The sequence below is a fragment of the Gigantopelta aegis genome, chromosome 10 (assembly GCF_016097555.1).
Source record: "Gigantopelta aegis isolate Gae_Host chromosome 10, Gae_host_genome, whole genome shotgun sequence".
Taxonomy (NCBI): Eukaryota; Metazoa; Mollusca; class Gastropoda; order Neomphalida; family Peltospiridae; genus Gigantopelta; species Gigantopelta aegis.
The window spans coordinates 67,925,681-68,049,915 of record NC_054708.1 but is presented as its reverse complement, the minus strand read 5'-3'; the positions used below and the strand labels follow the sequence as shown (position 1 = coordinate 68,049,915).

The 124,235-nt window shown below is 36.9% G+C and overlaps 3 protein-coding genes and 2 long non-coding RNA genes across 6 annotated transcripts in view; 2 read left to right on the top strand and 3 right to left on the bottom strand.

The window, feature by feature from the left end:
- The first annotated feature begins 7,762 nt into the window (after positions 1-7,762).
- Positions 7,763-56,576, top strand: LOC121382911 (sodium-coupled monocarboxylate transporter 2-like). 2 transcript variants are annotated; one of them, XR_005959234.1, is made up of 16 exons: positions 7,763-8,190; positions 10,398-10,466; positions 13,366-13,417; positions 34,157-34,224; positions 34,748-34,828; positions 35,572-35,645; positions 37,167-37,304; positions 38,354-38,489; positions 41,630-41,718; positions 48,576-48,694; positions 49,236-49,306; positions 51,727-51,813; positions 52,910-53,118; positions 54,473-54,588; positions 55,284-55,644; positions 56,273-56,293. XR_005959234.1 is itself a non-coding variant. In XM_041512592.1 (16 exons), the coding sequence occupies exons 1-16, from the start codon at positions 7,846-7,848 to the stop codon at positions 56,396-56,398; spliced, it is 1,908 nt and encodes a 635-aa protein (XP_041368526.1). In that variant the 5' UTR covers positions 7,779-7,845; the 3' UTR covers positions 56,399-56,576. The 2 variants fall into 2 exon arrangements, 1 of the variants encoding a protein (XP_041368526.1); XM_041512592.1 differs by having other exon boundaries at positions 7,779-8,190; positions 55,517-55,644; positions 56,273-56,576.
- On the bottom strand, positions 21,752-22,817 carry LOC121382912. The gene is made up of 2 exons (XR_005959235.1): positions 22,118-22,817; positions 21,752-21,850 (listed from the first exon to the last, which is right to left on the bottom strand). It is a non-coding gene; the product is annotated as an uncharacterized LOC121382912 (long non-coding RNA).
- Positions 56,577-67,304: 10,728 nt separating the features above from the next.
- On the bottom strand, positions 67,305-68,417 carry LOC121383760. The gene has a single exon (XM_041513857.1). It carries the CDS (start codon positions 68,415-68,417, stop codon positions 67,305-67,307), a length of 1,113 nt encoding a protein of 370 aa, XP_041369791.1.
- A 17,939-nt stretch (positions 68,418-86,356) lies between these two features.
- LOC121383119 lies at positions 86,357-90,318 on the top strand. The gene is made up of 3 exons (XR_005959262.1): positions 86,357-86,463; positions 89,235-89,365; positions 89,900-90,318. It is a non-coding gene; the product is annotated as an uncharacterized LOC121383119 (long non-coding RNA).
- Positions 90,319-109,175: 18,857 nt separating this feature from the next.
- LOC121383759 (sodium-coupled monocarboxylate transporter 2-like) overlaps positions 109,176-124,235 on the bottom strand; it is a 21,603-nt gene continuing 6,543 nt past the window's right edge. The window contains exons 2-8 of the mRNA XM_041513856.1: positions 118,639-118,707; positions 116,336-116,387; positions 115,424-115,491; positions 114,909-114,989; positions 112,055-112,128; positions 110,744-110,879; positions 109,176-109,268 (exon numbers count right to left, since the gene is read on the bottom strand). Of these exons, the coding sequence (XP_041369790.1) occupies positions 109,176-109,268; positions 110,744-110,879; positions 112,055-112,128; positions 114,909-114,989; positions 115,424-115,491; positions 116,336-116,387; positions 118,639-118,707 (573 nt within the window). The remainder of the gene's footprint in view (positions 109,269-110,743; positions 110,880-112,054; positions 112,129-114,908; positions 114,990-115,423; positions 115,492-116,335; positions 116,388-118,638; positions 118,708-124,235) is intronic.

Sequence of the window (124,235 nt, the reverse complement as noted above, 5' to 3'; positions counted from 1 at the left end):
GTCATGACCCCAGGAAGGCCCCCCCTACTACTGGCAGTCTGTGTGTTTTCGCACACCTGGTATATGTTGTTGTGCACTGTTCTCCCATGTTCTTCAATTTCATCTGAAGTGGTGAATCATTGCGATCATTAGATTTAGTTGCACTGTTCATTGTTCGGTTTGGTTCACTGTTTTGTAGCTGCCTCTGGATTGTCAGTGTTTGTAACAGTTTCACTCTCTAATCTTTGTGGAATACCAGTGTTCAATGTCTTTTCTAATATTGCTAGCAGGTATTTCCTGCTGCGACGATACCAATGTTTACCGATATCAACAATGTAAGATCTTGTAAACATTTTGTCTACACATTCGCCAAGTCTCCATCTTTTGTTTCGATCATTTGTTTGTGGAGCCATACGAACTGGTTGTTCAATATGAAGTTCAGGTAGTTCCTTCGCATGTTTGTCGTAATGAAACTTTACTTTCTGACTTTTCAGTTTGATGTTTTCCGACAATCGTTCAATCACTTGTGGCTTTAGGAGAACTTGAGCAATTGGTAAGGAATGTTGCGTTCATCGTGCCATCAGACTCTGTACTGGACTATTTTCCATATCTTCAGTTGGTGTGTTTCGCCAATCCAGAATAGATTTCCAGACATCACTGCCACTTTTGTTAGTTTTCTTTACCAGTTTCTTGGCAGTCTTCACAGCTGATTCTGCTTTTCCGTTAGACTGACTGTGATCTAGTGAATATGTGACATGCTAAAATTCCCATTCTCGTGCAAATTCTCTTAATTCTTTGTTAGCTAGTTGTGGAGCATTGTCTGCAACAACACTATCTGGAATTTCAAGTCTGCTAAAATGTACTTTGAGACAATCAACGATCGTTGCAGAAGTTGTATTGTCAAGAATGTCACGTTCCCAGGAGTCTGAATAATAATCCATTGTTAGTAAGTAGTCTTGTGAGTACAGTGTAAAAATGTCAATACCTAGTTTGCTCCAACGATGAACAGGGACATCATGTGGTTCCTTCTGCTGGCATGATTCGTACTCATTGCAGGTACTTCATTGTTGGATATAGTCCTTGATTTTCTTTGCCATGTTTGGCCAGTATAAAGCATCTTTAGCTTTTTCTGAGTGATGCTTCCACACTCAGGTGACTAGAATTAATTCTTATCAGCAATTTACTTCGAATAAGTCTTGGGATTATCACTCGGTTTTCTTTGAAGCGAATTCCATTTTGTATTGTCAGCTCATACCGAAAGTTCCAGTATTCTCGTATCAGGACTGGCCCTTCGTTTTTTGTTTCCGGCCAACCAGATAGAACAACTGATTTTAGCGTTTGAAGAGTTTCGTCTTGATATGTGTGTGTTCGTATCTGTTGTAGTCTTGGTTCACTGACCTTCAACGATTCGAAGAAGTTAATGCATTCAATTCTTCTCTGAATTTCTTCTCATATCTGTGATGTACCATTATCTTTTGCCTTTTGAAAAGGTATTGAAGTACGCGATAAAGTGTCTGCAATGAAAAGTGTTGTACCTTTCTTGTACTCAACATGAAGACTGTACTTCTGGAGTCCCAAAAGCATTAGCTGCAGTCGTTTCGGTGTTGCTAATAACGGCTTGAAAATTGTTTCCAAAGGTTTGTGGTCGGAATTTACTTTTATCAAGTCACGTCCAGAAATGTATTGGTCGAACCTCTCACATGTGAACACGAGCATTCTTTCTCGATCTGGGCATAACAGACGACTGGTTGTCCATATTGCAGTAATGTTGCCCCAAGTCCGACTTCACATGCATCACATTGAATTCATGGATCTCTCAAAGAAAGAATGAATAAATGAATGAATGAATGTTTAATGACACCCCAGCACGAAAAATACATCGGCTATTGGGTGCCAAACTATGAGATCTGGAAGAATGCACTTCTGCTGAAGCTGCTGAATGCAGGAATAGCAGGCAAAATGTACAGCTGGATCAATAGTTTCCTGCAACACCGAACAGCCACAGTAAAACTGAATGGATGTCTAAGCCACCTCATAAAGATCAAACAATGTGTACCACAAAGTAGTGTCCTATCTCCAACTCTCTCCACAGTCTTCATCAATGATATCACTGAAAATATGTCCAAATGTCTGCAGATAATCTCGCAATCTGGAATGCAGCAGGAAACACCAACACTGCCACAATCCGCATGCAAGATGCTTTGAATTCCACCAGCAAATGGGCATCAGACTGGTGTGTCACTGTAAATAGCAAAACGACTGTAGCCACCCCCACCCCCTCTCTTTCTCTCTCTCTCTCTCTCTCTCTCTCTCTCTCTCTCTCTCTCTCTCTCTCTCTCTCTCTCTCTCTCTCTCTCTCTCTCCTACAAAGGAAACCTTCAAATTGACTGTCGATGGAAAAGAGCCACCCCAGGAGAAAATCCCGACTTATTTCTCAGTCAAGCTAAACAAACGGTTAACGGAGAACCCACACACAAAAGAGGTTGAGAACAGAGCCACAAGAAAAGTCTCTCTCGTGAAACAGTTGGCAGGCACCAAATGAGGAGCAAACAGCAAGATCCTACAGCAAGTGTACACAGGAGCTGTCAGACTTGTTATGGGATGCGGATCATCAGCCTGGGCAACCACTGCAAAGACAAACACTAACAGACTGACAAAGATACAGAACACAGGAATGCGCTTTATAACAGGTGGCATGATAACCACTCCAATTTATTTTTAAAATTGTGAACATGTCAAATTTAATGAATGCTGGGGAAAGTGGTTTAACCTGTTCGGTATTAACACATAACATTAAAAACACCATCTTCTTTAACTATTGGTTTGGACCCTTTCCTTTGGGTTCTTTGCTTATTGCTTTTTATTTACAAAAATACCATAACTTGTTTGGAAATACAATTCTAGATTTATCTCTTTTATGAATCTTACATCTATCTACCATATCTACTCGTAAAACTGCTTCGTCTCTGTATGACATTAAGTGTGGGTATTAACTGTTAGACACTAATTTGCTTCACTTTATTATGTTTTAATTAGCTTGAATCCCAGTAAACAAATTGTTTTTTTTTCCCCTTTGTCTTTTTTCTTTCTTTCCTTTTCTTCGTTCTTTCTACATGCTTTTTCTCTTTTCATTTTCTTTTCTTTTCTTTTTTTAGACAAACAGATCAAAATCATTTCAGATAATTATGGGTGTACATATACATTAATAATGTATGGCTATGTTTGAAAGTATATATGAAGTATGGATATATGTAATATGGGTGCGCGCATGTATGTATGTATGTATGTATGTATGTATGTATGTATCTATGTACTGATGTATGAATATGTATATATTGTATAACGGCCTCGGTGGCGTCGTGGTTAGGCCATCGGTCTACAGGCTGGTAGGTACTGGGTTCGGATCCCAGTCGAGGCATGGGATTTTTAATCTAGATACAGACTCCAAACCCTGAGTGAGTGCTCCGCAAGGCTCAATGGGTAGGTGTAAACCACTTCCACCTACCAGTAATCCATAACTGGTTCAACAAAGGCCATGTTTTGTGCTATCCTGCCTGTGGGAAGCGCAAATAAAAGATCCCTTGCTACTTGTCGTAAAAGAGTAGCCTATGTAGCGACAGCGGGTTTCCTCTAAAACAGTGTCAGATTGACCATATGTTTGACGTCTAATAGCCGATGATAAGATATAAAAATCAATGTGCTCTAGTGGCGTCGTTAAATAAAACAAACTTTACATTTTACTATATATTGTATGTATGTCTACAAGCTACGCGGTCGATCCCGCTTACGTGCATGAAACAGTGAGCAGACTGTTATATGTACTGATGTATGGATATTTACATATTGTATGTATGTCAAGGTTGACTGATATATACATAGATATTAACGCACTGGCGCAGGGGATAATTAAATCCTTTCTGGCCTCACAAATTGCCCCACGCCGTTGCTGGGACTCGAACCTATGGCAGCGAATCGCCCACAACTTGTAGACTTGCCACGATACCTTTTGAGCTACTGAGGCATCCATAAAAAGGATGCTCTTTAACTCAACTATATGCATGGGGTCTACAAGCTACCCGGTCGATCCCGCTTACGTGCATGAAACAGTGGGCAGACCTGGCACTGGCTAGTATGTACTGATGTATGGATATCTATATATTGTATGTATGTCGAGGTTGACTGGTACATACTTTCACTTAATAAACTCTCAGTTATGTTTGGTATGATAAATAGTGAGCTAAGCGATGTAGTTAATTGGATTTTAATAAATATAAAATATTACATTTATAGTCTGAAAATACTTAACAAGTCTTCATATTAATGTTATTAAAAATATATTGCAAAATAAATTTCAAATAGAAAGATATATTTATTTTAAAAATTGTGAACATGACAAATTTAATGAATGCTGGGGCAAGTGTTTTAACCTGTTCAGCATTGACGCATAACATCAAAAAACACCATCTTCTTTAACTATTGGTTTGGACCCTTTCCTTTGGGTTCTTTGCTTATTGCTTTTTATTTACAAAAATACCATAACTTGTTTGGAAATACAATTCTAGATTTATCTCTTTTATGAATCTTACATCTATCTACCATATCTACTCGTAAAACTGCTTCGTCTCTGTATGACATTAAGTGTGGGTATTAACTGTTAGACACTAATTTGCTTCACTTTATTATGTTTTAATTAGGTTGAATCCCAGTAAACAAATTGTTTTTTTTTCCCCTTTGTCTTTTTTCTTTCTTTCCTTTTCTTCGTTCTTTCTACATGCTTTTTCTCTTTTCATTTTCTTTTCTTTTCTTTTTTTAGACAAACAGATCAAAATCATTTCAGATAATTATGGGTGTACATATACTTTAATAATGTATGGCTATGTTTGAAAGTATATATGAAGTATGGATATATGTAATATGGGTGCGCGCATGTATGTATGTATGTATGTATGTATGTATGTATGTATCTATGTACTGATGTATGAATATGTATATATTGTATAACGGCCTCGGTGGCGTCGTGGTTAGGCCATCGGTCTACAGGCTGGTAGGTACTGGGTTCGGATCCCAGTCGAGGCATGGGATGTAAAATCTAGATACAGACTCCAAACCCTGAGTGAGTGCTCCGCAAGGCTCAATGGGTAGGTGTAAACCACTTCCACCTACCAGTGATCCATAACTGGTTCAACAAAGGCCATGTTTTGTGCTATCCTGCCTGTGGGAAGCGCAAATAAAAGATCCCTTGCTACTTGTCGTAAAAGAGTAGCCTATGTAGCGACAGCGGGTTTCCTCTAAAACAGTGTCAGTTTGACCATATGTTTGACGTCAATAACCGATGATAAGATATAAAAATCAATGTGCTCTAGTGGCGTCGTTAAATAAAACAAACTTTACATTTTACTATATATTGTATGTATGTCTACAAGCTACGCGGTCGATCCCGCTTACGTGCATGAAACAGTGAGCAGACTGTTATATGTACTGATGTATGGATATTTACATATTGTATGTATGTCAAGGTTGACTGATATATACATAGATATTAACGCACTGGCGCAGGGGATAATTAAATCCTTTCTGGCCTCACAAATTGCCCCACGCCGTTGCTGGGACTCGAACCTATGGCAGCGAATCGCCCACAACTTGTAGACTTGCCACGATACCTTTTGAGCTACTGAGGCATCCATAAAAAGGATGCTCTTTAACTCAACTATATGCATGGGGTCTACAAGCTACCCGATCGATCCCGCTTACGTGCATGAAACAGTGGGCAGACCTGGCACTGGCTAGTATGTACTGATGTATGGATATCTATATATTGTATGTATGTCGAGGTTGACTGGTACATACTTTCACTTAATAAACTCTCAGTTATGTTTGGTATGATAAATAGTGAGCTAAGCGATGTAGTTAATTGGATTTTAATAAATATAAAATATTACATTTATAGTCTGAAAATACTTAACAAGAGTCTTCATATTAATGTTATTAAAAATATATTGCAAAATAAATTTCAAATAGAAAGATATATTTATTTTAAAAATTGTGAACATGACAAATTTAATGAATGCTGGGGCAAGTGTTTTAACCTGTTCAGCATTGACGCATAACATCAAAAAACACCATCTTCTTTAACTATTGGTTTGGACCCTTTCCTTTGGGTTCTTTGCTTATTGCTTTTTATTTACAAAAATACCTTAACTTGTTTGGAAATACAATTCTAGATTTATCTCTTTTATGAATCTTACATCTATCTACCATAGCTACTCGTAACTGCTTCTTCTCTGTATGACATTAAGTGTGGGTATTAACTAATGCACTTGTTAAATGTTATTATTTTTTAATTAGCCTGAACCCCAGTAAACAAATTGTTTCTTTCTCCGCCTTTGTCTTTTTTGTTGTCTTTCTTTCCTTTTCTTCTTTCTTTCTATATGCTTTTTCTATTTTCATTTCTTTTTTTTAGACACACAGATCAATATCATTTCAAATAATTATGAATGTGTATTGACATTAATAATGTATGGTTATGTTTGAATGTATATATGAAGTATGGGTATATGTGATATGCGTGCGCGCATATATGTATGTATGTATGTATGTATGTATGTAAGCTTCTATTCTTTGCAGTTATGAAAACATTTTTATTGAAATATATCAGTAGATAATAGCTCATAACCTGTTTATCATTATCGAAGACTATTATAAAAATACTGACCATTCAACAGAGACCAATAAAATGTAGTAACCAATTGGTTTTTATTTCTTGTCCAATCAAGTGTTTTTTGTTTCTTATTTATAAGAGCCTATTGTTTACCTACATATAGTGCGGAAATTCACATGTCAAAGAATGTTTGCAAACCGAATTAAAATGAAAACTATTTGTAGGGTATACTATGTAATACGCCGTTTTCATAAACTAATAGACTCGTTTATTGTGCGTAAGAATACATACGATGAAGGAGCGGTTATTGGTTTGTGTTGTTATACAAATGAACCAGTTCAAGGTTTTATCATTGGAAGACAAAGTGAGGTGAGGGCATTCGTCGCTAGTAGCTAGATATATCTGGGTTGGAGCCGGCACTGGGCTGCGAAACCTGTACCTACCAGCCTTATGTCCGATGGTTTAACCGCGAGACCACCTAGATCCTCCCCCCCCCCCCCCCTCTCTCTCTCTCTCTCTCTCTCTCTCTCTCTCTCTCTCTCTCTCTCTCTCTCTCTCTCTCTCTCTCTGTTCAATCAGTATTAATGAAATCAAAGAGTTAATTTAATTTAATAACACGTCTTATCACTCTTTGTTTCCAAAGTCTAGTTTCATTTCGATTCCATTGTGAACTTTTCAATGGAATTTCTTCGTGATACTGAATTTTATTCTAAATTCTAATTTTACTTAATATGATATTTGTATTTTCCCCCATACTTCTTTAAACTGTGTTTTAATTTAACTCTTGAATTTTTATATCTATGTTGATCACTTCATTTACCTTAGTTTTTACACCCATTAAAGCGGCCCTCACATATCGGTCGCGGAGCCCGCGCGACTCCTAAAACAGGCCAAAAAAGGGCATTTTCACGAAGCGTCCGGGCTCCGCTGCGATTTTTAGGGTTTGCCCGAACCCCGCAGGCGTGAAAACCTGACTCCCAATTCTGCGATTTTTCAAGCGCGATTTTAGGTCGTGGCAATCCAGTAGACATGTCGCTAGGGCCCCGCCCGACGGCCTGCCGGAAACCAACCGGTGATCGGGCCGCTTAACCGATGTATTTTTTGTTATGTTGTGTCGTTAAACATTCATTCATTCATTCATTTCAGTCTAGTTTGAACTGCATGGTTGCCTTTCTATAGTCTGTTGCAAGAGCTTCGTATAAGTGGCCATGATGACGACCGAGTTGACAATTCACTGGGTGGACTACCTTATTGTATGCCTCACACTGGCCATTTGTTTAGGGATTGGAATTTTCTTTGGCATAAAAGGACGACGAAGATCTACAAGGACAGCTTATTTCATGGGAGATCGCAAGCTTGGAATCGTTCCCGTTTGTCTGTCTTTATTTGTAACTTTCATGTCGGCTGTTAGTTTACTTGGAATTCCAGCAGAAATGTATTTTTATGGATCCGGATTTTTTATTTTCTTATTGTCACTAGGCATCTGTTACGTCATCAGTATCTACACCCTGATTCCGCTTATGTACCCCCTGGAAGTAACAAGCATGTATGAGGTACGAAAACAATTTGTTAACGCATTTATTTATTGTATATTACTGATTTATTCGCTCTCTATATTTTAACAATGTGTGCATCATTATACAGTGGTTAGATTCAAATCATTGAATGCCAAGACCACATATTGCTTTAGCCGTTTAGTTTGTTAGTTGGTGAACCATCCCCTGGTGAGGAGGGACGTAGCCCAGTGGAAAAGCGCTCGCTTGATGCGCGGTGGGTTTGGGATCGATCTCCGTCAGTGGGCCCATTGGGCTATTTCTCGCTCCAGGCAGTGCACCACGACTGGTACATCAAAGGCCGTGGTATGTGCTATCCTGTCTATGGGATGGTGCATATAAAAGATCCCTTGCTGCTAATCGAAAAGAGTAGCCCATGAAGTGGCGACAGCGGGTTTTCTCCCTCAGTATCTGTGTGGTCCTTAGCCATATGTCCGACGCCATATAACCGTAAATAAAATGTGTTGAGTGTATCGCTAAATAAACCATTTCCTTCCTTCCATCCCCTGGTTGTAAAGGGACATTTAGAAATGATCGTACCTCCGAAGACCAATTAACTTTTATTAGGGATCCACTCGTTAAGAGTCCTTCGCTGTGGGACCCTACTGTAATTATATTATTGGAGCTCAAAATATTCAGAAGCAGGGAAGCTGTACTCTGTTAACATTTAAAAAAAACCCATACACCCCCAAAAATAAAAAATAAAACAATAATTAAAAAAACAAATACCCCATTAGACTGTATTGTATGATTTTTAAAAGACAAAGGCAAATAAAAGGCAGATTCATTTGCTAATGTAAACCATAAAAAGAGAATGCGTGGTTCCAGTAGCAGTACTGTACGATCATCAGGCCTAAAATAAATGAAGAGGTCACATCACTGTCAACACATTTCGTATCCACAAACACGTTACATTGTTTATTTGTATCAATTTATGTATGTAATTCAATGTGTCGGCACAATCACAACTCATACTTCAACCTGGGTGTCACGTACTAGCAACTAAGATGAACAACATGACACAATATTGAAACAATATTTTTAATAAAAGTAAACAATATTAAAGGCATATTGTCACAGACCACTGATCTATTTTATTGTCTAACAAAGTATTACCTGAACAAAAATAATTTGATTTGTCCCTAAATGTACTTTATTCAACCATCTTCATAACCACCATACTCCATTTATTAATGGCATGTCACTGTCCTATTATCATATTCTTAAGATGATTTGGTGAATATTTTAACCAGATTAGTTTTAAAATAGACAAATAATGGATTATTTCCTTCATAAAAAGTAAAAGGTAAAGTTTGTTTTATTTAACGACGCCACTAGAGCACATTGATTTTTTATCTTATCATCGGCTATTGGACGTCAAACATATGGTCATTCTGACACTTTTTTTTATAGATGAAACCCGCTGTCGCCACATAGGCTACTCTTTTACGACAGGCAGACAGATCTTTTATTTGCGCTTCCCACAGGCAGGATAGCACAAACCATGGCCTTTGTTGAACCAGTTATGGACCACTGGTCGGTGCAAGTGGTTTACACCTACCCATTGAGCCTTGCGGAGCACTCACTCAGGGTTTGGAGTCGGTATCTGGATTAAAAATCCCATGCATCGACTGGGATCCGAACCCAGTACCTACCAGCCTGTAGACCGATGGCCTAACCACGACGCCACCGAGGCCGGTTCCTTTGTAAAAATGACTAGCATGTGAATGCTTTTGGTAGAGTAAAGCTGTAAGGTTTGTTTATTCTTTTTTAGGTTTTTCGGGTTTTTTTAATTCACAAATATTGTGTTATTTCCTTCTTAAACATTTCTAAAATGTTACAGTTTTAGATAGAGTAAAGCTCTGAATAAGATTGGTAACAGGCAGACTACCTGATTCAAGTAGATATTTCGATTCCACCTACCCGGAAACAGTTGCTTAGTAACGGACAGAACAAGTCAAATTTGGGCAGAATACCAAACCGACTATTGTAAAATCGTTTATTTTCGTTAGTTTGCTCATGTTGATGACGATGAAATGGATGTAGTCCTCTCCAAGCATGATCGTCAGCATCAAGTTGGTATGAATCCACCAAGCCAATCTGTATGCACTGTCCATCTGTACGCACTACAACACTAATTATGAATTACATTAATTGTAATCTACACCTTAATTTTACAACGTTTCAATGCAGTATTATTGTTCCAGTATTTGGGTCTGCGCTTCGAGTCAACTGCCGTGAGACTGCTGGGAACGTGTGTGGGCATGCTGCAGACAGTAAGTGTCTAGACTACCATATTTAAAATTAATATGAATATTGTAGTTGATTGAAACATATTTTATTGCTCATAACATAATGGGTTGGTTAGGTACACGTTATCCATCTTACGAGGCCTTCTATTGCCTTCTATTGTTGTTAGGGATATACGGGCGGTGCAGCTATACAAATGAACATACACAATGTATTTGGTTCGACGCTTAAGCTCCCATTGTAGCCGCACGACACATGTCGCGCCGCATTCAATGTGAATAAGGCATATCTGCTGTTATGTTCATCGTTGTGACAATTTTTGAAACTTTTTTTTTTTTTTTAATTCAACAACCACAAACAACTATAACCGTGCAGTTTAAAAAATGTTTCATTTTTCGTTGTTGCCATGTTTACTATCTGGCATCTCCAAAAACCCATCAAGGCCAAATTTGCTGAAACATATCTACTACATTGTCACTGTTCTGTGAATGCCTCGGTAACTATGGAATATATAAAACAATCTACCGATACCAAGAAACACAGTATACAACTTTTTCATTTCCAATTGAGGTCAAAGTGGTGACACACTTGATGCCTGGGCTGTCTGTTCAGGAAAGTGGGATAATGTTTGGTTATTAGTGGTTAGTGAGAGCTTACTTGGTACAAAGTTTGTTTTGATTAACGACACCACTAGAGCACATTGATTAATTAATCATCGGCTATTTGATGTCAAACATTTGGTAATTCTGATTTGTAATCATCAAAGAAAACCCACTATATTTTTTCTAATGCAGCTAGTGATCTTTTATATGCACTTTCCCACAGACAGCACTTAGTACAGTGACCTTGGATCTACTAAGAACTCAGTCTTGGTAGGAGACCTGTCTGTCAGGCTAAAAAGAGAACAAAAGGGAAATATTGGCATGCTTTGTCACAATGAATGAATGAATGAATGAATGTTTAACGACACCCCAGCACGAAAAATACATCGGCTATTGGGTGTCAAACTATAGTAATGCAAACAAATAAAGTGATGATCAACATCAATATAAAAATTCAAGATTTAAATAAAAACAGTGTAAAGAACTGAATAATGAATAAATGAATGTTTAAGGACACCCCAGCACGAAAAATACATCGGCTATTGGGTGTCAAACTGTGGTAATGCAAACAAATAAAATGATGATCAACATCAATATAAAAATTCAAGATTTAAATAAAAACAGTGTAAATAACTGTGCAAAGATACAAATATCACAGATAGATAGTGACTTTTACTAAAAATATCAATTTTATCTCGAAGAAAACAAGGGGATTTGTGCTGTATTGGTCATTCTCAAATATACTGTTACACCCCTGCACCACGGTGAGGTTACAGCACACGCAGGGATGTGTAAAGAACTGTGCAAAAATACAAATGTCACAGATAGATACTGACTTTTACTCAAAATTTCAATTGTATCTCGAAGAAAACAAGAGGATTTGTGCTGTATTGGCCATTCTCAAAGAAAATGTTACTCCCCTGCACCACGGTGAGGTTACAGCACGCGCAGGGGTGCTTTGTCACAGTGCAGGCACTAGAAAACGAAACACTTAGAATAATGTTTACAATCTAGTTGGAAAAAGTTCCCAAACAAATTACAGGAGCCAATTTCACAAAGCATAGTAAGTTTACGTCTGCGATTAGCAGTTATACCAGTTGTTCGTTTACACTTGTTTGGCATCAATTTCACGGAGAAAATTACATCATTACGAAAGATGGAACATTTTAAGGATAAAAGAAAACAAAATATGTATATTTCAAACTATATTTATTGTACTTTTAATGATAAGAAGAACAGTGGTTTAGTCGTAGATTTATGTTTACGTGTAAAACTTGGCTTACGATGTTTTGTGAAACTGGGCCCAGACCTACATGTATATCATTAATAAGCTGTGTTTGAAAACTATTGGAGAGAATAGTGTTTAAACACCTGTACAATTATTTCACGTTCAGTAATCTACTTTATAAGTATCAATGTGCTTACCGACCTGGCCATAGCACCGTGTACCAATTAATGGAATTGTATAATACAATTTGTAAATCAGTGGACAATAAAGAATATTTATGTGCAGTGTTCTGTGACATGTACAAGGCCTTTGAGCCAGTATGGCACAGAGGATTAATCTTTAAACGTAAACGATATGACATCAGAGGCAATCTTTTGAAATGGATTAGCAATTATACTTCCAATAAGAAACAAAGAGTGTATATAAATGGAACTTTATCAAATTATGGAACTCTAAAGGCGGCAGTACCTTACGGATCCGTTTTAGGTCCATTATTATTTTTAATTTATGTTAACGATATTGCTGATGACTTAGACTGTGTAACAAGACTATTGTTTATGATACAAGTATTGGAATGTCGTCAAATGACATTTCAATTATAAAACTCGATCGAAACATTAATTTGTTGAAACCTTATGAATGGTCAAACAAATGGTTCGTTACGTGTGTTTCGGTGATTACTCTGAAGTAATAAGTTAATTTTACACGATGGTTCCAACGTCACCCTGACCATAACAGCAAAGACAAGTACACAGACTTTCAAGACAAGACCAGGTGATGATGAAATGGCTGAGAACAGGCCACTGTAAACTCAAGTACCACATGTACACAAAATTCCGAGTGGGAGAAAACTGTAACATGTGCTTATGGCATAACTGCCATGACTGTCGATCAGTCCTTGCAGCATTGCCTCCACTACCTGGACCAGATGAAAGCAGTCTGGCTTTCAGATAAACCCCTGGAGAAACTATTCGGCCCCAAGGAAAACCTGCAACGCACAGCACGTGTTCGAGCTACTGGGGTCCCTGTCTGAGCGTTCGAAAAAGAATAATAGCTGTATATAATACCTGCTTATTTTACAATATTTCTTTTCAGATAAGCTACATGGCCATTTGTTTACTTTCTCCTGCACTAGCTCTGCAATCAGGTAATACTGACGTGTGCTTATTAATTTTCTTCACCACCCTTTACATATGTTCTCAGTATTTACATAAATTTCAACATGCAGTCTTCATAAAGTGTAACCTGAAAGTTTGAATTTACCCGATTGGAATTCATTTATTTACAAGTTTGTTTTCTCCCATCAGGAAATTACTACTCCATGCGATGTATTGTCGAAGTATATCAAATATCAAGCTTAGCGGGGGCGGGGGTGTGAGTTAGATACACACCAGTCACCATTTTTTAATTGAAGCATCGTTAATCTATTGGACTGAATGAGTAGTCCTATACCATGTACAGACAACCCACTAGCAGGCCCGTAAGAACCGGGGAAGGCGGTACACCCCATCAAGCGAGAATCAAAATGTAATGGGTATTTGTGATTCTAATCTATATAAATAATGTATTTTAAAATCTGGCTTACTCCCCGTCGGTGGGCCCATAGGGCTGTATCACATTCCAGTCGGTGCACTACGACTGGTATATCAAAGATCGTGGTATGTTCTAACATGTTTATGGGACTTGCATTTAAAAGATCCCTTTTACTAATTGAAAAATATAGCGGATTCCCTCTCCAAGACTAAATGTCAAAATTACCAAATATTTGACAACTAATAATGGTGTTGTTAACCAAAAAAACAACCTTTAACTCAATACCTATTAAATCTGTATTCTGGGACCAGCGCGATTTAGTCTTATATTTACCTTTATTTGACGCCAACTAGCGCCGATGTATTTCAAAACAAGTTTACAATTTAGAACAAGAAACGGCGTGAAAGCTGGGCGGTATTGAAATTTGAGGTTAGGTAGCGATATCAATATTTTTTGGGTGATTTGCCTTGGTATCAGTACGGTATTCGGTATTGACACAATACCAATACTGATACCAATATCGAACGGTAAACATTAATTCATTCACTGCACCCTTTCCGGAGATCGACATTTGACTGTATTTGACGGAATTGTGTATAATCCATAATATATGCTAGAGTCGTAGGGGCACGGGGTTGAAATAGAACCGCATAGAAAAAACAATTCCATTCGTGAGTATTCATCCAAATTACGCATTAGTCGTTTCATGATTGGATTTGAATCTGTACTACCGGCCTCGGTGGTGTCGTGGTTAAGTTATCGGACATAAGGCTGGTAGGTACATTGTTGGCAGCTCGATACCGGCTCCCACCCAGAGCGAGTTTTAACTACTCAATGGGTGGGTGCAAGACCACTACACCGACTTCTCTCTCACTAACAACTAACCCTGTGTCCTGGACAGACAGATCAGATAGCTGAGGTGTGTGCCCAGGACAGCGTGCTTGAACCGTAATTGGATTTAAGCACGAAAATAAGTTGAAATGAAATGAAATGAATCTGCACTATTTAAAATAAAGAAAGTTTAATTGTATGTAGATGAACAGTGACACGAGTAAAACAAGCACTTGGACGTATATTTTAAAATCCAAATAGGTTTGATGAAACATTATAGTGAAACATATCTAATCCAAGAGTACAAGTAGTACTCAATACATGATGAATGTCAAAATTTATATTCATTATTGTACTAATAGTATCAGTCGCCAAGAAAAACTCGTGATCCAGTTCATAACAGGAAGGAAGGAAATGTTTTATTTAACGACGCACTCAACACATTTTATTTACGGTTATATGGTTAAGCACCACACATATATTGAGAAAGGAAACCCGCTGTCGCCACTTCATGGGCTATCTTTTCGATTAGCAGCAAGGGATCTTTTATATGCATCATCTCACAGACAGGATAGTATATATTACAGCCTTTGTTACACCAGTTGTTGACTGCTAAATTCTAGCTAGTTTCAAACCGTACAAATGGACAGCAACGGTCATTACTGGTTAATCTACAAACCTGTAACAAATGTTGATAAAGTTACAATAGTTTATTTGTTTTGTTTAACGACACCACTAGAGCACACTGCTTTATTAGTCATCGGCTATTGGATGTTAAATATATGGTAATTTTGACAGTCACAAAGAGGAAACCTGCTACATTTTTCCATTAGTAGCAAGGGATCGTTTATATGCACCATCCCACAGACTGGATAGCACATACCACGGCCTTTGATATACCAGTCATAGTGTACTAGCTGGAACGAGAAATAACCCAATGGGCCCACCGACGGGGATCGAAAGTTACAATAGAGTGAAACAAGAGTCTGTGACACTGAAACGGATAAATACCCGTAAACATATACTGGAGTTGGTCTTCGTAACCGTTACATCTCAGAGGTACGTGGGTGTTTGTAAATATTAAATTTGTATTTCATGTACTAGAAACACCAAGGATGACTAGAAACATTTTGAATGTACGGACATTGATAATCTAAAGAAAATCTAAGTAATATCTCATTTCAGTTATCAGAAGCGGCTCTAATAACGAAAAATATGCTGTAGCCTAGTTATTAAAAAACCTAGGGTCTGTCACTTAAGTTATACAAACTCGTTCGGCGTCTTTGTAAAGAAAGTTGTATGGGATACACTTCTGACAAGGAAAGAACCCGTTTTTGCAAGCCTCCGACCCAACAATCCACAAAGGTTTGAAAACACGTGTTTTACAAACGTATAGTTTGGGTACACTAGCACAGTGGCTGAGCGACGAATATGCATAAACCGGTGAGCCGTGGTCGAGTCAACATAATCAATGAGATGTTTGAGATGCGTTTTTAGAGGTTAGTCGCACTCAGAAGTTGTCGACGATACAAAAGACCGAAGACTATTAGATGGTATCAAAACTGTTCTAAACGACGATCAAACGGTTTGGGCGCACAAAGGTACAGAATTTAGAGGTATTTTTAAAGGGACATTCCTGAGTTTGCAGCATTGTTGTTTCAATATACGTTGTTTATCAACAGATCTAAACAACAACATTGGTTTAATGACTACTGGCTCGTGGCTTTATTGTACGCCACCATGTTACAGAGACCCGGATCACCAGGGACCATGCATTGTACATCATGCATCTACTATAGGGACCAGTCATTATTGTAACATCTTTCTTTTTTTTAATAAAGAAACGAAAAAGAAAAGCTGACTTTTGTCTTATGTTAGATATTCATCACCGTGTCTTCAAAGACTTAACCTTATTTAGTATGTACCATTACTAAATTAAAATTGATAAAACAGTGAGCTGCCTGCTCTTAATCTTAAACTTAAATGTTAGTTGTCCATCATACCTATTTGTCACCTATTAGTTTTACTTTAATGTACAAGAGCCACACCTTGAACTTTAATTCTTAATATTTACATTTATAGTCCTTGAGATAAACTGGAATTCTACTCTCTCTCCCAGAACGAGTTTTCACTGGCATCTGCATGTTTGATCTCATACTTGCAACATGTTTCACACCTTGATATGTACTCCTTAATGTCATTAGACATCCCTGGCCAGTACAAACTTTCTCTCGCACGTCTCAGACATCCCTATATGCCAATATGCGAAGAGCTGACACCATCTTGCTCACCATTGGATCCTATGGACTCTGGTATAGAATTGCGTTCATCATCTTGATCCAACTGTTGATCCACTGGTAAGATTTCTGTTTCCAACGGTTCTTCTTCTGGTTCTTCATCCTTTTCCACACCATTGCTGATCGCAATGTCAGGTTGGGTGGTATTTCCTGAACCAGTTCCTTCTCCAGCATCTGTGACAGCGATGTTTGGGGCGCTGACCACTGGAGGTTCTTGAACCGAAGGACCAACCACAAACCCATCAGAATCATCCTCCAACAAACTATCATCTCCAGATGGGGTTGCTCCATCATTGGATTCTGATTACTGTGGTTTTCTCACTGGTGTCTTTGGTAGGTGCGGTCGCAGTTTTGTCGTCGTTGGTGGTGTGTCAGGCAGTATCCTTCTTGGCTTTTCATCGGTTAAAATAAAAGGAAGAGAAATTGACGAACCTGGTCTGGATTTGTTAATGCTGGCCAATTGACAATCTTGTCAATCTTCCCTGGATCTGGTTTGATACCATCTGCAGAAACAATATGTCCCACATACTTGACTTCACTCTGGAAGAATTTACATTTCTTTGGTGAAAGCTTGAGGCCATTCTCCCTAAGTTTCTTAAAGACAAGTTCCATCCTCTCCAAATGTTGTTCATAACTGTGGGAGAAAATGATCAAGTCATCGATGTAGATCATACAGATCTTCAAGTGGAGATCACCAAGACAGTCTTCCATCAGGCGCTGGTATGTTGCTGGTGAATTGGTAAGGCCAAAACCCATCCTGTTGTATTCATAGAACCCCAGAGGACCAACTGTAAAGGCAGTTCTGGGTTTATGTTCTTCCTGTATTTCCACCTGGTGATAGCCACTCTTCATATCCAAAACACTGAAGATTGTATTTCCAGCTAAAGAGTCAAAGATTTCTTCAATGCGAGGGAGTGCATATGAATCTTTAACAGTTCGTGCATTTAGAAGCCGATAGTCAATGCACATCCGCAAAGAATTATCGGGCTTTCTAGCAATGACAACTGGTGATGCCCAGGGACTATATGATCGCCTGATAACACCACTAACAAGCAACTGATGAAGATGTTGCTTTACCTCGTTGAACATAGAAGGCGGAATGCGTCGGTGCCGCACCTTGAAAGAAATTTCATCCAATAAATCAATGCGGTGCTTCACCCTGGGGCAGAATCCAATATCTAAATCACCTTTAGAAAAAATGTCCTGATATTGGAGAATGAGACTAATGCCTTGCTTCAGCTCCTCTTCAGTAAGTATATCTGAAGACAAAGTCATTTTCTCCAAAATGGACTTCTCATCTTCGGTGATGTCGAATGGAAGATCTTCAATCGTGATTAGTTGAAGTTCACACAGAAGACCTCTCGGTGGTATAACCACTGTCTGGGTAGTGATGTTAGCCACTGGAACATCCACCACAGAGCTACCCTGAAAACTGTAACTCAGAATAGCAGGCGAGACATCCAGTTCTGCTATAACAGAATGCTGGGTAGGATGGAGTGCAGCACAAACATTCCTATAAGGAACCTTCCTGTCTATGTAACCTCTCATAGTTACAGTTTGGTTTGGTGGAATGATAATGTTGCTGGTAGCAGCACTTCGCACAAGTCCCAACCTAAACTTGTTACGAGTCAACTCCTTTTCCTGCAAAACAATTGCCCTGAAAGCCAAATAAAAAGAAGTTTGCAGATTGCACACTGCAGAAAGCGAGTTCCATACTCTTTGCGGCATTCATCAAGAGCTGGTGTCAATATGTTGGTACCAATCAAAACTGGAACATCACTGTTGTACCTGCTATCTGGAACAACTAGCAATAAAGAATGATAAGGAGTTTCTGAAAGAAGACCCTTAAAAATAAGAGTTGCTTCCACATATCCTTGATATGGTAAACTCTCTCCATCGGCGCATTCAATGTCCAACAAAGTTTCCAATGGATGAACTGTCAAATGAGAAAGAAACTGTTTGTAAAATGTCTCACTGATGGTGGAAACAGTTGACCCAGTATCAAGGAGACCTCCACAAACATGTCCATCAATGCTAACAGTCACCTCACTAGTATCACCAACAAGACCATCTGATAAACCACGACGTCTGACAGACATATTACTGCAAACAGGAAAGTTAACATTTTCCTGTTGAAATCGTCTGGAGTGATCTAGTCGTACCCTGCATGCCATCTGGATGTGACCATACTGTAAACACCTATAGCATTGAGGAAGTCTATGCTCAGATGCATAAACAAAATGGTCTGAAGTGGGTGTTGGGGTGGAGGGTGGTGACTTCGAGGAGAAAAAATCTGTTTCAGCCTCATTCAGTTTCTGTTCGAATTGATCCAACTTGGATGAAAGTTGGAGTACCGCCTGTTTTAGTTGTCGGATAACTTCTGAATTGTAGTCCCCCATGATAGATTACTAACAGTGGAAGAAAACAATTACCTCCAAACATCAAATAATCTACACTGAATGGCTATCAGGAGAAACAACAACCTCAAGACACATAACTAAAATTACATTATCTCCCAACAATCTAAACATAACTGCTAATCAATGTACACAAAATAAAAGGAAATGTGAAATGTACAGTGACCAACTAAAAACTACAAATACATTGTAGTTATCTGAGTAGCAAAACCTGAAAATAAAAATTCATTCAAACTTTAGAAACTTGAAAAACAAGCTTCTAAAAAAAAAAGAATTCTGGGTCAAATATAAAATTTGAACCAAATATATTGCTACCCCATGTTTGTGTGGTGTGTGTGTGTGTGTGTATTTCAATGTATGATGGAAATAATCTGTATTAAAAAAAAACTGTCTAAGCTTTCTAGACTATAGAACAACTGAAAAGACAGAGGGGGAAAAAATCAGAATGAAGAAATATCAGCAAACCACAAAAAACCCAAATCATCCTGAAATAAAAACTAAGTGCAAGTATCTAAACATATTAGTAATGTGCACATATCTCAACTATTTGAGTTGTTTGTTTTAAATAAATACAAACCCTACTTGTAACTTCAGTCTTAAATTATAGTTTAGCTATTTATAACTAAATATAACCTATTTATTCAAAGTGATAGTTCCTTAAATTTATAATTATCTAACTTAAATTTATTAGTTTAAATTCAATAAAATTATTTTATAAATCTTAAATTAACTTTGGCTTTATATTAAGTATGTTTAAATTTGTGTTTATATACTAAATGGTAATTACCTACATAACAATCACTAAATTATTTAAACTTTATATCAAACGAAGTCAGTCAACTAAATGGATGTAAACTAAGTTGGTATCGGTACCTATAGCTATAAAAACTATAACACAACAACAACCAGCATCATGACATTTTTCAACAAAATATAAATATCAAACACAAATGATTAACCAGTAAACAGACATCAGCAAAATATAAATGATAAGTTCAAGTCTGTAAACACGTAATTATTCAAAGATTCATAATGCTTATACTACATTTATATGTGTTGCTATGTACATGTACAGTTACAATCAAAGTGGGTGAGCTAAATTACAAATGGGAGTTACATACATTAATTAATCTGAAAAAAATCTGGAAAAAAATTATAACCAGACTTTAGCCTGTTATTAACAAAGAGTGATTCAGTTTGAATGCACTATTTATTAAGCACTGACTGAAGTAATAAACATAACTAGGAAATACATTATCTAAACAGAAAACTAAATATGTCAAACTATTAAATAGCAACCTTAAATATATTTAAATGGAAAGTTCAAAAACAAAACAAAAGTTTGTCAAAGTAAATAAATTAAATTAAAGTGAAAGCAATTAAGAATTGTAATTATACAAGTGTGTATATATCCTTAGAGACAATATCCCTTTAAGAGTTATATTAGTCTATAAAGATAGATACGTACTGTTTAACAAAACAAAAATAAACTAAACTGAACTAAACTAAAAACAAAATTCAAATTTAAATTTAAATAATTAAACACAAGTTAATAAAATTAAATTTATTTTAATGTGAAACAAAAAAATTATGTTACTAATATTTAAATCTAAACTGTCTTCAAACACTTATTACCAATTCAACTTAGAAAAAAAATTCACAAAATAATAAATTTGTAAATCAATTACACAATAGTTTAGCTGAAAAAAATATTAAACTACCTTCATTGGTATCAGTGTAACTAACTAAAATTAAGAAAAAAATCTAAATTAATTTTCCAAAAATAAAACTAGTAAATAAATAATTAATAAAAAAAAAAAAAAAAAAATAGCAATTATTACATGTACTTTATAAGTACATCATCAAAAAGTTTAGAAAAAAAATGTTTCTCTGAAGACAACTGTGAGCAACAATAATATAAATAGACTAAGAAAATAAACAAATGAATAAGAAAATATCAACAACAAAATATATAGAGAGAATACTCACAGATTAGATACAGATACAGAGATTTTACATCAAACACATGAATAAAACACAACACACAATCAATAAGTCACTTTAGCTGTCACTCAAATGTTTTTAAAATAAAACTGAATAAAAATAAATCAGTTCTTCATAAATGTCAATGAATGTCAAAGTTCACAGAATGTTACATCACACAAGGTCACCTGGTACAAAAGAAAAAAATCACAAGCAGTCACATGCTCACATGGTGGAACACAGTCTCGAATCACAAGAGTCACATTGCACAAAAGGTAAAAGATCAAAATAACAACCAGTCACAAGTTAGAACACAGTTCCGATCCACAATAGTCACATGATTGATCACATGATCCCAAGGGTCCCTACGTCGGCTCCAATGTTACCGAAGGTTCTATATATAGCAAAGAAGACTTCAGCTGGGGTTTAAGGTCTTTATTCAGGGATCACCTGGAGGGATGTGAAGATCCCGATGTTTATAAAAACATTCGCACACAAATATATATCTCTATAACGACCCTGGAATAACAAAAGAACATAAAATCAGTTACATTTTCCAGGTTAAGTACAATTTACTTCAATATTATATTACTAATGTACATTTAACACACATACATTTCAATTCAGACTCAAATCAAATATAATTATAATTCAAAGGTTAATTTAATTATCACATCATTGCTATAAGCATGTGCTAAGCACGTCATAAAACTATATAAATACCTGTGTGTATATTCTATAACACACAGAATTACGACATCACATATAAGTAAATATTTAACTTACCGACTGTGGGTCAGGTCGTTTGAATAATGATGCTGGTTGTGCTACATCATTGATAACCTGTCAACAAAATACCACTTATAAATAGGAGCACATAAAATATACACATAGAATATATTCATATATACACTTAATAATAAAGTAGTTTAATAACTAATTTAGTTATTTACTTATTTGTATTATCAAACCTAATCAAATATTCGTCTTAGAAGACAAATATCCCTATATAATTATAAACATTATTAAACACTACTTTAACTCGTTCGCTATAGAATAAGTTTTATCAACTGCTTACACATGCTAAGTTCTAATTTAAGGCTTATCATAAAATATGCATACACTAATCTAGTTTACTACTTAAAACACATGGTTATATCTTAAAATATATGTTTGTATTTACCTGTGCTGTTAATAACTGTGCCGTGCAGAACTTGATCAACTATAAAACTTGCAATGCTGAAAACCACCTGTCTTGCTTGAATGTTTAAAAGTATCTGACTCCAGAGAACACCAGGTAACAAAAGAAACAATAGATGAGCTTACTACTGAACGATTACCTGGCCTGAACACTGAGTTGAGGGTGAACACAACCCAAGCTGACAATACCAAAGACACAGGAAAACAATAGAAACAAAATAAGAAACAGCTTTGCACTATTAGAGTTAGAAAGAATAAAATATATGTAAACTGTTTTAAAATTGTAGTGTATGTAATATGCAATTTACAACATCCGGTTACATGATATCATCTGTGACACAAAGCATTCCTGGAAGACCCTCTAAAGCCTGATGTAAATGTTTCTGAAATATTTCTGGTGATACACTCAGACCAAATGGTAGCCTACACCATCGGAACCGACCAAATGGTGTATTGAAAGTAGTCAAGAAACTGGATTCTTCATCAAGCACTAAGTGCCAAAAGCCAGCACGCAAGTCAACAGTAGTAAACATTTTTGCCTTTGACAGTTCTGGCAACATTCTATCAATAGTTGGCATTTCATAGTGCTCACGCTTCAAAGCTTCATTAAGAGGACGAGGATCAAGTGCTCACCCAATCCGTAGGCTCTTCAACCTGTACAATAACACCAAGTTACTGCAATCGATCAAGTTAATTTTTAAGATCATCTTTTACTGAAACTGGTACTCTGTTGTGATGAGACACAACCGGTTCGAAACTCGGGTCAACTTTCAAATGGACTTTCCCTGGCAGTGTCCCTAATTCACCCTTGAAAACATCTTTAAAGTTTTCAACAATTCTCTCTGATTGTGTAAGACCAGCATCCACTTTGAAACACGTTTGAAGTTTTCTGTATTTACTGTAATCAGCTGCATCTGCTGACTAGCACGAGCACCAAGTAACGGCATCAATTCCGTATCTACAACCATGAACTCAACATTGTACTTCTTCCTGTTCGAAGGATTTCTCACAATCACTCGACATGTACCTAGTGGAATAACCTCGGTCTTGTTCCACATCTGCAACGTTTTATTACACGGTATCAACTGACGGTTTGCAACATACTTCTTTGTCAGAATATTAACTGACGCTCCACAATCAACTTGAAACCGTACGGGAATTGAGTCTATCGTCATTTCCGCAAAAATCTCTGCCGATTTAGGAATTGCAACCTTCTCGACAGAATTCACAGCTTCTAGCTTCGTGTGAACAGACTGAATCCAATCACTACCACTGGATTCTGAATCATCATTTGCTATCACCTTATGCACCTGCTTTCTTTTTTGTCGGCACATTTTAGGGAAATGGTTCTTTTCACCACAAGAGTTACATTGTTTCCACCAAGCTGGACATTTCTCACGATCAAATGAATGCTCTTTTCCACAAAACCTTGAGGCAGTAGCTTCAGAGCCTTTACAAATATCAATGCATTTCTCTAAAGTCAGGTTACGTTCCCTCAACAGTCGTTTACGAGTGTTTTGGTCGGAAATACCAATTACCATTCTATCTCGAATTAAAGAATTCTGTAAACAGTCACAGAAGTTACAGGTTTTAGCTAGAGTACGCAGTTCTGTAACATAACCATCTATGTTCTCACCCTCCTTCTGTATTCTGTTGTTGAACACGTACCTCTCATAGGTTTCATTTATCTCACCTACTGTGAATGCATCAAACTTCTCAAAGATAGTTTGTAAATCATTTTTATTCTCTTCATCTGTGAACTGCATAGCATTATACACCTTTAATGCTTCAGGCCCTACTGCATGTAAAAACATTGCCGTTCTATACTCATCTGTTTGTTTGGTTAATTCTGTAATAATCTCATAATTTTTCCACATTTGTTTCCACATCTTCCAATTCTCCGCAACATTACCAGTCATATTTAACTTGCTTGGAGGGGCTATGTTTGGCAGTTGCACCTTAGAAGTGGCACCAATTTCATCTCCACTGTCACCCATTTTAAAACTGTGCGTGTTCTAAAAATAGATTTCTCTGCCTGTAATACGCGACAATTTGTCTGTAATACGCGATCCACGTAACAAATACAGTTCTTTAGCAAACTATTACTTCAGTTAGTAACTTAACTCTGATTATATTACTAAATTATGTTCATTAAAGTATCTGTTACGAGTTTTTTGTTGACATCGAGTCATTGCGGCGATTGCCGATCACTGAACAGTTCGCAGCACATCATTCGTAATCGAATCAAAACAAAGTTCACTGCAAATACATCAAGTATTTCAGTCTATATTGGGACGGGAAACATCTTACCACCTGCTGCCACCATGTTTCAATATACGTTGTTTATCAACAGATCTAAACAACAACATTCGTTTAATGACTACTGCCTCGTGGCTTTATTGTACGCCACCATGTTACAGTAAAGTTTGTTTTATTTAACGACGCCGCTAGAGCACATTGATTTTTTATCTTATCATCGGCTATTGGACGTCAAACATATGGTCATTCTGACACTGTTTTTAGAGGAAACCCGCTGTCGCCACATAGGCTACTCTTTTTATGACAGGCAGCAAGGGATCTTTTATTTGCGCTTCCCACAGGCAGGATAGCACAAACCATGGCCTTTGTTGAACCAGTTATGGATCACTGGTCGGTGCAAGTGGTTTACACCTACCCATTGAGCCTTGCGGAGCACTCACTCAGGGTTTGGAGTCGATATCTCGATTAAAAATCCCATGCCTCGACTGGGATCCGAACCCAGTACCTACCAGCCTGTAGACCGATGGCCTGCCACGACGCCACCGAGGCCGGTCCCATGTTACAGAGACCCGATGTAAAAGGAACGCAGGTCCGTAGGAACAGTAGTCCTGTCAGACCTCCATAGTTTAGGAACCATAGTCCTACCCGGACTTTTATTCCTGGTTTATTTTTAAGTTGTTTTTATTCTAGGACTTGTATTTCTACCGGACTTAAATTCCTTCTACAGCAGTGACAGAAATACTAGTCCGGCAAATTATATGTCCGTGTATTATACTCTGCAATTTGCATGAGCTGCCAGAAAGACACGAGGGAAAAAGTGAGGTTTTGGCAGCCTTACTTCGTAGTGTGATGGATAAGAGTACGAGTCTCTTAAGATTATTGTGGGTTCAAAGCTCCATGTCAAAAATATTTTTAAGTTTTAATAGTTTTACGTCATAGACTTGGGGATCAGACACGTGAGTGAATTTTTGTAGTCGTCTAACATTTTTGTTAGCATATTGAAGTAGGACGAATATCTTGCTTTTTTCAAAAGTATATAATGCAACTAAAGATATAAAGTAGGCTATATGTCCATGTGTTCAACACGAATAAATATACCCCCCCCCCCCCCCCCCCAATATGTAGCCCAAAATTGTTTTAAAATATATATATGAAAACTCAAAAAAACTTAACATTTGATGAACAACAAAAGACAATTCCTATATACACCAACATATCTTTTAATAATATGTTGTGTAGGTTTATATTTTGACGGTAAGTCACAATCTGATTAATTGTGATTTTCTTAATCTTTGTCCGATCGGACTTCCATTCCTCGGGATCCTAGTCTGTAGGACCTGTATCCCTAGGAATTTAAGTCTGTGGGACGTGCATTCCGTGAATGGAAGTCCGTGGGACTTTTATTCCTAGTACTCCTAGTCCACAGGACTTTCAATCCTAGTATTCCTAGTCGTCTGGAATTTATTTCCGATAGTTTGCTTATTACATATATATGATTCCTGAAAATCCCTGAAATAAAACTTTAAAAAACTGTACTTAGGTCTAGTAGTTAGTACTTATAACTAGTACTATAATGACCAGTTACTACAATATAAAATAACAGGAATAATCAAAATTTGACTTTTACTGATGAACAATTAAAAATAGCATCAAAACACTTAATTATCACTGACTGCCTTATGGCAGTTTTGACCATAAAAAGCATAAGATACGAGTTGGGGAAAGGGTCTGTATTATTATACCTGGCCGTTAGGAACACCTGGGTGGAGGTGGGGGTCGGGGGTTGGGGTGGTGTCACTCTCCCAGTGTGGGGGGAGGGGGCAATGGACACGTTCGGGCAAAATGAGTTGGCCTAAAATCTTCACCATGCATTTTCATAATTTTACTTACAATATTAGTTGTAATCCATGTAAAAATGCAGACTGATTTGTTTGGAATCCTATTTAGCGTCTTGGTAGTAATGCGAATATAAATATACGTTGTGTTCCAGATTCTGACATTTTCATTTCATTTGGCCAATAAAAATCAGCAAAAGGGGAGCCCGTATGCCTATTGCGACCAAAACTGTCAGGTGTAAAAGTATCATGAGTAGTTAGTCTGTTTAAAAGGATCTTTGTAAATTGTGTGTGTGCATATTATTGACAGTATAATTGTTCAGGGGTTACTGTTTTGTTTTAGTCGGTGTAGAAGCCCAATGAGCTGCTAAAACGCACTCTTAGTCATTGATATTTCTATTAATTGATTCAAATTCTTTTTATTACTTTAAGTTTTTACAACTTATCAGCATTATACAAACATAAACATAAAATATATAAACAATGTACAAGATAAACATTAATGAAAACCATTTAACATATTTTTGTTTATCGATGGTTTGTTGGGACTAAGACATCATAGAGACTATAGTCTATGCCATATGTTAGACCAAATTAATTTTTGAAAATGAGCAAAATTGACAAATCAGGCACATGTTTAGTAAGCTATGCAGGGGAGAGGTCTAGAAATTTGCTTTGAAGAGGGGTGTTTAGAACACGTCACCCCACACCCTATGTACACACGCCTGCAACAATATTGACAAAAACGTACAAATTTAAAATTATATAATAACACGATAATGTATATAACGCAAATATCACATTTTTATAGGTAAATTATTATTATTATTATTATTATTATTACTATTATTATTATTATTATTATTATCAAATACCAGTATATAATGTCTAACAGATAATTGTGTTGGTATATCATATGGGCAAGTTATACTTATCTGCGAGTACTAATATGCTTCTAATTATGGAAAATGTTTTTGAGTTACTTTTAAATGTTTAAACATTTGTTAGTTGGAACAATACGCAATGAATAAAGACCTTGGTTCTGCTCATGTAATAAAGTCAACGAAATGTTTACAAACTCTTGCAAATGATATAAATGGAAAATATTGGAATCAATAGAAAACATTTGAATAGAGGCGCTAGTATCCTAAGTTAATTACATAAACCAAAAAGGAAACTGTTTTTCGTTTTGTTTACATTTATAATTTAATTTGTATGTGTAAGACCGGACTTAAATTTTGATTGTCCAGGAATGCAAGTCCGGCCCGGACTTGACATCCTGGCAGTCAGACCAGTATTCCTAAGGAACTTAAGTCCTAGGACTTGCATTCCTAGGTATATTAGACCTAGGACATGCATTACTTGGAGATTAAGTCCGGTCAGACAACTGTTCCTACGGACTTGCATTCCGTTTACACCGGATCACCAGGGACCATGCATTGTACATCATGCATCTACTATAGGGACCAGTCATTATTGTAACAATTGCAAGATGTTTCCGACTAATAAAATACTTCTACGACTAAACTTGCATATTAAATATATTTTCTTGTTTAGAATATCAGTGTCTGCATATGCAATGTGTTTCTGGTCGTCTTAATATTAGTAAGAAGCCCAAACTGGATTTTGTCTTCAAATAATTTCGTATGTACGAAACAAATTATTTTAGGAAATAAAATGAAATTTAACCTAGTACAAATATTAGAACGATCAGAAACACGATTAATACACAGCCACTACTATTTTATGCAGAAAAATATATTTAATATGTAATTAAAATCGCTAAAAAGTATCTGTTAGTCGATAACATCTTAAAAATTGCAGCAAACTCAGGAATGTCCCTTTAAACAGTTTCTGTCAAAATAAAACATGAAACTGATTTTTACACAGAATAAAAGTATTTTTGTTGTTGTACGAATGGATATTGAATATAGATGTTGCTCATCCAAATTATTTTTTTATAAGTACATTTGGCCCTAACATTATAAGTAACAACATACACTTTGACTAAATCTGAACGACAAAACCGCACACCACAGAGTTGAATGAGTATTTAGCAGAATCTTGGTCGATCCCATGAATACCTATCTATAGGAGGACAGCCACTCCCGAAGAGGTCCTTTACTTGACATACATCATTCTGACTGCCACAAAGAGGAATGCCACTAACATCCTAGTTTACTAATTAAACCTGGAACGGGAAAGTGCTCATTGGAATAAACAGCTGTGATGACATGCACTCGTTCTGCATTAATCATTGTCAGAACAGTGATGATATTATTGACCTATATACATGTATTGTCTGTCATATGTGGGAAAAGGGATATGCATATTCTATGGATATGGGATATGCAAAAAGTGATTTCGTACCATCATTGAAACTCATTTTGTACAATAAAAATTAAAATGAAATTTGTCTTGCATGATATCTCCCCAATATATAATAATATTGTGAATACAGGATACATTTTTATATATTTATTAATTGCATTTATAAACTTCCTTGCTCTGGTGTAATGTTTTTTCATCCTGTTTTTTTTTACCGTTAATACAAGAAAAATACACGAAATGACTAGATAGTATGGTACGAAATGGATGGTACGAACTGACCATGGTACGAACTGACTGATTCATCTGAACGAATTTCAAGGACACGTAGGCTTATTTTGTAACTTACACGATACGAGTCTCATTGCCGATAGTTGGATCTCACTATTCGCGTGTTGATTTGCCATACTGTCTCGTCCTATGATTTTAATACATTGTAGAACATTGTTGGTGTAATGAACGATGAAATCTGTGATGATACACACATTAATACATGGTGGAATGCATGAATGTTTTCCATTACGTTGAATTTGCTTTCAGAATATGTAACGATATTAGTCTACGGATCATCGTATTCTACATAGAAATTTCTATTTTCTTGTTCGATATTACCGTATTTTTTAGGCGATATAATTCTCAATTGAATAGTGTGCAGAAGTTTTTGGAAGTTTTTTAAAAGTTCGCTTCGTGGTGGTATTAAATTTAGACTCGATCGGTCGGATTAAAAAAACAATTAACATTAGTTTAAAGGGACATTCCTGAGTTTGCTGCACCTTTTAAGATGTTGTCGACTAACAGAGACTTTCTAACGATTGTAATTATATATCAAATATATTTTTCTGCATAAAATATTAGTGGCTGTATATTAAACGTGTTTCTGATGGTTCTAATATTTGCAGTTGGTTAAATTTCATCTTATTTCCTAAAATATAGTTTTTTCGTACGTACGAAATTATTTGAAGACAAAATCCAGTTGGGGGTCTTACAAATATTAAGACGACCAGAAACACATTGAATATACACACTGATATTCTAAACAAGAAAAATATATTATTAATATGTAAGTTTAATCGTAGAAATATTTTATTAGTCGGAAACATCTTACACTGCAGCAAACTCAGGAATGTCCCTTTAAAATATAGTTTTATTTCACGACATAACTAAAGCACATTGATTTATTAATCATCGGCTATTTGATGTCAGATAATTGGTAATTTTGACATACAATCTTAGCGAAAATGCGCTTCATTTTTGCATTAGTAGCAATGCATCTTTTATATGCACCATCCAACAGACAGGATAACACATACCACAACCTTTGATAAGACAGTCGTGGTGCTCTGGCTGGAACAAGAAATAGCCCTATGTGGTCGATCCCAGACCGACCGCACATCAGGCTTTTCCACATCATCTTAACAATCGACGAAAACTCAGAATAGTCTCTTTACGTTTTTATAGTTATGAGTATTTTTACTGCCAAACAATCCAAATTAATGTGTTTGAGATATGATAGTCGCACAGTTTGTCTAGAGACGGTCAAGTAATCTAATCCTCAACTGTTCTTTTGTTTGACCTTATTTTAAAATTATTGTTCTCAGATTTGTTTCAAAGTATCGATATATCAAACAATAATGACTTCTGATTTTGACTTTATATACTGAATGTACTGTGATATGTACCAACTGACGTAATTGGTCCTTTTTACTAAAAATAAAGGCATTTGCTATAATGTGTTCCTCGCCCGAAACTAATATACGAGAAATATAAAGAAAATTAATACCAGTAATCGTTGGACAGCAGTGCGCAAATTTACTATCACTCGTTATAGCCAAGGGAAACTTCATTAAAGGAACCATTTGAGTTTATTGCATTGTAAGATATTTTAATGTAATGAAATTGTGTAAACATGTACATAATATATATATATATACTGAACAAAAAAAGAAACTTCCGATTTGTACATATAGTATTTGTTGTGTTAAATAATTCGTTGTGTAATGAAATTATATAGGTAGTATTAGCCTTGAGCTGTATTATCAGGATTCATGAATTTTATCGATTATTTTTGCACTGTTAATCGTCGACAACGTGAAATGCAATTTGCACGTGCATGCATGGTTCGACATGTCCCGTGTAGTATTCAGTCAATTTGTTTTACTTGTCTTACTGACATTGTTGTCAAGTGAACGAAAACGCTTCAAAATTTGTAAAAAAAAATAACGTTTTTAACATTGTAGCATTTTTAGTATGCCAAGAATACCCAATAATTTACACGAACGGGCGATTGGCATGCTTGATGCTGGCATGTCGACAGAAGACGTTGTAAGGCATGTTGGGAGTTCTAGTCGAGCAATACGAAATCTTCGCGTAAGATTTCGAACGACAGGAAGCACGAACGACTTGCCACGTCGTGGACGTCCGCGTGTTACAACGCGTGGTCAAGACCGCTATATCATGAACACGCATTTGCGCAATCGATTCCAAACTGCCACTTCTACTGCTGCTAACACACATGGGCTTCATAATAACCGAATCAGTGGGCAAACTGTTCGTAATCGTCTGCGGGAGAACGGTTTACATGCAAGACGTCCTTACGTCGGATGCGTTTTAACGCAACGTCATCGTCTAAATCGTCTTAATTGGGCACGTGTACACACTCGTTGGATACGGCGTCGCTGGAATACCGTTCTTTTTTCGGATGAATCCAGATTTTCTTTACAACGTGGTGATGGCAGGGTGCGCGTCTACCGTAGGAAAATTGAACGCTATGCTGACTGTTGTGTTCTTGAACGAGATCGTTTCGGGGGTGGGGGTTGTGTCATGGTCTGGGCAGCCATTGCCCATGGTTATCGTTCACCAGTAGTCGTCATTGATGGTAATTTAAATGCTCAACGTTACCGCGATGACATTCTTGCTCATCACGTCATTCCTCTGTTCCATAACAACGGCAACATCTTGATTTTTCAGCATGATAATGCCACCTCTCATACAGCTAGAGACACTGTAAATTTTCTTAGGACAAATAACATTGATTTCATTGATGACTGGCCCGCTAAAAGTCCTGATCTCAACCCCATCGAGCATGTCTGGGATAGTCTGGACAGACGATTGAGGCGTCGTCCCAACCCACCCGCTAACGTCAACGAACTTCGTCAAGCGCTCATTCAGGAATAGAACAATATTCCACAGGCAGAAATCAACACTTAAGTCAATTCTATGCTCCTGCGATGCACTGCAGTGGTCAATTCAAGAGGTGGTCATACCCGTTATTAAGTGGGTGGGTTTTTTTAAACCCCTACCACACTTGGTCAAAATTTCTCCCAGTTTCTGTTAACCTATGGCCATGATTTTTGCACCAAACGATGCATCATGGAACACTCTTTAAACGCATATATAACAATTATTCCCCCGGTTTGTTTTCATCAAGTTATGTTCAAGCAAAGTTAGCGGAAGTTTCTTATTTTGTTCAGTATATATGGAATATCACTGTCTGTATATTCAATGTGTTTCTAATCGTCCTTATATTTGTAAGTAGCCCAAACTGCATTTGGTATCCCAATAATGTTTTACGCACGAAAAATATATATAGTATGAAATAAAATGACCTGGTGCGAACTTGAGGAAAATATATTTACTACGTGATTGCAGTCGTTAAAACGTCTGTTGGTTGACATCATCTTAACAGTTGCCGAACACTCGGGATAGTTCCTTTAACATGCCTACATCAGTTGATTATTTAGGCACGTTCATCCCAGGCAAAACCTCTGCCTTCACCATACTTCAGTTACATGGGCTGTCTGTCCAGGACAGTGGGTTAGTGAGAGAGAAGTCGATCCAGTGGTTTACACCTACCACTGAGTTGCTAAACTTCGCACTGGTCAGGAGCCGATATGGATATGCGAGCACATACCTACCAGTCCGAGGGCTTAGCCACTGTATCACCGCTGTTGGTAGACAACACTTGTTTTGAGATGTTATAGTAATAAAGGCCATACACCTGGGTGCTTAATAGATAACCATAGTATTTAACAAGAAACGTTTTTCCCCTGTAGTTGACATAGGTTTGTTTTGTGAGATGGCAATTTAAATTTTGCACTGTCATCTAATTAGATTTTTCTATTAACAGAAATAGCATCTGGTATTCTTTTTCATTTAATAGGTACTTGAATAAACTGTTTATATGAAACTTATTCTAAATTCAATGATGGGATATCTTTCTTCTTCTTTAAAAAAAAAAAAGGATCTTTGTGTGTTACTGATAAAGTACTTTGAGACAAAATAGTTACAATACAAACATAAAAACATATTATGTTTAGTCCACCGTGCAAGACTATTTGTAACAGTCGTGTACATAATCTAGACTCTTAGACGCCTCTTACTTTTATAAAACATGACTAATCGTAAATTTCCACAAATGATGGCCAAATGTAAATTTGTCATATATGAATGGTGTTTTGTTCTTCTTTTATATTGTCGCATACCTTAAAAGATTAAACTATTATAGTTTTATCCTGTAAATACAGAGCACATATACAGTATTTAGAGAATACTGACAGAGCTAAGAGGCAATACCGTTTATCTTGTTCTAGAAGGACAGTCGAGCGGTATTTTCGGTATACTCGGCTTTACATGCATACCTGAGTTAAGGCTCACCAGCCAATTTTATGTAAATAAAATATATCTCGTCTGATTTATACCTAACCCATTTTGCGTTCGTTATATATATTGCTAGTTCTTTACTAAATGACGCGAAACATTTTTCAATACCGAAATTTCGGTATTTTGACATTTGTTTGGTACGGTAAATCGTTATTGATATGATACCGACACCGAACGGTATATACGGTATACCGCCCAGCTCTGTGTTGCATCATAGCTGTGACGTTGGTATCGCTGATGACGTAAGTTAGTTGACATGACTGCCACCATGGAAACTATTCTTACATTTAATTATCCTCTGAACGCACTAAAATTAACGGCAATAATAAACAGTTCGGAAGCGCTGATTATGACAGCAAAACGAATCTATGGGAAAAAATGTTGTTTCGTTTCTTAAGGAAAGATATATTTTCTTTCCCCACTTCACTCTGCCCATATTGGTAATAATTGCTTTTTATTCTATATCATTTTTGTTTAATCTTAAGAATTGATGAAACAATCTCTTTCCATCCCTCTCCTCTCTCTCTGTCTTTGTGATTTACAGCTGCGGGTATTGAGTTATGGCTGTCTGTGGTGGTAATTGGTATTGTGGGTACAGTCTACACGAGTCTGGTGAGTGGATCTTCTCTAATCTCTCTTTGAATTCTATCCCCTTCCCTCAGTTCTCCCAGTCGACCCGCATGGCGGATTTAGTAAAGGGGTGTGCAAACATTTATGTACATTCGGGTCATTGCACAACGGCGAAGAAGGAATACTTTCATGAGGAGTTTGTAATATACACGAAACAAGATGTTTGGCAATAAATACATTACATGTACTTGCAAAACAAATATATTTTATAACGTATACATATGAAGGGTCCACGGGAATAACCTGTGATGTCCAATCACATAGTATTGTAACGGTCGTGTATGTCAAGGTCACAATGACAAAACCTATAATTATGATAGGTTGCGGTTGTGATTTCACATTTTTAGTAAGGTTTTTAATAGTCTACAGGGCAAAAACAATATAAATAAATAGGAAAGAGAAAACATTTGAGTGCTAGTTACATATAATATGCGCAAATAACAAACCATTTTCACATACCAAGATGACCACCATGATTTTAATAATTTGTGTTGTTTGTTTTCAGGGTGGTATTAAAAGTGTTGTGTGGACGGACACGTTTCAAGCAGTACTCATGTTTACTGGCATCATTACCATTTTGGTAAAGGTAGGTGCCTGAGAATTATAATAAAATTCATTTGGGTCTGCTACGAACACCATACAATAAGAAACACATTGCATTTGTCAACATATTTAAAGAGACATTCCTGAGTTTGCTGCATTGTAAGATGTTCTCGACTAATAAATATTTCTACGATTAAACTTACATGTTGAATATATTTTCGAGTTTACAATATCAGTGTCTGTATATTCAATGTGTTTCTGGTCGTCTTAATATTTGTAAGAAACTCAAACTGGATTTTGTCTTCAAATAATTTCGTACGTACGAAAATAAATATATTTTAGGAAATAAAATGAAATTTAACCTGGTACAAATATTAGAACGATCAAAAACACGTTTAATATACAGCCACTAATATTTTATGCAAAAAAATATATTTGATATGTAATTACAATCGTTAAACAGTCTCTGTTAGTCGATAACATCTTAAAAATTGCAGCAAACTCAGGAATGTCCCTTTAATTTTTAATCTGACCAATAAGGTGTACGTAATGGATAATTTAACGATAATAAAAGATGACATAACTGAATTTATGTTACACTTAAATTATAGACGTTAAGACGTATCAAAACAAAATTAAAAGCATGTTAGTATTTCAAATCGTATTTAGTATACAGATTATATGAAATATTTCAATGAAGCTGCATAAACTTGTCACAAATGCGAAAAGAAACGAATTCACTTAAGCATTCATAATTAATTTCTTTGTACATGTGTTATTCAACAGGCTTTAATGGAGGTAGGCGGAGTGATGAAGATGTTTGAAATTGCAAACTCACAAGGTCGGATAATCTTCGATGAGTTAGTATCACATACGATAATTAACACACGTTAAACCTGTAAATGGAAATAAACCTCCAATCGGTGTTTAATATTGAACAGAGAGTGGCCGGACGAAAGGGCGAGTGATCGAATTGATGATGGATGGAGATGGAATTACTTGCCATGTCACGTTAAAATACCAACTTTTCTCGTAGAAAAAGTTCACCAACGTTGGGTCTGTTTTAGACATTAAAGTATAATCTTCAGAAGACGAATGATATATCCACATAAACTATACAAGAATGATGTGATATTTATGAAAACTGTTGAATAATGTGATATTTATGAAAACTATAGGAGAAGAATGTGATATTTATTAAAAACCCTATATAAAACTGAAATATTTTTGAAAACTATGGGAGAAGAATGTGATATTTATTATAAAAAAACCTATATAAAACTGAGAAATTTATGAAAACTATAGAAGACAGACGTGTTATTTATGAAAACTGTAGAGGACGAATGTGATATTTATGAAAACTGTTGAAGACGAATGTGATATTTGTGAAAACGAATGTGATATTTAGTAAAGGACCATTCCTGAGTTTGCTGCACTTTTTAAGATGGTATCGAGTAACAAAGACCTTTTAACGATTTATCAAATATATTTTTCTGCATAAAATATTAGTGGCTGTATATTAAACGTGTTTCTGATCGTTCTAATATTTGTACTACGTTAAATTTCATTTTATTTCCAAAAATATAAATGTTTCGTACGTACGAAATTATTTGGAAACAAAATCCAGTTCGGGCTTCTTACAAATATTAAGACGACCAGAAATACATTGAATATGCAGACACTGATATTCTAAACACGAAACTATATTTAATATGTAAGTTTAATCGTAGAAATATTTTCGTAGTCGAAAACATCTTACAATGCAGCAAACTCAGGAATGTCCCTTTAAAACTGTTGGTGACGAATGTGATATTTATCAAAACTGTAGAAGACAAATGTGATATTTATTAAAACTATTGGAGACGAATGTGATATTTATGAAAACTACATAAGACGAATGTGATATTCATGAACATTGTAGAATAATGTTATATTTATTAAAACTACTGGATACGAATGTGAATATTTATGAATACTGTAGAAGACGAATGTGATATTTATGAATACTGTAGAAGACGAATGTAATATTTATGGAAACTGTATAAGACGAATGTAATATTTATGAAAATTATAGATGAGGAATGTGATATTTAGGAAATCTATAGGAAACGAACCTGATATTTAGGAAAACGAATGTGATATTTAGGAAAATTGTAAATGACGATTGTGATATTTATAAAACCTATGTATTGTATGTCGGACACTATTCACTAGAACTGAAAAACCCAGTTTTTGAATTCTATAGCGATTTATTTTTATTTTTATTATAATTGGCGGGGGGGGGGGGGGGAGGTCTTTACGTTTCATATTTTATTTTTTATATGAAAATATCAGATTCTTGCTATTATGACTCGGCTATTGGTTGTGAATTGTGCTTGCAGTGTTAGAGTAGACCCACGAATACGTCAAACTGTGTGGTCACTGACTATCGGCGCATTCTTCAGCTGGCTCCTCATAAGTTTCAACCAATCAACAGTTCAACGTTTGTCTTCACTCAGGACCATGAGAGCAGCCAAAATGTAGGTCACCCTGCCGTTAATAGTCTTAATTCCAACATGAACTTTTTAATATGTGGTATGCTGTGATACTTTCTCAAAATTGCATCACCAAATAATATACTTCATAAGGCTTGGATGGCAATTTCATTTCGAAACAAAACTCAACTATATTGTTTTAAACTCTTTTTCGACCACAAATATTTTCAGATTTTTAATATCAATTTTCTAAATTAAATGTAACACTTAATGCCATAGAACTCCTACAAGTATCATATGTTCTAACATTGCAACATATTTTATGTTTAATATCACTGATGGACCAAATCCTTAAGAACTACTCGGACATGTTACATTTCTGGAAAATTGGATCGGACTGAAATATATACAGCAGAAATACTTTACTACGTGTTTGATAGCTCCACTATTTTAATACCGATTTGTCCGTCCATGAACGTTTTCTGTGAATTCTATCTTGACCTAGAGTGTTCAATGTATTGTTCAGAAACTCTGCACAATGATTCTCTGTAGTAGTCTCCACAAACATAGAAACACATTTCTGAAAGTTCTAATTATTATTATTATTATTTTATTGAATAGTTCTGAAATTAATTACAATTGCAGGAGACGTCCTCACAAACTAAAAGACATATGTTTTTGTTTTATTTTGTTTTCGGGGCGGGCGGGGGAGGGGGAGTGGCAGGTGCCCCCCATTTTTTAAAATTTGTTATTGATATTGACGTTTTAAGTATGTTACCTCCCTGAAATGGCTGCAGATGGTATTTCAGAGCCTCTAGATTTAAACATGTCCTGTGATGCATGTTCTCGGTCACCCTAGTGTCTTGCACCTTCCATGCTCGTTCGTTCCAAGAATTCATACCCCCCCCCCCCCCAAAAAAAAAAAAAAAAAAAAAAAAAACCCATCCTAGCTATGTCCCTGGTTCGAGAATAGCCAATTGAGAAGACAAACATTACGATTTCATCGATTACCATTTTCTCGTGGCTATCGTCGTACGTCGCTATAAGCAACCGCTGAGCCAGCGTGGCGGAGATAAAATGTCTTTCTTTTTCAGAGCCTTTCTTCTGAACGGACCACTCATCATTGTGTACGGAAGTATCCTCTGTTTCACCGGAATCCTCGTTTACTCGTACTTTTACTCAAAAGCTTGTGACCCGTATAAAGCTGGTCTCATCAAAAACCGAAATCAGGTTTGTATGTGGGTATTGGGAGGAGCATAGGCGTACGGGGTCCCATTTCTGTAGGGGGAAGGGGGCAGGTTGGCTTTTGCCCGAATTAAACGAAAATGCCTGAATCTGGATAACAGCAGTTTTTCATATTAGCGTTACTACCAAACCAGGGATTTATCCACGATTTTTCACCTGAGTCCCATGGCAGAGATCAGATTGGGAACATTAGCGCGATTTTAGTCATAATTGGGAATTTTGGGGGATATTATAATATTTCCCCGGTTTATTTAAAACAAATAGATCGGTGTTTAGGTTTTCATAACTGTGGACAAACCAACCTGCTCGCCCCGATAATTACGGCTAAAAATACTTATAGTATGACGATAGGCCTACTACAAAACCGGCCTCGGTGGATTTGTGGTTCAGCCATCGGAAATAAGGCTGGTAGGTACAGGGTTCGCAGCCCGTTACCGGCTCTCACCCAGAGCGAGTTTAACTATTCGATGGGTAGATGTAAGACCACTATACTTCATCTCTCTCACTAACAACTAACAACTAACCCACTGTCCTGGACAGACAGCTCAAATAGCTGAGGTGTGTTACCAGGACAGCGTGCTTGAACCTTAATTGGATAAAAATACGAAAATGGTAATTTGTAAAGAAATTTCTTTTTAATTAACTCTGAACTTTTTTCGGACCAAAATATTAATTGGGTTTAAAACTTAATAAATTAATATGTTTTTTAATATTAATTTTATCTTTATTCATTATGAAGCTACATGCCAATTCATCGGTCCCATTTGACGCAAATGGACAATAGTCTCAAAATTAATATTTTGTGCCTTAGTAGAATGTAATAATGTGTGCGTGTGCGTGTGGGGGGGGGGGGGGGAGGTAGGGCGGTTGAGTAAGTGTGTGTGTGTTGGTGCACGCGTTTAATTTGGATGTTGTAAATGATACAGTAATAGGGTACTAATAAAATAAATATCGAAAAAAAATTCTGTGAAAAAATCATACCGAACATTTTACAAAAATATACGATATATTATATTACAAAGCCTAAAAGAGTACTTATTACTTATTACAGTAATCTTTGGACGGTTATGTCATCATGTAAGTCTTGGTGTCAAGGACTTTAGATCTGATCTGTCCTCATTTCATGTTCTATGTCTTCTGCTGTCAGATATGTAGTTCGCGCCAGCACAGATGCGGTGTATTTGTCACATTCGATTCAGTTTCAGTGCGTTTCTCTTTTAAAGGGACATTCCCGAGTTTGCTGCAATTTTTAACATGTTATCGACTAAGAGGGACTTTTTAACGATTTTTAAAAATATATTTTTCTGCATAACATATTAGTGGCTGTATACTAAACGTGTTTCTGATCGTTCGACTACCTGTACTAGGTTACATTTCATTTTATTTCCTAAAATATATTTTTTCGTACGTACAAATATATTTAAAGAAAATATATTTAATATGTAAGTTTAATCGTAGAAATATTTTATTTTTCGGAAACATCTTACAATGCAGAAAACTCAGGAATGTCCCTTTAACTGGTACTATACTCGCCAAACCATAAAATCGATGGTCGCCCAACGGACTATCTTTGTAAACTTCTTAATCTCCCTTAGCCAATAAAGGTCGCCACGGCCGACCGAGTGACTGGTAATGTTCAACCCTATGCATGGATTACCGATTCGAGCAAAAATTCCGTAACCTCCCTGTGACGGTACAGATAGACATGTGTGTGCACGACAAAAGGTCTGTTCACTCCATGTAGAAAAGGGTTCGTTAAAAGTCTGAATTTTACAGTATTTAATATAACACGTAAGTATTTTGCCATGCCACACCTGGAGCCAATCGACAAAACGTAAGTTTACATTAAAGGGACATTCCTGAGTTTGCTGCAAGTTTAAAGATGTTATCGACTAACATACTTTTTAACGATTGTAATTACATATCAAATGTATTTTTCTGCATAAAATATTAGTGGCTTTATATTAAACGTTTTTCTGATCGTTCTAATATTTGTACTAGGTTAAATTTCATTTTATTTCTTAAAATATATTTGTTCGTACGTACGAAATTATTTGAAGACCAAATCCAACTTGGGCTTCTTACTAATATTAAGACGACCAGCGAAACATTGAATATACAGACACTGATATTATAAGCAAGAAAAAATATTTAATATGTAAGTTTAATCGTAGAAATATTTTATTAGTTGGAAACATCTTACAATGCAGCAAACTCAGGAATGTCCCTTTAACGTTTAACTGTTCTTAAACTGTTGTACGTTTATATATTTTGGAATCTACTTCACGTAAAACATTACGCCGTTACAGAAGATGGATCACAGCCAGGACGAAGAAAGGGGGATTTATATGTACAACCTTCAAATCCGGGCCCTCTATAAACCAGAATTCCCTCAAAACGAAGTTTTTTCATGATTATGGTACTGTTCATACTTTGTTTTTGATTCTGAGATTTAGGCTTGCGTGCAAAATTAGTCTTATGACATTTTGTTATAATGGCCTCTGAATCATATATACACGCACGTGCATACTGGTAACACGTTAAGTACCCTTTGTTTGATACACTAAAATAACCTTTGTTACTTTTCTATCATTGTAATATTGAAGTGGGTTTAAAGGGACATACCCTAGTTTCTAAACACTGACACATATTTTTGACTATTATAGCCGTTTTTGTTAACTGAAATCATACTTTACGTAGATTTTATGGTTTAGATTATCAATTTCCCTATATTCGAAGTGTTTTTGGTCATCCTGGTGGTTTTAATATCACAAAATGCATTTCTCATATTTTAAAAAAACGCACGTGCGTCTGAGAAGTAACAGTTATGGAATCGAGTTTTAGTCTACTTTTAGAGGGTATTTCACCATTTAAAAGTAACAGACTCATGTTTCACTCAATTGTAACTTTATCCAAATGTGTTTACAGGTTTGTAGATTACCTAAACTTAGTGTTAATTTCCACGGGTTGAACATTCCATTTCTTGTCTGGAATGGAAGATGCACCTAGTTGCATTCTGAACCTGCAGTGGGCCCAGGCATTCTGTTAGACGTACACATCCTGTTTTTTAACAGCTACAGAATTAATACTAAGTTAACTTTGTGTGTTTAAAATTTTGTCTACAGGTGATGCCTTATTTTGTGATGCAAGTTTTAGCTGAACTTCCAGGAATGACAGGTCTCTACATATCTACGCTTTTCAGTGCGTCTCTAAGGTAAGTCGATTTCGTATATATATTTTCGGGGGCACCTGCAACAACCTCCTTTTGGATCCACGTCCACGCTTACAGACATTCCTGAGTTTGCTGTATTGTAAGATGTTTCTGACTAATAAAATATTTCTACAATTAATCTTACATATTAAATATATTTCCTTGTTTCGAATATCAGTGTCTGTATATTCAATGTGTTTCTGGTCGTCTTAATATTTGTAAGAAGACCAAACTGGATTTCGTATGTACGAAAAAATATATTTTAGGAAATAAAATGGAATTTAACACAGTACAAATATTAGAACGATCAGAAACATGTTTAATATATAGCCATTAATATTTTATGCAGAAATCTGATATGTAATTACAATCGTTAACAAGTCTCTGTTAGTCGATAACATCTTAAAAATTGCAGCAAACTCAGGAATGTCCCTTTAAAGTGATGAACTAAGGCCGAAATGACACAATCAATGAGTTGAATTAACCTCGCGTACATATCTTGTAGTCTTAAACAATGTGCATAGTAGCCATGTCCCCCAATCACGCCTCTTTTTCTTCCCCAGCGTCTTTTATGTATGCTTGTCACCCTCATAACACACTCATTGACAATGTGGTAGCCAGTGGCGGATCCAGAAAATCCATTTGGGGGGCCCAATGACATGAGGCAGAATGCCAATGGAACTTTGGGAAAGATTTGGAGGGGATCGTAAAAAACCCCAAAATTAATATATAATAAAATTATAACTGTCACAAAATGTAGGGGGGCCGGGATCCTGGACCCCCCCCCCCCCCCCCCCCCGATCCACATCTGGTAGCTCAAGTACTCTGCCGTTCGAGAGCTAGACGGACATTTGGACAGTTATGATCGATCTGTCAGCCAGAGATAATTGTATTGCAAAATCACGGAATTGTTGCCTACCACACGTTAGACAAAGATTGCCGCTCTAATACAACAATAACCTCATACATAAGGAATCTTTACCGACCGTGTGGTAGGCAGCAAATCCGTGTTTTTGCTATATTTAACCATCCAAATATCCATCTAGGTCTCGAACGGCAGAGTACTCGGGCTATTAGTGTGGGTGCCTCCACCGCAGTATATACTCTTCAAAAAACAACAAAAAACAAACCGTAGGGGAACCTGAAATATTAATATCAACTATTAGACCACAGACATCCTAGTAAAGAACGTTCAGGTCTGTTTATCAACACACCGAAACACATTCCATAGTTTGCACATGCACCACGCAGTTGTGGGGTGTCATTCTCGATTTTGACAATTTCCAGGAAGGTTAATTAATCACTGTGGAACAATACTTCTGTCAATCTTTTCATTCTGTTGATCATACAGTTGTTATTGTTTTATTTTTAGACATTTTTATTGCTTGAATTTGCGATTTACTGATAAAAAAATGTCAACTTTCAAATTTCACTTCTGACCTCAATCGTCTTCCAAGATCTTTGGTGATCATACTGTAATACTGAACTACCGGTTGTAATGTTTGCCAATTAATTCACTATTATCATATAACCATTCCTCACAGCTAATATACCTTACAATTTCGGCAATTGTAAATTCTTATTAGAGTTCTGTCTCGATATATAAAGTTACATGTTACATGTTGAGTCTCGATAAAGAGATGTTAGTGTTTGCGAGATTAACTCTCGTGAGATCTTGTCGCCATGAGTTAGATGAAGAATAAACCGCATGTTAGTGACTAACTTGTTTCTTGCTTGTTTGCGTTATAATAACTATAACGCATAACGTAACATGGTGTCAGAAGGTGAAAAAGTACCCTGCTCTAGAAAAACATGTTTTGGAACAGAGTAAATGTGATATTGCTGTAAAAAACTGACCAAAATGTTAGTAAGTGGGCATTTCTTCTGTGACACTTCCTGCTTAAAGTGCGCACCAGTCCGAGAAAACTTTCTTCTTTGAACTACGACCGGAAGTGATGGTCCGTAGTCATACGTTGGAATTGTAAATTCCTCCGGAAGTAAGCACTGCTTTGGTATTTCCGACCGGAAAGGAGCATCACAGCGATCTTTTCCATCGGAAACGTGAACCGAAAGTGTTTATAAGTAAACTTGGTGGGTTAAATACTGGATTATTTTTCTGTACTACACTGCTACTAGTAAGTGATAACAATGGGTGACCAAGAGGTACAGCTTACAGTCATTCAGAGTGTTCCGTTCCCGTGCAAACTAGAGTTGAGTGGAAACGTTGCTACAAAATGGGAGCATTTTAGACAAGTATGGGATAATTATGAAATTGCTTCGCGACTTGAACTACAACCCACACAAGTAAGAACAGCTACACTTCTAACATGTTTTGGCCCTGAAGCACTGAAAGTATACAATGGGATGCAATTTCCTAATGTAGATGATAGAACTAACATTAACATTGTGTTAGAGAGAATGCAACAATTCTGTCTTGGTGAAGTAAATGAAATCTACGAAAGGTATTGTTTCAATAAACGTGACCAAGAGAAAGGTGAATCTATAGATGCGTACTATACTACATTGATGAAGATGTCAAAAAACTGCAACTATGAACAGTTGAGAGATTCTTTGATAAGAGATCGGATTGTTGTAGGCGTTGGTGACAACCACACGAGGAAACGGCTACTACAGATGAGAAATCTGAACCTTCAGCAATGTCTAGATACCGCTAGGGCATATGAATCCACAAATCAGCATCTTCAAGAGATGGCTCAGGGAAAATCGGAAGACGTTCAAGCTTTTCAGCATAGAACAAAAAAGTCTACTGTTGGTCTGCAGGTTGGTCAAAAGAGAGTTACTTTGATCAACTGTTATTACTGTGATAAACGACATCCCAAGAGGAAAGAGGAGTGTCCTGCTTGGGGAAAGACCTGTAATATCTGCAAGAAAGAAAACCACTTTGCTTTAAAATGTCCTACTAGGAGATTCAAACCAAGGAGTGATCGAAAACAAAAATCTAAAGAGAAACTATATACAGTAGAAGACAACTCTGATGACAGTAGTGAGGGAAGTCTTATGTCCGTGGATGCTATTGCTGAGGTTGCTGCTGTTAATGTTGGTGGTGAAACATATCCTACTAGAATCTTTGCGGACATGATAGTAAACGGACAGAAAGTGAACTTTCAGATAGATAGTGGAGCGAGTGTAAACGTAATATCTGAAGCATTATATTCAGGTTTGTCTGAAGAAAAGCTGGAAACTAGTAACACTACACTTATTATGTTCAACAAATCTCAGATCAAACCAGTAGGAAAATGCAGATTAAGGATTCTCAATCCTAAAACTAAGAAAGAATACAGTGCAGAGTTCCAAGTTGTAAAAGAGAAATGTCGATCTGTATTGGGGTCGAGAACCGTGCAGAAAATGAAACTAATAACTGTGAATCAAAACAATTTTGAGTCTGTACATGGTGTGGAGACCATGCTTCCTCTCAGGAAAAAAGACATTGAAACACAGTTCACTGATGTGTTCACAAGAGATGGTAAACTGGAAGGAGAGTTACATCTAAAAGTGGATCCAGCGGTAGTACCAGTACAGATACCACCAAGGAAACTGCCTTTGGCAAAAAAGACAATGGTCAAGAAACATATTGACAGACTTGTCAAGAAAAATGTTTTGGCTCCTGTCTCAGTACCTACAGATTGGGTGTCTTCTATGGTAGTATGCAATAAACAAAGTGGCATACGTCTCTGTATAGACCCAAAACCTTTAAACAAAGCTTTGAAGAGAAACCACTATCCATTACCCACGATTGATGATATCCTTCCTGAACTGTCAACGGCTAAGTTGTTCACTGTACTTGATGCAAAAGATGGGTTTTGGCATGTTGTCTTAGATGAAGAGTCTAGTTACTTAACTACATTCTCAACTCCATTTGGTCGTTACAGGTGGAAGCAGATGCCATTTGGAATTTCTCCAGCGCCTGAGGAATTTCAAAGGAGACTGCAAGAAGCTCTAGAAGGATTAGAAGGAGTGGCTGTTGTAACTGATGACATACTACTATATGCACTGGATGAAGCTGATCATGATCGTAAACTAGTTTTGTTGTTGAGGAGATGCCAAGAGAAAGGTATTCGGCTCAACAAAGACAAAATGAAGTTTAAACAGACTGAAGTTAAATATGTTGGACATACTCTAACTGCATCAGGTCTGAAACCTGATCCAGCCAAAGTTGAAGCAATCATTAAGATGCCACCCACTTCTGATAAACAAGGAGTGCAACGCTTGATTGGGATGGTGAACTACGTTGCCAAGTTTGCTCCACAGCTAGCAACAGTCACCGCTCCGATTCGGGAATTACTGAAAGCAGAAGTAGCGTTTTACTGGGATGAGACTATACAAGGGAAAGCTTTCAGCAAAGTGAAAAATATTCTGTCAAGGGCTCCTGTCCTTGGATACTTTGACAATGATAAGCCAGTAGTTTTGCAATGTGATGCAAGCCAGCATGGGCTTGGAGCTTGTCTTATGCAGGAGGGAAAACCTGTTGCATATGCTTCACGATCTCTGAACACAACAGAATGTAATTATACAGAGATCGAAAAAGAACTTCTAGCGATCGTGTTTGGTGTTGAAAAATTTGAAACATACTTGTTTGGCAGATCTTTTACTGTGGAATCAGACCACAAGCCGCTGGAAAGTATTTTCAAAAAGAGCCTACTGAATGCACCAAAGAGACTACAAAGAATGCTGTTGAGACTTCAAAAGTTTGAATTTGTCTTGGTATATAAGAAGGGATCGTCAATGTTCATGGCAGATGCTTTGAGCAGAGCATACATACCACATCTGACAAAAGAGGTACATGATGGTGAAGTATTTCATGTGGATGTGCGGACTGTAACTGAAAAAGATGTTGAACTGATAAATATGTCGGAGGATGTAAGGATGACTCCAGAAACTCTGGAGGAAATACAACAAGCATCTGAAACTGATACAGTGATGAATCAACTAAAGAAAATCATTGTACAAGGATGGCCAGAGACAAAAGCAGAAATACAAATATCAGTTCAAGATTATTTCAACGTTCGGGATGAGTTAACTGTACAAGATGGTCTTGTCTACAAAGGAGACCGTATTGTAATCCCTACAGCAATGAGAGGGAAAATCAAAGAAAGAATTCACAGAAGTCATCTAGGAATTCAAGGATGCCTTAGACGGGCAAGAGAAGTGGTTTATTGGCCGAGGATGAACAAAGAAATTGAAGAATGTATTTCAAAATGCTCTGTCTGCAGAGAATTCTCGGTGAAACAACAAAAAGAACCACTCATCAGTCAAGAGATACCAGATCGACCATGGCAAAAAGTCAGCATGGACCTTTTCGAAACTGAAGGCTGTGATTATCTAGTCATTGTTGATCACTATTCAGACTTTTTCGAAGTTGACAAACTAAGTGCAAACAAGAAAGCATCACAAGTTATTGGAAAGATCAAGGCTCAGTTTGCAAGGCATGGTATTCCCGAAGAAATGTTCACAGACAATGGACCTCCGTTCAACTCAAAAGAATTCAGTGAGTTCGCAAAGGAGTATGGATGTATGCATGTTACAAGTTCACCAAGATATCCACAATCAAATGGAAAGGCAGAGAGTGCTGTCAAAATAGCTCAGTCTATCATCAAGAAAGCTCACAGAGCTAACACCGACCCATACATTGGCCTACTCGACTACTACAACACTCCGACAGAGTTGGTAACCACATCGCCAGCACAACGGATGTTTTCTCGCAGAACTAGAACATTGTTGCCTACTGCTCGACGTCTGCTCACACCAGAAGTAGTCAAAGATGTCAAAGAAAAACTGTATTATCGGAAAGAAAAGCAGGTCAAGTACTACAACAGAAGTACAAAAGAGCTTGAAAGTTTAAAACCTAGTGATAGTGTGAGGATACAACCAGTAGAAAAAGGGAAATGGGTTTTGGCTAAAGTTGAAGGTCAAGTGGATGTGAGGTCATACCAAGTGCGAACAGAAAATGGTAGAACCTACAGAAGGAACAGAAAACATCTAAGAAAAACGGGAGAAGAGTATGCACCAGAACCATATGTACCAGAACCATGTATTCTTCCTGTAAACATTCAACCTATCCAACCTACCCAGGAGAGATGCGAAAAGGGAGATGTCTAGATATATAAAGTTACATGTTACATGTTGAGTCTCGATAAAGAGATGTTAGTGTTTGCGAGATTAACTCTCGTGAGATCTTGTCGCCGTGAGTTAGATGAAGAATAAACCGCATGTTAGTGACTAACTTGTTTCTTGCTTGTTTGCGTTATAATAACTATAACGCATAACGTAACAAGTTCCTCTACTTTTTTTAAGAGTATATAACACTGGCTACGCCAATGCCTACGTACACCACCTCCTACTTCATCGGTCCTTATGAAGAAACAAATAGCTGAACGAACGAACGAACAAACGAACAAAGAATCAAACACTTACCTCTGTTGATATATCCACTCAACATTTGAAGAAATTAATGAAAATAACAGAACAGAACAGTAGTTAACCCTCGTCATTAGATAGTATTAGATCAATGCACAGATATTTTACATTTATATCGCCTACACTAAATATAAATATGCTTATAAATGTCAAACAGCGATTTCGTTCGTACATTTCTGAAGTTAAACTACATCCAGAGGAATGTACGTAGTATCGGTCTGACACCAGTAAGTATATTAATACGTCAACATTTTGACGTCACGGCCAATGATTGTTGACGTTTTCATGGAAAACCTAGTCGGCCATTTTCGTAACTTAAGGGACACAAAATTGTCCCTGTACAGATATATAATATTATGTTGCTAAATCTTGATAAGAGACACACAATGCAGTATTTTGTTTGTTCCTTCTGTTTTTTTACTTAGCACATTTTCTTCTGGAATTAATGCTTTGGCAGCCAATACAGCTGAAGATTTGCTTGGCTACCCATTTGCGAAGTTCAAAGTCAAGGAGAGTACAGCTACACACATAACCAAATTACTTGGTAATATTTGTAAACTAGTGTAATGTATAGACTCTGAATGCGAGATGCTACAATATATCATAGATACTACTATGTTGAGTGTTCTGACGGTGAGAGAGACACAGATGTAGATATATATACATGTTGTATATATATATATATATATATATATAGATAGAGAGAGAGAGAGAGAGAGAGAGAGAGAGAGAGAGAGAGAGAGAGAGAGAGAGAGAGAGAGAGAGAGAGAGCGAGAGAGAGAGAGAGAGAATGTGTTGTCATAAATTAAAGAAGTAATTGGACATTCAAGCAAATCTAAACTTTCACGCAGCTATTGCAGTTAATCAAATTACTTCAGTTGTTATTATAAAATTCAGAACAATGTTACTGGCGATCGATTTACACATTTAGTCACTAAAATGTATTTCGATATTTCATTAAAAATAGAAGTATGTATTATATTTTACACATATTTTATTTGATGAAGACTATTTAACTCTAGCTAAGTATTTTACAACCGATCGCGAGTGTACACGACTAACTCTGTCACCTGTTATTGTTTCAGTATTGTTCTACGGGATGCTAGCAATCGGGTTGGCTTATTTAGCCAAGTCACTTCACGGACCTGTTACACAGGTAATCCAAGTGTGACTGGAGAAGGTCATAACGAAGACATGAGGACAAGAAACTTAATTTGCATACAGCACCCCCACTCAAACCGCCCACCAACCTTTAAACCATAGTTCGCCCCTTTCTTCTGAAGACTTGCTGTCCCAATAATTTCGTACATACAAAAAAAAAAAAATTATTAGGAAAAAAAATGAAGTTTGACCTAGTTCAAACACGATCAGATACGCATTTAACATACAGCTACTAATAATGTATTTAGAAAAATTATATTTAATATGTAAAAAAGTAAAGTTTGTTTTATTTAATGACGCCACTAGAGCACATTGATTTTTTATCTTATCATCGGCTATTGGACGTCGAACATATGGTCATTCTGACACTTGTTTTTTTTTAGAGGAAACCCGCTGTCGCCACATAGGCTACTCTTTTACGACAGGCAGCAAGGTATCTTTTATTTACACTTCGCGCAGGCAGGATAGCACAAACCATGGCCTTTGTTGAACCAGTTATGGATCACTGGTCGGTGCAAGTGGTTTACACCTACCCATTGAGCCTTGCGGAGCACTCACTCAGTACCTACCAGCCTGTAGACCGATGGCCTAACCACGACGCCACCGAGGCCGGATTTAATATGTAATTACAGTCGTTACAAGTCTTTGTTGGTCGAAATCATTTGAACAATTGCAGCAAACTCGAGATTGTCCCTTTAATACACAACTCACAGCTATAACGCTGTATTGGGTTCACATCTAAGCCACCGAACACATTATAATTGACAGAATTAGAACCAGCAAACATGTCTGCCTGCCCCTAAGGCCCCGTATCCATAGACTGTTCCCGTGTGGTGTTTTCCTTGTTCCGTGTTCGCTTGTGACCTTGTGACGCGCCATATAGATAATGAACTTTTGTTTTGCTTATTGGCCGTTCCATAGGTTGAACCCGGGGAACATGTGGCCTTGTGCACGTCACGTGTGACCTACTGACCGGGAACATGGGGAATGAAAATGTTCATTCTTTTTCATACGCCACAAGAGCGTACAAGCCACTTTAGTGTTGATAGTCTTGTGAAGCTATTCTCAATATGAGTGAAGCTGAATTTATTGAGGAGGTGACAGGACATGAGCTGCTGTGGGACCCTAACAATAAGGATTACCATGACAATTGTAAACAAAATAATTTTTGCATTAAAAGCTTTTGTGATTTCCTTCATTTCCATTCTGTTCAACGTTTGTTTTTTAAGATAATCACGTGTTGATAAGTAGAATAAATCAGTAGTGCACAAGCCACAGGGAACATGCTATGGAGACAGAGTATACAAGGCCAGGTCTCGAATGAATGAATGAATGAATGAATGTTTAACGACACCCCAGCACGAAAAATACATCGGCTATTGGGTGTCAAACTATGGTAATGCAAATAAATAAAGTGATGATCAACATCAATATAAAAATTCAAGGTTTAAACAAAAACAGTGTAAAGAACTGTGCAAAAATACAAATACAAATATCACAGAATTTTACGGACACCGAATTTTACTCTAAACTTCAATTTGTGCTGTATTGGCCATTCTCAAAGAGAATGTTACACCCCTGCACCACGGTGAGGTTACAGCACGCGCAGGGGCCAGGTCTCGAGGTCACAACGCCACAAAGTCACAAGTTTACAAGGGAACAGTCTATGGATACGGGGCCTTATAGGGTGTATACTACCAAATCAAATCCCATAGACGACAATAGTAACATATGTGGCTAAAACTCCTACCTGCAACGTATCAACCGACATAAACGCCACGGATATAAATACTACCACCCCTTACACTTAAAGTGAATCAGAAAAAAATGGGGGTCAAGCTGCTCGTTTCTGAGATAACGCGTAGCACATTTTCTTTACCCAGATGAAACTATTATTTTTTACAACCAACACACTCACATTTATAACCAATCACAGGACTTGTGGTGTTCACTTCTCTATCAAAAGGTGCACCTCGAACTTTGACCCAGCCGGAAGTTATTTGGTTTAGTACTACCTATAGAATATCTTCACTTTTGTACTGTACAAAGACGGTGGAAGGATACGTCGCACATGTAAAGGTAACTGCAGCACGCTTACACCGACAGTTTATTATCAGTGAAGATGTGACTTAAATGGTATTAAAAATTAACAGAGCGGCACGGTTTAAATAGTGTATCACTGGACGAATTAACATGAATAAACGAACATCTGTTTACATGAACGTTTTTAATGTAAGGACACGTATACAAGAAAGGAAAAAATCAAATATGTTAACAATATCGTTCAACAACAACATAATTATTGCTAGCATATTATTGGAGTAATAATTATATTTTGGAGATATAATATTGTGTCTGAAATATAATATTGCAGTTGAGGGTCAATATAAAGTGTTTTTATGCGTCTATTAAAAGATGGCGAACTCTGTCATGGGTGCGTGTGGTGGACCTGTGTTGGGCATTTTTCTTCTGGGAGCCATCTTCCCGTGGGCGAATAAACATGTAAGTTTTAGTTCTGGCGAATGTAAAGAGTAGTCATTGTATTTGTGTTTAACATTAATTCGTTTCAACATTCTTTCAGAATATAACTGTTTCTCATTATAGGTACATGCATCTGTCTTTTATCGGGGCGGGACGTAGCCCAGTGGTAAAGCGCTCGCTTGATGCGCGTCGGTCTGGGATTGATCCCCGTCGGTGAGCCCATTGGGCTATTTCTCGTTCCAGCCAGTATATCAAAGGCCGTGGTATGTACTACCCTGTCTGTGGGATGGTGCATATAAAGGATCCCTTCTGCTAATAAAAAAGAGTAGCCCTTTCTCAATATCTCTGTGCTTCTTAACCATATGTCTGACGCCATATAACCGTAAATAAAATGTGTTGAGTGCGTCGTTAAATAAAACATTTTTTTCTTTCTTTCTGTCTGTCTTTTATCTTGATGTGGTCATAGGTAAATAACAACTGACATAATACCGAGTAATAAAATGTTACATTTTGAAAATGTAGCTATTGCCAAACTGCATATTTCAAGATGGTCGTCATTATCATACAATATATTGCTTATTACTAATCATTTAAATCTATATACAAATTAAGGTTCAAGCACGCTATCCTGGGCACACACCTCAGCTATATGGGCTGTCTGTCCAGGATAGTGGGTTAGTGGTTAGTGAGAAAGAAGAGGGTGTACCTACCTACTGAATAGTTAAAACTCGCTCTGGGTGGGAGTCGGTACCGGGCTGCGAACCCAGTACCTACCAGCCTTATGTCCGATGTCTTAACCACGATAGCACTCACTATATTACTTGTGGAAATATCACCATTTATATCTTCTACGGGTCGTCCATAAAATAACATTTACAATCGGGAAATTTGCTCAGTTTTAGATAATCCATATTGTAGTTTTTAGTTCCCTACCGGCACAACTTGAAATTTTGTGTTCAGCTTTATCAAGTACCGTTAGGGTCAAGATTGACTTTCACCGCGATTTACCCATTTTTACAGAGTTATGACCCTTAAACTTAGGATATATGAAATGTGTTGGGTCTGGTAGAGGACATGTATTGCTTTAGCAATACTCTCAGAATTCTTGTATTTCTAGGGCGCCTTATATGGCTGTTTGGCAGCGATCATATTTAACATGTGGATGGCCATTGGAGGACAGATATATGGATCACCACCTGTGCCACTTCCACCAGCACCGACCTACGGATGCGCAGCTAATCATACGTCCGTTCTGATTAATGTTACTGGAAGTCAAGAGTACAGTGTGTCTACTAGTAATACAGTTTCACCTAATACTAATTTAAGGTATGAAATTTCTGTCAATATTAATTATTATATATAATGTATGTCGGTTTTTTCTTAATAAATAACAGTGTTTTTGTCCTGCAAGTCAGTATTATACTTAATATTTCATAATCTTGTTTTTATTTGTGTTTTCATTTTGCTGAATTTTGAGCGATTATTGGGCATTAATTTAGATGGTTTCATATCAACTACACACACACACACACACACACACACACACACACACACACACACACACACACACACATACATACATACATATATATATATATATATATATACATATATATATACTGGTAACTTTGATATGTTTTCAAGTAGGATATTTTCTCTTTCAGTTTGTCTTACGTTAAACCACATATTGCAGTGGCGGATCCTCAAAATCCATTCGGGGGGAGGGGCAAGGACATGAGGCGGAATGCCAATGGAACCTTGGGTTAGGTTTGGGGGGTGGGGTCGTAAAAAAATAAAAAAAATAATATATAAGAAAATTACAACTGTGCCAAAATTTAAGGGGCCCGGGCCCTTGCACCCCCCTAGATCCGTCTCTGTATTGACACAATGTTGAATTATTCGTTTCACTGTGGGATTATTTTTGATGGCTCTTAACATTCTAATTTATCCTTATTATTTTGTATTTCGACATTGAACATTAATTCATATTCATTGTACTTGCCTTTGTCTGACACCCAACAACCGATGTATTTTTGTGCTGGGGGTCGATAAACATTCATTTATTATTCACCTTTTATGTTAGCCATAGAAAACAATTTATAGCAAAATAGCAAATTCATTTAAAAAAAAAAAAGTTTTAAAATTATTTATTGTCCCCAGATCACTGGCAATGTCAAGGTTGGGGTGTCTTGAATAATTGTCTTACATTTCTTAAATTCAACTACTTAAAGAGTTAGGTGACTTGGGTGTGGTAAATCGTCGACTAAAAACATTTATAAGTACTATTTTGAGTTTAGAATGGAAATTAAATTGGAAATACACAGCAGACTACTTTTTGGTCAAAACAGAAAGTGAATATGTATGTCAGCGAGAAATAAAGTTGGGCACCCGGCTTACCTTTTGGTGTCCGAAACGTGGACAAAATCCATTGCCTTTCCAAACGTTATTAGAACCACTGAATGAGATAACTCTGATTTAAAGAGTGGCTTCTAGGTGCCATGAATATATATCCATTGTTTGGTTGGTAATAAGTTGGCAAGCGCTAAAATAGTATTATCCCTTCATCTATCCCTCTATTGTCAACACTCCCATCCCCGGCGTAGTGAAACATCAGCCTGTGCTGTGTGTAATATATGCTGAACGAAGATCACCGATCTCAATCGGTTATTTACATTTTCAGCTCACCTACATCAGAAGAAGGACCATTGTTCATTTACCAAGTATCCTACCTGTGGTATGGGCTCAGCGGTGTCGTCATTTCCATGACGATTGGAAGTATTTTAAGTCTGGTCACAGGTAACATGCAGTAGGCCTATATTTTAAAACGCTTAATCATTTCTATGGTTGTTCATTAGTTAGTAAAGTATATGTAATGCTAAGTAGCATTTGAAAAACAATACAAGTATTGAATTGCAGAATCACCAATTAAAATGAACAATCAATGATCGATGGATTATACTGTCACGAACTGTAATGGTTCTGTTGATATCCGTAATTGTCAAATGGTGGATCTGTCACGAACAGCAATGGTTCTATAGACGTCCACGACTATCAAATTGCACTTTCACGAACTGTAATGATGCTCCATGTTTGTTAAACTGCACTGTGACGATATGTAACGGTTCTATCGAGGTCCATGACTGCCGAATTGCACTGTCAGTAAATGTAATGGTTCTATAGACGTCCGTAATTGTCGAGTCGTACTATCATGAATTGTAACAGTTCTATAGACTTCCATGACTGACGAATTTCACTGTCACGAAATGTAATGATTCTATAGACGTCCGTAATTGTCGAGTCGTACTATCATGAATTGTAACAGTTCTATAGACTACCATGACTGTGGAATTTCACTGTCACGAAATGTAATGATTCTATAGACGTCTGTAATTGTCGACTCGTACTGTCACGAATTGTAACGGTTCTATAGACTTCCATGCACATATATGGATTTAAGTAATAGTTTATCAACTGTGCTCGTTTCTTTACAGGAAAGTATGACGTGACACTACTGGATCCTCGGTCACTGTTTCCGTTTGCTAGGAGGTGTAACAGTTCTATAGACTACCATGACTGTGGAATTTCACTGTCACGAAATGAAATGATTCTATAGACGTCTGTAATTGCCGAGTCGTACTGTCACGAATTGTAACGGTTCTATAGACTTCCATGCACATATATGGATTTAAGTAATAGTTTATCAACTGTGCTCGTTTCTTTACAGGAAAGTATGACGTGACACTACTGGATCCTCGGTTACTGTTTCCGTTTGCTAGGAGGATTTGGAAAATAAAGTTACGCGAGACTTCTGATGGAGAGAACACATTAAAGTTAGAACAGTCGTCATTAATGGTGTGTAGCTTTATTTCGTTCTGATGAATAAAGTCCCTTACCATTATGCGCTTCTCTAAGCATAGTCAATTACTTGTAATCTCAGTTTGTTAAAATTATTAGCCATGAAATGTTAGAACTGTGTAAAAATATCTGCCTTATCTCTTGGTAATAAATATGGTCATCACTATTAACACGTCCACATATAAGTGATCTTAGTTCACTATGCATCACTCTGTGGTGTCTGTATTTTATATCAGTTAAATTAAAATTATATCTTACTGTCAATTCAGAAATGAAGGTCTCTGTTAACCAAGTTAACTATAATATCATGACAATTATTTTAATCAAACGCAAAGAAAAATATGACATAAACCGCTCGACAGCTACAAAAGGCATAAAGCATTTGGAATGACGGTTTTCGACAAACAATCACCTGATTAATGAGCACGAAAAGGCTGGACCTACAAACAGAGACTTCCAAGACAAAGTGGACAGCAAAGACTGATATGACATAATGGATCTTGACCGATCGTCGATGTTTTATGACACCCAATAGCCGATGTATTGTTCGTGCTGGGGTGTCGTTAAACATTCATTCATTCATTCATTCGATGTTTTAGTTTTCGTTTTTGTGTTCTTTTTACAGAATGTCCGTGAGTCATGGAAAAAGGAGAAAGAGGACAGATTTCCAAGTCGTTCTTCCTTCATTGTCCCAGGAGATGGAAATGATTTAAACATAGACTTGCATGGTGAAGAGGACAGTGCAATATGATTTATCAAGACTGGAACTCGAATCATTCTAGATGTTTCATTCTCCTTTTTTCTGTATTACAAAATGTCCGCGAGTCATGGAAAATTCAGAATGAAGAAACTAATTTTCCAAATCAGTCTTCCTATTTTGCAAATTCTACCTAGGATATGTATAATAATCAGTAAATTTGTATAAAGTTTGTTTGTTTGTTTGTTTTACATCACGACACCTATAGAGCACATTGATGTATTAATTCTCGGCTATTGGATGTCAAATTGTTTGTAATTTTGACATATAGTCTTAGAGAGGAAACTCGCTACATTTTTCCATTTGTAGAAAAGGATCTTTTATATGTACCACCCCACGGCCTTTGTGTACCATTCGTGGTGCACTGGCTGGAGCGAGAAATAGTCTATTGGGCCCTTCCACGGGATCGGTTCAAACGGACCGCGCTTCAAACAAGCGCTTTATCACTGGGCTGCAGTCCTGCCTAAAAGTGTATAAACGTTTCATAATAAACTAAACGTAATCCTAGAAAATAACTTTTGTTGAAATCAAATATCAGACAATGGCATTATGTCTGATTTCATTTCCCTTAAAGGTTATTTTTATGAAACTTAAAAATCATACATTAAACTTTTTTAAAAGTTAAAGTTTGTTTTGTTTAACTACACTGTTGGAGCACATTGATTTATTAAAAATTGTCTATTGGTTAACATATGGTAATTTTGACAGTCATAGAGAGGAAACCCGCTACAACTTTCCATATGTACAGGTTTGAAAATTAGCAGTCGCCCGGTCGCCTGTGGCGACGTTTATTGGCTAAGAGCGACTAAGAATTTTACAAAAAAAAGGACAGCATATTGTATAAAGAAATTCATCGCCAGTTTCGTTATTTGTACATAGAAAGCATGTTCTTTTTGTTAAATTTATTTTTTCCTTCTGCCTTTTTCAATGGGAAGATAATGATTGGAGAGTCGAAAATTTAATAATGGTAACCAATATTTTTTCTCTAAATTGGTTAAATATGTCTTGATCTGATTTAATTTAAACAGTCTGTAACAAGATGCTTTAGGTAGTACTAAACCAAATAACTTCCGGCTGGGTCAAAGTTCGAGGTGTACCCAACTTTTGATAGAGACGTGAACACCACAAGTCCTGCGATTGGTTATAAATGTGAGTGTGTTGGTTGTAAAAAAAAAAGTTTCATCTGGGCTAAAAATGTATGCAATTTTATTTCATCTGGTACCACTGTGTCAAGTAGCCTTGTGCTTGGAACATGTATGGGGTACCTGTAAAAAAAAGTACTCAAATTTTGTGCGGAACTAGGGTAGTCATAGACGCTACCTGTTATCTCAGAAATGAGCAGCTTGACACCCACTTTTTTGTGATTCACTTTAAGAGTGAGGGGTGGTAGCATTTATATCCGTGGTTTTTATATCGATTGATACGTTGCAGGTAGGAGTTTTAGCCACATATGCTACTATTGTCGTCTATGGGATTTGATTTGGTAGTATACACCCTTTAGATGAGTTAATAATGTCATTGTGCCATGTTTGTAAGAACTGTTCCTGTAATCGTAAAACAATTCTTTGTTTTAATAGATTTACATCTGGTAGCTGGTTACACTGTGCGGTCCATACTTTAATATATCCAACGTCATCCAAAACAGATTTGATAAACTTTAACCGTTTATGATCACATATTCCATTTTTATAATCATTCAGCAATAATTCATATATCAAGAATGATAACTGTGTGTTTTCCAGTTATTAGTTTAAACTAAAAACTGATCATTCTTAATTTGACATCAAGGGAGATTGGGTAACGCCCCATTTCTCCATATAACATATTCACAGGCGTTGATTTCTTAACTGACAACAGAAACTTCATGAATTTATTTGGTAACGTTTCTAAATAAGGCAAGTTTTCAAAACCCAATATCTCGCAACCATATAACAAAATAGGTTGTACCATACAATCAAACAATTTCAAAAGGACTTCCTTGTTTTAAGATAAAATACATAGGTTTTCGGCTTGTGAAAACAAAGCTTTTCTAGTATTAGTAAACTTGTTAGATTTATGCAAAATTATTCCAAGGTACTTGTAGATCTCTACATTCTCTAAAATTATTTCCTAAATTAAATAGTTTTTTTTATATTCATTCTTGCTACCACCAAAAATTAAAACCTTAGTCTTCGTGCAATTGACAGTTAATTTCCATGTACTACAATACACATCAAAGATATCTAATAAATGTTGCATATGATCATAATTGTCTGCGAGGAGTACCATGTCATCAGCATATAATAAAACAAATAAAACAGTACACAAATGTAGCACATCGTCAGATATCGTTTTTCCAAGACTAAGTTCATTGCAGCCATAAACTTTGAAAGTATCTTCAATGTCATTAAGAAATACCTTAAAACGTTTTGAATACCCTCGGGAGTCCCTAGACATAATCCTGATGGAACAACGTCTGTGCCAGAATGATATGATGCTTGATACAGTGAGCATGCTTTAAGATATTTTAGTGGTTGTGATATGTAGACTCCAAAAGCTGCATTAGAGGATAAATTACTTAACATAAAGAGAAAAATGACTATTGAAACGTTAAAGTCATTTGTTTTGTCATACAGCTTAGTTTGGAGACCAGTGTCGCTTTGAATCTCTATGTAAACTCCCTGAAAGTCGTTCCACGAGGAATGCGCTAATTCAGATCAATGATAAGCCTACTATATTCAGTAGCGTTCCGATCAGTACACAGGCAATCGAAACCTCGCGTGTTTGTCCTGTTTGAAACGTTACTAAATAAATATAGTTATGTACAGCATGGATCTTGTTGACTTGTAAACAAATGACCTGTTAATATGAATATTAAACGGGTTAATACACCAACATATCAAATGAGTTTATGACATTGATATTATAGGTAAGATATAGGATAAACTTTATACATAACGTCTTAACATACATGTAGTTTATATTATATTTTTAGATGGATTACATTGAACTTGAAGGCATAGAGCGCAAATTGTATTTGGACAATTCACTACAAGACACACGCAGACATATGCATGCATGCATACATACATGTATGCATATATATGCATACATGCATACATACATGTATGTATGTATGTATATATATATATAGATACATACATATATACGTTGTCTGGATAGGTCAGAACGTATCGTGGCAAGTCTGTAAATTGTGGGTGATTTGGTGCCATAAGTTCGAGTCCCAGCAACGACATGAGACAATTTGTGAGACCAGAAAGGATTTACTTATTCCCTGCGCCAGTGCGTTGATATCTATGTATGTAACAGTCAACCTCGACATACATACAATATATAGATATTCATACATCGATACATACATAAATGCAAGATTTTCCACAGCTGCTCAATAATGTGTCATGAACAACATGCACAGGGGTAGCGTGATCTGGACCGTGCGGGGGGTCGAATATGAACAAAGTGGACCTTTTTCTATTTTGTTTTTGCACCACCAGAAACTCCATATGTATAAACCTGTATGTTTTAGTTCTGAAAGCAGATCATTTACTTCAGCGGAGGGGGGGGGGGGGGGGGGGGGGGGGGGGGGGGGGGGGGGAGGAGGGAGGGGTTCGTCCGAACATTTACTTCTACTGATTATTTGAGTTTTAGATGGAAAACTCTGAACTGAATTGCATTCATTTTTTGGCATAAAGACTCAAACATAAGATTGTACTTTTTACGGCATATCAACTTATTTCACCTTTTTCAGAAGGCTGTTGATGACTGGAACAGTACGTTTACCTGTCAAAGGATGTATTAATAAAGTCTATCTGTAAAGCACTGTCGGAATCAGAATCGATTGGTTAGATATGCTTAAGACGCTAATGCACAGCCTCTAAAATACTGGAAAGTGTTGAGGGGTTGTTGGTTTTTTGCAATAGTAACATTTTGTAAACGCCTGGAAAAATAAAATAAAATAGGTTTTAGTTCTTTATTTTCCTCGTAAAACTTCGTAACAATATATCCACTCCTCATGAAAACTTCGAAACATGCTCACCATAAATCCGGAGCACTCGTGTAATTTTTAAACAGCTCAATATATACTTTCAAATAGACGTTAGAGATATTTCAAAAGTTACTATATCAGGCGCGTGCGCGGGAGGGGGGTCAAACACCTCCTTCCCCACCCCGCTCAAGGCGAAATTTGTTTTCATATCCCGATTTTTTACATTCATGTGAATAGATATGGAAGTACTGAGATGTTATCGGGCTTCGCCGGACACCTCGACCCCCCCCCCCCCTGGAAAATTTCCTGCGCACGCCCCTGTATATATTAAAGTCTGGTGATAACAAATGTTTATATTCAAAGATATAGATATCTATTAAGAATAAACACGATTTTAGTCAATTGTTATCGTAATAAATGTACAAAATGAAATGGAAATCCTTTGCTAACCAGCAGGCATATAATTTAGCTTATTACGAGTTTTAACTATCAACAGTTAACACTAAACTAAAAATCACATTAATTTACTTGACTATAATAAACACGGATATTTCGATTGCTCGTGTCTTGTTCGGAACGTAACTAAATATAGTATCATTGAAAGACGCTTTCAGGGAGTGATGCATAAATCAAGGTAGGATACTGATTTAATACCTTCAGATCCCTTTTTAATGTAACTCTTGTGTATAAATCAATGGAAGGTAATCTGAAATCCTGCTGTTATTGAATGATATAAGTAAAGCTGCAGCGACGTTTAAAAAAAAAAAAAGTGTTTATATATATGTGCGTGTGTGTCTGTATTGGGGGCCGTCCATAATTTTCACGAGCGTACAAACCGTACGCGGGTGAGACGGGGTTAAGGGGTCAGCGTACACTTTTTTGAAAATAAAAAATGTCGATCAACATTTTTCATTTGGGGATGTACACTTTTAGGAGGGGGTGGTCAAAAGTGTACTCTTTGTACACTTGTGAAAATGTTGAAAATTATGGAATTATGGAAAATTATTACCTCAGATTATGACTATACAACATGAAGTGAAGCTCCGTTCACTCAAACGATAACATGCAAACAAGGGTTTTGGCGGAAATGGCTCACCTTGTTTATTAAAGATTGTCTGTTTATTGTTTGATATTTAGTTTTTGTGAAAATGTAAAAGACATGACATGGGCGTACATAGGATTTTGAAAAGTGGGGTTCCAAAATAGACTGCAGAGATATTGGGCATATAGTTCTATGTTGAGTAAATATAATAATGTCAGATATATTAAATTATAAAAAAAGCGATTTCAGGGGGGGGGGGGGGGGGTCGGTCGAACCCATCGAACTCCCCTATGTACGCCCATGCATGATAATAATAATTCTATACATTTATGAATATCTAACATTTTCAGTGAAGGTACGGCAAATCCACCGCCAAAAAGGAGATTATGAAATTAAGTTATTCGTGATCTTCCGCCGATACCCGAAACTGCATGGTTATTATTATTTACATAGTTTGTGAATTAGTTAAGTTATATCGGTGTGGGTTTACAACCATAACACCGACAATTAAACAAAACATGTTTGAAAGTTTTGACATATTATTCAGTATTGTTGTAAATATTAATGAAGATATACACATGTAACATGATATGAGTACGTAGCAAAGGTTCTCTACGCATATAATGGTGGGTGAATTTGTTTTAAAGGGACACGCCCTAGTTGTTAACCATTACGCCGTTCTTTTTCGCTACTAAACCCATTTTCTCACAAATAAAATTGCACTTTACTTACATTTTATTATTTAGAATATACATTTCCATTCACCTGAAGTGGGGTTTTTTTTGGTAATCCTGGTAATCCTGATGTTTGTAATACCACAAAATGCATTTTTCGTATTTCTTAAAAACGCGCGTTTGAGAAAAAAACTGTTGAGCAGACAAGTTCTAATCTATTTTTAGAGGGGATCTTCCCGTTTCAATGTCACAGACGTCGGTATACCACGTGACCGTTATCATTTTGGTTCGGTTTGTTTTCTCGTGAATGGTTCGCGCAATCAACATCCGATTTGTTGTTGTTTGCTTGTCGTTCATTTGTGAGGTTTTTCTTCACAGTTCGTGAACATTTTCATTAACAATAAAGTTCAGACAAGTAAGTATCGCAATACAAAACGTTACAAACCCTTAAAACCAATAGTACCTGGTGCCGAATAGCAAATGTAGGCTAATTGCGGTTTATATATATAATTTATTATTTCAAACACTGTAGTATAGTCAACATGGTCAGTGACGGACTATCATTGTCGTCTTATTCCGATTCAAGTATCATGATTGCTGCAGCAGCCACTTTCTCAACAGAAGCACCCAAACTCATTCCTTTCGCTGTCCAGGACAGAACAGCTGGAACATGCCCAGGAGAGGTGAAAGGAACGCACCCCAAGTCTGTGTGCACTCTGGGATATTTGTCGTGACATAGGAATTTCTGTGCTTCGAGTGACATCTACCGGTGACATCAGAATATTAACTTTCAAAATTATTTAAAGTAATTGAGTCACGGGGATTCCCATGGTATTTATCGATATAATACCTGCTTTTTCACTCTATTTTATAAAAACGTGATCTAAGTGTATTACAGTTTTGTAAATTAACCAAAATTAGAATTAATTTTCGCGGGCTGAAACTAGGGCGTGCGATTTTAAACAATCCAGTCATGTCACTGGTGGTGTAATTCTCCCACACAGTAACACAAAGTCCATACACATGCTATTAGTGAGTAAACTGTTAATAATGTCCAGCGACATCAGTGCGGGTGTACCACCACAACACAGTAACACAAAGTCCATACACATGATATTAGTCAGTAAACTGTTAATAAAAGTGAATGAATGAATGTTTAACGACACACCAGTACGAAAAATACATCAGCTATTGGGTGTCAAACTATGGTAAATGGAAAAAACTAAAGTGATGATCAACATCAATATAAAAATTCAACAGTTAAATAAAAACGCAGTGTAAAGGACTGTGTAAAAATACAAATATCACAGATAGATATAATTAAAATTTAGAATAAAACTCAGGTTCACGTAAAAATTGCAATAAAAGTTCTGGATGGAATCAAAAGGATTCCATCACATTTCTTTGTCCAAATATATCTTTTCGAGTTGCTGACAACTGCTTACACTCCACCAAAATGTGTCGCACAATCAGAAGACACTGACAGTGGTCACACTGAGGTGGAGGATCTTTCTTTGAGATAAATGAATGGGTTAAATATGTATGCCCGATGCGGGCACGACACAAGACTATTTCATCCTTCCTGCACTGTCTATAGGAGGACTGCCACTCTCCCAAGACTGGCTTGGTAGCATGAATCTTGTTCGCAACCTCACCGTCCCAATCACGTTGCCAAGTCGAAAAGATAAATTTGTTGATATTATTTTTTAAATCAGTATAAGGCACACCAACCCTGGCATGAGGCAAATCCAAAGCAGACTTGGCAGCTGAATCTGCCTTTTCATTACCCTTGATGCCAACATGGCTGGGCACCAAACAAAATACAATAACTTTATTGGCAATGGATAAAAAGACACACTTTCGGATCACCATACCAATTAAGGGATGGTCCAGCTTCATATTACGTAAAGCTTGGAGACACGAAAGTGAATCAGTAAAAATAATAAACTTGGATCCTATGGAATCTTTGATTTCTTCTAAGGCTTTAATGACTGCTCAAACTTCAGCACTAGAAATTGATGCCGAGTCAGGCAGTCGTATGGAAATGATAGTGTCTGATGGAAAAACTGTAGCACAAGCCACATAATTCCCATCCCGTGATCCATCTGTATACACAGGAATGTAATCACAGTACTTGTCCTGAATTTCCATGAAAAACTGTTTATACACAACAGCATCTGTGCGATCTTTCTTCAGATGCGCCAGATGAAACACAATTTTAGGTGGTGTAATACACCAGGGTGGTAAAACAAAATATGAAGGAGTTTCCAAAGTGTCAGTTAAATCAGTGTTGGAAAGCGACAAAAAGCGCTTAATGCGAAGACCAAATGTACGAATAGCATTTAGCCTTGCATCAAACAACTTCATATATTTGTTGTCAAACACCGCATCATGTGTAGGATGTTGTGGTAAAGAGTTAATCTTGGTAGCATACTGCAGAGAAAGCTTTGCACGTCTAGCACCCAAACAAGGTTCGTGTGCATCAACATACAAGCTCTCTACAGTAGATGTTCTAAATGCACCAAGACATAGCCTAAGTCCCTGATTGTGTATAGGATCTAGCATCTGCAAGTAAGACTTGCATGCCGACTCATACACAATGCATCCATAATCTAGTTTAGACCTCACAAGAGATCTATACAGACGGAGCATAACCTTTCGGTCTGCTCCCCATTCTGTATTACCAATAACTTTTAAAATATTGAGAGCTTTCAAGCTCTTCTTTTTAACATATTTGAGATGGGGCACAAAAGATAGCTTCCTGTCAAATATAACCCCCAGAAATTTAGTCTCCTCCACAACTGGAATTGGATTTTTGTCCAAAAACAACTGTGGATCTAAGTGGAGACCTCTTTTCTGGCAGATATGCATACAAACCGTTTTTGCCTTTGAGAATCTAAAGCCATTGTCAGTTGCCCATTGATGAAGTTTATTCAAACAAAGCTGCAGCTTACGTTCAATGATACTCATATTGGACGATCTGTAACAAATCTGAAAATCATCGACATATAACGAGCAATCCACACCAGGTTTTGAACACTGGCAGATGCTGTTAATTTTCACAGAAAATAAAGTTACAGACAGGATACTACCTTGAGGCACACCCATCTCCTGTGGGTGAATGTCGGACAATGTCGACCCCACCCGAACTTTAAAAGATCTATCTTTTAAAAATTGTGAAATAAAAACTGGAAGTCGACCTCTCAGGCCCATGTCATGGAGGTCGTTTAAAATCCCATACTTCCACGTGGTATCGTAAGCTTTCTCCAAATAAAAAAACACTGAAACCAAGTGCTGATTATGGATGAAAGCTTCCCTACAAAACGTTTCAAATCTAACAAAATGATCAACCATGCTACGTCTAGATCTGAACCCACATTGCACGTTAGTGAGCAATTTGTGAAATTCAAGACACCAGACAAGTCTACGATTGATCATGCGTTCCATGGTTTTACAAATGCAACTTGTCAAAGCGATAGGGCGATAACTAGTAGGATTGGTTGGATCCTTACCAGGCTTGGGAATAGGAATAATAATAGCTTTCCTCCAATCAGAAGGAAAGTCTCCAGAAATCCGGATGTTATTAAAAATATTCAAAAGAACCATCAAAGATGATTCAGGTAAATGCTTTAATAACTGATAATGAATTTCATCTGGTCCTACTGAAGTATCATGGGCTCTACGAAGAGCATCCTGCAATTCATCCATAGAGAAATGCCTGTTGTATACTTCAGCATTTTTGGATGAAAAATTAATGGACTGCTTTTCAGCTTTAGTTCGGACAGATGTAAAAGCATCTGTACTGAAAGCAGAAGATGAATTGTGAGAAAAGTTGTCTGCCAAGGCATTGGCAATGTCACGATGAGACGTGACATCCATGTCATTGACAGACAAATGATGAACTGTATTAATGGATTCTTTACCTTTGATTTTACGGATCCTATTCCAGACAGATTTCACTGGTGTTTGTGAATTCAACTTGGAGACAAACGTTCTCCAAGATGTTTTCTTACTCTGTCTAATCTCTCTGCTAGCCTTAGCCCTAGCAATACGAAATGCATCCAGGTTGTCTGCTGTAGGTTCACGTTTGAACCGCTCAAGCAACCTGTTTCGCTCTTTGAATGCATCTTTGCACGTAACATTAAACCATGGTTTATTGAAACGCTTTGGTACTGCCGAAGTCTTAGGAATAGTTTCATCTGCAATGTCCTTCAAGATAGAAGTAAACAAAGACATGGGATCATCAGCATCAGTAATGGCAAATTGTTGCAGTCGAGTGCTGCACAGATGATGAAACCCCAATTTGCCCTCGCTAACTTCCACTTTTGAACCCTTTCATGTGATGGAGGTCCATCATTCTCCAAAATAATGGGAAAGTGGTCACTACCACAAGGATCTGAACCAACTTTCCAGGAGAAATCAAGAAAAAGTGAAGGACTACAAAGGGTTAAATCTATAGAAGTGAAAGAACCACTTGCAGAATGAAAATATGTATGACTTTTATCACTGAAGAAAAGTAAGTCATTTTTGAGAATTAAGTCTTCTAATTGTTTACCTCTAATATTTACATCCTCACATCCCACAAAGTGTGGTGACCATTAAAATCTCCCATAATAATAAAGGGAGTACGGAGCTGATCAATAAGACATTGAAAGTCCCTAGGATTAAAACTAAAATAGTTTTGAGGTGGCAAGTAAACTGAACATAGAGTTATAGTTTTATGAGCCGTGACTTTTACAGCCACAGCTTGTAAATTGGTATTTAATGACACTATACCCTGAGGAATGTTTTCATTAACAAGAATGGAAACACCCCCAGATCCTCTATTTTCAGTTTTTAGAAATTTATGATAGAGGTTAAATCCTCTCATGGTAATATGATCAGTGTCCTTCAAGAACTTTCCTGAAGACACACTGCAAGAGGATTATGTTTTTGAATTAAAAGACTTAATTCATCAAAATGGGGCCTAAGCCCACGGCAGTTCCACTGAATAACTGAATTAGTCATTAGAGGGAAGTACGGGAGTTATCTTTGGCTTTCGAGATCTTTGTGATTTTGGACAATCATCTGGCACTATATCCATTTGATCATCCACATCAGACAAAGCTTCAAAAGGATTGTTGTGGTCGGAACCAACTGTTTTTTATATTTCTTCAGTCGTCCTGAAGAAGAATCCTTATTGTGTTTTTTAAGGTCTTTTCATGGCGGAGGCTTACTGGGACCTGGCTCCCCAGAAGATGAGCCTCTTGATGGATTTGTAGAATCCAAAGACACCTGGGATGATTTGGAAACATGTTTGTTAGCAGCTTTTGTAGTTTGCTTTTGAACTTTTTCAATATTAGAAATCTTCTTAAGTTTATCCTTACCATTAGGCCATGTAAGGTCAGTCTGAATGGCTATACTGGTTGTAGATACCTTCACAGCAGCGGCATACGATTTACCAGCTGCTGGAGGTGTTGATGCTTCTACAACCTTTCTAGCCTCTGTGAAAGAGAGGTATTTTTCAACTTTCACATGTTGTACCTCTTTTTCCACTTTCCACTTTGGGCACTCTCGCGAGTACACAAAGTGTTTCCCTTTACAGTTGGTACATGCTATATCATTTTGACATGCCTTGCTGTCATGGTCAAATTGACCACAACGAGCACATGTCAATTTGTTACAGCATGTATTTTGTCCATGTCCAAATCTTTGGCATTTGAAACATCGTAAAGGGTTAGGAATATACGGCACGACAGGTATATTTAAATAAACTGCTTTGACAGAATTTGGAAGGGTTGGCATATTGAATGTGAGGATTAAGGTGTTCGTCGAAACCAGTTCATTGTTCCGACGGACTTTAATCTGCTTGACTGATGTGACACCTTGTGAGAAGAGATTTTCGCAAATCTCATCCTCACTAACTCCTTCCAAATCCCTAGACTGAACTACTCCTTTACAGGAATTAAGACTGGTGTGAGGACTGACTTTGATGGAAATATTACAGAGATGTTTTGATTTAAGAAGATTTCTGGAATGACTCTCTGTTGAGCATTCGACCAACAATGAGCCACTCCTTAATTTCTTAACACTTTTGGGCTCGCCGGCCAAGCCTTCGAGCCCTTTTTGAATCGCAAAAGGCGACAATTTCTTCAAGGCCTCATCATCAGAAGACCCAATGACAAGAAACCTTGGCCAGATTTTTGAGGAAATCACTCTGGATTTCTTTACATTTAATGTCGTAGACTCTTCATCCGATGATGAAGAGTCCGAAACTTCGGTGTGGACCCTTTTCAGGGTCCCATCAATTGAGATTGAATTGCTTTTAGCCATAACCATGCACCCCACCCACCACGGAGTCCAACAAGGGGACATGAAGCTGCGGATAACCTGCAGACATTCATGCCAGGGATACATGGTTGATATACTCAGGTAAAAAGAAACAAATCACTTGACTGACCCTAGCCACCGCCCCAAGAGCAACATATACAAATGGTATATAACAATGTTTGTTCTTGACAAAATTAAACAAAACAGGGTTGATAACTCTTGAGCTTAGCATGACTAGCCGACTGATCAGGTCGGGCCTCCCTGACCACCCGTCTGGCTGAACTCCAGGCCAAAGTGGTGTGTTGCCAGAAAACATATCCGCAGATATGTTCCCAACTCAACCACCAGGATCCCATCATCCAGCATTACGGGATGCACCTCACGGCCAACAAGGTGCCCCAAAAGGGGAGTTGTGCTGTATTGGCCATTCTCAAAGAGAATGTTACACCCCTGCACCACGGTGAGGTTACAGCACCACGGTGAGGTTACAGCACCACAACACAGTAACACAAAGTCCATACACATGATATTGGTGAGTAAACTGTTAATAATGTCCAGCGACATCAGTGCGGGTGTACCACTACAACACAGTAACACAATGTCCATACACATGGTGTCGATGAATACATTGTTACATTAATGTCCAGGTACACCGGTGCTGGTGTACCACCACGACACAGTAACACAAGAAAGGAAATGTTTTATTTAACGACGCACTCAACACATTTTATTTACAGTTATATGGCGTCGGTCATATGGTTAAGGACCACACAGATATTGAGAGAGAAACCTGCGGTCTTTCCGATTAGCAGCAATGGATTTTTATATGCACCATCCCACAGACAGGGTAGTACATACAACGGCCTTTGATATACTAGTCGTGGTGCACTGGCTGGAACGAGAAATAGCCCAATGGGCCCACCGATGGGTATCGATCCCACGCTGACCGCGCATCGGGCGAACGCTGTACCACTGGGCTACGTCTCGCCCCCAGTAACACAAAGTCCATATCCATGGTGTCGATGAAAACATTGTTATATTAATGTCCAGCTACATCAGTGCGGGTGTACCACAGTAACACAAAGTCCATACACATGATATTGGTGAGTAAACTGTTAATAATGTCCAGCTACATTAGTGCGGGTGTACCACCACAACACAGTAACACAAAGTTCATACACATGGCATCGGTGTATAAACTCTTATTAATGTCCAGCTACATCAGTGCGGGTGTACCACCACAACACTGCTAACTACCTAACAGCAGAATTCATACATCTTGAATAACCATTATTAATATCTAGCTACAACAGTGCGGGATAGACTCGACCTTAGCGGTAGACCTGGGTGTTTTGGCTACCGATTTCTCATTCAGACTACAAGTTGTCTAACTCCGGTAGTCCGCCGGGTGTACCACCACAACACCTTTGTGCATATACTAAGGTTAGAACTCGACATTAGCGATACTCATAAAGAGTAATTGTTACGTATACTTTGTATAGGAAATTCTCACATAAACTCCTGTTCAACAATAATATATGCATATCGAGTTACATAAATTGATCAATGTACCTCTGATGGGAGTGCTGGTGCCCTAATATACATTTTAAATACCTCCGTTTTCCAACGTCCCAAACGTCTTATCTGTACATCAGAGAAACCCTTAGCTGCTGCATATGATCCCCCCCCCCTCCCCTCCCCCAATGCGAAAGCTATGTCCCTTATATCGAGATGCATCCAAGTCACAAAATTGCAGACATTGGTTTGTGCTACCTTGAAAGCGATGGCGAGAAAATGCAAAACCTTCTGATTTAATAAGCATAGCGCCCCATGCTGGGCCTCTCACGATCAAGTAGTTGTGTACAGTTGTAACATGGCAAAATGGAGATGTGGGGAGTGTCTCCACCGGAATAGTATAAGGCTTTCCCGATGCATTATGTTTGAAATGTCGGTATGCCACATAGTATCGACTAATCGTTTTTTTTTTTTAAAGTGATATCGACCGAGGGGCGCACTCACTAGGTTATTTAATTTCTGAAAAACAACTGCTGGGACGACACTGCAGTGGACTGGCTGTTGGCAGTGGGCAGCAACATCTTGAACCGTTCGATCTGTGAACGAGACAGCTCATCAGCTAAAATATTTTTCCGGCCTTCAATGTGTACAGCATGTAGCGAAATGTTATAGTGCAGACGCAGTAAGACCAGGGGTCGAATCATTCCCATAATCGTGGCATCTCTTGAAGATTGATTGTTGATTATAGAAAGCAAAGTCAAGTTATCTGTATACAACTTAATCGCCCTATTGGTTAAGGTATCTCCCCAAGTATGTAAGGCGACCAGGACTGGGTATAATTCTAAAGCAGTGATGTTATTTCCAAGTGCAACTGGTGACCAAAGGCCATAAAACCATGCATTCTTGAAAAAGGCACCAAAACCTATTGTTGAGGATGTGAAAGGCAGTTTGATGTAACCCAACAGTCAGAAAGAGAAAAAAACAATGACCATTAAACGTTTCCCACATGAAGATCTGCCCGACTTGCCTTAGTTAATCGCTCCTTATGTCCGGATTTTTAAACTCCTCTTGTTAAGTCAATAAGCCGTCTTAAAATGCCTTCCCTGATGTTGCAAATTGTAACGTGCCAATCACTGACTGTATTTTTTAAAGTAGCCTTTTTCTTACGCTTGAAACTTTTACATAACTCAAAACATGTCGCCAGTTTGTCTACGGGTAACCTGGTTTCAGACTTGATTACATCCAATGTGATACCTAAGAAGACCATTACTTGGTTTGGGCCAAATGTTTTGTCACGTAACAGTGGCACTCCTATATGTGAGCAGAGATTCTGAAAGCTTGTCAGAATTTCTTGTGCATTTCTTAGTGTCCCCTCCACAAAGAGAAAATCTAAAACATGAACACCTGCCTGTGCCCCTAATTTATTATAAGCAACCCACTCCAGTGCCGTGCTGCATTCCTCGACGATCTTGCAACTTTGTGCTAAACCCACTGGAAGACATTTGTCAAAATAATATTTATTTTTTCCACTTGAAGCCTAAACGGAAATGTTGACTTGGGTGGATTGGGATTATCCTAAAAGCAGATTCGATGTTGGTTTTTTGACATGAATGGAGTACTGGTAGTTTTCAAAAATGAAATAGCATTTTGTATTGTTGCATACTTAACTGAGGAATGTGCTTCTGCAATACCGTCGTTGATTGACAAATCATCTGGGTAACTAAGATTTAGTCTAAATTTTCCGAGTGTCCTCTTGGCAACAACACCTAAGAGACTGATATGCAAATTCTTCAATGTGGGTGTAAAAAAATGGGCCGGTCACTAGGCCCGCATCTAGTTCTTTTTGTAAAAAAAAAAAAACATTTGACAATCTATGGCATATCTAAAACGGATTTCAGATTATTGCAGGATCTTCCGGAAGTGGCGCCTGAAAAATGAGGAGCTTGCAAGAGGGCACTCCACTGCTGAGCGCTTTGCACTACAAGTCCCACATTTGTGTTGATATCTGCAACCGCCACAAAACAGACCTTTTGCAAAACGGAAACATATACCCCGAGTGCCACCCGTATTCGTAATTGAACTGTATTTTCGCCGTGACATCGTTTCCTTCCACAGCTCCATGTGGATAATGTCCCAAGGCTTGTTTTTTTCTTGGCCCGTAACTCCCGAAAACTAACATAATAGTACTCCCAATCTGCTAACCGGCTGATTAGACTGGCATACTTCAATAACTCGGAGAAAGCTTCTGGGTATTGTTTTGCAATACACTGCCAGGAAAACATTAAATTGCTTGACCACAGTTTAAAGGTGATCGCTTTTATCGAGTGACTGGGTTTTTGAACCCATTTGCACCTGGGGTATTCCAACGTCATCTCCCTGAAGCAGCATCTGGTAGGAATTTTTCTGCCTCTCAGTGGCACATTCTATCCGGATAAATTGGTGGGACCAAATCTTTTCCTTGATCTTGTCGCTGACTAGATGGTCGAGTGGGGATGGTGGCCGAATGAAATGTGTCATCTGAAGATGTCGGCCAATCTGCTTGTAGTGGTGCATCAGTCGCCACCTCTGCCTCTACCAACTGAGGATGTCATCTTTGCCGTCGTTCAGTGGAAGGAACTGACGTCCTCGGAATTTCCCGGTGACGGGACGTCCCTGTTGCTTCCTCTCTTGTCTCTTTCAGCCCTGCCTCAAAGGCATCTTTGATGAGTCTTTTCAAAGTGGCAGAGCCGATGTTCAACGATGGACTGGTGTCCAGCATTGAAGGAGTTTCCATTGCTGCGTCTACAATTGGTACAGTCGATGTAGCAGCCATTGGTGTGGTAACCTCTGACCTTGATGTCTTTCTTGGTCTGGTATGAATGTTACCCAACGCTGCCTTCCTCTTAGGTGTTATGTTCTGTAAACAGATATAGAATGGCGAAGATATATTTTATCAAGCAATTATAACAATAATGATAATAGTCTCAATGCTTATACTACTAGCCATATAATTCAGCACTTGTTTTAGAATTTTTGTTGTTGTTGTTTTTTTTAAGACAAAGGCACATTTCATATTTCATTCCAGACAGTTGATTACCTTTGAATCACAGAGTATGGCGTCAATGCTGGTTTTGGGGTGGGGTTTTTTTTTTTTTTTTGTATGAAACGGGTACCATTATTATGCAACTCAAAAAAGTACCAAACATATACACTGATTTCTTCTCTTTTTTCTTTCTTTCATGAAGCTCGTGACAATTTAAAATGATTTCACTCAGGACATAAACATGATTCGAATAATCTTTCTTCCTGTTTTTAAAGCACACAGAAAACACGACATGTACACACACATGTCCCGACTCGGGAGACACACAGTTTAACTTATGTTAGTACCGGGAAGTAAAATGTACTAGGGGCGGAACGTAGCCCAGTGGTAAAGCTCGTTTGATGCCCGGTCGGTCTGGGATCGATGCCCGTCAGTGGGCCCATCGGGTTATTTCTTGTGCATCACAACTTGTATATCAATGGCCGTGGTATATGCTATCCTGTGGGATGGTGCATATAAAAGATCCCTTGCTACTAATGGAACAATGTAGCGGGCTAAATGCCAAAACTACTAAATGTTTAACTTCCAATAGCCGATTATTAATAAATCAATGTGGTCTAGTGGTGTCGTTAAAAAAACAAAGTTTAGAATGTACTAATTACTTAAAGGGACTGTCCTGAGCTTTCAGTAATGTAAGATGTTTCCGACTAATAACAAATTTTAACGTCTACAAATACGCAGTATATTCAATGTGTTTCTGGTCGTATCAATATTTGTAAGAAGCCCAAACTGAATTTTGTCTTCAAATAATTTCGTACGAACGAAAAAATGTCTGTTTAGTAAATAAAATAAAATTTAACCTAGTACAAATACTAGAACAATCGGAAACACGTTTAATATATAGCCACCAATATTTTATGCATGAAAATATATTTGATATGTAATTGCAGTCGTTAAAAAGTCTCTGCTAGTCGATAAAATCTTTAAAATAGCAGCAAACTCAGGACTGTCCCTTTAATAAGCTAGTATGTGCTAAGTGCCGTCATACATGGGCGTACGGGCTCCCATATTTGTAGGGGACAGGCTGCTTTTTGCCCGAATAAACCAATTCAGTTTTACCAATTTCATACACTTTTATTGCCAGCTGTAGACCTACGGTCAAAATACTTATTACGGCCAAACGTCTAAAGATAGTTGTAAATGAATCACTGCGCATTTTTACATGGATTACTACTAATAGTTAACTTTGGCACCCAGTAGCCAGTTATTCTTATGCTAGGGTTCATTCGTTTGTTATGTGCCGCGTATTTCCTAACCACGAACTGACAATGAGTTGTGTGTAATACTGGTATTCTAGAATCATTGTTACATTATGGTCTTATTGTGTGCTGATGTTTGATTGTGTCCAAATATGTTTCCACAGTCAATATAATTGTAGACGTGTATAAATGTCGGGGTTTCGTAATCATCCACATCACTTATTCGCCACATGCATGTTAAGCTACAAATGCTGTTAAGATTAAAGAAAAGAATACTAACATCTCTGATTTAAATATATTGTCAGTAATTATTCACTTTTAATATTTAGTGTGAGTGTTGTTTTAATATATTGTTTTTATTACTAAGTGTTCGACGTTGGATGTTTGTTTAACAAAATCCCAGCACATTTCACTCACAACTAGTAGGTAACAACATACGGCAATATTTTAATTTAATCATCACTACTTTTTATGGACAATTTCCTAAGATGATTTTGTATAGAATATGGCACAATTAACTGTTTTGTTATTGTTAAGAATGCAGCAGTTGAAAATTGTATTATATTAGGTTCCTGTTCCTCTTTGAGGTAGTACTAAACCAAATAAGTTCCGGATGGGTCAAAGTTCAAGGTGCATCCACTTTTGATAGAGAAGTCAACACCACAAGTCCTGTGATTGTTGATAAACGTGAGTGTGTTGGTTGTTAACACAATAGTTTCATCTGGGCAAAACATGTATGTAATTTTATTTCATATAGTGCCACTGTGTCAAGTTGCCTTGTGCTTGAAATATGTATGGGGTACCTGTAAAAAAAAAAGTACTCGAATTTTGTTCAGAACTAGGGTAGTCATAGACGCTACCCGTTATCTCAGAAATGAGCAGCTTGACCCCCATTTTTTTTCAATTCACTTTGAGGGTGGGGGGTTGGTAGTATTAATATCCGTGGCGTTTATGTCGATTGATACGCTATAGGTAGGAGTTTTAGCCACATATGTTACAATTGTCGTCTATGGGATTGGATTTGGTAGTATACACCCTTGAATGAAATTTATAAAGGAAGGAAGAAGGAAGGAAATGTTTTATTTAACGTCGCACTCAAAACATTTTATTTACGGTTATATGGCGTCGGACATATGGTTACGGACCACACAGATATTAAGAGAGGAAACCCGCTGTGGCTACTTCATGGGCTACTCTTTTCGATTAGCAGCAAGGGATATTCTATGTGCATCATTCCACAGACAGGGTCATATATACCACGGCCTTTGATACACCAGTCGTGGTGCACTGAGTGGAACGAGAAAAAGCCCAATGGGCCCACCGAAGGACATCGACCCCAGACCAGTGGGCTACGTCCCGCCCCTAGGATGGAAGGAATGCTCTGTTTAACGAAAAACGTTGCACATTTTAGAAAGGAAATAGAGTTGTTGATTACATGTCTGAGGGGTAAGGGGGTTGTTCACAAAAGTGAAAAAGATCAAACAATCGGCGTCCCACGAAGTACCGAACTACCTACCAAATTTCAGAAAAATTCAAACCTAGAACAGACGGCTGAAAAACAATCCTGACGAAAACAATATGTTCCAGTCGTTAAAGGGACATACCCTAGTTTCAACCCGTGAAAATTAACACTAAGTTTATTTAATCTACAAACCTGTAACACATTTGGATAAAGTTACAGTTGAGTGAAACATGAGTCCGTGACTTTGACATGGTGAAATACCTTCTAAAAATAAATCAAAAACTCGAATCCATAAATGTTACTTCTCAGACGCACGTGCGTTTTTAAAAATATGTGAAATGCATTTTGTCATATTAAAAACACTAGGATGACCAAAAACACTTCGAATGTACGAAAATGGATAATATAAACAATAAAATCTAAGTAAAGTATGAATTAAGTTATCAAAAACGGTTATAATAATAAATAAAAATATGCGTTAGTGTTTAAAAACTAGGGTATGGCCCTTTAAGGCTTGGGAATAGATGTGTAGCAATGGAGCATTGATAGCGATATATATATAACAAAGTTCAGTACACATTGAACCTGGTTTATCCACGTTGAACGGTGTCTGGTCTGAACCACACATTTCGCTAACACTGCTTGACAAGAGCTTTGTGAAGAGTTGATGATGGAGGTCAAACTGACAATTCAGTGGGTAGACTACCTTATTTTATGCTTCACTTTGGCCATTTGTTTAGGGATTGGACTTTTCTTTGGCGTAAAAGAACGACGGCGATCTACAAGAACAGCGTATTTGCTGGGAGACCGCAAGATTGGAATCGTACCCGTGTGTCTGTCCTTATTCGTGACTTTTATGTCGGCTGCTGGTTTACTTGGAATTCCGGCCGAAATGTATTTTTATGGATCTGGATTTTTGATTACTAGCTTGTCATTGAGTACTTGCTATTTCATGAGCATCTTCACCGTGATACCACTTATATACCCCTTGAAGGTGACAAGCATATATGAGGTATGAACACAATTTGTCTGTCCGTCTGTCTATCTTGTATTGTTGTCATATGTTTGCCTCAGTTCGTAGCAGGCGTCGGAAGAAACTGGAAACTGGGGTGCTGGGGGGGGGGGGGCGGGAACCAGGTATTAAATGTGAACCATATATAATATACAATTATTGTCGTAGTTTGTAAGTATATGGCGTATTATGAGCTACATTCTTCTGAATTGTCGTAGTAAAAATTAAATTTATTTAAATCCATATTTAGATCGACTTTCAGCTGGGAAGTCGGGTGCGTGATGGGGACAAAGCATATTCTGGCCTCTTCAGCTTCAGAATTACAACGCCTACGAGTGGCTAAAACCAAATAATTGCATATCAACGCTTACAACGGACAAAAAATATTAGTATATTAACCTAATTATTTGTTTTTTGTGTTTTATTTTTGTTGGTTGGAGTTGTAGCCGTGGCTACTAGTGGATTATCCTAGGGGTACAAATTGATGTTGGAATACCAACAAAAAATATTAGTGTCGTGCCTCGGACGAAACAAACATTATTATTGCCGGGCACTTTCTGCCATTGAAAAGTCTCGGTGCATTTTTAAAGGTCAGTCTTTCTTGAACACAAACCCACAATGATGATAAAATTAACTCCGACTTTAGACACTGGCATCGAAAAAGCACAAGAATATGATTAAAGGTGCTTAAATAAAGACGCACGCATACGGATAATTTGATCACGTTTTAAAAGTGACGAATTTTTCCTTGCGAACCAATATATGCATCTTCAGATTTCGTTCGTGGATGAAGGATTCTTATCTGAATTCACTTGCATACTTCGAAAATGACAGATAATTCCTTAGAGCTCGTGCCATCTCTGCAGGTTTAATTGGATCTCCAAGCGAGGTAATGGTTAGAATTATCATTCTTTATGGTTATTACAACACATTTGATTGCTTTTAATTACTTGGCAACAAGTGATAAAACAAATTGGAACTTATATACGGATGTGCGTTTATGTCAATGTTTAATCGGAATAATAAAATAGGCAATGATGTGATTGTTTCCACGAATCGCTATCTGGGCCCGTGCTTATAAAACTTTTAGAGTCCAGACTCAATCTCTAATGACGTCACACGCATACAATTTGTATGGCGTTGCCATGACGTTCACGCCTCAGACTCAATTAGAGTCTCGAGTCTAGACTCTAAAGGTTTTATAAGCACGGGGCCGGGTGCTTCGTCTACAGAAGGACTGCCTCTCCCCAGGACATTTAAATAAATGTTTTAACGAAATCTAATCTGGCAGCATACATGATTTTTCAGCTAAATATCACCAGCTAGTTTTGCCGAGTAATTTAAATTATGCTTCTATTTCCTCGTATACAGGTTTTCCACTCATAAGTGATTTTAAATTCGAAATTTTAGATCTGTAAAATATTTGGATCCAGATAAATAGGCAGATACATAATTAAAATAATTAATTTTATATGATTATTGCCTGCATATATATTCTTGTGATTAGCTTCAAAGTTCATATTTTAAAAATATTAGTCCTTCCTTATTAACGAACATGAAATCCTTAGAATATAACATAGATACGTGGAAGTATCCTTTATGGGTTTTAGCTTATGCTGAATTCAGTACTGCATCTTGTAAAAATGTCAGATAAATCAACATCTGAGCTCGACCATATGGAATTGACAGTATGACCCTTCACCTCCTCGCTAGACAAGTGTCAGACGTGAGTTGAGAAACATGTAAAACGGACGGTCTATTGACATATTTGTGTCAATGGCGTTTTAGTCCAATATTTATGATATAAAATAATTTGGGTATAATAATACAGTGATTGTTTCATTCCAGTATTTGGGTCTGCGCTACGAGTCGTCTGCCGTGAGACTGCTGGGAACGTGTGTGGGCATGCTGCAGACAGTAAGTGCTATGTTGTACATTACAGCAGTACCTCTAATCATTATAACATTACATCAGTACCTCTCATGACTTTAACAACACAACAGTACCTGTCACTATTTTAGCATTACATTAGTACATTAACAGTGTCTGCGCTTAACTGGGTTTTTTTTAGTTGCCATCCGGGCAAGTGGTGACAGCACTTTCACTTGCCCGGAGTATTTTCACTTGCCCGAATAATATTTTCTAAAAAAACAACAATATTGCAACAGATTATAAGAGAAAACATTTATTTTGAGTATTTTCCTGCACTCAACCAACCCACTCTTTAAATAAATAACAGACATGTGACTGTGACTCCCCACTGTCACTGTTGACACCTACTTAGTATTCATGAGACGCGATGAGCCACGAGTGGTAAACACGAACTATGCACGTGATGGGTCATGAACTATGCACGTGTTAGAAGTTAGAACATGTCATGTCATGTCATGGCATAGGGTTTTACGTGCACATTCAGAACAAGCTGTTGTAGCGCACGCCTGTCGTGAGCACAAGAGCCGGCCTTGGCCGGCTCCTCCGTCCATGACAGGAAAGGTGGGGGAGGGGAGAGGAGGGACCGCCTGCACTGGCAGGTGCAAGGGAGCACCAGCAGCCCGATCAAATCGGTAGCAGGCGGGTGGGGGCGGTGGTGGTGCTATGGAATTTTGAATGGAGCAGTTAATGGCAAAGAGAAAAGGGTGCGCAATTTTGACTGAGGAAATTTGGCGCAATTTTGAACGGTCGGTCGAATGGCTGAGCTAATATAGGTTTTGGTATTAGTGAATCGAGAGTAGCTCGTTAATTATAGACGTCAAATAAAAACACAGTGTAAAGAACTGCAAAAAAATACAAATATCACAGATATATAAAATTAAACTTTAGAGTAAAAGTCAGTATCACGTAAAAATTGTAAAACATTACGTTGGCCAAATATATCTTTTCGAGTTTCTTTAAGATGCTTACACGCCACCAAAATGGCACTGATAGTGACTCGCATTGAGGTGGAGGATCTTTCTTTAAGATAAATTAATGGGTCAAATATGTATGACCGATGCGAGCACGACACAAGACTATTTCATCCTTACTGCACTGTCTATAGGAGGACTGCCACTCTCCCAAGACTGGCTTGATAGCATGAAGCTTGTTCGCAACCGCACCGTCCCAATCATGTTGCCACGTTGAAAAGATAAATTGGTTAATACTATATGTAAAATCAGTATACAGCACACCAACCCTGGCATGAGGCAAATCCAAAGCAGACTTGGCAGCTGAATCTGCCTTTTCATTACCCTTGATGCCAATATGGCTGGGCACCCAACAAAATACAATGTCTTTATTGGCAAGGGATAAAAAGACACACTTTCGTATCACCATCCCAATTAAGGGATGGTCCAGCTTCATATTGCGTAAAGCATGAAGACACGAAAATGAGTCGGTAAAAACAATAAAATTGGATGCAATCGAATCTTTGATTTCTTCTGAGGCTTTAATGACTGCCAAAACGTCAGTACTAAAAATTGATGCCGAGTCAGGCAATCTCATGGAAAGTATTGTGTCTGATAGAAAAACTGTAGTACAAGCCACAGAATTCCCATCCTGTGATCCGTCTGTATACACAGGAATATAATCACTGCATTAATTTCCATGAAAAACTGTTTATAAACAACAGTATCTGTACGATCTTTCTTCAGATGCGCCAGATCAAACACAATTTTAGGTGGTGTAATACACCAAGGTCGAAAAACAAAATATGAAGGAGTTTCCAAAGTGTCAGTTAAATCAATGTTGGAAAGCGACAAAAAACGCTTAATGCGAAGACCAAATGTACGAATAGCATTTGGCCTTGCATCAAACAACTTCATATATTTGTTGTCAAACACCACATCATGTGTAGGATGTTTCGGTAAAGATTTAATCTTGGTAACATACTGCAGAGAAAACTTTGCACGGCTAGCACCCAAACAAGGCTCGTGTTCATCAACGTACAAGCTCTCTACAGGAGATGTTCTAAATGCACAAAGACAAAGCCTAAGTCCCTGGTTGTGTATAGGATCTAGCATCTGCAAGTAAGACTTACGTGCCGACCCATACACAATGCATCCATAATCAATTTTTAATATAGCTAAAGATCTATACAGACGGAGCATAACCTTTCGGTCTGCTCCTAATTTTGTATTACCAATAACTTTTAAAATATTGAGTTTTTAAGCCCTTTTTGTACACCATTAAGATGGGGCACACAAAAAGCTTCCTGTCAAAGATAACCCCCAGACATTTAGTCTCCTCCACAACTGGAATTAGATTTCTGTCTAAGTGGAGACCTATTTTCTGGCAGATATGCATACAAACCGTTTTTGCCTTTGAGAATCTAACGCCATAGTCAGGTGCCCATTGATGAAGTTTATTCAAACAAAGCTGCAACTTACGTTCAATAATACTCATATTGGACGATCTATAGCAAATCTGAAAATCATCGACATATAATGAGCAATACACACCAGGTGTTAAATACTGGTTGATGCTGTTAATTTTCACAGAAAATAGAGTTACAGACAGGATACTACCTTGAGGCACACCCATCTTCTGTGGGTGAATGTCAGACAAAGTCGACCCCACCCGGACTTTAAAAGATCTATCTTTTAAAAGCTGAGAAATAAAAAATGGAAGTCGACCTCTAAGGCCCATGCCATTGAGGTCTTTTAAAATCCCATACTTCTACGTGGTATTGTAAGCTTTTTCCAAATAAAAAAACACTGAAACCAAGTGCTGATTATGGATGAAAGCTTCCCTACAAAACAAAGATGATCAACCGTGCTACGTCTAGATCTGAACCGACATTGCACGTTAGTAAGCAATTTGTGGGATTCTTGATACCAGACTAGTTCCATGGTTTTACAAATGCAACTTGTCAAAGTCATAGGGTGATAACTAATAGAATTAGTTGGATCCTTACCAGACTTGGAAATAGGAATAATAATTGCTTTCCTCCAATCAGAAGGAAAGTTACCAGAAATCCAGATGTTCTTAAAAATATTCAAAAGAACCATCAAAAATGATTCAGGTAAATATTTCAATAAATGATAATGAATTTCATACGGTCCTACTGAAGTATCATGGGCTCTACGAAGAGCATCCTGCAATTCCTCCATAGAGAAATGTCTGTTGTATACATCTGCATTTTCGGATGAAAAATTAATGGAATGCTTTTCAGCTTTAGTTCTGACAGATGTAAAGGCATCTGTACTGAAAGCAGAAGATTTATTATGAGAAAAGTTGTCTGCCAATGCATTGGCAATGTCACGATGAGACGTGACATCTGTATCATTGACAAACAAATGATGAACTGTATTACTGCATTCTTTACTTTTGATTTTACGGATCCTATTCCAGGTAGATTTCATTGATGTTTGTGAATTCTTACCCTGTCTAATCTCTCTGCGAGCCTTAGCCGTAGCCCTAGCAATACGAAATGCATCCAGGTTATCCCCAGTAGGTTCATGTTTGAACCTCTCAAGGAGCCTGTTTCACTCTTTGAATGCAACAATGGTTTATTGAAACGCTTTGGCATTGCCGAAGTCTTAGGAATAGTTTCATCTGTAATGTCCTTCAAGATGGAAGTGAACAAAGACATGGGATCATCAGCATCAGTAATGGCAAACTGTTGCAGACGAGTGCTGTACAGATGCTGAAACTGACCCCAATTTGCCTTCGCCAATTTCCACCTTTCAACCATTTCAGGGTGTATACTATCAAATCAAATCCCATAGACGACAATAGTAACATATGTGGCTAAAACTCCTACCTGCAACGTATGAACCGACATAAACGCCACGGATATAAATACTACCACCCCTTACACTTAAAGTGAATCAGAAAAAAATGGGGGTCAAGCTGCTCGTTTCTGAGATAACGGGTAGCGTCTATGACTACCCTAGTTTCGCACAAAATTCGAGTACTTTTTTTACAGGCACCCCATACTTGTTTCAAGCACAAGGCTACTTGACACATTGGTACTAGATGAAATAAAATTGCTAATTTTTTTTTACCCAGATGAAACTATTATTTTTTACAACCAACACACTCACATTTATAACCAATCACAGGACTTGTGGTGTTCACTTCTCTATCAAAAGTTGGGTGCACCTCGAACTTTGACCCAGCCGGAAGTTATTTGGTTTAGTACTACCTTCAAGCGATGGAGATCCATCATTCTCCAAAATAATGGGAAAGTGGTCACTACTACAAGGGTCTGAACCAACTTTTCAGGAGAAATCAAGAAACAATGAAGGATTACAAAGGGTTAAGTCTATAGAAGTAAAAGAACCATTTGCAGAATGAGAATATATATGACTTTTATCACTGAATAAAAGTAAGTCATTTTGGGGAATTGTTTTTCTCTAATATTAATATCCTTGCATCACCACAAAGTGTGGTGACCATTAAAATCCCCCATAAAAATAAAGGGAATAGGGAGCTGGTCAATAAGATCTTGAAGGTCCCTAGGATTGAAATTAAAATGATTACGAGGTGACAAGTAAACTGAACATAAAGTAAGAGTCTTATGTGCCGTGACTTTTACAGCCACGGCTTGTAAATGAGTATTTAATGTGACAATACTCTGAGTGATGTTTTCATTAACAAGAATGGAAACACCCCAGATGCTCTATTTTCAGTTTCTTGAAACTTGTGATAGAGGTTAAATCCTCTCATTGTAAAATAAGCCAGTGTCCTTTAGAAAAGTTTCTTGAAAAAAAAATGTTAATACGTTTTATATAAAGTTTATCCTATGACTTACTCATAATATCCATGCCATAAACCCATTTGATATTTAGGTGTATTAACAGGTTAATATTCTTATTGCTGTTACTGTTTACAAGCTAACAAGAGATATGTGATACACCTTAGCTAACGTTTTGATATGATTTAGTAATAGAGTGTGACGTCAAACTACATTTGTGTCAATCGTGATGACATCATGTTAGGCCTAACAATGAAGACAATTACTGATTTATTAAATATCGAATTAAAATTTTATCTAGAAATTATATAGGATAAACAGAAATCGCTAATCGTGTTTTGGTTTTTTGTTGTTGTTGTTGGGGTGTTTTTTCGGTTTGTTGGTTTCTTCTTTTTTTGTGTGTCGAAACCTCTGTATAAATATCCATAATGTTTTACTTCAAAGAATTTTTTCTTCGTAAAACAGCGTAATTACCTCCAAAAAAAACTTTGTTGCACGTTTAGAATTGCTCACAGTTACGCCTGCTAAGTTAACTGTTGAAATGTTATGTCTTCTACGTTTCACCAGGAATAATGCCTAGCACTGGATCCATACATATGATACAAAGTGTCCAGGACATATGAGAGCAATTATTGTAATTATATTATACAAATAAATTACTTTCGGACGTCTGATGTGGTATCCTTGATGCTCATGTGCACTCTCGCAACTTTGCGATCTCGCAGTGCAATGCTAAAAGACTTACAAAGAGGATGCTTTGTTGGCTAAAACAGAGGCTAAGAGACCTTTGTGAATTAGGCCCCATGTCATTTCCCGCATGCTTGGTCAATTGGTTGTATTATACCTGTTTTAAAAAAGGGAAATGTTAATGATACAGATAATTACAGAGGCATTACTATAATTAGCTGTTTTGGAAAATTATTTACCTCAATCCTAAATAACAGATTAATAGATTTCGATTGAGAGAATAATGTTATCTCTGACGAACAGTTTGGGTTTAGAAAGGATCTGTCAACTATAGATGACATATTTACTGTACAGTACATAATACATAGAACACTGAAGAATTGAAATCACTTTTATTGTTGTTTTGTAGATTATAGCAAAGCTTTCGATTTTGTTAACAGGCAACACCCGTGGTATAAAATAATTCAACAGGGCGTCGAGGGCAGAATATTTATATGTCTTTATATGTTAAATGTTGTGTAAAGTATGATAATGTCTTTCAGACTTTTTTATATGTAAGAACGGTTTATTTCAGGGAGACGTTTTATCTCCAATATTATTTTCTAGGTATGTGAATGATTGTGAAATGCAGTTGCTATCAGATAATTGCCCCTATATTGAGATACAAATGCTGAACATAGTTTTAATAATGTATGCTGATGACATGCTGCTGCTGGCTGAAACGCCAGAGGGACTGCAAAGAAATGTTTTATTCACTATCTAACTGTACTCTTAAATGGGAATTTACTGTAAATACAACTAAGACAAAGATTGTGGTGTTTAGAAATAGTAGAAAAGTGCGAGAAAATGATAAATGTTTTTAACGGTTGCCAGATAGACGTTGTGGATGAATTTAATTACATAGGCATATTATTCTTTTATAATGGCAAATTTAGTCGTACAAAGAAGAAAGTAGCAGAACGTGGTCGAAAGCTTTATTTGCAGTACTGAAAGTGTGTAATAAGAATTATTTTAATATTGAGACAATGCTATTTGTGTTTGACACCTATGTTAATAGTATTCTTAGTTACGGATCTGAAGTGAAAGGTTTTCATCCTGGCCACGACAATGAAAAACAAATTATATACAGCTCTGTAAAAGATTATTAAGGGTAAAAAAAAGAACTTGTAATGATTTTGTTTACAGTGAATTAGGACGATTCGAATTCTCAATGCAAATTATAAGAACATTACGGATTTTTAAATAAAGGATAAAGTTGCGTAACACTAACAACAGTGTATTAAGAGCTATATATGAGGAAATGGTTCAGTATGAAAATGACTGGTTAATGAAGGTCAAGCAGGTCTAAACGAACTAGGTTTAAATTATATATGGAACTTAGCATATATTGATAACATTGTTTACAATGTAATTAGAGAAAGGATAACTGACGTATCCAAGCAACAATGTTACAGTAGAAAAATGATAACATCAAAGGGAAGTCTATACAAACACGTGTTAAATAATTTCATATTACAAGATGATCTTAGAAAACCATTGGAAGTTCGTCATTTAAAAGAAATAACTAAAATGAGAATATGTGCACATAAATTAAATATAGAATTTGGCAGGTATAGAAATATTGAAAGATCACAGAGAAAATGTACAATATGTGACAAAAAGTAAACTGAAGACGAGTATCATTTTATCCTCCAGTGCCCACGAAATAATGATTTAAGAATGAAAATTATTAAAACATATTACCATAGATGTCCAAGCGTTTTCAAACTTACCCAGCTATTAGTCTACTAAAGAACTCATTAATCTCGAAAAACATTTATTTAGAACAAATGCCATTAGAGATCAGCTATTGGGGGAAATTGGTTAATTTTAACATTACTTCTATTTATTCAGCATAGTACGATTCGTTTACATGTATATTAAACCAATAATACATGTATTTCTCAGTATACTTAATAATGACTTGTATGTATTAAATAATATAAGTCAATACAACCTTTATTTAGTAGTAGTAGTAGTAGTAGTAGTTGTAGTAGTAGTAGTAGTAGTAGTAGTAGTAGTAGTAGTAGTAGTAGTAGTAGTAGTAGTAGTAGTAGTAGTAGTAGTAGTAGTAGTAGTAGTAGTAGTAGTAATAGTAGTAGCAGTAGTAGTAGTAGTAGATTTACTAAATCACTCTCCACCATAATCCTGTACATATCCTGAATATATTTATTATTTTGTTGTACATTGTATTATGCTGATTAGTTGTAAAAACTTAAAGCAATAAAGAACTTGAAATTGAACTGCCATTCTGATTTCAGCTCGCAAAGCTCAGTGGAACGGCGATTGTTCATTTACGAAGTGTCCTACATGTGGTATGGAATCAGCGGTGTAACCATTTCCATGATCGTTGGGATTATTTTAAGTTTAGCCACAGGTAACATTCGGCATCACTTTTATTAAAATACACTTACTGAACTGCAGAAGCAGGAAAAACAACAGACCATCCATGGTCGATGAACTGCACTGTCGTGAACTGTAATGCTTCCATTAGGATGCATGTTGTTAGGCTGCACCGTCACGAGTTGTGGTGTTTCTATCAACATCAATGGTCGATGAATTGCACTGTCATGATTCTAATAGTTTTGTCAACATACACATATACTTTGATGAACAGCAACGTTTATGACTATAATGGTTACGTTGACATATATTTTGGTTAATTTAAAGGGATATATTTAAAGGGGCATTCCTGAGTTTGCTGCAATTCTTAAGATGTTATCGACTAACGGGGATTTTTTAACGATTGTAATTAAAAATCAAATATATTTTCCTGCATAAAATATTAGTGGCTGTATATTAAACATGTTTCTGATCGTTCTAATATTAGTACTGGGTTAAATTTCGTTTTATTTCCTAAAATATATTTTCTTACAAATATTAAGACGACCAGAAACACGTTGAATATACAGACACTGATATTCTAAACAAGAAAATATATTTAATATGTAAGTTTAATCGTAGAAATATTTGATTAGTCGGAAACATATTACAATGCAGCAAACTCAGGAATGTCCCTTTAAATCTCGCACATTATAATGTTTCTGTCGACGTCCATGGCTGTCGAATTGCGCTGTCGTGAATTTTTATGATTATGTCGACATCCATGTCAAACTGCACTGACACGAATTGGCATGGCTCTATCACCGTACGTGACTGTCGAATTGCACTGCCACGAACTGTAATGATTATATAGACGTCCATAATTGTCGAATTGCACTGTCGCGAATTGTAATGGTTCTATCAACGCCAATGATTGTTGAATTGCACTGTTTCGAATTGTTCTGTTAAACGCGCTCTCTCATAGATGGTTGACCTAATTGTTGACCCAACAAGGTATTATATGACAATATATACATTTGATTTGTACCTAAAAGTACTTTATTGAACCATCTACATAACCACCATATCACACTTATTATTGATATTTTATAAAAATAATTGAATTATGGGTACGGTCCATAATTCTGAGAAAAATAACGGCTATTTGGAGAGCAGAGGTGTGACGTATTATTTTGAGTCACGTGACGGGCATTCCCCGAATAACCGCTGTGCCAAAACGATTTACCAAGCTCGTGAAACGAGAACGCTTGACCCTCCTCTGCGACGTATGGTAAATAGAAAAACAACAACAATGAAAATAAGTTATTAAAAAATAATAAAAACATGTACTGAATGACAATAAGCTTATACATTAATTTATTTTAGTAACAGAAGCATGTTAAACGTCGACAATCCCGACTAGTTAGGCCTTTGCATCTATAGGTAAATTTATCGTTAGTAGTACGCTAAAAACTCTAAACATCTGGATCACAAACACCGTCATTTTCCGCCTTGTCAAATTCATTATTATGCAAAATATGCCATAACAGCTGACATGAGATAGGAATTGTTACATTTTTAAAGAATACTCTGAACTAGATGGTGTTTATATACGATGTGACTATATATACGAAGGCAATGTATATAGCCTCCACTAACGAGGGCTGGCTATATTCACAGCAAAAATGTATATAGGCGGTAATAAGTACATGTATTTGATTGATCCATATTACCGAACCATCTGGAACAGGAGGAATACATACAGGGGAGGGGGTGGGGGAGTATATGAATTTAGCGGATCCTTTTGTGTACGTTTTCTATAGATATATGAATATCGTCATATTGTCCCTACAGTACTAACAAAAAAATTAATAATAATAAATAAATAAATAATAATAATGAATAAATAAATAAATAAAAATAACAATTACAAATTATCAGTGGCTGAGGTAGATTAACTGAAAGAGAAACTAACTACGGACAGTACACAAACTAACAACAGGGCTTGAACGTAATAATTTGTCACTGATTGCAATTTTGAGGCTGCTTACGTAAATTTTGTAAAAAAAAGAAGCTAATTTTACCGCAAATAAATATGACTAAAAGGTTATTTTGCTGTATTTAGTCACATTTCCAATGCTCAAAATTGCAAGGGGCAATAAAACTCAATATACATTTTTTATAGGCTACTAGTAAAGCTAAGACCACTCCAGGGTCCCCCTCTAAATTTATGTAATGTTTCTGTAACAACCGCCGAAATACCACTTTACGAACCAGTCAAAATAATTTGCACACGCGCCTAATAATAATAATAATAATAATAATAATAATAATAATAAATGGTGAGTTCATGTTCCGACTGTTTATTATTTTATTTCAGCGTATTCGTAGTTCAATTAAAATATTTTGGATCATACAATAACAAGGTTTGGTATTGCAAATGAATGTAAGATTCATTTATAATGCATATTTAGAGAAACAAGGTCCACTAAATCCGTGATTGAGCTCCTTTAAAACCCAATGTTGTTGAGATATAATATGGTGGATAGTAGATATTTGATTATCTGGATAATGATGGCTTTTTAAGTAATACTTTAACGACTACATTCGTTTTGGTGTCTTTACAGTAAAGAATGACGTAACACGACTAGATCCTCGGTTACTATTTAATAACGGAAACTTGTTTCTTTACAGCAAAGAATGACGTAACACGACTAGATTCTCGGTTACTATATAATACCAGAGCTCGTTTCTTTACAGTAAAGTCTGACGTAACATAACTTAAACCATGGTTACTATTTAACAACAAAACTCGTTTCTTTACAGGAAAGTATGACGTAGTACGACTGGATCGACGGTTACTATTTCCGTTTGCTAGGAAGATTTGGAAAATGTATCTACAAGAGAAAAAACCTGATAGACAGAACTCAGTGACATTAGAACAGGCATCATTAATGGTTTGTAACTTCATTTCATTCGAATGTATAAAGACTCATTTTATTCTGAGTGTCTATAAGCATGGCCACCTACTTGCAATCTCAGTTTGTTAAGATTATTAAATGGGAATTGTTTGAATAGTGTACAAATAACCACATTTTGTCTTCATGATAATTATGGTCATTGCTATTAACACGTCTACATGTTACAGTGTAAGATACTTTACTTTGATTGTATCCATTAAATGTCTGTTTTATTAACAGTTAAATTAAAATTAAATCTTACTGTCAGTTTCGTCTTGAATGTATAAGTTAGTAAATCTAGCCAAGTTAATTTTATTCTATGACTAAATGACATTAATTTCAACCAATCGAAAAAGATCTGATATAAGCCTGTCGAGAACTAAACCATACTGTTTTTCGTCAAAAGATCTGTTCCTGTTAGACATATTAACAGAGACGTCCAAGACGAAGTGTAACGTGCGATATGTCAGAATAGAACTTGACCAATCTTGGATGGTCTAAATGTCCTTCTGTCTTCTTGTTTTTTTATAGAATGTCCGTGAGTGATGGAAAAAGGAGAAAGAGGACAGATTTCCAAGCCGTGCTTCCTTTATTGTCCCAGGAGATGAAACTGATTTTAAGAGAGACTTCCACTCTGTATGATCAGTCAAATCTGATACCAGAGTGGCATTTAAAAAATTTGTCTTGGTTCAAACGTTTTTGACAAATAACAACAACAACAAAACACACACAACACACACACACACACACACACACACACACACACATAGACAGAAAGAGGACACATTTTAAGACCAGTTTTTCCTTTGTTAGACCAGCAGAAGAATGTCCTACCTAAGATATGTTTAAATAGACATATTATACCTTCCTGAAAAATCAGCTGTACATACTTTTATAATTACTGTTTGTAATTAATATGTGCTGTCTGTATATTGTTTTATTTTTTCTTGTGTTTTTAAACGGTACCATAGCCAATAATAAAAGCAGTAAAGAATTAATAAAATGATTTTTCAAAATCTCCTTTGCTTGTTTGTCAAACAGTAAACAATGATTCAGCTATAATAACATTTAATCTTTCTATTAAATGAAGTTATCAAAGTAACAACATATAATTATTTGCCAATTAAATTGTTTTATTGACTCTTAGTTATTATAATAAATGCATATTCAGAGGCTTAAAATAACAAATTATTAAAGTTTGTGTGCTGTCAATTGTGACGTTACATCACATTGTTATAAGTGACGTCATATTGAGGTATGACATAAGTTAGTTGTTTAAAGTTTTAAACGTAAAACATTTCAAGTGTTGGCCGAGTATTTACAAACAAATGAAAGGATTGTATTTTTCAAATAACGGTGTTGAAGAAAGTTTTTGTTATCATGTGTTAAAAGGGAATCAGTTTTAAAAGGGAATAGTCTTTTGAAAAAAAAGGAATTCCAAACGAGTGCCGAAGTCATCTTTATTTTCTCAGTAGAGCCTTTGAAATCTGGACAGCCTCCCCGGACCTGACAGGAGTAGGTGCAAAGTTTGTGACGCGTTTAATGTCAAGTGTGGAATCCTTATCACTGAGTCTAACTCCTGCTACAGGTATATGTCTCTGTTGTCCTATCTTAATTTACAAATAATGATATTAGACTGAAAATAAAAGAAAACATATTTGTGTAAGTCCTGACAAACAGCACCAAAATACATAAAATTAGTAAATTAGTTTATTTTGGGAATGTATCCTCAAGCTTTTCTATTGGTCATATACTGGGGCAACCCTCTCTATCATATGCCATTAATTGTTCACGTGGTCACGTGATTGGAATTATAATGACAGGTCTATAAATACTTTTAAAAGACTGACCCTAGTTTTTAAATACTCAGGCATATATTTCACTATTAGAGCCGTTTTTGATCACTGAAATCAAACATTACTAAGATTATATTGTTTAGATTATCTGTTTCCGTACAACTGAAGTGTTTCTCGTCATCCTGGTATTTCTAATACCACAAAATGCATTTTTTCATATTTTTTAAAACGCACGTATGGAGTATCTACTCTTATTTTTAAGAATATTCCCTTGTTTTAATTAACCATACCCTTGCTTCACTCTGTTTTAACTTTATCCCAGGGTGTTACAGGTTTGTAGATTAACTGAACTTAGTGTTCATTTTTACGGGTTGAAACCAGGGTCTGCAATTGTAACTATACAGTCAAACCATACATGTTTTATTTTGGAATTGCCATGCCATTCGTCATACAATTTTCTGTACCTGTCTGAAATTATGCCTAGATGGACCTGGAGCATTTTTGTCACGTTTCTTCAAACACTATTTTACTACTGTCTCATCCCTGTCAATAGTGTAACAACTTTTTAAATTATTATGTTGCTGTGTTTAGTTTTCAAACCGGATGTCAGATTTAATTTGTTGTATTTTATTATTCAATTTCTATTCGTTTCAAATCTCTTTCATCATTAGACCATTTTTAATAGTTTAAATTTTTATTTGTCTTCATGAGCAGTGGGAATTGTTACAAAGAAAACACAAAATAATCAGGATATATATTCTTTATTTCACTTTTAAAATGCCAAGAAGTTTTAATAATATCTGCTGAAAAAATTAAAAGGTCAAGTTCAGTCCCTCCGGAATGAATGCATTTCTCTAGCAGATCATTAAAGCCTGCAGCTAATTTCACAAACAGCAACTCTTCTGCGTTTCTATTTCGTCATCTTAGGATTATAATGTTTTATGCGCCATTTACTCATTACCGAGAAAAACAATGTTAAAGTTTTAACCCAGTGGAACTTACATATGTAATAGTTATCTGTGTGCGGTTTCTCATTTGGATATAAATTTTTTATCTAAATATTCTTATTCTAACCTGGCACTGCTCCAAAACATCGCATTTTCTGTAAAATTTGATTTGGACTTAGAACATTGAAAGGGATCAAATGGTGATTAATAAAAAGGAAACGTTATTGTGCACAAACAAGGGTGGGTTTTTTTTATTATTCACAACTCTTGTAATATTAATTTTAAATAGTGTAAAAATGTATAAATAAAACAGATAATGCTATTTAATGGGGTGGCATGTTTTATGAGCGTTCCGTAACATGCTTTTTTGTGTTTACTGTTTGTATTTAGAACAAATTATATCATGTAATGTTGAAAGAAGTTAAATAATGTTCTATCTTGATGGTAACATTGACAAAGATTGTAGATATAATGTTCTCAAAGATTGTAGATATAATGTTCTATCTCCATAATAAAATGAAGTAAAATAATGTTTTCTGACAAAAGGATTCATTGAAATTGAAATTCCATTCGTTTTTAATATATTAATTCTACAACAAATAATAAGTTTAAGAAAAGACATCAAATATGCCATTCCATGGCCATGCTGATTTTGATATACACATCTAGTCACGTGACTGATATTGAGAAATCTGATTGATTAATGGACATAAAATATTGAAGTACTGATCGTTTTGTAATGTTTGGACATAGAACAAAAAAGAATTTGCAATAACTCACTTATAGTTATTTTTAGCTAAATGAACTATTAATAAGGAGATAGAACACTTTATTACCAACAAAATGGTATATGGAACTCATTTTTTGAGAAAACAAATGGACTTAGAACATTATAATCCTAAGACGACGATTTGTTTGTTACTAACTCAATGCAATATCTATCAAATCACATATCTTGGAACGAACCCATGGCGGAAACAAACTCTACATTTATATCTTTAGGATGTTCATACTTTATAGTATCATCAAAGTTATTTCCCTTCATCAACGTTATTTCCCTTTGAGTCAGAAACCAAAACAAAACAATGAATATGTTTGTGAATGCAAATTCATATATAATTGCTTTATAATGCAAAGTAAACATCATCAAATGATCAGTCATTACAACATCAACAAAAAACCCAAACAAACAAACAAAACAACAAAGGGCAAGTTTTCAGCGGTTACAGTGGGTATACCACCAAATCAGATCCCATAGACAACAATCATAACATATGTGGCTAATCAGTCGACATACAAAATTGGGGGTTAGGTTGCTGATTTCAGAGATACCGGGTAACGTCTATGACTACACTAGTTTCGACTTGCCAGGAACTAGAAGTGCTTCGAGCGTTGATGGTAAATTTGTGACAAGATTTAATTCATATGCCCAAGCCATAACAACACTAGGAAGTTTTGTAATGTCCGCCATTTTGTCAGGTGCTCTGGTGGTAAACAAAACTATAAGCGCAGAATATGAACATTCGATCAGGAAAGTTACATTTTTTGTACTATTTGGAGTAATTTTGTGGAATTGAATCCCGGGCCTACTCCGTCGCGGCAACAAACATCGTTAGTGGAGGGTCGGGTCATCAAGAGTTGCTCAAAGCTTTGTAAATGAAAAACATGAACACGCAGTTATCATCAGAAATTAAACAGTTAAATGATAAGTTAGATAAAATGTGTATGAACTTCGATGGAGCACTTGAAGAACTGAAGGAGGAAAATAGACTTTTGAAATCTAAAGTGTCTAATTTAGAAAACCGTACTGAAGTAATAAATCAAATGAAGCGTGAACACAACCTCTTGCTATATGGAACAGCAGAAGAAACCGATCCTAACCAAAAAGAGACATGGGATGACACTAAGGAAAAGGTTACCTGCCTCATCTCACACAAAGTTACATAACGTATTGATCGAGCATTAAGAATTGGTAAAGGTAAACCCCGTCCTATTATTATTCGAACAGTACATTAAATGCAATTGATACTATTCTGAGAGCAACAAGACAGAAATTAAGAGGTAACAACGACTTACGAATTGCTGAAGATTTCACACTAGTAGTTAGAGATCGGCGAAAAAAAGCTAATAACATGTTTAACTGATGCAAAGGAAAATGGAGAAAAGATGTCCATGAGAAAGGACAAATTGTGGATAAATAGAACGTTGTTTACGCTGAAGGAGTTCGAAAATGATAAATAGGTATTCGGCCGCTCATTGTACAAGACTAATGTAAATCGTGTTTCTTCTGTTCCAAGTATAAGTAAAATTGTAAAACAACAAACTGCGTATTGTGTCATGGAATATTGAAAGTTTGAGTGCAATACTACGTAAAAATAAGTTGCACATACCCAACATGGTACATATGTTTGATATCATTGGTTTTATTGAGTCATTCCAAAGCAAACGTGATGGCTATGACAAAATATTTTATGGCTACTGTGTTTACACCTCAATCTGGAAAGCATCAAGAGTGTAATAAGCTATCTGGTGGTATCACAGTACTAGTGAAAGATGTGCTAAATGTGCCGGTAAATAGACTTCTTCCTAATATAGACTATAGAATGTATTTACATTTTGCAAACATACTTTCTATACCTGAAACAAGATACCTAATTATAGGTTTTGTGTGTCTTCCGCCAAAAGGTTCCAAATATTATGGTGCAAAAACATTAAGATTGTGATATTAACTTTCAATACTCGGATCAACAAACTATTGTTTAAGTCTAATTACTTTTATTGACATTATTGAGTCCAATACAAAAACATTATACAAACAGGTATAGTAAGATAAAAACGTTTTTAATGTGGTTCAAATATATGCCAAACAGAATACTCAGAGATTACTCGTAACGTCTATCTACAGTAATATGGTTACAATCACTAATATAACACAACAATTCCTTACCCAATTTACTAACACATCACCAAAATCAAATTATGACCTATCTTGAATTAAATATATCCTAGTAGTATACTCTTAGCCTATATACTTTAGAGGGAATAAATACTTAGTTATTGCTAAAATGTCTAACATCTTAGGTAGCAATTCCAGGAACAGTAAATGAAGACAGGTTTGGAAAGCTGGTCTCTTTTCGCTTTTTTCACGACTCGCGGATATTCTGTGGGAAAAAAGGAAACAAAGCTTAACAAACATTTCCAAAAACGTACATCTGCACAAGGCAGAGTCAAAGGACGTTTCATCTGTAGGAGGACTGCCACTTCCCAGGAAAGTGCATCATTATTCTTACTGTGCGTGTGCCAAGGGTGGCTCGACAATTCTAAACTCGCGCAAGACCATGATCAATGTAGACTTCAAACATTACGATGATATTCACACGATAATCAGTCCACAACACCATGTGTTTCTGAAAGTTAAGTATGTCCTGCTCAACCGGTAGCACTCGCCTTAACTAATAATAAAAAAAGTGAAGAAAAAACATCTGCACATGATAATACAGTATAGGATCTAAACAGTTAGCAACGTGTCATATTGCCGTAAGGAGTTCTTAAATGTTGTAATTTTGATGAAACAATTTCAGTGAAAAAATGACATGGTGATGTAATGAAATTGACATATAGGGAGGAAGCTCTAATCTTCTAGAAATTGTATGTAGACAAAAATGGTGAATCAGAAATAATACTGTTCGACATAAAGGGAGAATGTGCTGTTGCAAAGTTGGTCGACACTTCTGTCGGCGTAGATTGGAGGCCAGATAAGATTACTTATGTTCCAGGGTTAAATAGTTAACCATGCTTACAGAAACGCGTAATATCTTGTGACTTTATACATGTTAATGAAATAACGTTACTGACCATTAATGACAAAGACTGTTCTACACGCACTGTGTTCTCTCCATCCGAGGTTTCGTGTAGATTTACTTTCCAAATCTTCCTAGCAAAAGGAAATAGTAATCGAGGATCCAGTCGTGTCATGTCATACTTTCCTATAAAAACAAACAACTGAGTGCAATTATTCAATTATTACTGATAAATCATTTTTATGCAGTTCGCCGATTCCTTACAATTCAGCACCAATTATTTGGTAATAAACATTAAAATTCTTGACAGTGCAGTTTGAAACATATATGTGGATACAACCATTACTAAAAATATCACTGCAAGTCAACATATGTGTTGATAGGATCATCACAAATAATAACACTGAAGATCAACATGTGTCTTGATAGGATGATTTCAAATAACGACACTGGAAGTCAACATATGTTGCTAGTATCATCACAAATAATGACACTACAGGTCAACATGTGTTGATGGGACATTATACATAATGACACTGCAATGCAGGCCACGTATGTTGATAAAATTATAATTCATGTCAGTGCAATTGTCGATCATTGGTTGATATTGACAGAACCAATACAGCGCAGTTCAAAAAAAATGAATGTCGATAAAATCATTACAAATCATGACTGTGTAACTTGTTTTTAAAAGAAACACCTGTTGCTAAACTTATAATACTTCCAGTAAGCATGGAAATGACGACACCGCTGAGTGCATACCACTGATAGGACACTTCGTAAATGAATAATGGTCGCTCGTCTGAGCTAGGTGAGCTGAAATCATAACACAGGAGATGGGTTATTATCCGTTCATCACATTTTACATGCAACAAGACCTAGATGAGCAGAAATAACAGATGGGATGGGTGGTCATCCGTTCATTACATCTCACATATAACAGGAGCTATGTGAACTGAAATAATAAAACAAAATAAGATGAATGATTATCAATTCATTAAATCTTGCACATAACGGGAGCTATGTAAGCTGAAATATTAATAACACATGAGATGAGTGGTTATCTGTTCATCAAATAACATGAGATGGGTGGATAACCATTCACCAAATCTTATACACAACAGGAGCTATGCAAGCTGAACTAATATCATAGGATGTGTGGTTATCCGTTCATCAAATCGTATACGTAACAGGAGCTATACAGGGTGAAATAACAACATAAAAGATGGGTGGTTATTCTTTCATCACATTTTACACACAACAGGAGCTACATGAGCTGGGGATGGGTGGTTATCCATTCACCACATGTCACTGGTGTAGCTAGAGTGCCAGGGGAGAACATGCACCCCACCCCATCAAATTATACCAAACCCACATCATATATAAGAGGAGCTGAATCAGCTTTCGAGATTAATAATGGTTTGTTACTGGATTAAAATTGTTACTGGTCCTTGTTAAATTTAACTAGCCATCAAACCACACGTTTTTATGATCTAATACATGCATTTGGCGTTTGAACTTAGGAAATACGAAAAGTGTTGGGGGCCCGATAGGTGCCATTTATTAGCAATACTTTCAAACTGTGTGTTTTATAAGAAATATATATTTTACTCAATTACCAACCACAGTAGGGATACAACTGTTCAGCGCCACCCTCTTAACTTTCACTTGGAAACGTTTATAACGCATAACATAGCATTGTGGAAAAATTATCAACCCTGAACATGTCAAGAATATATACATACAAATGAAGGTGGGAGAAAATCGCTAATTTGCATGATTTTAAAACTTTTCCGCGCCACCCTCTTAACTTTCACTTGCAATAGTTGATACCTGATAACATCGCATCGTTATCAACCCTGAACATGTCAAGAATATATACATGCACATGAAGGTGGAAGAAAATCGCTAATTTGCATGATTTTAAAACTGGCGCTACATCTTCTTGTTTAGGAGTAACTATAAAATTCGCTTGCTGAAGAAAACACGTTGATAATTGGTGACAGAAACTTAATAACGCAAGTGTAATTAAGTTCGTAATTAGTACAGACAGCAAGTTGGTACCTGAAATTAGTCTGAAGAGGAACTGTACTAGTTGGCATGATGGTAGACATGGAGTACTCTAGACTTCCAGTAACATTGATCACCATCGAAGTATTATCTTCGCATCCGTAGGTAGGTCCTGGTGGAAGTGTCACAGGTGGCCCTCCATACAACTGTCCTCCAATGCCCATCCAGATATTAAATATGGCTGCTATGATGCAGCCAAATAAAGCGCCCTAGACAAAAACAAAGTGTGTGTTTTGTTTTTTCATTGAGGCCAAAGCAATTTTAAAAAATGTGTGTTTCCATGACCGTGCTGAAAACAATTAGGTAGGGTTGGTCAGTTTTAAAAATATATATATAATAATTTTAAAAACCTACATTCATACCTATGGGTCCAGATAAAATGTTGTATATGTACTCTATTCATAAACATATTTAAAAAATCAAAGAATAAAATAGATCGAAATAAAATTAAGGTTGGCCATTTTTTCTACACAGATTCGAATTCCCGGAGACGCACAATTTCTTTTTTGGCATGACCACAATTCTTTAAACTTTTGATTAGCCTCGTCATAAACGGGTGGATGGTGATAAAATCTAAATCTAGAGTTGTGATACTAACTTCGCCAGTCATTGATATCAATATAATTTAATTAATATTAAAAACGGCAGAAATGTCCTACATTATAGCAATCAATAAAGATGGCATATTGCATTGAGATATATCATTTCACCCAGAAATATGGAGTTGGAAAGAACGTCAAATAGATTATCCTGAGTGGCGGCCATTGTAAGATGTTTCCGTCTAACAGAGCCTTTTTATTTCAACTAAAACTACACCTTAAATGCATGTTTGTGCTTAGAATACCAGCTTCTGTATATGTAGTGTACTAATATCTGTATCAGTATCTTTTCATTTTACTTATATATTTTTCATACGTACGAAATTAGTGAAAGGTAAAATTTGGTTTGGGCTACTACAACTATTAGAACGACACAAAACACTTTGTTTATATAGATGCTGATATTCTAAACAACAGAAGCAAACTCAGGTTAGTTCTTTTAAATAAGAAATAAGTCTAAATTATGTACAACAGATGCTAACGTAGGTATTGTATTTTAATGACATGTAGCCTATGTGTTTATAATAACGAAGATATTACGATCGAGGAAAAAACACACAGTCAGGAGTAGTTTTAAATAAAATAAAGTGGTGTGTTAACATGAACTCTATATACATGTATAACGACTACTTCCTGTTCACCAGAACTAAAACTTACATGTTTATTCGCCCACGGGAAGATTGCTCCCAGAAGAAAAATTCCCAACAGAGGTCCACCACATGCACCCATTGCAGAATTCGACATCTTAAATAGATAGAAGTACTCATATATTCATGTATTTATTTATTTGTGCCTACCTGGTTGGACACCATGTTGAATGTTTCAAAATGTTCAAGGGTGCAAACTTTGGAGTCCTCTCATCCTTAGTCACCACCTTGCAAAGGTGCAAAAACCGCAAAGAACAATTGTGGGTAGCAAAATGAAAGGTTCAGCCAAACATAAGGGTTTAACAAAACTACTAACAGACCACGTTGTTGGCAACATTTGTTGGTAACGTGGTACGAGTATAGGCTGTATAGTCTTATAAAAATATTGACAATAATATTAGCTTTTAACGTAACGCAATGACGTTTTGGCTCTAATAAAATAAACCCGTTTTAAGGGGTTGTTTTCGATCGTAAAAACGTCGGGGTGCTGATTGGTTCCCCACAAACATACACTCCAAAAAGTGGTCCGACATGTCTCTACCCCCCCCCCCCCTCCCTCACACACACGCACACACCCGTCCCCCACCAAGTGACGCCCATAGTTACCTGTACAAGAGGTCCTTGGAGTGACTTCGCTAAAAAAGCCAATCCGATTGTCAGTATCCCATAGAACATAACTGAAACAATAAGTTATGACAGTGTTAGAAGTATCAACTCCGTTTTTAAACGATCTTTACTAAATTCCATCAAATAAAATAAGAAAAAATAATTTTCATAATTCTATTTAACACATGAAACAAACATGACAATTATAATAGTGTAGTTTATTTATGATAAAATCGTCAAATAAAAATGTTACTTTTTCAACCATATTTTTACTGTGCGTGTAAAATAATAGTTTATTTACCGAATGGATGAAAGAAAAATAATTTACTATATTCGGTCATGTGGGATACGAAACGTTCACCCAGTGGTAAAGTGTCCACCTGATGCGCGGTCCATCTAGGATCGATCCCCGTCGGTGCGCCCATTGGGCTATTTCATGTTACAGCCAGTGCACCACGACTGATATATCAGAGACACCGTGGTGTATGCTATCTTGTCTTTGGGATGGTCCCTTGCTACTAATGGAAAATGTAGCAGGTTTCCTCTCTAAGACTATATGTCAAAATCACCAAAATGTTCGACATTCAATAGAAGATGATTAATAAATCAATATGCTCTAGTGGTGTCGTTAAACAAAACAAACAATAATCAGCATGCTTCGTTCCAGCTCGAAATGTCCACCACCTTGGGTGTACTTTTTCGGTCACACTTGGCTGCATATTATTGTTTTATTATATTCATTAATTATGACATAGTTTCTCCATTTCTCTCTATGATCTAGAAATACTGTTTGTATATTAAACTAGTTTACATTTATTACCAAACAATTTGGTTATGTGTGTAGCTGTACTCTCCTTGACTTTCAGCTTAGCAAATGGGTAACCAAGCAAATCTTCAACTGTGTTGGCTGCCATAGCATTAATTCCAGAAGAAAATGTGATAAGAAAAGAAACCAGACAAAAACACTAGTATTACTAGGCAAGAAATATAACGGTGAAAAGAAGCTTACAAGTTGCCAGATGAGTAATGGAATGTTACAAGTTGTCATAGAAAAAGCATTAGAAATATTTAGCTTTTGATCATCAATAAAAATGGGTAGAAAGGTTTTATAATAACTATTTGTCCATTTAATACAAACTGGTCATATATAAGCTCGATTTAAGCTCAAAAGAGGATTTAGGCCTGCGAGGAGACCCACTTTATAATCAGCGCCTGAATATTTGCTATATCCCCCACCCCCACCCCCATCCCCGCGTGTGCTGTGCCTTGTCGAGGTGGAGGGGTGGCAACATCCTCATGGGTTTCCTTGAGTGTGGCGAAAACTGTACCCCAAAAAATAAAAACAAGATCTATAAGCATCTGTGATTGTTTTCAAGTATGCTTCTCGTTTGGTGGAATACTGGTTTGTATACCACAGGTTTATATACTGTTTTCATGGTTTGGCTGTAGCGGGGTTTTTTTGTGGGGGTTTTTGGAAGATTTTAATATTCGGTGGGTATTTAATCGTAATATGCTTCATTGTGTCTTTCAAAAATGTGACTAAAGTTCATTGATGTCTACACTGTTTGTGTTAGTAATTTTAGAATTGTACATCGATGTTGATCATCATACAACTTACACCCAACAGCCGATATGATTTGTCTCCTGGGGTGATGTTATGCTTTACTATTTTGGTTAGAAACAACACAAAATATAAGGAGATTACCGTTGATGACGCACGACGAAAACTAGAATGGGCTGTGGGCAGTTTTTATCTATATGGTACAACCTTTACATTTAATTTAGATTATATTATAGAATGTGATTATAGCTAAAACATGTAATCGCAATCGTAATCGATTACATTGTTTGAGAATGTCATGTAATCGCAATTGTAATCGATTACATTGCTAATGTAATCGTAATCAGCGATTACTTTCATGATTACTCATAATTATTTACTAAACTTAGATGTGTTTAGCATCAACTCCAATAACAGTACGGATCTCCCATTGTCTACTACTCTCATAGTAGAACTATTATTTGCTTTGAGAAACAGGGGATCATAACGTCTGGATTATCAAATGAATGTTGCCCAGGGGATGAAGACACACATTCACATAATGGTATCTCTCGTGTTTATGTTTACTATAAAACCACTTGAATGAATACAGTGTTCTAGCTAGCAATATATAAAAGGGCGCTGCACCATGCATGCCACAGTTTTGTGTCATAATTCATTGCCTTTTCCCCTGCGTGTGCATTAACCTCACCGTGGTGCAGGGGTGAACATTCTTTTATAGAATGGCCAATAAATGCACAACTCCTCGTATGAGGCACCTTGTTTGCCGTGAGGTGCAACCCGTGAAAATGGATGATGGGATCCTGGTGATTGAGTTGGGGCATACCTGCGGGTATGACTTCTGACAATACATCACTTTGGCCCGGAGTTCATATAGACGGGTGTTCAGGAAGGCCCGACCTGATCAATCAGCTGGTCACGTCAAGCTCGAGGGCATACAACCCTTTCCTTTGTTACATTTGCAAAGAACAAACATTGTTTCAATGGTCATATGTTTTGTTGCTCTTGGGGCGGTGGCTAGGGTCAATCAGGTGATTTATTATTTCTTATTGCCTGAGTATATCAACCATGTATCCCTGGCATGATTGTCTGCTGGTTATCCGCAGCATCATGTCCCCTTGTTGGACTCCGTGATGGGTGGGGAGCATGAGTGATGAATTATATGAACTATATTATGGCTCAAACAACAACACTAACTTTTGATGGGACCCTGAAAAGGGTCCACACCGAAGTTTCGGACTCTTCATCAGATGAAGAGTCTATGACATTGTTTGTAAAGAAATCCAGAGTGATTTCTTCAAGAACCTGGCCAACGTTTCTTGTCATCGGGTCTACTAATGATGAGGCCTTGAAGAAATTGTTGCCTTTTGTGATTCAAAAAGGGCTCGAAGGCTTGGCCGGCGACCCTAAAATTGTTAAGAAATTAAGGAGTGGCTCATTGTTGGTCGAATGCTCAACAGAGAGTCATTCCAGAAATCTTCTTAAATCAAAACATCTATGTAATATTTCCATCAAAGTCAGTCGTCACGCCAGCCTTAATTCCTCTAAAGGAGTGGTTCGGTCTAGGGATTTGGAAGGAGTCAGTGAGGATGAGATTTGCGAAAATCTCTCCTCACAAGGTGTCACATCAGTCAAGCGGATTAAGGTCCGCCGGAACAATGAACTGGTTTCGACGAACACCTTAATCCTTACATTTAATATGCCAACCCTTCCAAATTCTGTCAAAGCAGGTTATTTAAATATACCTGTCGTGCCGTATATTCCTAACCCTTTACGATGTTTCAAATGCCAAAGATTTGGACATGGACAAAATACATGCCGTAACAGATTGATATGTGCTCGTTGTGGTCAATTTGACCATGACAGCAAGGCATGTCAAAATGATATGGCATGTACCAACTGTAAAGGGAAACACTTTGCTTATCGCGAGAGTGCCCAAAGTGGAAAGTGGAAAAAGAGGTACAACATGTGAAAGTGGAAAAACACCTCTCTTTCACAGAGGTTAGAAAGGTTGTGGAAGCATCAACACCTCCAGCAGCTGGTAAATCGTATGCCGCTGCTGTGAAGGTATCTACAACCAGTATAGCCATTCAGACAGACCTTACATGGCCTAATGGTGAGGAGAAATTTAAGAAGATTTCTAATATTGAAAAAGTTCAAAAGCAAACTACAAAAGCTGCTAATAAACAAGTTTCCAAATCATCCCAGGTGTCTTTGGATTCTACCAATCCATCAAGAGGTTCATCTTCTGGGGAGCCAGGTCCCAGTAAGCCTCCACCACGGAAAGACCTTAAAAATCCCAATAAGGATTCTTCTTCAGGACGTCTGAAGAAATATAAAAAACAGTTGGTTCCGACCAACAATCCTTTTGAAGCTTTGACTGATGTGGATGATCAAATGGATATAATGCCAGATGATTGTCCACAATCACAAAGATCTCGAAAGCCAAAGATAACTCCTGTACTTCCCCCTAATGGCTAATTCAGTCATTCAGTGGAACTGCCGTGGGCTTAGTCCCAATTAAGTCTAATTTAAAAACATAATCCTCTTGCAGTGTGTCTTCAGGAAACTTTCTTGAAGGACACTGATCATATTACTATGAGAGGATTTAACCTCTATCATAAATTTCAAGAAACTGAAAATAGAGCATCTGGGGGTGTTTCCATTCTTGTTAATGAAAACATTCCTCAGAGTATAGTGACATTAAATACCAATTTACAAGCTGTGGCTGTAAAGGTCACGGCTCATAAAACTATAACTCTGTGTTCAGTTTATTTACCTCCTCGAAACCATTTTAATTTTAATTCAAGAGATCTTCAAGATCTCATTAATCAGCTCCCTACTCCCTTCATTGTTATGGGAGATTTTAATGGTCACCACACTTTGTGGGGATGCGAGGATGTAAATATTAGAGGAAAACAATTGGAAGACTTAATTCTCAAAAATGACTTACTTTTATGTAATGATAAAAGTCATACATATTTTCATTCTGCAAGTGGTTCTTTCACTTCTATAGATTTAATCCTTTGTAGTCCTTCACTTTTTCTTGATTTCTCCTGGAAAGTTGGTTCAGACCCTTGTGGTAGTGACCACTTTCCCATTTTTTTGGAGACTGATGGACCATCATCACTTGATGCACAGCATCTGTGCAGCACGCGTCTGCAACAATTTGTCATTACGGATGTTGATGATCCCATGTCTTTGTTCACTTCTATCTTGAAGAACATTGCAGATGAAACTATTCCTAAGACTTCGGCAGGGCCAAAGCGTTTCAATAAGCCATGGTTTAATGATACGTGCAAATATGCATTCAAAGAGCAAAACAGGTTGCTTGAGCGGTTCAAACGTGAACCTACAGCAGACAACCTGGATGTATTTCGTATTGCTAGGGCTAAGGCTCGCAGAGAGATTAGACAGAGTAAGAAATCATCTTGGAGAACTTTTGTCTCCAAGTTGAATTCACAAACATCAGAGAAATTTGTCTGGAATAGGATCCGTAAAATCAAAGGTAAAGAATCCAGTAATACAGTTCATCATTTGTATGTCAATGATACGGATGTTACTTCTCATCGTGACATTGCTAATGCATTGGCAGATAACGTTTCTCATAATTCATCTTCTGCTTTCAGTACAGATGCTTTTACATCTGTCAGAACTAAAGCTGAAAAGCAGTCCATTAATTTTTCATCCAAAAATGCTGAAGTGTACAACAGGCATTTCTCTTTGGAGGAATTGCACGATGCTCTTCGTAGAGCCCATGATACTTCAGTAGGACCGGATGAAATTCATTATCAGTTATTAAAACATTTAGCTGAATCATCTTTGATGGTTCTTTTGTATATTCTTAATAACATCTAGATTTCTGGAGACTTTCCTTCTGATTGGAGGAAAGCTATTATCATTCCTATTCCCAAGCCTGGTAAGGATCCAACCAATCCTACTAGTTATCGCCCTATCGCTTTGACAAGTTGAATTTGTAAAACCATGGAACGCATGATCAATCATCGACTTGTCTGGTATCTTGAATCTCACAAATTGCTTACTAACGTGCAATGTGGGTTCAGATCTAGACGTAGCACGGTTGATCATCTTGTTAGATTTGAAACGTTTTGTAGGGAAGCTTTCATCCATAATCAGCACTTGGTTTCAGTGTTTTTGGATTTGGAGAAGGCTTACGATACCACGTGGAAGTATGGGATTTTAAACGACCTCCATGGCATGGGCCTGAGAGGTCGACTTCCAGTTTTTATTTCACAATTTTTAAAGGATAGATCTTTTAAAGTTCGGGTGGGGTCGACATTGTCCGACATTCACCCACAGAAGATGGGTGTGCCTCAAGGTAGTATCCTGTCTGTAACTTTATTTTCTGTGAAAATTAACAGCATCTCCCAGTGTTTAACACCTGGTGTGGATTGCTCGTTATATGTCGATGATTTTCAGATTTGTTACAGATCGTCCAATATGAGTATCATTGAACGTAAGTTGCAGCTTTGTTTGAGTAAACTAAATTTCTGGGGGTTATATTTGACAGGAAATTATCTTTTGTGCCCCATCTGAAATATGTAAAAAAGAAGGGCTTAAAAGCTCTTAATATTTTAAAAGTTATTGGTAATACAGAATGGGGAGCAGACCGAAAGGTTATGCTCCGTCTGTATAGATCTTTAGTCAGATCAAAACTACATTATGGATGCATTGTGTACGGGTCGGCACGCAAGTCTTACTTGCAGATGCTAGATCCTATACACAACCAGGGACTTGGGCTTTGTCTTGGTGCATTTAGAACATCTCCTGTAGAGAGCTTGTACGTTGATGCACACGAACCTTGTCTGGGTGCTAGACGTGCCAAGCTTTCTCTGCAGTATGCCTCCAAGATTAAATCTTTACCGAAACATCCAGCACATGATGCGGTGTTTGATAACAAATATATGAAGTTGTTTGATGCAAGGCTAAATGCTATTCGAACATTTGGTCTTCGCATTAAGCGTTTTTTGTCGCTTTCCAACATTAATTTTTCACACACTTTGGAAACTCCTTCATATTTTGTTTTACCACCATGGTGTATTACACCACCTAAAATTGTCTTTGATCTTTCGCATTTGCAGAAAGATCGTACAGATGCTGTTATTTTTAAACAGTTTTTCATGGAAATTCAAGACAAGTACCGTTATTACATTCCTGTGTATACAGATGGATCACAGGATGGAAATTCTGTGGCTTGTGCTATAGTTTTTCCATCAGACACTATCATTTCCATGAGACTGCCTGACTCAGCATCAATTTTTAGTGCTGATGTTTGGGCAGTCATTAAAGCCTTGGAAGAAATTAAAGATTCCATAGCATCTAGATTTATTATTTTTACAGACTCACTTTCGTGTCTTCAAGCTTTACGAAATATGAAGCTGGACCATCCCTTAATTGGGATGGTGATACGAAAGTGTGTCTTTTTATCTATTGCCAAAAAAGATGTTGTATTTTGTTGGGTGCCCAGCCATGTTGGCATCAGGGGTAATGAAAAGGCAGATTCAGCTGCCAAGTCTGCGTTGGATTTGCCTCATGCCAGGGTTGGTGTACCTTATACTGATTTTAAAAATAATATCAACAAATTTATCTTTTCGATTTGGCAACGTGATTGGGACGGTGAGGTTGCGAACAAGCTTCATGCTATCAAGCCAGTCTTTGGAGAGTGGCAGTCCTCCTATTGACAGTGCAGGAAGGATGAAATAGTCTTGTGTCGTGCCCGCATCGGTCACACTTACTTAACCCATTCATTTATCTTGAAGAAAGATCCTCCACCTCAGTGTGAGCGCTGCCAGTGTCTTCTGACTGTGCGACACATTTTGGTGGAGTGTAAACAGTTGTCAGCAACTCAAAAAGATATATTTGGACAAAGAAATTTGATGGAATCATTTCGATTCCATCCAGAACTTGTATTGCAGTTTTTACGAGATACTGAATTTTATTCTAAATTTTAATTATATATATATCTGTGATATTTGTATTTTTACACAGTCCTTTACACTGTGTTTTTATTTATCTGTTGCATTTTTATATTGATGATGATCATCACTTTTCTTGCATTTTACCATAGTTTGACACCCAATAGCCGATGTATTTTTCGTGCTGGGGTGTCGTTAAACATTCATTCATTCATTCATTCATTCATTCATTGCCGTTAAAACATGAATAATATATATATATATATATATATGGGTTTTTTATAATAAACCACGCGCGTTCCTCTGAATGCATATACAGCGTTATCACGGGTCTGAATTCAACTAAGAAACGCTTAATAATATCTCGTTTTGTCAAAGGTGTGAAAGTCCACCGATGGTACCGTGGCAAACTTTCTTTTCTTTTGATAGTGGTTACGACTGCAGACGGGCAGCCAGCCAGTCGTATCAAGCTTGAATCCATGGGAAGTCATCCTCACCCTGTCGCAGACACAACTACAAATAACGTAACTAATTAAGCAAACACCCAGTTGAAAGTAGTCTGTCACTTGGTTTATTTTCCTTTAAAATGGCTTAAAATATTAATACGTCTTATAAAAATTCCCGAAAGCTGATTTTAATAGATGTTCTACGAAACGCGGCGCGTGTAATGATACCAAAATAAACACACCCAGACCAAGATGCTTGCAATTTTCACCGATACAATTGGATCCTTATAATATGGCACAAAGCAAGCATGACTGCAAATCGATTCATTAATAATAGTCATTTTTAGAACTTGTGCACATGTACATGTATGCAGATATCAATTTAATTATTTATTTACTTGTTTGTTCTTTTCTGTTCGTTCTTCCGTTCTTTATTTCTTCATTTATAGATTTAAAAAATTAAAGTAATAGTGATCAGACAGTTTGCAATTACTAATTACAGCTTATTTCAATAATATAACAAAATATATATGTTATGCATTGATACAATAATTATACCTATGGTTATGGGTACCTTTTCGTCAATTATCCAAATTTAAGAATAATAAATCTGGTTTTGGAAACTGATTCCCTCCCTGCTATATGCATACGTTTATAAATGTTTGAAATAATTTAATAAATAATCCTAAATTATCCATTATGTCTTTCAATGAACGAAATCGGTAAAATAAAGTGCATAACTTCATGGTGGTAACATCATTTCATTATTTGTGTAGATTTGTGGAAATGTAATCATGATTATAATCATGATTGCTAGACAATGTATTCGCAATCGTAATCGATTACTTTCAATTGTCTTATCGTAATCGTAATCGTAATCGTGACATTCTAAAGTAATCGTAATCGTAATCGATTACTTTTGTCAAGTAATCGCCCCATCTCTGATATATATATATATATATATATATATATATATATATATATATATATATATATATGTACACGGATGAGTATGAGCATGTTACATTTAATCTGGGGCAATAAAATAATGTTTTAAGTAATACTACTGCTAAACTCAATAATATAATAGTCCATGTCGCATGATGTTCAATATATGGAGGGTGTTACATGTCCATAAATGCTACTGCTCAACTCTCTATAGTAATATAATGATCGACATTACATAATTTTAATAACCCCCAAGATTTGACTCTAATGTATATGGGCGATGTTACATGTTCATAGATACTACTGCTCAACTTGGTAATATAAACGTCGATGTTACATGATTTTCATAACCCCCACTGTTTCACTCAATAATATATATGGTCGATTTTACATGTTCGTGTTACAAGAATGTGAATTATTACACGAGTCTTTCTAGATTAGTGAAGTTGACTCACCTAAGAGATGCACTGAAAAGCATGGATACGTACAGTCCTGTCACACCTGGAAGCTCAGCTAAGACTTGCATCACAAAATAAGGCATCACCTGCATAAATAAAATGAAACAAAACCCATAACATGTGACTGCCGAAACGATCCTGATGCCGAAGTCCACTTTAATATTACAATGATACATAAGTTACATTTAAAATCTCCCAGTGTCACCTTGGGAACATCTATTAAGAAGGGAGAGAGACCGGAATAGTTGCAGCCAATCCTGGAAATTCAGAAAATGACCACGGCAAACATTATGATGTTAAAAAATAAGCCTCCACGGCATTTTATACGAAATGTTTGCAGTTAGTGATTGAATGAAAAGGAGAAACAATAAATTAAAGGGACATTCCCGAGTTTGCTGCAGTGTAAGATATTTCCGACTAATAAAATAGTTTTACGATTAAAAATATTAGATATATTTTCTTGTTTAGAATATCAGTGTCTGTATATTCAATGTGTTTCTGGTCGTCTTAATATTTGCAAGAAGCCCAAACTGGATTTTGTCTTCAAAATTTTTAATAATTTCGTACGTACGAAAAAATTATATTTTAGGAAATAAAATGAAATTTAACCTAGTACAAATATTAGAACGATCAGAAACACGTTTAATATACAGCCACTAATATTTTATGCAGAAAAATATATTTGATATGTAATTACAATCGTTAAAAAAGTCTCTGTTAGTCGATAACATGTTTAAAAGTATAGCAAACTCAGGAATGTCTCTTTAATGGCTTAGAATTTGTTTATTTGGTTACAGTTCGTTGGAACAACTCTGACTGTGTTATCTACAAATGCATTAATGTTATATAATAAATACACATATAATGTCAGTTCTTTTGGCATTTGTATTTTGAACTAAATTAACAAACATGTCCGTTAATAAATTTTGTTAATAATAAACATCTTTTTTAATATTGAAAATAATTGGTACTGTTTTGATTATTGCCAATGAATTTTCATATATTCAAATTTTATTATGTATTTCCAATCAAAATAAGAAAGAATTGCCCTTTTCGTTGGAATCGACCATATATATGTATCTGTGCGATGTGTGTGTGTGTGTGTGTGTGTGTGTGTTTAACTTATACATAATATTCATGTTATAAACACATTTCATATTTACCATTATTAACTCGGTTAATAATGTTTAGCTGTCAATGGGTCATTTGTATGCAGCCAACAAGATTTATATACCTGAGCGTAACGTTTTAATGAGACTGCTTTATGTTCATATAATGTATGCGTTCAAATTCAGATGAACTTAGGTCGATATATCCTTTTGCGCTGTCTGCAGGAAGACTGCCATTCTTAAGACATGCTTGACAATTTAAATAGTATTACATTCATCAGTGGTGTAGGCTGGGGACTCGTGACAATCTTGGCGTTATATGATCGCTTCTTGGAATGGGGTCCTGGGCCTCTTTCCACGAATTGATCTCAGCCCGTAAGTGCATACAATAGGTTAATGGGCTACATGGCGACGTTTGTGTCTCAATGTTCGCCCACCATCCACATACGTACTCGATTTTGGTTCTGGATTAGACCAGCCTCATACGGGTCACAACCGTTCGAGTAGAAATACGAGAAAACGACGATTCCGGAACATAACAGGATACTTCCGTATACAATGAGGAGAGGTGCGTTCAGAAAATACGCTCTGAAGAAGAAAGATTTAACGCTGTCATCTCGGTAATGTTAGCTGAGATGAACAATTTCATGATCCTGTATATAGATATTAAATAATATAACAGTTAACTTTGTAAACTAACTCTAACTTCCGTCTTTTCCCCAATTTAAACTAACTCTAACTGCCGTCTTTCCCCCATCTATATAGCAATCTTTAAAAAACGTTAGTTAAGAGTAACAATACAAGGACGGATCGATAGTATGCTTAAATAATAATTGTTTTGTTAATTGAACTTCTCTCCTGAATGAGCATATCTGTCTCGACATTTATATAATTTTTACTACTTTCCGATGAGAAGTCACTAGTATTTTGTGCTATAAATTATCGATCTATTTGAAAATTGAAAATAAAAAAACTATTAGCATACTGACGTTTGGATATTTGTAAAAGTCCAAAGGATGTTTTATCATTTTCGTGGTAGAATGCACCAACGAATCATTCAGGTGGTTCATTTACAGAAAAAAACCCATTAATCTGTCTTGATATCCTTTTTATTTTTACTCCATTCAGTAGATGTGCCTGTGTGGGTTTCTTTGGTTTCTGAAGGAATCTTAAAACACGTCCACATGTTAATGGTATAGAAACATTAAACCTGTGGATATATATTTTTGATTTCTATGGATACGTACATTTTAGCACCTCTCATAGTTCTAACTGAACATAAACGTTGAACTGTCGACTGGTTGAAACTGCAGACGAACCAGTTGAAGAATCCGCCTATTGTCAACGACCAAACTGTGTGACGTACGCGCGGGTCTACACGAATGCTGCAAGCACAATATTAATTTCATTTCAATGTTTTGTCGTGAGTATATCCAATTAGAGTATACCCTCTGATTTCTGGACCATCATGCACAAGCCATTTTGGAGGTGAAATATGATTGACCTATTCAGCTCATTAAATGTACCAATTTTAATTCCATATAACTTTTATTTTTTTCATTTTCAAACATTAAAACTGAAATATTCTAAATTGATAATGGTCGTATTGTCCTTTGGCCTGTACATTATGCCTTAATTTCTTAAACAACAGATTTTAAATATGATACGGTAGCACGTGTAGGCAACCTGGAACTAGCTATAGATAGGAATTTATGTTTACATATGTAAATATTAGTATGTGTATTACATGATGTGCTACTTACTCATCGAAGATTATCCGACCGTGTGAGTTTGCAATTTCGACCATGTTCTTCAGTCCTCCCACCTCGAATACTCCCTGGTGAATAGTACAATCATTTTAATTATTAATGTTTCATACGAGATTGTTACTTTTAACATTTGTGTTCATGCAGCTTCATCAAATATTTCTATGAATCAGTATACAATAATATGATATGCAATATAAACTATATTGAATTTGTTTTGACAGTATTTTGATCGTTTTAATAGTATCTTTGGATGAATGGTGACAATTTCCTTAATACACAAACTGAATCCTGGACATATCGAATGCAAAACACCACCTGTAAAGTAGTCACACATTTTTTAATTTTTTTACCCAAACTTTCCACATTTTCTTTTCTCAAAACTGGTACCAAAGTTATATCGCTACATCGTAGTTCATTTGATAGCTTACTAGTTTATTATACGCCCTGGTGTCGTGGCCAAAAGTGGTCACAGTTTGGGGAATATCGGGTCACGTGGCCCAGTATGTTTTTGTAAAAACACATAATTCAAATATTTTAGTAGGCGGGCATAGCTTCAAATAATGTAAAAATTGTACATTTTCTGATAACTTGGCAGATATATAGACTGATATATAAAAAAAAAAATTCCAGATACTGGGTTACTTGAAATCGTACATATGTGCACATTAACGGTGAAGTTGAATTGACTTAGGGCCTGTGTCAACCGGCTGTGGACATTAAAGCCAATATATTGTTTTCATTGAGAATTGAGGGCGTTTTTAAAATTAATATTCATATGGAGGAATATACTGAAAGTTGAATTAATATCAAATTAATTCGCACCGTAGGTAGCCATCGTGAAATTGAAAAGGACTACTTTAAAATTAATAACGGTTTTCAGATCTATTATTATAACTGGTTTAAATAAACAAAAAAACATAGTTGTAATAAAAACAAAACTTACCAGATATGTAAATATATATATATATATATATATATATATATATATAGAGAGAGAGAGAGAGAGAGAGAGAGAGAGAGAGAGAGAGAGAGAGAGAGAGTTTTCAGATATTAGGTCACCTGATATCGTACACGTGTGCGCATTCGCAGTTATGCTGAATTGATCTAGGGTTTCTTTGTACTGGCTATGGACGTTGTGGACGTTAAAGCCAATATATTGTTTTTGTTATGAGTATACAGGGTATCTATAAATATGATTTATATGCTGGAATATATTGAACGTTGAAATGAATATTAATTTAATTCGCACAGTATGTATCCATCTTGTAATTGACAATGGCTACCTTAAAATGTAGTTTATTACTATAACTCCGGTTTCCATAAACACACAGTTGTGATAAAAGCAAAAACATGTAGCAGATATGTAATCTAATATATCTACAGATCATTTTCAGATATTGAGTCACCTGAAAGTACTCATGTGTGCACATGCGCCGTGATGTACTTGTATCTAACAGTTATGCACGTTAAAGCCATGTATAAAAACCTACTGATGTACCTCCAGTTTTATGTAAAATGAAGAAGCAGCTCGTTCAGCTCCAGGTGTAACGCCCTTGATGAGAAATAATGTTCAATAAAAAAAAAAGTTTTATTTAACAACGCACTCAACACATTTTATTTACGGTTATATGACGTCAGACATATGGTTAAGGACCACACAGATGTTGAGAGAGAGACCCGCTGTCGCCACTTCATTGGCTACTCTTTTCGATTTGCAGCAAGGGATCTTTTATATGCACCATCCCATAGACAGGATAGTACATACCACGGCCTTTGTTAACCAGTTGTGGAGCACTGGCTGGAACGAGAAATAGACCAATGGGTCCACCAACGGGGGTCGATCCAGACCGACCGCGCATCAAGCGAACGCTTTACCACTAGGCTAAGTCCCGCCCCTAATGTTCAATAAGTGCTCGAGGATATAAAAAATGTTGAAAATGCAGTGTCATCTTGGGATATATACTAAGCAAACCGACAGTCATTGGATAACGAATAATCTCACGCACTTCACTGTTTCCTGTTGTTGACCATGCTGCCTATTCCGTGGCCATGATCAGCATTCTGTGAATGTGGGCAATAATGCAGTTAACCCGCAATAATTATGCTATTGCCAAACAGATCCAATGGAAGAGGACTAAAGGGTATATTCGAGCTTATGGTAATTTTTGGAGGACAGTGTGAGCGAGGACATGCAAACGCATTAGTAGAGTTGCACCCAAACCTGGAAACTAGAAGGATGTTCTGCGTATTGACAGTAGCGGGGCTGCTGGTTTTCAGTCTCTTTTATGCATTTGCTGAGGATGGAAAGCAACGTGCTAAAGATGTCCTCTGTACTATCGACAATTTTATGTCACCTCGTCCTATCCATGAAACCACAACAGGCTGACACCAGTGTGTGGCGCAGGCATCCTATCATAATCATTACAAGATATCTTAATATGTTCTGTTGACACTGATCATGCAGTGTTGTTTATTGTGGATGCACAGACACTTCCAACTTATCATGGGCATGCCAAGAACAGGATTTGGGCTGCGCGTGGAGCTTCCTTCTAATGCATACTAGTGCATTCATTAATGTGGGACTCAAGAGACATCACAGTACAAATTGTGCTCACCAATGGGGTAATTATAATATTGCTATATGACTAGACAATATTTTGCACTGACATGAATAAAGGCAGAAAGAAGCAGTTTGTGATATCAGTCCTGGTACACTGGCTGGGACGAGAAATAACCCAATAGGGTCACCGACTGGGATCGATCCTAGACCGACCGCGCATCAGTCGAGTGCTTTATCCCTGGGCTACATCCCGCCCCTCTGTTTAGACAACAAAATGCGTACACCTACCTTTACCAAAAGGGTGATCATTCCGATAAACATGATTACTGCTTGAAACGTGTCCGTCCACACTACACTTTTAATACCGCCCTGAAAACATATCACATTTACTCATTCAAACAGCATTATTCGACTCTTAGTGTCAAAGTTATACTAACGTAATGGAGTGGACGTGAAACATACCACAGTAAATTGTCATGACGTAATGATATGATGGTGCACACGTGTCAATCGTACAACAGTACTGCAATGTATTGTTGTATACTGATAAATCAATAGTGGTTGGGGTGGGGAAAATATCCCGTTGTGTATAGGAACGGATATAGAAATGAGAATAAACAGATTGGGTGCAAAAATGTTTATTGTGCTAAGCATTGGATATTGACTGCATGTTCGCAAGTATGTTTTTAGAAAGTTTAAAAAAAAATTAAATGTACTAAATGTTTGCGAAAAAGAGATGCGCATTTCTGTCCCATATTGGTAGTGTAATATTGATAGAAATATAAAGTTTACAATACACTCACCAAACTGGTATAGACTGTACCCACTATACCAACTACTAACACCGATAGCCACATCTTCATCCCGACAACTGTAAAAGAGAGACATTTGTATTCGAAATAAGTATAAACGTTGTTAGTGGCAATGCCTCCATTCACACCTGGTTTTTTCCCTACCACCCTTTATATTAGCCTGTCGCCCAATAGCTGGTGGGTTGCTACCGATGCGAGTGCCCTCCCCAATGGGTACGCCAATGGCCATGTCACCATTATTTCCATACACTGGACTGTCGAGATAGCCGATTTCAGGATAACGATCAGTGTGTGTGTGTGTGTGTGTGTGTGTGTGTGTGTGTGTGTGCGTGCATTATATATTAAATCCAGTAGTGGCAAATTGCATTGTGTGTGCAATCCTTGATTGGCTTTTATGACGTCACATATTGATCCTTGTAGAATATAAAATGCTGACACCAATAGATTCGGTGGTCTTCTGGTTAGACCATCGGTTTTAAGGCTGGGAGGTACAGGGTTCGCATTTGTGTACTGGAGCCAATTTCACAAACATCACAAGTTTACGTCTGCGACCAGCTATTATACATGGCATACGTTTACACGAGTTTGGCACTTATTTCAATCAATTTTTATTTGTCCATCATTACGAAAGATGAAGCATTTTAAGAACAAAAGAAAATGAAATATGTGTATATGAAACTACATTTGTTGTACGGTTAATAGTAATACGAACTGAAGCTTAGTGTTAGATTTACGTGTACGTGCAAAACTAGGCTTACAATGTTATCTGAAAATGGTACCTGGTTTCCTGTAATGCCGAGTCTTACATTGGCCCAAGTCCCTAAATCAAAATAAATTGTAAACAAACAGCATTTTTAAAGATGTACACCGCGTTATGTTTATAACTGGTGTAGTTAATATTACCTGCTTGCAGGGCTAGTGCAGGAGCCAGTAAACAAACTGACATGTAGGCCAACTGAAAGAAACAAAAATAATCATAACACCAAAGTAGTCTTGTTTGTTTTGTTTTGTTTTGGGGTTTTATGTTTGTTTGTTGTTGTTTGTTGTGTTTATTACGAGTATTTTTTTATGTTTGTTTGTTTGTTTTCTTTCGTTGGGGTCTCTCTCTCTCTCTCTCTCTCTCTCTCTCTCTCTCTCTCTCTCTCTCTCTCTCTCTCTCTCTCTCTCTCTCTCTCTCTCTCTCTCTCTCTCCGCCCCTCGTGGTACAAATGCATGTCACCACTGTAAAAAGTAAACAAGACAAGAAAATGGCTATTCGCTTTTGGAAATCATAAAATTTAACACATTCTCTCAATTAGGGCTTCCTTACAAATATTGTTTGCAAGTTCTGACCTGGCATGTGCTGCACATTGGGGACGAGTGAGGGGGGACAGTTGGTTCCTTATATATGTCATTTATACACACAGTGTATATGTTTTCAATAAATTTAAAATAGTATATTTAGCCCTTTTTTTGCTAAATTGTAACATCCGAATGAACCACATAAACACAGATAAAAGACAATGTGCATTGTTAAAATATTTTATTGTATTTTGTGTGGAATATTTCATATCTTTAAATACGAAGGAATTTCAAAATTGAGGTAATTTACCTATTTTGTCTAACATTCTGTAATGTTAACATGTTGAGGGTTCTCCTGTAATGTTAAAATAACCAGAGGTACTGTCGCAATGTTGACATGATGAGAGGTACTTCTGTAATGTTAAAATGTTGATGGGTACTTCTGTAATGTTAACATGTTGGAGGGTTCTCCTGTAATGTTAAAATAACCAGAGGTACTGTCGCAATGTTGACGTGATGAGAGGTACTTCTGTAATGTTAAAATGTTGATGGGTACTTCTGTAATGTTAACATGTTGGAGGGTTCTCCTGTAATGTTAAAATAACCAGAGGTACTGTCGCAGTGTTGACATGATGAGAGGTCCTTCTGTAATGTTAAAATGTTGATGGGTACTTCTGTAATGTTAACATGTTGGGGGGTTCTCCTGTAATGTTAAAATAACCAGAGGTACTGTCGCAATGTTGACGTGATGAGAGGTACTTCTGTAATGTTAAAATGTTGATGGGTACTTCTGTAATGTTAACATGTTGGAGGGTTCTCCTGTAATGTTAAAATAACCAGAGGTACTGTCGCAATGTTGACATGATGAGAGGTTCTTCTGTAATGTTAAAATGTTGATGGGTACTTCTGTAATGTTAACATGTTGGGGGGTTCTCCTGTAATGTTAAAATAACCAGAGGTACTGTCGCAATGTTGACATGATGAGAGGTACTTCTGTAATGTTAAAATGTTGATGGGTACTTCTGTAATGTTAACATGTTGATGGGTACTTCTGTAATGTTAACATGTTGAGGGGTACTGCTGTAATGTTAACACGTTGAGGGTTCTCCTGTAATATTAAAATAACCAGAGGTACTGTCGCAATGTTGACATGGTGAGAGGTACTTCTGTAATGTTAAAATGTTGAGGGGTACTGCTGTAATGTTAACATGTTGAGGGTTCTCCTGTAATGTTAAAATAACCAGAGGTACTGTCGCAATGTTGACATGATGAGAGGTACTTCTGTAATGTTAAAATGTTGATGCGTACTTCTGTAATGTTAACATGTTGAGGGGTACTGCTGTAATGTTAACACGTTGAGGGTTCTCCTGTAATATTAAAATAACCAGAGGTACTGTCGCAATGTTGACATGGTGAGAGGTACTTCTGTAATGTTAAAATGTTGAGGGGTACTGCTGTAATGTTAACATGTTGAGGGTTCTCCAGTAATGTTAAAATAACCAGAGGTACTGTCGCAATGTTGACATGGTGAGAGGTACTTCTGTAATGTTAAAATGTTGATTGGTACTTCTGTAATGTTAACATGTTGAGGGGTACTGCTGTAATGTTAACACGTTGAGGGTTCTCCTGTAATATTAAAATAACCAGAGGTACTGTCGTAATGTTGACATGGTGAGAGGTACTTCTGTAATGTTAACATGCTGAGGGGTACTGCTGTAATGTTAACACGTTGAGGGTTCTCCTGTAATATTAAAATAACCAGAGGTACTGTTGCAATGTTGACATGGTGAGAGGTACTTCTGTAATGTTAAAATGTTGATGGGTACTGTTGTAATGTTAAGATGTTGGGAGGTACTGTTGTATTGTTCAAATATTGAGACTGCTGAGAGATACTGCTGCAATGTATAATAATATTATAGACTTACTGTCTGCAGCATGCCCACACACGTTCCCAGCACTCTCACGACAGACGACTCGTAACGCAGACCCAAATACTGGAACGAAACAATCACTGTATTATTACACTCAAATTGTGTATTAAAAGATTACATCAAGATTGTTAAAACACTACAAAAATATTAGAATGAAATGTCAAATATTGTATTAAAGCATCAAAAACGTCGTTAGAAGGGGTGTAAGTTATATGATGATCAGCATCAATGTACAATTATAAAATTACTAACACAAACGGTGTAGACATCAATGAAGGAAGGAAATATTTTATTTAACAACGCACTTAACACATTTTATTTACGGTTATATGGCGTCGGACATATGGTTAAGGACAATACATATATTGAGAGAGGAAACCCGCTGTCGCCACTTCATGGGCTACTCTTTTCAATTAGCAGCAAGGGATATTTTATATGCACCATCCAATAGACAGGATAGCACATACCACGGCCTTTGATATACCAGTCCTGGTACACTGGCTGGAACGAGAAATAGCCCAATGGGCCCACCGACGGGGATCGATCCCAGACCGACCGCGCATCAAGCGAGCACTGTACCACTGGGCTACGTCCCATCTCAAAACGTCGTTAAAAGTCATAAATACATGTATTGGACTGAAATGTTATAAATGTATCGTATTATAATATATCGAAGTGTATTATATTGTGTTTGTTGTTACATTGTATTGTATTGTATTTTAGGGGCGTGACGTAACCCCGTCGCATGGCGCTCGCCTGATGCGTGATCAGTTTTGGATCGACCCCTAGGGTGGCCCATTTTGGGCGATTTTTCGTTCCAGCCAGTGCCCCACAACTGGTATAACAAAGCCTGTGGGTGATATGGTGTCCATAACAATCCCTTGTTGTTAACCATCTCTGTGATCCTTAACCATACTTTCGATCCTTAAAATGTGTCGAGTGCGTCTTTAACACGCACACACCTAAACTACATTTTCCTCGATTGTGTGGTATTTTCGGGATCTCTTGTAGTAAATGGAAAACAAAACATGAACGAGCGTAGCTGTGTGCGTAACCGCTAAAATGTGCGGACTTCGTGAAATGACGGAACAATTCCGTGGTGCCTGCAAACGCCACTGTGCTTTTTATGATAAAGGCCACTGGTCTAATGGCGACGTTCCATCCACGACAACCATCCACGATATACGAGTAGCTAGTGATAAGGACGATGATGATCGTGAATGGTTATAATAACGATGGTGATGACCATGATAATTGTTAAATCAATCTACGCTAATGGTGTCATGAAACAAAACCAACTTTGATCAGTGATGATCAGTCGATGGTCATAGCGACAGTGGTGATAATAGTGATGATCAGTCGATGGTCATAGCGACAGTGGTGATAATAGTGATGATCAGTGGATGGTCATAGCGACAGTGGTGATAATAGTGATGATCAGTCAGTTGTCATAGCGACAGTGGTGATAATAGTGATGATCAGTCGGTGGTCATAGCGACAGTGGTGATAATAGTGATGATCAGTCGGTGGACATAGCGACAGTGATGATAATAGTGATGATCAGTCGGTGGTCATAACGACAGTGGTGATAATAGTGATGATCAGTCAGTTGTCATAGCGACAGTGGTGATAATAGTGATGATCACTCGGTGGTCATAGCGACAGTGGTGATAATAGTGATGATCAGTCAATGGTCATAGCGACAGTGGTGATAATAGTGATGATCAGTCAATGGTCATAGCGACAGTGGTGATAATAGTGATGATCAATCGATGGTCATAGCGACAGTGGTGATAATAGTGATGATCAGTGGATGGTCATAGCGACAGTGGTGATAATAGTGATGATCATTCAGTTGTCATAGCGACAGTGGTGATAATAGTGATGATCAGTCGGTGGTCATAGCGACAGTGGTGATAATAGTGATGATCAGTCGGTGGTCATAGCGACAGTGATGATAATAGTGATGATCAGTCGGTGGTCATAGCGACAGTGGTGATAATAGTGATGATCAGTCAGTTGTCATAGCGACAGTGGTGATAATAGTGATGATCAGTCGGTGGTCATAGCGACAGTGGTGATAATAGTGATGATCAGTCAATGATCATAGCGACAGTGGTGATAATAGTGATGATCAGTCAATGGTCATAGCGACAGTGGTGATAATAGTGATGATCAGTCAATGGTCATAGCGACAGTGGTGATAATAGTGATGACCAGTTGGTGGTCATAGCGACAGTGGTGATAATAGTGATGATCAGTCAGTGGTCATAGCGACAGTGGTGATAATAGTGATGATCAGTCAGTGGTCATAGCGACAGTGGTGATAATAGTGATGATAAGTCAGTGGTCATAGCGACAGTGGTGATAATAGTGATGATCAGTCAATGGTCATAGCGACAATGGTGATAATAGTGACGACCAGGCAATGGTCATAGCGACAGTGGTGATAATAGTGATGATCAGTCAGTGGTCATAGCGACAGTGGTGATAATAGTGATGATCAGTCAATGGTCATAGCGACAGTGGTGATAATAGTGACGACCAGTCAATGGTCATAGCGACAGTGGTGATAATAGTGATGATCAGTGGATGGTGACGATGATGAGTCCGAGAATAGGTGAATAGTGATGAAGCTTGTGATTGGTGAATGGTGATGATCATTTCAAGGTTCCCTATTTGGTCATCGATAATTGGCGAGCTGTGACGTCATTGCATCAATCAAGTGTTACAGTCATTGAAAACTATAACAACAATCTGTAGATTACACAGGTTTGCAAAATTGTAATTGCGGCCGTTAGGCCGGAAACCAAATTAATTTCGAGACCTGATGCCTAGCATGATGTAATTTATAATCACACTACTTCCTTAAAATAGTTGACACTACGTACATTAGTATTAGAAATACATTATAAAGCAAGCATTGCGGCGAGCACGTCCATGTTGTTGTTTTGTTTTGTTTTGTTTTTGTTAGGGGTATGTGTTAGAGATATGTGTTAGGGGTATTTGTTTGTTTTGAGTTTAGTTGTTGGTGGTGGTGGTGGTGATAGGGTTCATCTTCACAGCTCGGACAACATTTACATGTATTATTTTTGCGGACGAAGACAATCAGGTCACAATGTATTAATGGCGGTAAGCATGCCTACAATATTGTGGTATATCTGGATTATGCGTTGGATCAACTACTAGAATGCTCGGTTTTACATAGGTACAGAACCTTGGTACACTCAGTGTTAAGTCATTCAGTAAATGATAAAACATACCTGAACATAAAAGAACGAGACAGGGAGAAAATCATCAAATCGAGCAAACTCAATAGAAACATTTGGTCAAAATGATATTAGTTTAGTTGTAATTCTGTAAAATGCGTTCCGATGCGTTTGCAACCCTATTAGTCCATGAACCAGGACCCAAAATTTGGCCACTTGGTACCACCTGTGGGGACGATTGCTCATAGTGATTTTTGTCAAGGACTACATCCCTAGGAATGGAAAATGTATGACAGCATTGCAGGACTCACAGCTTTTTGTGTGTATCCACCCGTTTTGTGACCCTACCCCCATTTCCACGACAGTTATATTTTTATAGAATTGCTTAAAGGTGACTAGTTTAAAAGCATTGTAAAATATTTGTCAGGGCATTTAAGAATGCAAAACTTGGACGATTAGGAGGTATATATAGCTCTGTGACAGTAATGCTAATATGAATAAACGTTGTAATCCAGATTCTGGAACTTTTGTTTAATTCGGGCTAAAATCGGCCTGACCCCCTTCTAAAAAGGGAGTCCGTACGCCTATGTACCTGAAGCCTAATTATTTTAGTTAAGCTCAGTTCTGTACCATTTCTGCCCATAATAGGCTTTAATATGCACAAGACAAACGTATTTTTATCCACTAAATGAATGAATGAAGGAAGGAAGGAATGTTTAAAGACATCCTAGCACGAAAAATGCATCGGCTATTCGGTGTCAAAATATGGTAAATGCAAACATGAAGTGATGAACAACAACAATATAAAAATGCAAGAGTTAAATTAAAACAGTGTTACTAAAGAACTGTGCAAAACATACAAATATATTACAGAGAAGTAAAATTAACATTTGTAATAAAACTCAGTATCACGCAGAAATTGCAACAAAATTTCAGGATGGAATCGAAATGATTCAATCACATTTCTATTACCAAATATATATGTTCTACTTTCCTTGAGACAGGCATGGCAAAAGCAAGTAGACATTGGCAGGAGCTGACTGAGTAACTGAATTCTAATGGGGTTCGGGGGTATGCTTCCTCGTAAAATATTTGATTCAGAATTATCTGTCCCGGATTGGGCCCCTGTCTTCCCAGAGACCGAACCCTGGGGCGGACATGCTTGAAACCTTCGTGGTATAATTAAACTTGTTCACAACCGCACCGTTCCAGTCATTTTGTCAAGTTGAAGACATAGATTGGTTAATACTATGCTTAAACTCAGTAAGGCCCACCAACCCTCGCATGAGAAAACAACGCAGACTTTGCAGCTGAATCTGCCTTTGCATTACCCTTGATGCCAACATGGCTGGGCTCCCAACAAAATACAATGTCTTTATTAGCAATGGATAAAAAAAAACATACTTTTTTATTACCATCCCAATTAAATGATGTTCCCGCTTCAAAGTACATAAAGCTTGTAGACACGAAAGTAAATCTGTGATGATAATAAATTTGGATTCATTCTTTATTTCTTTTTAAGGCTTTAATGACTGTTCAAACTTCAGCACTATAAAGATTGATTCTGAATCAGGCAGCCTCGTGGAAATTATTGTGTCTGATGGCAAACACGGTAGTACAAACGACAGAATTCCCGTCGTGTGATCCGTCTAAAAAAACAGAGATGTAATCACAGTACCTGTCTTGAAAGTATATGAAATATTGTTTATATACAACATCAGTACGATCTTTCTTCAGATGTGCAAGATCAAACACAATTGTAGGTGGTTTTATACAGCAAGATGGTAAAACAAACTATGAACGAGTTTCCAAATAGTATGTTAAATCAATGTTGGAAACTGACAAAAACCGATATCATTCGGCCTTGCTTCAAACATCTTCATCTATTTGTTATCAAGCACTGCATTATGTGTAGGATGTTTCAGTAATTATTTAATTTTGGTGGCATACTGCAGAGAAAGCTTTGCACGTCGAGCACCTAAACAACGCATAGGTTCCCTACATGTGTTCTAAAAGCACCAAGACAAAGCCTAAGTCCCTGGTTAAGTACGACTTGCGTGCCGACCCATACACAATGCATAAATAGTAAAAGTTTTTATCTAACCAAGGATCTATACAGACGGAGCATAAGCTTTCGCTCTGCTCCCTGTTCTGTATTACCAATAAGTTTTAAAATATTAAGAGGTTTTAAGCGCTTCTTTTTAACATATTTACGATGGGGCACAAAAGATATCTTCCTGTCAAATATAACCCCCAGACATATAGTCTTCTCCCATAACTGGAATCGGATATTTGCCCAGAATTGTGGATCTAAGTGTAAACGTCTTTTCTGGCAGATATGCACTCAAACAGTCTTTGACTTTGAGAACCTAAAGCCATTGT

Coding starts and splice junctions, on each gene's coding strand:
- LOC121383760 (XM_041513857.1), bottom strand. CDS start 68,417: ATGGCTAAAAGCAATTCAATCTCAATTGATGGGACCCTGAAAAGGGTC.
- LOC121382911 (XM_041512592.1), top strand. CDS start 7,846: ATGATGACGACCGAGTTGACAATTCACTGGGTGGACTACCTTATTGTA. Junction 53,119..54,472: donor TCACCTAATACTAATTTAAG/GTATGAAATTTC, acceptor TTACATTTTCAG/CTCACCTACATCAGAAGAAG. Junction 54,589..55,516: donor TATTTTAAGTCTGGTCACAG/GTAACATGCAGT, acceptor GTTTCTTTACAG/GAAAGTATGACGTGACACTA.